Source organism: Nymphaea colorata, chromosome 6 (assembly GCF_008831285.2).
Source record: "Nymphaea colorata isolate Beijing-Zhang1983 chromosome 6, ASM883128v2, whole genome shotgun sequence".
Lineage (NCBI taxonomy): Eukaryota > Viridiplantae > Streptophyta > Magnoliopsida > Nymphaeales > Nymphaeaceae > Nymphaea > Nymphaea colorata.
In genome coordinates, this window is record NC_045143.1 from 22061613 (window position 1) to 22205791 (window position 144179).

Sequence of the window (144179 nt, forward strand, 5' to 3'; positions counted from 1 at the left end):
CTGACACTAGAGAACAAGTTGGCTGGAATGAGAGAACAAGGTGCCCAATAAATTTTGGCCTCCGATGCAAAGAGAGAACAAATTAAATGATGTTAAAGGGGGCAAAGGGCGTTTAAGAAAAGGAAGCCAGCGGGGGATGAGCGGGACAAGGTCGTGACGGTCGCATCGGGGCAGGTTGAGAATAAGTTGGCCTCAGCTAAGCAATTGATCGCTCTCATGGACAACAACTCAAACTTGCACGGTTTAAGCGGCGCAGCATCCGGCCAATGTCTGCTTTCCCATATTGGAGCTGCTTTTCTTTCACTTTTACTTCCACACACACATTTTGCTTCCACACGCACGCACACACACATACGTAAATTCAATTAATGTCATGAGATAGATAGTAAGGGAGAAAAAGGGAAGTCTAAAAAACCAAGGTCAAATGAGACTAATTGATCAGTGTAAAATATGTATATATATACATATGCTAACTCTTTTATCCTGTTAATGCATTTGCCTTGATCCTCTCTCATTTCTCTCCCCCTCTCCTTCGGCGATGTGTTAATTCACATTTAGCCGAGTGAGGCATACAAATCATACTATTTCTGCCGAAATCAAACTAATGACGTCATCAGTTAATCATTGTTAAATAATTAAAGAAGATATAATTTTGTTTCCATAGGTTAAGGGACGATGTTATTATACTTAATGTTGGTCGATAACATTGACCAGTGAGTAGCTGAACTTGGACCTTGTCTGTGCAGTTGAACTCATTATGGGCTGCCATTTTAATAAACTTTGTAATGAACCAACTCACTCCCACGTTAGGCTCTGGTTGGATGGATCCCAATCCTTCCTTCCTTCCCTGAGAAGCTTTGGTTTCAGCTCTTAAAAAGTCAGTCTAAGAACTAGAGCAACCAATCACTTAACAACTCTCTTTAGATAAGTGTCCAAATATCTTCACAATTTGAGACACAAGACTAAAATGTTCAAAGATAGACGTGAAGATCTACCCTCTTAAAGCACGTGTTCATACATGTGGGACTTCATATTCGAGTGTTGAACTAGCTTTAACACCATTATAATGACTCGGCCAACTTCCACACTGTGCTTGGGCACCTAGTCTAACAAATCTCAACCTGCCCCTAGTAGCTTTGGTTTGAGGCTCAAAATGACTAGAAACAACGACCACCAATCATTTGACAATCCTCTTTATAAATCCCTCAAGATTTTCCCCCAATTTTAGGTATGAAAATAAACTTTTCTAAAGCATTACAAAAATTATAATATTAAGGGTGAACATGATTTTAATAATCCATTGCCTGTAAAAGGCCTGAAAGTGCCGCCCCTGCCTTTGGGTTCCTAGATTGTGTCAAGATATAGGTGGTGCATGATATACCTAGCAACTAAAGTGTTATGATCCTACTGTTTATGGTTTAAGGAGGAGTAGCACCCACCCGCTTGCCCGACCAGCTATGCTACACCCATTGCAGCAATAAAACTATAACAGTAAAAATGTTTTTCAATGTTTAATCTATAGAAAAATAATAGTTTTTAAGGCTGACGCATGTAGTTTTTTAAGATCTGAGGGGCGTAGCATAACTGGCTGGACTGATGGGCTGGTGAAATCCGTAATATTAAAAATGTTTTTCAATGTTTGATTTGCATAAAAATAATAGTATTATGGCTGATGTATATGGTTTCTAAAGATAGGAGGGGTGTAGTATAGCTGGTTCAATTCTCATGTGCACCACTCATCCGAAGTGCAAATGGTGGCATAGGAAACTTTGAAGATGAAGGGAGTACCTATAAATTCACCTAGGTCTCAAAGCAGCCCTAAAAACCAGAGGGTGAAAAGAGGAAGGGGCTTCAGCCTCTTTTGTGCATCTCCCACAACGGAAACTCAACGTGATTATATTGAAATTTTTTAAGCTTTAAGAAAAATAGGTAAGCGACGTAGTGCAAGTACGGCTGCAGGACCTAATTCTTATAATATACACATTTTCAAATTAACACAGACAGCACAGCTTAGTTCGTTCTTTTTTTTTTGGGCAAAAACACAAAATTTTATGGGTACATTAATTGGAAACCCCATGATCATGAATCTTAGGATCAACTAGCATGGCATGGCTATGCTTACGTTGAGATCAGCTCCTTAGAAAAGATCAAGACTAAGAATCAAATATCACACTCAAAATCAATATTACATAAACTTAGAAAAGATCAAGACTAAGAATCAAATATTACACTCAAAATCAATATTAATTAAACAAGACGCGTATTGGGAAGAAGGGCAGAAGGTGTACAATTTTGACTTTAAACTACAAGCATATGTCTTAGGTTAGACGTAACTGGCGATAATGAATTAAAACACCCCTTGCCAAGTCAAAGTATGCATGGCTTTTCAGACTCAATCTCCGCCTCAAGGCTTTACACGGCTTTGAGCCTGCAAGAAAGTAAAGCAGACTGAATCCCATGGACCGTCCGTCGGATTGAACTCAATATGAAGGACAAAGGAAGCTGCCCCCTTATAAAGACAAATGGGAAAAATGAAAACAACTATAATTCCAATTCACAAATCGTTGTTAATGCCTCCTATAGATTCTTTTAATTTTAGCCATCCGGCAGCATCTTGCATCTTCAACAACATTCTTTTAAATGTAAAGCAAGTGGGGTGCTACTAAATAATGAAGTTGTTAGGGTTTCTACTGATCAGCATACATCGTACTATAAACTTTACTTACTCAGTGTTGGGTAAATTGCTCCTGTAGTCATTTATGGTGAATGGCTGTAGAACCAATCAGTTGGTACTCATTTGATGAGAATAATTAAAGGTGTGCATTCGAATGGCGCCCAGATGAAACTGTTAAAAAAATTTAAGCATCCTGATTGTCAGAATTAAGACAATGTGGCTTCCGTAATATATTATATACTAGCATTGAGCAAGCCTACTTGGACATACTTCTACATTTTCTTTCATTTATTCTATGGTGAAGAATCCATCGACATCTGTCCGCTTAATTGATCTGTGGTTCCCCACAAGTTAATTAAACCAGCTTCAAGACCGTAGCATAGTTGATCCGACTATTGAACCGGTAAAAGCTCGGTCTTCAATTCAATTTTTGTGGATGTTACTCCTTTGAACTGTAAATAGTGGAAGTGCGACACTCTAGTTGATGGGTGTATGACTTCAATCTAGGATCTGAAACAAGTCTTGGACCCTGGGATAACGAAAAAGGGAAGAGACTTCGGCCCTTTCGGGGTATCTATTTCTGCTGCCTACATGGTAATTAAACCCTTAGAAGGATGCCCCAGTCGCCAAGGCTCGTGGAAGTCAGTGCGCACGTATGAGGCTTTGAGCATGCCAATTATGTGGCCACAACCAATGATGGGTTGCCAACATATCGAACTCCTCCCAGATCCAGATCCAGATCAAAATCTGTAAGAGATCAGAGGGCGCTCTTGAGTTTTCTACTCAAGCCAAATACACAAACTACTTTCAAAAGCTTTTATAAAATCAGGTTGTCGCAAATTCTGGTTTTCACAAAACATCATCTGTTAAGGGTTCATGCATCCAAACACATGGGGGAATTGGAGGGGCGGGTGAAAAGTGTACGACAAGTTGAAATTTCAAGCGCCGTAATTTTACGATGCGGGTAATTTTAACGCGGAAAAAAGTCGAAGGTCCAACCTCCGACTTTTTACCGCGGAGAAAATTTTGGGCCGTTAGGTCTCAAAATTTCATCCTCCCTTTCTCTTGGTTTCCCCTTCCGTCGAAGCCCGCGCGTCTCCACCCTTCCACCTGAAGCCCCCTTCTCCTCCATCGGTGCTTGAAGCTCCCCTCTCCTCTATTGCCTGATGCTCCGTTCTCCTCTGTCGCTGCCTGAAGCCCCATTCTCCTCCTTCGCGCTGCCTCTCTTTGGCTGCCTTTTGCTCTCCATCCCTGCGTCTCCACCCTGCCACCTGGTGCCCCCTTCTTCACCGTCGCTGCCTGAAGCTCCCTGCAATCAAACTGCTCTCTGTCGCTGCCTCTTCCTGTCCATCACTGCCTCTTGCTCTAAGTCGAAGGCACCCGTCGCTGCCTCCTGAAGCTGACAATCGACGCTCTCCATTCCCTGCGTCTCCGTCTTTGTCGAAGCGGAAGATCCCCTCTTTGTCGGTAAAAAGTTGCTTTTTTTTTCCTCTCCTTCTATTTCTGCTATACGTGCCCTGATCCCTTTCTCTTCTCTCCCTCTGCAGGGTCGCTGTCTCTTTGCTCTCCGTCTGAAATCATTTGCTCCTTCTCCCCTGTGGTTCTTGAGGTCCAAGGAGGAAAGACGTCTCAATCAACCCAATGATGACATGCCAACTACTATTCGCCATTCCAAGCGATTCTTTCCACATTTTCAAGTAATTTTAGAACATCCAACATACAACATGACTAACTTGCACATATGAATATAGGATTGTTTAGGAGCAATTGATGGCACCCATGTACCTGCATGGGTCCCAGCATCAGATCAAGCAAGATTTCGCAATAGAAAATGATTTCTTTCGCAAAATGTCATGGCTGTAGTTGGATTCGACACTCATTTCCACTACGTTTTGGCAAGATGGGAAGGAAGTGCAACAGACTCAAGGGTTTTATACAATGCACTTGATCATACAACGGACCCATTTGTGGTCCCAGAAGGTACGTACTTCCACCAACCAATGTATTACTTTTTACAAAAGAAGTGCGAATGTTTAAATAATTTGTGTTCAATTGTAGGCAAATACTATCTTGCTGATGGGGGTTATCCAAACATTGTTGGTTTGCTAACACCTTATCGAGGACATCGTTATCATACGTCCGAATTTAACACCCCGGTGGCACGAACACCTAGAACTCTAAAAGAATTATTCAACCATAGGCATTAATCACTCCGAAATGTAGTAGAAAGAACTTTTGGCATGTTGAAAGCTCGTTTTTCAATATTAAAAATGCATGTGCAGTATCCATTCAAAAAACAAGTTCAAATTGTTCTTGCTACATGTGCATTGCACAACTTCATAATTGAACACAATCCAAATGCCGAGCAGTTTGATGATGAGGATGCACCTTCAATTGATAATTTTGTTGTAAGCGAACCGGAAATTGCAAGCCAAACACACCAGCGAAGAAGCAACAATTCCATGAGAAGAACTATAACAGATCAAATGTTTACAGATTATCAATTGAATAGTAAGTTTATTTTATCAATTGATTATTGTTGCATGTGGTTGTTTGACATTTATTTTGTTTTGTATAGGACAACGAAGATGATGCCTCGCCAAAAGTACTATGTCGTGTTCGAGGGTAGGTCGCGAGGCATATATGACAGTTGGGAGCAGTGCCAACCATTAGTGTATCGATACAAGGGCGCCCTCTTTAGATTATTTCATTCCTTCGAAGCAGCTGAATATCACATGAATGAATATCTCCACAACAAGTATGGTGTGCAATTACGTAGGCCATTGGACATTGACTATGTCAACACAATGCAAGAGGAAGAAGTGATGCAGTAGAATGAACGGAAGTGCAACCTGAATCGTTTGATTGCTTGTTTTGTTACTACTTGTTTTCTTTGTTGGATCTGTACTCGTTAAACTTATGTACTGGATGGGACAGCACACTTTGGTTAATGGTTTTAAAGTTTCATACAGGTTTTAGTGTGCTACGCTTTCTTTATTTGTAATTAAACATTACCAATTGAACTCATGGATGTGATGGACTACTTTTACACCTTATTTGTGTTCTTTCTATGAAATCAGGTTGGATGAATATCAGTTCTTTATCACATGAATGAATATCTAGATGTATATTACTTTCTTTTTGTTTGTTTCGTTTATAAGCTTTTTCCTTACACGTCTGATATGTCGTTTGCTTGGATGCATGAATGTTGTGGGGTTTCGAGTATTTAGTGTTGTGTTAATGGTATTTGTTTACATTATCTTTCATTTTGTACCCTCTTCTGATTTGAGGAGAACCAATATAACAAGTTATAACGGTAAAAAAAAAGTCTCTCCTATTTTTTTACCCTGTGCACCAAATGCAGTTAATTTTACCCAGCAAAAAAAAATACCCTGTGCATCAAACATAGTTAATTTTACCCTGCAAAAAACTTCCCTATAATCAAACAGGGCCTCAAATCGGAAGTGGGTTAAATTTCATCTTGTTTTTTTTTCCAGAAAAATTTACCACGTCACATTTACCACGTTAAATTCTTCCTTGCAATCAAACGCAGCCTAAAGAAAAGGAACTCGAAATTTTCAAACTTCCACTTCTTGTTCAAAAAAGAGATGCTTTCCAAGAAACCGATCTTCCTGTTGTATTTGAGTTTCTATTTAACTACAGTAGGAAGATCGCTTTCTCTCAAAAAAACATTCTCTGAAGTACGAAGTGGCCTTTACAATTGGAAGATCACTTTCTTTCATTATACACAAGAAGCGGAAGCTTGAAGAACAAAGCTGGTTATGTGCACACTCCTGTGCATGAAAACTCTCGTGCAATAACTAAAATTCCTCCATTAAAATAAAATAAAAAAATATAAGTGTGAAAAATGATTCTGAAAAAAATGAAAAATCCTAAAATACCTATTACTTTATAAAAAAATTTAAAACTGTCCGACCCCTCCTTTGGTGTACTTGTTGGGTTCATAGAGGTGTGCATACAACTAATCTTCTTTTTCAGCTTCACATCTCAGTAAATGACTCACTTAGTTTATAGTCCACTCCTTTTCAGACTTCTTAGTTATATAATTTTTAAATTTATTTCTTATTATGACACTCTTAAGAACTAGATTGAACAATATTGACTTTATGTATAAGCGGGCATTAAGCACGCACGAAACCATTTTCTTTCACGGAAAAGGAGGAATCTATTCTTAACCACAAATTTCTTCAAACTGTGCATAAAAAAAAAAACCATACACACACACACTAAGAGTTTGAACACTCTGGTCCTTGGGAGGCTAAGCATCACAATTTCTTTTTTTTCTTAGGAAAAAAAACATCAGCACTAATTATTCTGGTGTAAAAGACTTAAAAAACATACAATTTGAGTTCTCGTGGTGGCTGAGAACCCAAGTTCTTACAACAACCAAAAATTAAGTACAGAAAAGGAGCAAATTGCAGCTTTTCCCATGCTCACGGCCAAAATAAGATCATAAGGATGCTCCTGCCTTTCTGAACAACACGCGTCCATCTATAGGTTTCAGTGTAACACTGTTTTCCATTTTCTATTATGTCCAACCACTTAGAAGGCATTTGGATGACAATCTAAAACCAAGTTTTGTCATTCAAAACCTGATTTTGACAAAACTTGGTTTTCATGAAGGACCTGAAAAACCTGCCTTTGACCAGGTTTTTCAGGTAAATGTTGCCCCTAAACCAAGTTTTTCATTTGTCATCCAAACCAAGTTAAAAAAAACTTAGTTTGTAACTAAATTTTCATAATTTTTTTTGGGTGTCACCCAAACGCTTCCTTAATGAATCCCATCCATTGATGACCTATAATAATGCATGAAGTCTGGTGATGTAATAATGCATCGAAACAGCTACCACCATGTGTGTGATGGAGAATATTGCTCTTATATATATATATATATATATATATATATATATATATATATTGTGTGTGTGTGTAAAAAAAGAAATAATGGATGGTTGTCACCCAACTCACTTTTGAGGGCTGTCCTATCCGTTGTGATGGATGGTTGAAAGAAATACAAGGAGAAAAAATGGTGCGGACTAATACTAAGTAACAAAAATATCTATCACTTTTTTCTTCTTGTTTTTTTCTTAACAATCTATCATATTGGATTGGACAGTCCTAGTTAGATGGTTGTGTGACTTTAATAAGTCAAAGTCACCATGTAATTTTTCATATATTATGAGGAACAATGCTACGTGGGTAGCATTTCGCATGCGACGCATAATGGTTTGGTAGAACCCCAACGGCCCGTTGAGTGGAAACACCACCCCTCCTGTTAGAAAGGGCATTGCTGGCAGTCCTATAGCTCTGGCAATGCCCCACTAGGCCCTGGATGAGCAGCCGAAAGAAGTGAGAGTCTCCTCCACTGTAAAAGAGATCTTCATTGATTTTATTTATTTATTTTTTTGGCAGGGGAGGCCATTGGCGCATCGTCTTTCCCTTGGCACCCAGCATCTGTACTCCTGCTAGGACATCGTCTTAGAGTACCATTGGCGACCCCGCGTTGGGCTGTCACTGGCACTACAAATGATGGTAGCCGGTGATTCTTCTTGCTTGAACAAAATGTAAAAGTTTTGGGTTGTCTGATTTCTTTCAACCTGATCGCCCTAAGGCTATTATGTGGAGGTATAATGCCTTAATGGATATAATTGAATGGTGTCTCTATCCTTTTAGAGTCACCCAGCCATCTAACTAGGACCATTTGATCCGCATGATAGATAGTTAAGATAAAAACAAGGAAAAAAAGGTAATAAAATTGATTATCAACGTACTTTTCCTACAATCTAACCATCTTAGGTATGATTTTAAGAGTAATTTGATGAGAAACATACATTGAATTAGTCATTTTTTTACTTTATTAATGTTTTTTTAATAATTACAAAATGAACAGCTTTTATAGCATCAAAATTTTGATATTAGAAAAGGTCAATTTTTAAAAAAGAAATAACTTGAACTCAAACATGATGAGTTATATAAAATTAGTTTTTATGAACACAATACGAGGTTCACATTTTTGTTTAAAACATTTTTTTACTACAAATTTAGTAGTCCTAGTTTGTGTGTGCGTGTGTGTGTGTGTGTGTATACGCACACACACATGGATTTCTTTATTTGCGGGGTGCCTCTGGCCTGTCACTATAGCTCCATGAACGGATGTTGGGAGGATTTCAACTGCTCTATATATGTAAGAAGGTGGTAACTATAAAAATTGTCTTGCTAGTTGATTCAAATTAAAAAGTGTAAATATTAGAGACTAAGTTAATAATATAGAAACAATCATGTTTCTTCAAGAAATGGAAGTGCCCTCAAGGTTCTTGAGATGGTTTTGAGTTGTGAGAGAGAGAGAGAGACAGGTCTGGGTGCGGTTTTTGTTGGTGACGGTTTCAGCATTCCTCCCCCCAAGGGGAGGGAAAGGAGAGGTATGGAAGGTGATGAGAGTAGTCAGGGTTTGGGACTTTCTTCGACTGGTGGATTCTTGGGAACGCAGCAGGGTTCCAGCTAAAGAAACAAGGAAGAGAGAATGATAAATACAGAGCTTAATATGGTTCAGAGAATGATTCTCCTACGTCCACAGTGATCCTCTCTCACCGCTTACTCTAGGTGAGGTTTCATTATTTATAGAGGAAGAATTACATCAAGTCAATCTTGGAAAGATGTCTTTCCTTTTGTTTACAGTTTGGCTTATTCATGCATTGGGATTTACTTCTTTTTCTTGGCTTGACGGTTTCTTCTTCCTTGCTGCCGTAATCATGGGATTTTATCAGTTGACACTGATTTCCTTTTCCTCAATTTTCTTGCCTTTGTCTTCAGCTTGTTTTTCTTGCCTTTGTGGTGTGTTTCCAGAATCAGCGCTGGATTGAGATCTCGTTGGATCTGCTATGCTAACATCCCCCTTCAAACTCAATGGTCCAGAACGAACATTGAGTTTGAAACGTCCTCGAACAAATGCTTTTGTTGATAGAGCTTTGGTGAGAGGATCCGACAATTGATGAGAGGCGGGAATGTGTCTCATAGAAAGTTGCCTTCGAGCGACAAGATCTCTGACAAATTGTACGTCGAGTTCAATATGTTTACTTTTCTGGTGAAGAACCAGATTCATTGTCATATAGGTGGTACTAATGTTGTCGCACCAAAGGATTGGTGGTTCAGGAAGAGACATACCCATATCATGTAATAAATATTTAAGCCAAAGGATCTCTGCAGCAGTGTTGGCGGCTGCAAGGTACTCAGCTTTAGTGGAGGATCAAGCTACAGTGGGTTGTTTCTTTGAACTCCAAGCAATCAAATTTCGGCCAAGGAAGATAGCATAGGCCCCAGTGGACTTGTGGTCATCTGGACAACCAGCCCAGTCTGCATCAAAGTAGTCATGCAAGTGAGTTGATGAGTTGTGTTTGAGGAGAAGGCCATGATGAATGGTGGCTTTGGCATACCATAATATCTGTTTCACTGCATTCCAGTGGTCAGTCGTAGGAGTGTACATGAACTGACAAACCTTATTGACTGCATAGGATTGATCAGGCCTAGTAATGGTGAGGTACTGAAGAGCCCCAACAGTCTGGTGGTATAGTGTGGCATTTGAGAAGGGTGTTCCAACCTTTGTCAGTGAGGAATTTGCTGGTAGAGGTGTAGAGATAGGCTTGGCACCAGTCATATGTGTCTGAATCAAAATGTCAATGATATATTTTTGTTGTGATAGGAGCAACCCTTCTGTTATTGGAATAACCTAAATACCCAAGAAATAATGTAACTGGCCGAGATCTTTGAGAGAAAAGGTTGTACTGAGGCGATGAATTAATTCAGTAACCTGTATGATAGAGTTACCTGTAATTAGAATATCATCAACATAAACCATGATAAAGATCCTAACTTGATCTATAATCAAGGTGAAAAAAGAAGTGTCGGCCTGAGACATTTTAAAGCCCATATGAGATAGTGCCTAACTTAGATGGTGGTACCAGGCTCTTGGAGCTTGTTTAAGTCCATAGATTGCTTTATGAAGTTTGCAACACATAACCTAGGTGATGTCGATCCTCAAATCCTGAAGGCTGAGCCATATATACATCTTCAATCAGATCTCCATGAAGGAGCACATTATTAACATTGAGCTGTTTTATAGGCCAGCTGAGAGAAGTAGCAAGAGAAAACAGTGCTCAGAGTAGCTGGTTTTACAACAGGGTTGAATGTTTCATAGTAGTCGATGCCTTCAATTTGATCATGGCTTTTGGCGACCAATGAGCCTTGTAACATTCCAAAGTTCCATCAGCTTTACGTTTAATTTTGAAGATCCATTTACACCCTATAATGGTATATGTTTGGCCTGGTGGAACAAGAGTCCATGTTCTATTTTGATGAAGAGCTTGCATTTCCTTGGCCATATCCTCTTGCCAATGGGCTGACTTGAGTGCTTGGACATAAGTTCTTGGTTCCTGGTAGGAGCAATATTGAGTGACAAGAGCAGTGAGAAGAGGGTAGATCGTTAGAAATGAGAGTATGGGTTTTCTCATACCATCTTGTGAGCGAGTGATCATACTATGGGTTCGAAGAGATGGCATTTGAGGATCTGTAGTTAGAGGTTTGGCAGGCACAGGTGTTGTGGATTGGGTGACATTTGGTTCACATGTAGAACTAGTTTGATTGGATGGTGGCTGAGCAGGCAGAGGGAGTGTTGGGTAAGGGAGGTATCATAGGTAAAAGAATAGGTATTGATGTGGTGGTAGGATGGGTAACATCAAGTGGTTTTGGCTGATCAAGGAAAGGAAAATTTAACTCATTGAACACAACATGTCGCTTGACAATGATTTTGGAACTTTGTAGGTTGTAACATAAGTATCCATTGTGGACATTAGAATACCCAAAAAAGACATGTTTGGAGGATTTGGGCTGAAGCTTGTGGTCGTGATAAGGTTGTAGGTTTGGGTAGACAGTGCAGCCAAACACTCGCAGAAAGGTATAATTTGGAGTTCATTTGTGTAAAGTTTTAAAGGGAGACTTGCCTTTGAGTCCGGTTGTAGGAACACAGTTCAATAAGTATGTTGTTGTGCTGAATGAATATGTCCAAATTTCTGCTAGAACGCCTCCATGTTTAAGAAGAGAGAGACCCATTTCTACAATGGTGCGATGTTTCCTTTCAGCAGTGTCATTCTGCTCATGTGAATACGGACATGAAATTTTCCTTCAATACCATGATCTTGAAATAATTTGTTAAGCGATGCATACTCACCACCACCGTCAGATTGGAAAAATTTAATTTTTGTATCATATATATTTTCAACTTTCACCTTGATGCTTTAAACGCCTTTTCAACATCAGACTTATATGCTAGAAAGTAAATCTATGTAAACTTAGAGTATTCATCTATAAAGTTGACATAGTATCGATATCTATCTTTGCTAATCACGGGCGCGAGACCCCAGACATCTGAGTGAACAACTTCTAAAGGTTTAGTGTCCTTATGATCTGATTGAGTAAAAGAAAGAGCATGTGATTTCTTATATTGGCAAGCATCACAAAAATAGTTGTTTTTGACATCATAGTCAAAAGGAAGTTGAAATTGTCTCAAAATAAAATTAACAGTATTCAAGGCAGGATGTCCTAGTCTAGCATGCCATCTACTAACTGTCGTCCGTTATCCATATAATGCCACCTTCTCAATTTGATGCTGATTGATTTTTGGTTGTGGGAGTTGAAGACGATAAAGGTCATTGTTACTCTTCCTTGAAGTATCACCACCCGTGTACGCTGGTCCTTCACCACACAATGATCAGCAGAAAATTCAAACACAACTTGATTATCCTTGCAGCATTTATTTACAGATAAGAGATTATGAACCATTTTAGGAGCATGAAGAATATCACGCAAAGCAACAGTAGATTTAAGAAGACGAAAGAAAGCTGACCCAATGTTTTTAATGTACACACATGTTCCATCTCAAACCTTGACGGTGTCATTGCCTTCATAAGGTTCATGAATAGTCATCAACCCAAGAGAATTGGTGACGTTATGGGTTGCTCCTGTGTCAAGATCCAGTTTGCATCATCTAGCATATGTGGAGTTGAGTGATATACCTGAGCATTTGAGGATGGTGACAAGTTTGTGTTGGTAATAGTTGTTCCGTTGTGATCTTTCTTTGCTATTTTAAAGCAAGTCTTGGCGCTATGACCCATTTTATCACAAAATTGACAAATAATACGATTTCTTCTACCAAAATCAGACCTGTCATGTCCTGCATCAGATCTGCCACGACCTCGACCACGGCCCCTTTGAATCATTGAGGGTTGTCTTCGGTTGAAATTTTTCCTAGTCATTGAATATGGTTGGGCATAATGGGCAGTAGGAGTAAACGTTTCGTGCTCAAAATGATGATCTTTAAGTTGTGTCTCTTGAGTGAGTAGTAGGCCGTGCAGCCACTGAGAGATATCAGATCTACTCGAGTGGTCAAAGAAGTTTTGAAAGCTGAGTATTCTCGAAGAAGTCCTCTCAAAATGTGCATAATTAAGTCTTCCTCTTCTCTGGTTTTGATGCAACAGCAAGTTGGTGAGCCAACATATTGGCTTTATAAAAATAATCATCCATAGTTAAATTTCCTTTTCGAAGTCCTTGTAGTTGTTCCTTGAGTTGTATCATTCTTGAGTGGGAATGAGCAGTATAGGACCATTTAAGAGCATTTCATACCTCATACGACTTCTTGAGCCCAACTACTTGCACAACAACAGTTTCAAACAGTGAGGAGATAATACAACTTAAGAGAAGTTGATCTTGCCTCATCCAAGTCACATATTCAGGATTAATAGATTGAGATCTCCCAACACTACTAGTGATATATTGATTCAGACATGGTTTAGAACCATCGATGAACCCAAGCAAATCATATGAATATAGTAGAAGTAGAAATTGTGATTCCCACAGTAAAAAAAATTATCTGTAGTCAACTTGATGTTCAAATATTGTTGTAAAGTGGTTGGTGCAGGCAGTAAAGGTAGATCAGTACCTTGCAATGACGTCTGAGTTACAGCTCCGTTTGATGCCATAATGAATTACGAATCTGGTCAAGTTTGGAGCTATTGAAGCCTCAACGGAATGAAGGTACTTTCTGCTATAAAGTCGCAGTGAACGATCACCTTAGGAGACAACACCAGTCAATAAACAGGAAGGGCAGAAATAGCAACTGTTCCTCCTGTTTCTCAACCAGCGATGCTTCAAAAATCAAGTGCTTGCTTCTCCAAGCCCCAAAAAATCTGCAAAAGCACTGGGAGCATCATCACATGTCCATGAAACGTTTGGATTCCTGCTCGACAGCTGGAGTGACCGATTTTGACAACACCAGCACAAAAAGATACCGTGAACAGGTAGGCAGAACTTCCTCTGTTTTTCCTTTGTTTCAGCAACAGGGAGTGATCGTTAATTTCCTCCAGCTCTAGAAAAAAATGCAGAAACGCCTTGGGGCATGATATGCAAAAGCCTTGGGTTATTCTGGACTCTACCCGACGACAAGAGTTGTCGGACTTGAACACGCTAGTAGAGATTCTCATCGTGAGTGGTAATTTCCGGTGGAAGGCTGTAATCACCCCAAATTTTTCTAAAAGATTATGATGTTTCATCCAAGCACGAAACTCAAATTTAGATCCAAATTAAATCCAAAATACAACTTCCATATCCAAATTAGATCCAAAATCCAAGTTCAGATCTAAATCGATCATTTAAGACCCATTTGCCCCTCCTTTTGACCAAAAAATCTCTTTTTAGATGGTGATTTTAGTCTTTTTTTGTGGACAAGACCAATTTGCCCTTCTTTTTGACCAAAAAATCTCCTTTTAGAGGGTGATTTTAGACTTTTTTGGTGGACAAGACCAATTTGCCCTTCCTTTTGATAAAAAAATCTTCTTTTAGAGGATGATTTTAGTCTTTTTGGGTGGATAAGACCAATTTGCCCCTCCTTTTGACCAAAAAATCTCCTTTTAGAGGGCGATTTTAGTTTTTTTGGGTGAACAAGACCAATTTGCCCTTCCTTTTGACAAAAAAAATCTCCTTTTAGAGGGTGATTTTAGTCTTTTTGGGTGGACAACCAAAAAACCTCCTTTTAGAGGGTAATTTTAGTCTTTTTGGGTGGACAAGACCCATTTGCCCTTTCTTTTGAATAAAAAAACCTCCTTTTAGAGGGTAATTTTAGTCTTTTTGGGTGGACAAGACCCATTTGTCCTTCCTTTTGACCAAAAAATCTTCTTTTAGAGGGTGATTTTAGTCTTTTTAGGTCAAAAAATTCAAATTTAGGGTTTTGGCTCCAAAATCTTTTATAAATACCCATCATTTTCCCCTCTCTTGGGTAAGATTGGCCCTTGGGAGAAACTCCAGTGTATTCTCACTTGAAGACTTAGAGTTTCTCTTGAGCTCTCTCTCTCTCCTTCTTCCTCTCTCCATTTTCCTCTCCAACTTGGAGCAAGCTACAACCCTCTTGGAGGCATCATCTTGGAGCTTCACTCAAAGGGGATTTTCAAGTAAATGTGTTTATCTTCCTTAAGTCATTTTTCATTAGAGGTATGTAATCATCATCCCTCTCATTTCTTTTTCTTTTTTTTCTTTTCTCTTATCTTTATATCCTCATGGCCAAAGGAGATAGCACTCAACCTCTTTTTAGAGACAAGAGGCTATGCTCAAGTGCACCGAGAGCATGAGAAGATGAGATGATATTTTATTTTATGATTAAATCATGTTCTTTCAAGTATTCTTGTTGTTGTTGTTATTTTTCATTAATATGTTCTTATTATTATGCTATTCATTTTTCTTGAACATAGTCTTGTTGATTGTTTTCATTTTATCTTCTCATCTTCATCTCCCCATGGCCAAAGGAGATAGCACTCAACCTCTTTTAGAGACAAGAAACTATGCTTAAGTGCACCGGGAGCATGAGAAGATGAGATGATATTTTATTTTATGATTAAATCATGCTCTTTCAAGTATTCTTGTTGTTGTTGTTCTTTCTCTTCATGAATATATTCTTGTTGTTATTGTTATTTTCTTTCTTCAATATAACCTTGCTCTTGTTATTTTCTTTTCTCTCTTCCTCCTCTCCCCATAGCCAAAGGAGATAGCACTCAATCTCTTTTTAGAAACAAGAGGCTATGCTCAAGTGCATTGGGAGCATGAAAGGATTAGATGATCTTTCATTTCGTGATTGAATCATGTTTTCTCTTTTATTAAATATGGCATTGTTTTTCTTTCTGCATTTTCTCCTCATCTTCATCTCCCTATGGCTAAAGGAGGTAGCACTTAATCTCTTTTTAGAGACAAGAGGCTATGCTCAAGTGCACTGGGAGCATGAAAAAATAGCTCTTTCATTTTAATCATGTTCTTTATTTTCATTAATACATTCTTGTTGTTCTTTTGCTTCCTCTTATTTTCCTCTATTCCCTATTTTCCCATGGCCAAAGGAGATAGCTTTCAATCTCTATTTTAGAGTCAAGAGGTTATACTCAAGTGCACCGGGAACATGAGAAGATGAGGTGACATATCATTTCATAGTTACATCATGTCCTCCCTCCTAATTGAACCTTGTACTTTCCGTCATCCTCTTTCTCTTTTTCCTTCCTTGAATGTTGTCTATATATTTTTCATACACAGTTGCTTTGTTTTCTACTTATATGTGAATGCATGGTGGGGATGAGAGTGTGGTTTGGGGACTTTTTATTTTCATATTAATTTTTGAGGTTGGGACTTGTCCAACCCGGGATAAACCCTCACAAAAATATACATGTTAATATGCATTTGCATGTCATTTTGCGCTAGTTTCCTTCTTAACCATCCCATTAGGAACCCTAACGAGTGTCTCGTTATGTTGCTTGTTTTCTTCCATACCCAACGGTGGAAGAAATATATCCCTTACAACAAACTAAATAATAACATTTTATGTTTATTTTCAAAAACATTTTCAAAAGGAACCTTCAAACATGGCCTTAGGGACTTAGCTTAGACTCTTACATGAGTCCAAGCTCCCCTGCGGCCCACATAAAACTTGAAGTTGGTAATTTTAAGTTGTTCCTTGATTTCTAATCTTGTGAAGATATGGATGTATACACATGTTACATACATCTTTGCCAACATGATGACCCCCCATCTTTCTCCCTCTATGCTTTCACTTTTCATTTTATAAATTTTCATATGTGCATGAATGCGTATGTACATGTGCTCCATTTCCTCTCTTTCAAATATTTATTTCTCTTTTCAAGACAAATATCTTCTCTTATAAAATTTCTCATACTCATATAGACGTATGATATTTTTATTTTCCTCTAAAATCTTTCTTTCTCTTCAAATCAATACATATTTTTCTCTTAATCTTTCATATATGTGTATATGTGATGGTATGTACACATATATGCATGTCTTTCTCTATCTCTCTCTTTCTTTTCATAAGAGTGTTTTATCTCTTGTATTCTTTTTAACATTCTCCTCTCACGAACTTTCTATTTACCAACTTCATTAAGACCACAAACCAAGTAATGACTCAATATTGGAATCATGGTAGATGGTTTACAATCCCTATCCCTTTTCAAAAACTTTTTCTTCTTATATACAATAATTATAACAACGTAATCTTAGATGTATGTTGTAGTAGGAATGACTTTAGATGAATGTTGTGGTATGAATGTTTTACATTCTTTCAATCATATAGGATAAATGCATCCATACATTCTCACCCACTTTATTTCACTTATGATCACAAGCATCTCTCCAAAAGAACTTAAGCAAGAAGGGAATGAGTTCTAGCTAGGTGGTAACCGAATTAGAGCAAAATCTCAAACTTACTTAAAGTCTTAAGAGAACACTAAAGTGATTTCAAAATGATTTCACAAGCTTTTCAAACGATATTTACTAGTTCCACTTTTTCCCCAAAACATTTCACATTTTCAAGCAACTCTTCAAGAACCTTTTCAAAAGTTTGAAACTTCAAACTTTTAATATTTTCTACACCGCATATAGAATCAAAAAGATGTTTAAGTTAAAACGAAATCCATCAATCATAAACATCGCCCTTGGGTTGATTACCCCTAGTAAAGGCGCCGGGAACGGTCAATCCTCGTACCGACGGACGAGTCTCTTTCTTTCCTCTTTCAAAACAAAAACCTCATTTTTTTGGAGCACTCCAAAACCAATGAAAATTTTGGGATGCAAACAAAGGCACAATCTGTTTTCAATAGCTGCTTTTTACAGCTCTGATACCATAAAGAAAACAAGGAAGAGAGAATGAGAAACACAGAGCTTAATGTTGTTCAGATAATGATTATCCTACGTCCACAATGATCCTCTCTCACCGCTTACTCTAGGTGAGGTTTCATTATTTATAGAGGAAGAATTACCTCAAGTCAATCTTGGAAAGATGTCTTTCCTTTTGTTTACAGTTTGGCTTATTCATGCATTGGGATTTACTTCCTTCTGTTGGCTTGACAGTTTCTTCTTCCTTGCTACTGTAATCATGGGAAGTTGATGGGGGAAGACAGTTGTTCATTCCTAAAGTAGCCTATAACACGATGGTGAAGCGTTTTGATTTTGCCACTATTGAGGCAATGGCAGCAAACAATGGGAGCAGGAGACTCGACTGCCAATTCATTTTTTAAATCCCTTAAGAAGCAACGTGCTGACTATCCCTCTGTTCAGATGTAATCACCCCAAATTTTTTCAAAATGGTATACGCCTGTTTGCATCCCTGAATTTTATTGGTTTTGGAGTGCTTCAAAAAATTGAGTTTTGTTTTGAAATAGGAAATAAAAGGGACTCGCCCGTCGGTACGAGGATTGACCGTTCCCGGTGTCTTTACCGGGGGTAATCAATCCAAAGGCTATGTTCATCATTGATGCATTTCATTTTAACTTAAACATCCCTTTGATTCTATTTGCGGTATAGAAAATATTGAAAGTTTGATGTTTCAAATTTTTGGAAAGACTCTTGAAGGGTTGCTTGAAAATTTGAAATGTTTTGAGGAAAAAGTGGAATTAGTAAGTATCATTTGAAAAGCTTGTGAAATCATTTTGAAATCACTTTAGTGTTCTCTTAAGACTTTAAGTATGTTTGAGATTTTGCTGTAATTCGGTTACCATCTAATTAGAGTTTCATTCATCTTGCTTAAGTTCTTTTAGAGAGATGCTTGTGATCATAAGTGAAGTAAAGTGGATGAGAATGCATAAATGCATTTATCCTATATGAATGTAAAACATTCCTACCACAACATTCATCTAAAGTCATTCCTACCACAACATACATCAAAGGTTTTTGTTGTTGTATATAAGGAGAAAAATTTTTGAAAGGCGATTGAGATTGTAGACCATCAAGCATGACTTCAATGTTGGGTCATTACTTGGTTTGTAGTTTTAATGAAGTTGGTAAATAAAAATATCATGAGAAGAGAATGTTAAAAAGAATACAAGAGATAAAACACTCTTATCAAAAAAAAAAAAGAGATAGAGAAAGACATGTATACATGTATACATACCATCACATATACACATATATGAAAGCTTAAGGGAAAAAGATGTATTGATTTGAAGAGAAAGAGAGATTTTAAAGGAAAAGAAAAATATCATACGTATATATGGGTATAAGAAATTTTATAAGAGAAGATATTTGTCTTGAAAAGAGGAATAAATATTTGAAAGATAGGAAATGGAACACATGTACATGCGTATTCATGCACATATGAAAATTTATAAAAATGAAAGTGAAAGCATAGAGAGAGAAAGATAGGGGGTCATCATGTTGGCATAGATGTATATAACATGTGTATACATACATACCTTCACAAGATTATAAATCAAGGAATAACTTAAAATTACCAACTTCAAGTTTAATGTGGTCCGAGGGGAAGCTTGGACTCATACAAGAGTCTAAGCTAAGTCCCTAATGTTAGAAGGTTCCTTTTGAAAATGTTTTGGAAAATATGATTTATATAAGCATAGAATGTTATTATTTAGTTTGTTGTAAGGCATATATTTCTTCCACCGTTGGGTATGAAAGAAAACAAGCAACATAACGAGACACTCGTTAGGGTTCATAATTGGATGATTAAAAAGAAAACTAGCGCAAAATGACATGCAAATAGATATTAACATGTACATTTTCATGAGGGTTTATCCCGAGTTGGACAAGTCCTAACCTCAAAAATAATATGAAAATAGAGAGTCCCCAAACCACACTCTCATTCCCACCATACATTCACATATAAGTAGAAAACCAAATAACTATGTATGGATAATATATAGACAACATTGAAGGAAGGAAAGAGAGAAAGATGATGACGAAAAGTGTAAGGTTCAATTAGGAGGGAGGACATGATGTAACTATGAAATAATATGTTGCCTCATCTTCTCATGTCTCCGGTGCACTTGAGTATAGTCTCTTGACTCTAAAATAGAGATTGAGAGCTATCTCCTTTGGTCATGGGGAAATAATGAATAGAGGAAAATAAGAGGAAGTAAAAGAACAACAATAGTGCATTCATGAAAAGAAAGAACATCATTAAAATGAAAGATCATCTCATCTTTCCATGTTTCCGGTGCATTTGAGCATAGTCTCTTGTCTTTAAAAAGAGATTGAGTGCTACCTCCTTTAGCTATGGGGAGATGAAGATGAGGAGAAAATGTAGAAAAAAAAATAATGCTATATTTAATAAAAGAGAGCATGATTCAATCACGAAATGAAAGATCATCTCATCTTTCCATGCTCTTGGTGCACTTGAGCATAGCCCATTGTCTCTAAAAAGAGATTGAGTGTTATCTCCTTTGGCCATGGAAAATGAAGATGAGAAAATGAAGAAATAAAACAATGCTATATTCAATAAAAGAGGAAACATGATTCAATCACGAAATGAAAGATTCTCTCATCTTTTCATGCTCCCAATGCACTTGAGCGTAGCCTCTTGTCTCTAAAAAGAGATTGAGTACTAACCCCTTTGACCATGGAAAGATGAAGATGAGAAAAGAAAATAACAAGAACAAGGCTATATTAAAGAAAAGAAATAACAATAACAACAAGAATATATTTATGAATGGAAAGAACAACAACAACAAGAATATATTGAAGAGAAGAAAGAGCAAGAAGATATTAATGAAGATAAAGAACAACAACAACAAGAATACTTGAAAGAGCATGATTTAATCATAAAATAAAATATCATCTCATCTTCTCATACTCTCGATGCTCTTGAGCATAGTCTATTGTCTCTAAAAAGAGGTTGAGTGCTATCTCCTAAGAAATAGCATAATAATAAGAACATATTATTGAAGAGAAAGAATAACAACAAGAAGAATACTTGAAAGAACATGATTAAAATGCAAGATCATCTCATCTTCTCATGCTCTCGGTGTACTTGAGCATAGCCTCTTGTCTCTAAAAAGAGGTTGAGTGTTATCTCCTTTGGCCATGGGAGGATGAAGATGAGAAAAGGAAAAAAAAAATGAGAGGGATGATGGTTACGTACCTCTAATGAGAAATGACCTAAGGAAGATGAACACCTTCACTTGAAGATCCCCTTTGAGTGAAGTTTCAAGATGATACCTCCAAAAGCGTTGTAGCTTACTCCAAGTTGGAGAGGAAAATGGAGAGAGGAAGATGGAAAGAGAGAGAGCTCAAGTGAAACTCTAAGTCTTCAAGTGAGAAATACACTAGAGTTTCTTCCAAGGGCCAAACTTACCCAAGAGGGGGGAAATGAGGGGTATTTATAGAAGATTTTGGAGCCAAAACCCTAAATTTGAATTTTTGTTTTTTACCTAAAAGGACTAAAATCACCCTCTAAAAGGAGATTTTTTTGTCAAAAGAAAGAGCAAATGAGTCTTCCCACTTAAAAAGACTAAAATCACCCTCTAAAAGGATATTTTTGATCAAAAGGAATGGCAAATGGGACTTGTCCACCCAAACAGACTAAAATCACCTTTTAAAAGGAAATTTTTTGTCAAAAGGAAGAGCAAATGGGTCTTGTCCACCCAAAAAGAGTAAAATCACCCTTTAAAAGCAGATTTTTTGGTCAAAAAGAAGGGCAAATGCGTCTTTCCACCCAAAAAGATTAAAATCACCCTATAAATGGAGATTTTTTGGTCAAAAGGAGAGGCAAATGGGTCTTAAATGGTCGATTTGGATCTGAACTTGGGTTTTGAATCTAATTTGGATATGAAAGTTGTATTTTGAATTTAATTTGGATTTAAAAGTTGTATTTTGGATTTAATTTAGATCTAAAAGTTGTATTTTGGATTTGAATCATGTGCCTAAATTTGAGTTTCGCGCTTGAATAAAACATCATAATCTTTTAGAAAAATTTGAGGTGATTAAAATGCCATTTTACCAAAACACAAAATCCAATTTTTGGATCTAAATTAGTCAAAAGCCTCAGTCCAGATCTAAATCTAGTATTTGAAACCCAAAATTCGACTCAAGTTCAAAACGACAAAATTTGAGCGTCGCACGTGCACGGACTTTCCCTTTCTTTTAAAAACTCATTTCTCACTTCAAAATGTATTTTTAAACCCAAGTCGCACGCTCGAACGAGTCGGCAACCGATTAAACCAAAAGCAGATTTGGAGCGAGTTTGGAAACGCTCAAAAAGAGTCACCACCCATTTGTAACAAAAAAAATCCATTTTAATAACCAAATAATAATTTTATTTTGTAAATAGCCCTTACTTACTTTATATCATTTTAAAAAATTTAAATTTAATTTTAAAAAAAAATGAGTTTTTGCACGTCCCACGACACGAGCGAGCGAGCTGTCGTGGTCGTGCGAGGCCGCACAACAGCGCAGTAGCGCGGCATGCCAGCGTCGCCCGACCACGCGGTCGTGGCAGCTTCGCACGCGCGGTCGGGGCCTGCCTTGTGCGCAAGCCCCATTTTTCTTCAAAAATCAATTTGTTAGGGGCATTTTTTACCATTTTAGGTGGGCATTATCCCTGCCTACACTTCAAAAAGTGATTTTTAGGCCTAATGGCCAATCATATTACGCCAAAACCTATTTCTTTTTCAAAAAAATTGAAAATAATTCAAAATTATTTGAAATTCGGATGAAAATGTTTTGAAATTCAAAAAAATTTAAATTTTGAGTTTTGACCCCAAAACTTTCATGAATATGTACATGTTAATATGAGTGTAGTTTTGAGGTGAGTTTGGAACTCTTTATTCTTATCCTTATTTTTGAGGTTGGGGGAAAACTTTCATGATTATGTATATGTTAATATACATTTTCATATCATTTGGCGCTAGTTTCCTTTTTAATCATTCTATTAGGAACCTTAATGAACATCTTATCATGTGGTTTGATCTTCTTCTATACCCAACGGTGGAAGAAGCATATTCTCTTGTAACAAACCAAATAATAACATATATGTTTATATATAAATCATATTTTACAAAAAAAAATTGAAAGCAAATACCCTCTCTAATGTGCCTTTGGAGACTTAGCTTACGCTCTTACATGAGTACAAGCTCCCATCCGGCCTACATCAAATTTGAAGTCGGTTATTTTAAGTCTTTTCTTGATTTCTAATTTCATGATGACACGTATGTAAATACATGTTATATACATATATGTGCACATGATGGTTCTTTTATCCGTCTCTCCCTATGTTTCCACATTTTATTTTACGAATTTTCATATACATATGAATGTATATATACATGTGTTCTATTTTCTCTCTGTAGAACCTTTTTTTATCTCTTCAAGTTAAATGACTTCTCCTATATATATATATATATATATATATATATATATATATATCTTTTTCTTTCCCTCTCCATTTAAGTTAAGACTTCATTTTCAAAAATATTTTCAAAAGTTTGAAACATCAAAACTTTCAATATTTTTCTACACCGCATATAGAATGAAAATGATGTTTAAGCCAAAATGAAATGCATTAATAATAGACATAGCCCTTGGATTGATTACCCTCGGTAAAGGCTCCGGGAACGGTTAATGCTCGTACCAATGGGTGAGTCCCTTTCTCTTTCATTTTCATCAAGTCAATCTTGGAAAGATGTCTTCCCTTTTGTTTACAGTTTGGCTTATTCGAGCATTGGGATTTACTTTCTTTTGTTGGATTGACAGTTTCTTCTTCCTTGCTGTTGTAATCATGGGATTTTATCAGTTGACAGTGATTTCTTTTTTCCTCAATTTTCTTGCCTTTGTCTTCAGCTCGGTTTTCTTGCCTTTGTGGTGTGTTTCCAGAATCAGCGCTAGATTGAGATCTTGTTGGATCTGCTACTACTAACACCAGCACGGGATGCAAAGAAGGCTGGGGTGGGGGAGTGATTTGTCGCTCTTGGGTTGCCATTGTTGAAGGAAAAGAGCAAGGATTGGAGGAGTCTGTTCCTCCATGTGAGATCAGAGCAGTTGATGGGGAAAGACAGTTGTTCATTCCTAAAGTAGCCTGTAACGTGATGGTGAAGCGTTTTGATTTTGCAGCTATTTGGGCAATGGCAGGAAACAATGGGAGTAGGAGACTCGACTACCAATTCATTTTTAAAGCCCTTAAGAAGCAATGGGCTTACTATTCCTCTAATTGGTTTGCAGTGGTAGGGAAAGGGAATTTCATTATTCAGACAGCCTCAAAAGAAGAAATCAATGCCATCCTAACTCCAGGAGCTTGGAGGGTGGGGACAGTGCTTATAGCAAATCGCTGGAGGCCTGAGGTGGAAACAACCAACAGAGTCCGCATTTGGATCAGATTACCAGACTTCCCTATGGAGATGTGGAGGGATAAGGTATTCAAGGATGTAGCAGAGATCTTGGGCTCTAGATTTATCTCAATAGATCAATGCACCCGATGGGTGGAAAGAAATGGGTTTGCTAGAATCCAAATAGAAGTTCCCATCGGCTACCAGCCTATCTCAAAATTTAAAATGAGAATGGAAGATGGAAATGTCATCACTCAGGTGATTGAATATGAATCGAAGGTCAAATTTGTGCATCTTGTGGTTCCACCACCCATTTCATGGCTAACTGCAATGTTAGCACAACAAAATATGGAAGCAAGCACGGTCTCAAAGGATGGATGGTCTAAGGTGCGCATAGTAAAGTTCCACATGAGAAAGCAAGCAGCCAAGGGAACTCAAGCTACTCGGGCGAACAGATTTGAAGCATTGGGAGGTGAATATCATTTGCCCCCTTTGGCAGGCAATGAACAGGAGGGAGGAGATACTCCCCTGCATGCCCCGTTTTACTGCATTGCCCAATGCCCCCGAGGTTTTGTTGAGCAGGGCCAAATGGAAGTACAAAATGAGACTGTGATTAAGGGAGGTGATCATGACAGAGGCTGGAAAAGCAAGTCAGGTGGCAAAAGCATTAAAAGAGCCTTAACTATAAAGTTATGAGTCAATTCAAGAGAAAGTCTCATGCGCATTCGGAACCAGATGATCTAATTGAGCTTCACTCGAACAAGAATAATAAAGAAAACTCAAAGGGTATGGTCAGTCGTAAAAAAGCCAATGACATAATTCCTACTACTGTAGATTCTGATGTACAAGTGCTTGTCTCGATGGAGGAAGAAGTGTGTGCATGTTCTCCAGTCCCTTTGCTAGAGACAGAGGATAGAGCTGACCTAATGGTCTTTGTGGTCCATGAAGATAGTTAGCTGGAACATACATGGAGTGGCAAGCCCAGCATTGCAGCGGATCTCTTTTTTCACTCCACACTAAAACCTAGAATTACAATCTTTGTTGATTCCAAACTGTCCATAGAAGGTATAATCAAATTTCAACTTAAATATCCTTACTGTCGTATTTTGTCTAATTTGGGCTTTGAAGGGGAATGGGCTAGGATTTTGGTGATATGGGACAAAGCAGAAGTTACTCCAATATCTCACTTCTTCGCGGGGTGTTGGATTAATTGTTTCTTCGAATCTAAAAATACTACGGAATTTTTCAATGTGATTGGAGTATGCTTGTCTCTTGATTTAAAATCCGTAAGTATCAGTTTTGGGATCTCCATTCGGTGATCATGACTGTTTGCCTTGGTTATTTTTATTTCATATTAAATGCTACAAAAAAATCTGGTCGTGCCCTTGCAACTGTTGCCTATTCGCCTTTTTTGAATTTCTTTGCCTTGTCCAATTTGGTGGAGCGATCAGATGAACACTTCAAATTCTCTTGGTCTAACAATAGATGTGGTGATAGAAATGTGATGTGTCTTCTTGATAGAGTATTTTTTACATAGCTGGCTAGATAATTTTCGTCAGCTCTTCAAAGTTTCCTTGCTTCCAAGGTCCTCTTCTGGTCATAACCTGGTGGTGCTGAGGATTGAGAGGATTATCAACTCGCTTCCCGAGAAAAGTGCCTTTAGGTTCTCCAATTTTTGGCAGGAAAAGGCTGACTGCTTTCAAATCATTCATTTGTTATGGAATCAAAAGTTTGATGGCTGCCCGATAATTCAGTGTCGATCTAAACTTCAAGAGCCCAAAGTCAGGCTTAATTGATGGGCTAGAGAGTCCAAAGAAGACTTGGTCCCACAGATAGGTTCCATTAAGCAGGATATTGCTAATCTCCAAGTTCAGGCTGGATGGGGTTACCTGAATGCAATGGTGTTGGAAAGATCCTTAAAGGTCAGGCTTACCAAACTCTTGCAGATGGAGGAAGATTATTGGAGGTAGAAGTCTCATATGACATGGTTAAAAAGTGGCAATGCTAACACTCATTTTTTTCATGAAGCTGTCATGGGTGCTGATGGTGATTCGGCTCCGGGGCCGGATGGCCTTAATTTCAGATTTTATTAGTCTAACTGGGAAGTGGTAAAAACAGATGTCTATAGTGTTGTTGCGGATTTCTTTGTAAAAGGCAGGATGGACCGTAATGCCAACCAGACGCACTTGGTATTCATCCCCAAGATGCCAAAAAATTCCCATATTTCAATTTCAGGCCTATTTCTTTGAGTAATTGTTTGGTTAAAATCATCAGTAAGGTGATGGTCAATAGGATGTGTCTGATCTTTGGGAGGGTGATTTCAGCCAACCAGCATGCATTCCTTAAAGGTCGCAACATTCAAGAATGTTTTTTCTTGGGCCACGAAGTCTTTCATTCCATTGCCACTAGGAAAGGCAAAGCTACGTGTTATAATCTTGATCTAAGTAAAGCTTATGATCGAGTTAGTTGGGCTTTTCTCTAAACAACTCTTCACCACCTTGGGTTCCACAATAAGTAGATTGACAGGATTATGAAGATTGTCAGTTCTGTGTCTATGGTAGGGAAGGACTCTGGCTTCAAATGAAAAGGGGCCTCTGACAGGGCGACCCGCTCTCTCCATACCTGTTTCTAGTGGTAGTAGAGATGATTAGTAGGAGCTTCCAGAAAGCAGTTCTATATGAGCAAGTTAGATTGCCGCAAGTTGTAAATCGAGAAACCCCATTTCATCTATCATGTTCGCTGATGACTTCTTCTTTTTTTTAGCTTATCATTGGCCTTCCATTCATAAATTTAAAGAGTTGCTTTGCGAGATCGAAGTTAATTCAGGGTTGGTAGTTAACCAAAAAAAAACAAGATGGTAGTGGGGTTTAATGTTAGTAGATCTGATATTCAACAAGTGGCAAATGAGTTAGTGTGGGCAGTTGGATCTATGCCACTCAAGTACTTGGGTTTGCCACTTCAAGTGGAGAAATTCTCCACTAACCAGTGCCATGTGTTGTTGATTAAGATGGAAAGCAAACTAACTACCTAGAAGCAAAAAATCTTATCTTATTCGGGCCGATTGTGCCTTGTTAAAAGCATCTTGTCTATGATTCCCAATTACTAGAGTATGGTTTTCCAATTACCTAGTAGCACTATCAAACAGATTGAACGCTTATGTTCTAAATTTTTGTGGGGAGATGATGTTCTGAAGAGACACTTCCATCTAATCATGTGGTCCAAAGCTTGCCTTCCGAAATCTGAAGGTAGCTTAGGTGTTAGATGTCACAGGGAAGTCAATTATTCCAAAATCTGAAGGTAGCTTCGGCGTTAGATGTCACAGGGAAGTCAATTATGTGGCCTTAGCATTCATGGCAGTTTGAGCGCTTTCTGTAGATTCGGCATGGGGTACTTATGTCAGGGGTAAGTATCTTCATAACTCTAGTTTATGGGACATCAAACAACAATCCTGTGTTTCTAATTGTTGGAAAGGTAAGAGCATGGAAATTCATTAGGGAGGACATTAGCTAGAAAGTCAAGAGTGGAACAACAGTTAAATTTTGGAATGACAAATGGTTGGAATGTCCACTTAATAGAAGTCCTCATTTACTAGAGGTGAACATGCAAGTGGCTCAGCCTAATGTTACAATCTACCAAATGGTGACCTCATCGTACAATCAGGTGGAAGCTCTAATACAGCATATGTTTCTTGGCACACACGCCTTCCTTCCCCTGAATCTTTGGTTGAAGAAGATGCGAACGAGATTGTTTGGAAAGGGCAAGGAAAGGTCGTTACTTCTAGGCATGAAAGCTGGCAATATCTACGCTCCAAAGGTCTGGTTGAACATTGGAGGAAGACTATTTGGGTTGGGTTTGGGCCTCCAAGAGCATCCTGGTCGCTATACTTATCATGTGAAGAGAAGTTGCTGACATATGACAATCTACATTAGAGAGGAATCTCTGTGGCATCCATGTGCTCCCTCTGTCGAAACGCAAGGGAATCAATCACCCATTTGATTACTGGTTGCATAGTGGTGAAGAGTGTGTGGAAGGTTTTGGCTTCCCAATGTGGATCACTTCTTAGAGGATCCATTAAAGAAGCCTTCAAGGCATGGGGGAAGAAGAGAAAAGGTTACAAGTTTTTGTATAAATGCATATTAATCGTCTTCCACATTATGGTTTGGTGTGTGTGGCGACTAAGAAACCAGTTGAGGCATGACATCCAAAAAAATAGATGATTACTGCAAAATGGGTATGGGAGTGGTGCATGGAGTTCTTTTTCAGCATGGAGGCAGATGGTCACTCCATGAAATTTCTGAGAATGTGGTCACTTACAGGAATATGGATGGAAGGTTGGAGCCAGAAGAGGGACAGCTGGCTGATAATCCAGATTGTCACATGGGAGAGGAACAACACTATGGGATTAGCTGCTATGGTTAAATAGAGAAATGGTTCTATTCACCTTGCAGTAGTTAAGTGGTCCAAGCCTTCAGCCTCTATGGGTGAAACTTGGCTGCTGAATTTTTGTTTAGAGGTAGTCACTCAAGAGCATATGCCGATAGTTTTCCAGGCCAACAATAAGCGATGACTGCAATGAATCAATAGAGCTGCTAGAAGATACCCTAAGTTGATTGAAAAATACAGCATGATTGGACATAATCTTGAATCTTTACAGATTGACAATATGTTCCCAGCAAGTGCCACAGTTGGTCTTTTTTTCTTTGTAGATGAAGGTAACCACTTTCAAGAGTGGAAGGACCTCCCAGTAGATTGGGACGTTATTGCGTATGCAAATGCTTAGTGAGTCTCCATCCCCTTTTTGGGATCCTGTAATTTTTTTGTTGTAAATATTTCATTTCTTATCAATAAAGATTGAGGGCCTAACCCTCTACAGGCATATTTCGGAAGTGCCCTCAAAGAAAATGGGTTAGATAAAGAGAAAGCGAGAAACAAATAAGTTTCCTTAAATGATGCCCATTGCATACCTTGAAGGCATTTGGATTTCTTGTAAAAAATGTTTTCTCCATTGTCTGATTTCCTTAGAATTGAAGATCTGGATAATTCTCATCAAGTCTTGGCTACTAATTTATATATGTATTGGTACCTAAAATTTCATTACTTTGTGTATATGAGAGGCCAAAGGCATCTAGACCGCAAGAGTATCCATGTTTTGTGTGTGTGTCCGTGAATATAGAAAATATAATCCATAATGCAGTAACGTCCACACACACACACACACACATATATATATATATACGTGTGTGTGTGTGTGTGTGAATCTATTAAATATATATATATAAAGAAAGAGAGAGAAAAAAAAAACAAAAATCACCCAAGTGCTTTATACTGCCGGGTGACAAATATTCGAAAATCATCATCAAAAATACCATGCAAATGCAATGGAAGTATGATACACAACGATTTATGGTGTTTGGAGCTACACTTTATAATACATTTAACCACAAAAAATATGGCATTTGGCAGCTAGCACATCTTAATTTTGTTTGCTATATGTGTGTGTAAATATTTAGCCATTTAGCAATATCAGGTAGTCAGTAGATCTCAATTTCCCTATTATACATGTCTCTATGTGTGAAAAATATGTGTGTGCAAAAAATACTTTCAACAATTTAACCATTCTTCTTACCAAATAAGGTAGCAAATCCTGATAAAAATGTTTTTGTAGATCATGATGTCTAGTTAGGGGCCTACGCGTGTGTGTGTGCATCTGGGGGTGTGTCAAAAAGAGCATAGACGCAATATCGTATTCAGCCCATGCGCTTGTGTGTGCCTATGTATGTGTCAAAGAGAGAATAGACACAATACTGTATTCAGTCCACACTCCTCTATGTTCCCACCGATCTAGATTATTCAGATTTGATTGATTTAAGTGGACCGTAAATTGAGATACAGAGGAAATTCACATTCTATGCAATAACTGTTTTACATATCCTTATCCAATAAGATACAGAGAAATATAGGTGTGCTAGAGGGAGGGGCAATATCAAGTTATCAAATTCATATATTTTCCAGTACAAAGAAAAGTTGTATGACATTAATTCTTAATTACTGTTCATCTTACATATTGAAAAGTTAAGATAGTACAAGCACATGACTTAATGCATCACATTTTGTAGATTAACGAAAACTTCAGCTTTGCATGCATCAATGGTGGAAATCAGGATGTGTGGGCAAACCTGCATAGAAGAAGTAAAACTTGTTATAAAAAATGAAGAAGACAATTGAGTATATAATATATTCCAAACTCAACTGAATGATCCCGCAAGCGAATCCATGATTTGATTGACACGCTCTTGCAGCATATCTACCATTGCACAATTTGTCTCTAACTTAAGGACCTTATCACAACTTGCCTCAAGGTCAAGTACTCTAGCACATGTTTCTTTGAGCTCATCATATTTTGCACATTTATCCTCTAACAAAACAAGCTTTCCTTGTAATGTACTGACTTGATAATGCATTTTGTGGTTCAAGCTAACTCTTTCTTGTGCTTTTAGTAGAAAATTGCAAATGTTTCATACCTCATATTGCCATTGTGAGTGTTCAACCATGGCTATCGCCTCCCATCACGTGGGATAGGACATCATCGCTGCCACGTGAATCGAATGCTCCCTCAGGCAAAGTCGATATCTTTTCCTAATGCATTGACATACATGCAAAATTAGTGCACAGTAATATATCTACTCTTGCATGAAAAACAATTGGATACAATAACTTGCTATAAAACTGTTGGTTTACGGGTTAGAGTAGTTTGCATTAGTGTTGTTTTGATTTTAGCAATAAAAAACTTCAGTTTGTGAGGGCTCAGGTCTATCTTCTCCAAACTATATAAGTGAATATATCAATTTGAGTGGTGGATAGATATATAGTTTAATGTTAATATTCAACTAGAATTTTAAGCTCAAATAAATGTAAATTTATAATGTAACTTTTTGTTTTAAATCTTGCAAAGCTCTTTGTACCTGTGGTTTGTTGATAATTTAACTACACTTCGTTTTGTGTATTTTTTTTCATTAACTTCCTGTAAACCATTACATTAAATAAGTTATCACTAGTGATGATATAAATTCTATTTGATGTAATGATAAATTCTAATTACATTCAAATTTATAGAATATATACATTTTGCCCCTCATCATCAAAATGCTTCATAATATATTACAGCTAATCATCTGGAATCTCATGCTTGGCAAGTTGGGCTTTACCAGCTTCAAACGTTGCAAATTGTTTGTATACTTTTCTTAGTTCATACCTGCATGATATAAAGAGAAGTGTATATTCTTGTAATGCCCACTTGTGTACAGCACTGCTCATTACGACCCTCAAATTTTTCCTATCAATTCAATATATAAAACAAAGTAGAACTAACAACAAATGGGATATGACAATAAATTTTTAAAAGTTAAGACGAAAACAACATTAATGACCTGCACATATTTCTAAAAATCTACTTTAAATGAATTAGGTAATTCTGACCACTTGTGAAATATCAATAGTGTACTTTCTAGGTATTGTGCCAATGATCCAATAAAAGTTGTCAAAAATTATGTTTCTCTATCGATTGGCTGCTTGAGTGTGTTCACACAGATTATTTTTTTGCCAATGTCTCAAAGTTGCAGGGTCAAGAGCTCGAGTCCATCCCTGTGTGTGTCTTGGTGGAGATACTACAAACAAGTAAATACATGTTAAACAAAACTTGAGAAATTATTGCAGAAATTAAGCCAGTGAATATAAACTTCAGTGAATGAGCATATTGACGAACAATGTTGCCTGAAGAAACTTCACCCCATGTGTCATTGTCTATGTTGTTATATGTGGAGGGCATATACTGTCGTTGAGAAGTCCTTTGACAAAAGAACATATTATCACAAAGATGCTTTCAACACGTTTGGCGATTATAATAGTGACCTTGGTCATTCAATTTAATATGTTGGAGGATTTTAACAATGCCTGTCTTGTGGTCTGCCGTAAGGAAGAAAGCATCGCCTTCCCCACCAATTGTTGCTGGATACGACTTTTACACGAGGAGAAAAAAAAGTCTAGGAATTCTGTCCACCGTGAACACAACAGTCCATTAACAAAAACATACAGTCTAAAGCAGGAGCCCTGCTGTCCACCCCACAAAAACAATTTGACACTGAACGTTTGAGATGCTCTTGCATGTCAGACTTCTCCATTCAAAAGATACTTCTTGAGATGCTCTTGCATGTCTTACGTTAAAAACTTTTCTCACTTTATTCATTTTTTTTATTTTTTAATGCCAAACATTTTTTTTTCATTTTTTATTTGTTACAAATCTACTTACCTTTTAATGTTTGCATTATTATTTTCTTACTTATTTTATTTTTTCTTCTTTTTGTACTTTTCCCATTTTTTCAAGTTTGCCGTATTATATAAAAAAAAATGTCGCCATTTAAAACTCCAAAATGTTATTTGTACCTATGATTTTGACTTTGTGGTCTTTTCTATCATTTTTTTTAAGCTTGCTGTGTATAGAATGAACACCACCATTTTGTCTAAGTAGTGCCGTTGCCTTTGTCTTTTTTCTTGACTCATGTTGGGTATAGTTTGAGCACTACTGTTTTGTCTTAGCAGCCAAGGTCTGTCCTTTCTGGACAGCTTATTCTATTCTAATAAAAGGTTGGGAAGCATGGAACATGAGAAGACATGTTTCTACTTTTTATCATATGGGCATTTTGATAACAGGGTGAAAATATTTTCTAGTTTTTACTTTTAAAGATTCCAATTGGATATAACTTTAACTGTATTTGTTTTTTTGGATATTCATATATTTAGATTTGCATGTGAACAAAGAAAAGGTCATATCCAAATTTAAAATTTGGTTTCACGATTTGAATCAGATTCGAATCTGATTTTTCTTTTCATATCCCAATCTAAATCCAAATCTGAATTTTAAATCGACTCTGGCCAATTTTCAAAATGTAAGAGAATTGGATATAAGATTCATTTAAAACTAAGTCCAATCAGAATCAGAATCCGATTGTATGTCATTTCTAACCTAAAACGCATGATACTTTGTTAGAAGCGACAACTAATTTCAGCTAATCCAGAAGAAAAAAAATTGGTCAATAATTTGCTCTCTCCCAAATCATGTGCAAGACGATCTACTCAACGCCCTAAAAATATAATGGCTGACTTGTTGGTAGGAGCAAATGTCAGGAATATTCATTCCAACTGCCACTTAAAATAATACCAAAGAAAGTCAGCCAGTAGTTTACTGAAAATATTAGGAAAAAAATGATCATCGATAAGCATGTGGTGAAACCAGGAAATAAGGGCAGTGACGGCCATGACATGGAGGTGATAAAAGAAATTAATTCAGATTATTTCTCCTTCCCATGCAAAATTAGCAAACTTGGTTATGTGCACACACTGCTGATCAAAATGCGCTCACTAAAATACAAGAAAGAAGTTTTTAAAAGGGTAAAAAACAGATGTGAAAAAAGAAAAAGTCTAAAATGCCAACTACTTTATAAAAATTGGAAAAAAAAATACTCTCATCTCCCTTTTGGTAAACTTGGGCGCCGGGCCTGGCCATCGGCCGGTACCTGGTACGGGCCCGGGCCCGATAGGCCGGCCCGGGTCATTCTAACGAAGCCCGATCTGGCCCGACCGACAACATTTAAATAATTTTTTTATTAATAATATATATTTTATATTTAAAAATTTATTTTTATCGTAACTCGGGCTGGCCCGATGCCCAGGTCTACCTTTTCGTGCATGCACTTAACTCAAACTGCAAAATTAGTGCTGGGAAGTCAATCGAAAATTCGATGGATCGTTCAAACCCAATGAAGATTTCGTATAGAGTCACGGATGCCGAATTCAGAGACATTGGATTTGAACGGTAGATCTGTTATTACGTGGAAAACAGTAGGCAGCTCTAATGCCGGAAGATATTAACGAAAAATCATTCATGTGGGATACAACAAAATGTGTCGATGGATCTGAGATACTCAACCAAATTGCTTCAAAAAATTAAAGTCAAATATGGAATAAAAAATTCACATCCAAATAAGAAATCTGCAGATTGGATATTAAGATGTATAATAATGACATCTGATCAATTACTTAATCCAGATTCATTATATATATATATATATATATGTATCTTATGGGACTAATTCATTTAAACAGCATCGCTTGTTTGTTGTATGCTAAGGTTTGATGTATGCACGGTTCAAATCCAATCCATATTTAAGACAAGAGTTGTGATGCTACATTCTAGTGAATCGTTCAGAGACCGACACTGGTAGATCTGTCATTACATGGGAAAGAGGATTTGAACAAAAATAATTCTTCTGGGATACAATCAAGGATGTCAATGGACGTGATTCGGATGAGTCATTCGACCAAATTGTTCGCGTAAAAAAATTTGACGTTTGATTAAGAAATCTAATTGGATATTGAGATGCAAAAAGTTATACATCTGATCAAATTATCCAGATTCAATTTTTTTTAAAAAAAAAAAAAGTAGACAGCAAATTTAGCTTTAAATAAATATACAATATTAAAGTCAGGTTTTAATGTTTAATAATGTGGTTTGGATTCGTTAATTATGTATTCAAAAGCCGGTTTTGGATTCGTTGTAAAGTTAAAATTGGATTTGGTTTTGGTTTTGGTTTTGGATTTAAGTTTTGGATTCACATGTCTTATAGAATTTTCCCATTAAACTTTAAATATGAATATGTGGATATCCAATAAATCGGATATGGTAAGGTGTAGATCTAATTCAAATCTGATCCATTCACTTTTCAAGATGCAACAATTTCATGTACATTTTAAATTGAAAAGTTAAATAAAATGTAGAACTGATTCAAATCTAATTCATTGACAACTCTAGATACAATAATTTCGTGTACATTTTACATTAAAACTTTAAATATTTACAATCTCATATACATATAATTAAAGAGATTCCTCAGGTACGGCTTGAAATGTATCAAAAAAAAATGTATGCATGTCGTATCGCCACAATACCTTTTGTTGCTAGAGAGACTGCTGAACCTACAAAAATTTTAGGTTGCAATTGTACAATATGTAACAAGCATGAAACAAAACCATTAATAATGAGGGCATACACTAGGGGATGGGCATCGGCCAAGCCGGCCCCGGTCCTATTTCGGCAGCTTGGACCCTGCCCCATCCGGTCTGGTTCAATTTTAATAAATAAAATAATATATATATTATATAAACATATACATGTATAGTATAAATAAAATTAATAAAAATATATATTATATAAAATATAACTAAAAATAATAAAAAGTTATCGGATTCAGCCCAGTTCAACCCTACCTCGGCCTGGTCCAGGCTTGAGGAGTGAAAGCCCGATGGGCTCCTTGCCCAGTGCCCACTCCTAGCATATACAGTGTCTAGTGTTGGCAACATATAAGCAAAAGGCATTTGATTAATAAATAATAAGAAAAACCAATCGTATAATTTTAACTCAGCACAAAGCAACGAACTGTCAGTTCCTCTGCCAAAACTGAGTACCGCGCCAATGTTGTCTGAGAAACAATACTTGTTAGCTGATGTATTTTAATCGCAGCTTATTAAATTATTTTGCAGAATCAAGCAGCTTTTGCAAACTCTGTTTTTCATGAAAGCGCAAAACACAACACATTGACATGTGGTTCGAAAGAAGAGATGGGTGGTGCTAAAGAAGATGCCTCAAGGGTGGATGTTATCTTTGCATCAAAGGCCAGGTAAGGTAAAGCCCTAGGGAAGGAGTCGTTTCATCATCGACGTGGTAAATCTGCACTCCAGTTTGAGGGGAGTGCTGAATTGCCTGTAGCTGTGCACCATCATCTTTTTGGTAGGAGATGGTTGGCATTATCTTTCATTTCTTTTGGAAGATTATCCTGTGTAGGTTAGTGGTGACAGGATAATGGCAATCCACTGACACTTGGATTTTCTGAAGATCTATTACTCCACTTTTTTGTTTGGAAGTCTATTTTGTTGTTTTGGGAAAGCTGCATCGGTGGTGTGTGTAATTCCTATTTCTCTTAATGATTTTCTTTTCTCCTTTGTTGGGTGATGAATGAAGGAGAGCCTTGGATGTACGAGTCCTTATTCTCCCAACTACATATTTGCATCGTCATTCCTCTCTCTCCATTGTTTCTTTGTTCCACTTTTGGCATTGAATTCTAGCATCAAAATTCAAGGTACACCCTTATTTCCTTGTCCCATTTTTCCCTACCATCCCTTTTTTCCCTACCATAGTTTCTTCTTTGTGGGGATTGAGGAATGATGTTCTTTTATATAGACGTTTTTTTCTGAGGCAAGAAATAGTGAGGACCTTTGAGCTATGGGAATGTAATGTGCTTTGTAGCCCCATGCAGTCAGCACTGTGATCAAGCATGACAAGCATAGGGTTTTTAATGTCACCATAATAAAACCCACCATGAATCCAAGGCTGTTGGTAGCTCTAATTAGAACAAAGACTAAGAACATGAACCAAGACAATCAACCACTTAGTAACTCATTTTATAAGTCTTCTAAGATCTCTCATAATGTTCAATACGAGACTAAATTTTGAGGTGTTACAACCATTTCCCTTAAGGCACACGCATCTGTGCGTTTGAGACCTGAGGTTTGAGTGTTGAAATGGACTTTGATATAGTGCATCTATTCTGGTATATTCCTACTCACTCTTAGCAGTTTTAGTTATAGGCAAAAAAAGGTTAGAAACCAAGACAACTAACCACTTAACAACCTCTTTCATAAGTCAGTCCTCCCTGATTATAACAATCTTCAATACGTTGCTAAATTTTTTAGGTATTTCATTTGGTAAGAGTGTTTTGACAAGGCAAAGAGAGATATCTTGTTAAAAATGCAATGTTTTTCTTTTCCAACTTTGTCTTGCAGATAGGAGCGCTTTTCCTTTTCACAAATCAAGGGTATTTTTGTCTTTTAGCCCCTACTAAGGAGTAATTGAATTTTCTCAGATCCCAAACTTCTCTTCAAGCACAAGAGCATGCCTTGATCTCAAAACAAAGGGATGTAACCGTAAGTTCACTTCCCCTTCATTATAATTTGATTTGAAGTTAAATCTAATTCGTTAAGAAAGTTCTCTTTCCAATTGATAGATCAATATTGGGATTTGGCTTTTTGAACACCTAATTGTGGTGTTCGGGATGAGAGGATGGAGAAGGGAGATGCCTCAAAGAGGCTGAACTCCCTCATCCTTTCCTCCGCCCTCAAGGTCCAGAGCCCATTCAGGATCTAGGTGAGCTACAATACGCCAAAATGTTGTTCATCTATTGTTTATAGTTCACAAGAGTTGAGCCCATGAGAATCGAATTGATGACTGGATTTTCATCGGCCTACAAGTCCAACCTGCTACACTACGCCCTTTGGAGTTGAAGCATCCCATTGTGACCATAACTTCCATAATAATCGTGCAAAATGTGAGTCAAATCGCTTTTATATGTACATGGAAAAATAGAATGGTGACTGTATTTTTGTAAAGTCACTTAGTCATTTAATCAAAACCATCTAATCTAATGATTTAATATGATAAACGGTTAAAAGAAAAACAAGGAAAATTTATATTAGTTTATATATTTTTCTTCCTATTTTTCTTACATGTTTTATATCCAATGCTTTATATGGATATGGCCCTTAGGTGACTCTGGATATTAGAGTCACCACTCACTCCCTTATAGAAAAACTGAATGCTGATATATATATATATATATATATATATATATATATATATATATATATATATAAAAGGCAACACCGATAAATAACAATCATACCATCAACCGTCACAACCATGAATTTTACATTAAAATATATCAAGTGCCTATTATATGCTAAATAAGTAACTATAATCTCATTTCACACGACGAGGTTGAGGAGAATTGCAAGTCAAACTTATATTTAGTTCGAAGAAGGCAAATGAGAGGCATAAGCTATCACCTTCTAAATATACATGGACTTCTATTAGTGGATCATCTAAAGGTCCAACACACACACATATATATATATATATATATTTAATTTCGAAAGCTAATTTGTGCTCCTGTAATTGGAATCCCTCTCGACACTGAAAGCGTCTGGTTTAATCTGCCAGCATGGTGAAGTATTTCCTTGATCCTCTGCGAACACCAGACAGACACCAGTAAGTAGATTCGGAAAACTAAATATATAAATGCACAAAATCACCGCTGAAAGAGCCTCGACATTGAACGACATCATCTTAGAACACGCATGGTTCAAGAAAACCATTGTTTTTGGAACAAGAAACATGATCCAATATCCAAGTAGAACATTCATAATCAAATCATATTTCATGAAACAAGAACACAATTATTTATTTAATCATGTGTTATAAGAACATGTGTTTGGCGAACACCATGCTGTTTATGCGCATTTTGGAAATGACTCGGTTTCATGTTGGCCTAATATATAAATACACTAACATCAAAAAGTTTATTTTACATTTTTAATATAGTAAGTAATTTAAAAATGATCAACAGAGGCCAAATTCCCATAAACTAATATTTTGTTGTAAAATTTTTTTAACCGAAAAAAATAATTTATGGCTGAAACGACGAGTCAGGAAAGCTTTTGAAACGATAGGGACACCAAGCCTGAAAAAGTAACTATTTTCCAGCACACCTGTCCATCGTTTGCGGCAGGAGGAACACGCGTCCCTTTGTCTCACAAACTTTTAAAAGATGAGTTTACCCACAAACTTTTATCTTTAAATATTTAATTAAGAAAATCGTTACCGGTTAGTTTCGGATCTAAAATCTGATGATACTGCATTAAAAAAAAAAAAGTTTAATGTTGCATAAAAAGATGTGTGATCTTGATGTCAATAACATAGATTTTAAATTTATGCATTTATGCTACAAGAGTTTAAGGTGAGAAAGTCTATAGATACGAGATTCTAACATCTTACAGATTTGCGGTGAAAGCCATGCTTTTATATCTTCAGCCTACTGGATAACATTTGAATACATAATATTAAAGGTCCAAGCAATAAAATACTAGATATTGAGTAGTCAGGTGGCTTTTAGGAAATAAACCTGTAACTTTTGTCTAGGTGTTTTAGTTCCATATTTGTTTATATATAAAAGTTTTCTTGACACACATCTTGATGTATAAACAGGGTTGAAAAAGCAACAATGAAAAATTTTTACTTGAACCCAACTTCCACTTGTTTAGATGAAATTTTACTCTCCATAAAGAACCTGTTTATTTATTCCGCGTTTGTTTTGTGGTAGAAGTTTTTCATAAAATTTGAATTAAAGTTTCATCTCTACAATACAATACCATGTATTCAAACATAACCCCAAGATTTTGATTTTAACTGCATAAATGGACTCCATGACTTACCCAGAACTCCAAACGTAGTCCCCTAGAGCTTTCTTTCTTACTTTCTCTCCTCCCATTCTTTTATGTAAGATTATTATTTTTCAAGTAGATGCCAAGTTTTTATATTGGAAAATAAGTAGATACAAGTGCAGGAAACTTTCTATAATTACTGTCGTAAAAACTGTTTTAAACAATTGTCGTAAAAACATGTATCTTTAATGCCATGGCAAAGATATAAGATTGAAAATTTTTCCACCGTAAGAGGTGCATAGTCAAACGCCCACAATCTCTCTCTCACACACAAATAACTAACTACATAAATAAATAAATATTTCCGTGTTTAATTCTAAAATACGTCGTGCAAAAAAAAAGTAAATTTTAAAGAAAACGAATTTCGAGCACAAGAAGAAAGAGAAGCGATAACCATGGCGCACCAATCAGTCATCCCCCGGACTACACCAAGTGGGTGGCAACCCACGTGATCAACCGTGCCAATCACGACACTCATCTTCTTTTTTCGTTCTCTTCTCCTTCCATAAGATTTTTCCGTTTTGTTTTCGTCCCTCTCCTTGAATCTTTTTCTAGTAGATGATGAGGCTCAGCGCTCCTGTCGCTCTCGACCAGCTTCAACTCTTACCATCTATTATTCTCTCACTGGCCCACCGTAGAAATTGAGCCAGAATCCGGAGCAGATTCCCCAACAGTGCCAAGAATTGCAGAAAGAAAAAGAAACGAAAAAAAAAAAAAAATCGTAAAGGGGATGAAGAAGAACGAACCGAGTCATCTGCATAGACGTGGAACCTGATCTTCTGGTTCTGTATCTTCTGCTGCTGCTGCTGCTGTCGGTGTTCCTTTTGGCTCTGGTTTCCTCCCAGCACTACGACGCATATGGTTGCAGCAGCGGCGGCGACGGCGGTGGCAGCTACCATCCGGCCGAACGAACACAGAACCCCCATCCCCTCGATCCTCCACCTCCAAATCGTGAACCCCGATCCATGACTCTTCTCCCCTTCAACCAGCGTGCGACCCATCATACTGCTCCCCTCATTCTTCTCTTGACCAACAACCAACTTGGGAACACCGGGGAACTCATCGGAATTCATGGAGCGTTCCTCACCCGGAGCAGCCCCGCCGTGGAATATTTCCGGCAGCACTGCTGCTTTTATGTCGACGAATTTAGGCAAAGTGCCAGTTTGTTGCAGAAAGATTTCCTTCTGCAAAGTAATACTAAAAACAGGAATCTCCTTCTCTTCCTCTTCCTCCTCCTCCTCCAAATTCTTCTCAATTCTTGGTTCCAACCAAGGTGGCATGACATCCACGTCTTCAATGCCCACTGCTGGACCTTGAATCAGATGATGGCGAGGAGGTGGAGGAGAAGGAGGGCAGATGAAGTAATTGACATCCACCAATAAAGATTTGTCATGAAGACCAACATCTGTAGAAACGAATTCCCTCCCAGCAACAAGGAATCCTTCATCATCTAGCATCTCCCACCCATCATCGAGATCCATCTCGTCTGAAGATGGGTAGTCCATGGTAGAATCCACGAGCTGGGGTTTTTGAGGTTGGGGAACGAATCGGATCAGAGAGAAGGAGCACTGACTCTCTCCCTCTTTCTTTCGAAGCGTGATCAGTTGGTGGTAACAGAGAGAGAGAGAGAGAGAGAGAAGGCCTGGAGAGAGGCGGTATTTGAACTTGAAGAAGGAACCGCCGGCCGTTTTTGGAGAAGACTGTAACCGTGGGGGTTTCTGTGCTTAATCCGTCCCATTCCTTTCCCTTTGTCTGAGTTGACGTAGGGAGACTGGCCCACTTGCTACGTTAGATCACACGATCATCGATGGACCGACTTAAAGATATTTCTTTTTTTTCTTGCAGAATTTTGGTCCTCTTCATTTTCTAGGGAGAGATCAAAATCATGTTCATAGATGGAAAGGAAGTGGTTTCTCCATCATCATACATGTGTCCCCCAACTGTTCACCTTTCAATTGAAAAAAAAAAGGAAAGGAAGCCTAAACAAGTCAAAATTCAGACCCAAGAAACCTTTCTTGTATTGTTTTGAAACAAAAAAAATTAATATGTGTCTGAAGTTTATGATTCAAAATTGCAATGTTATGAGAAAGCACATAGGGCAAATACTTGGGGAAAAGAATCTCATTTCCATTTTATCCAAAGTCAGGTTGCCAAAAACGAGTTTCCTTTCCTTGGTTTAGTTTTCAACCAGCAATTCACCTGTCCCATTTTTTACTTTAAAAATAATAAAAGTTTGTGGTATCAAAACCGAGTCGGGTCCATTAACAGGTCAGTTTGAAAGCTGAAAAGTGCAACTTGGATCAAACTTAACATAAGCTCATGTAAAGGTATCAGAACAGAGTCGATACCAAATACAACCCTAATTTATATGTCAATTAATAAATTGTTATCACCCCCATTGAAACACAGACACAAAAGCATCGTTAGAATCAAACCAACGGTGCAGAGTTGCCTAGGAAAGTTTTGCTCTTAAAAAACGTAAAAGTAAAAGATAGAGCGAAAGAAAAAGCAAAACTGAAGAAGAGTAGTAAGGAATGAAACAAAGGGAAAGGGGCAAAGATTGAGCGTCCGGTACACATGGCCAGGCCAGAAATAAAATCCATGCCCAGAAATTTTAGATGGATTTGGATCTCTGTCCGATGTAGCTATTAATTAGGCGTTTGTGTAATTGAATTCTAGATTTGGACCTCATTTTCCAAAACCGAATTCAGGCTCGACTGACATAAGCTCCAAAATTTATATCCAATTGGGTCAGATCTTTGTTGGATCCTAATCAGATATAAGCAACCTACCTTTATTACCTAAGCAAGGAAAGAATCCAATCAATCAAATATTGGACTTCAGATTCATATTTAGTTATGCAACTAGATAATATCTCCAAAGCAATCAATTAGTTGACCCAAGGACATGCAAAATAAAGATTGTAGCACAAGAGATTGGGTAGAAGGTTTAGCTTAGCTCTCTGTAGGGTGATGAGTGATCGATCCTTCTTCCGCTCACCCAAAATTAATTATTTGGTCCAAATGGTTTTTCCAAATCCAACCCGATGCATTTACAATCCATCAATCGTGAGCCAAAAACAACAAATGAAAAATATATTGAATTTAATAATAACCGATACAGGCCAATACAGCATATCGTTGATGTTTCCCAATTTTTGCGACATTTGTCCATGTCAAGAGGAGTATGTCATATGCTTTAACCCTTAGTTACTAGAAACCCATCTTTTCTTTTGTCAAGTTACATTCCCTGCTTTACATCACCTTTCTTCTTTGTATTACTTTTTTTCCGCGAATATCGTCTCTTTGCCAATAAAATACTTTTGATATAAACATCTGCTTCCTTGCTTATGCTTCAAGCACCCCCCTTTCTTTCTTTTCCTGTTGATGTTGCCATTTTCCACATGGCAGGTTAAATGGATTCTCTCTCTCTCTCTCTCTCTCTCTCTCTCTCTCTCTCTATATATATATATATATATATATATATATATAGAGAGAGAGAGAGAGAGAGAGTTCAGTCATGAAGGTCATCCATTCATTGTGATGGATGTTTAATAGAAAAACAAAAAAAAAATGTGAACCAATACTATGTGACGAATCTATTCATCACTCTTTTGTTTGTGTTTATCTTTCAACTATTCATAATGAATCAGATGGTCCGTATGAGTGAGTTGGGTGATTATGAATAACCAAAGCAAAAAGAAAAAAAGATTGCTCACAATTACTCAAAGAAGAAGAAGACGAGATTCTCATAATCATACCTACAGCCGATATGTCCACACACACATTTCGTATGGACTATCCAGAAAAACTCATCCGTTGCTAACCGATTAAGAAAGTTCCCAACTACAATGCCAATAATGCAATGCACGTTCATCCGACGGACAGGATTCGGATGAGTTTGTTAAGTTTTCCCCTTGAAGAAAAATGCATTTTAATAAAGGTGCTCAATCTTTGAATTAAATACTTGCTTAACGTTTAAAAATTAACAAATACATCGTCATCCTTCAAGAAAATTTCTCAAGAAGCTTCCTATGAATATAGTTGACATTATTTTTTATCTAAAATAACCAAAAAAAAAAAAAAAAAACTTTTCTTGTTAAACCACTGATCCTCCATCTGCAGGAAGACATCTCTATCATTTTATATATATAAAAAAAATAATGGTTTATGCTAATAAGTAACTCTTTGAGAATCTCTCTTAAACGTTGAGCAGTTTTTTATTAAATCTTGAAAATTGAGCAAACTGAAAGGTTGGTCTAGAGCGGTTTTGGTGTTATGTCATTCGGTCGTCATATGAATGATGCGCAAAACAATTGCCGACACAGATGGCAAAACTTTGACAGAGTGCACAAGATCAATTGAGGAACTTGCGAATCTAATTTTGTTTATAATGTTTATATTAAAATTTAAAAAATAAATAAATAAATAAATAAAAGAGACGACAGTGAAGTTTCTCATCAATTTGCAATAAATCGATAAATTGCCCGCCAGTTGAGACCGACCTTGACAACTTTGTCTTAATTCAAGGTTTCCTATTTTCTCGATTTTTTTTTTTCCTTTTTTCCAAACTTGTTTCGACTGCCAAGTGGGCCTTCGTCACCTGTCCAGTCAAAGAGGACCAAGGGCATCGATGGGGCCAAACGGGCGCTAATTTCTGAAAAATATGGTTGGTTTTTTCTAACGGGTATTTGGTAGTCTTGGATTTGAAATGATTTCAAGTTGATTTTAAGATTATTGAAAACCTCAAGTTCATAGATTTAAAGGTCAGATCTTCTTCCCTTACGAAGTAAAATCTAAAGCTTTGGCTATAAACTGAAGATCTCAGATCCTATTTTTCACGCAACGGTAAGATCCAGTATTTACATATAATGTGGGTCAAAGGATCTTAGGTCAGCGTCCATTTAAGTCCTGAGGATATCAAACACAACTTAGCTCCAAGTGTGCATACAAAGGTATGTTTAAAAAGATTCTCAATGAAGATCTCAATAACATTGATTTTAAATCTATGCTATATGTTAAGAATCATTAAATTTAAGATCGGATGAAAGAGAAGAAGATTCGACCATAAATTCATGGATATGAGATCTCATATTAATGCAAATCTCAAATAGTACTATAGTGAAACAAATGAAGCCTAACAGATTTTTCTCCAGCTCGAGAAGATAGCGCGCGTCTCTATCGGCACAAGCTTAGCATGAAATGTAAGAAGGAAGAAGAAAAGAGAAGATTGTATTACGCAACTCCTCCTCGAATGCATCTCGACCTGGTCTCCTTCAGCCCAGTAGATGACTGATTGCCCACTTGGCTGCGGACCCATGATGGCAAGGTGAGAGAAGTAGGCTCGCACGCAACAAAAAGATTTGGAGCTTCTCGTCCAAGCATGAGGCCCATCTACGGCTGCCAACCCACTTGATGATATTTTTAAAAATTTTAGCTTCACCGTTATGAAAATTTTGAAAAATATATTGAACACCCGTGAAATATTGTTTGTAGAAATTTTATACAACCTAAGCTATATGTATTATATCTGACTTCACATGATAATATTTTTAAAAGTTTTAGCTTGGCCACTATGAAAATTTTGGAAAACATGTTAAGGTCATGTGAAATATTTTTTTTTTTTTTTGAAAGATTTTATACAACTAGACTTATATTTACTATATCTGTGTGTGCACCCTAAGAAAAAAAAATTTGGCATCTTCCTTCAGCAGTTCCCTGTTTAACTCAAAGTGCATTTGGATAACATGATTTTAGTTGATTGTGCCAGATTGGGTAACTCAGGGAGCGGTTGATTACACTTTATCTTAGATAGGAGAGTTGGATTCAATAAGAAACTTACCTAAAATCCTGTTATGCTGATACAAACTGTGGATTTAAGAATTGTTAATTTAGTATGGCTATCATGTATCCAATCTATAGATCTCAGGTTACAGGAGAGGGAATTTGACTTGATGTCTATAGATTTGAAAATGTAAGAAGGATTGCATTTTCATGCAGTAACCCTTGCTGCATGTTTCAAGCATAAGATTTCGGATCTTGTCAGAAACAGAAGATCCACATTCATAAAATTCTAAACTTCTAAGACTTTAGGTCACGCCAGATATATACTGCAATCAAAAAACTACTTAAGACATTGTATCTCAAACATGAAAGGGGATTAGGTAGAAAAGTATCTTGCCTGTATCTATGTACTTGAACCAGGACATATCTAGGCCTTGAAACAGGTTAAAGTGACAACCAAGTTGAATGGTGTCTGCATCAAAAAGTCTACTCATTCATGTACTCAAGCCCCCTTGAACAGGGGGAGGGGAGAAGGTAAAGGTGGGGGGCCACATGGCCTTTGGCCCTTTTAAAATATAAAAATTTTAAAATTTATATGTAAAAAATTTAGTTTAATATATATATATATATATATATATATATTCTGTTAAAATTTTGAATTCCTTCGTAATTAAAAAAAAAAAACACACACACACACACACACAACAACAAACATAAACATAGCTACGCCCCTACCCAGTGGAAGGAAACATGGGGGTTTTCCGGTCTCATCCAGGTCATGGTCGCTCCCGCTCACCGAGAAAAAGGAAAGTGAGGGGTTGGTGCGTGGTAGGCGTGATGGGTTTTTGGCCTTAGGCGTGATGGATCTGGCCTTGACTGGTTCCCGGGCAAGCAGTTACATCGGAAAATGAAGTCCTTTTTGTCGCTACTCACCTCTTGCACACCATCTTGGCCTGAACAGGGCTAACCCCAACACAGTTGATGACCTTTTTGTTTCTTCTCTCTCACGATGGCTTTGAAAACTCCTATTTGGATTCCTTCTCCATTAATTTTCAACTTTTTTTTCTCTTTTCCTTTTCTCTCATTTTTCACAGGCTGTTCTCCATGCATGTATGGGAAGCATGCAATTTTTTTCTGCAGAGTTCGGTAGGTGATGTTGGCTATTGAAATGGACGTGAGTTAGATACGAACCATTCCTATTTTACATTGTTTAATTTATTTATATATAAAAAGAATCAAATATTAAAGAAGACATGCAGGACTTTACTGCTGCTTTCTTCTCTTCCCATAACAAGAGGTCTTTTGTTTATGTGCTTTGGGGCAAAACACTGTTATCCGATTATGCTGAAGCCGACGCAAACGTCGGATATGCAGGAACTGCTGGAACAGGCAGAATCCCCTGGTCAACTCTATTACATGTAGTTCTATGACTTTCCATAGAATCACATATATTCAAGTATGATATATACTTTACCATATCTACTTTTTAGAATATATAGATATCCACGTTCGAATACATTTTCAAATTCAGATGGAAAAAAAAAATCTATACCATATCTCAATCTGAAATCCAAATTCATAATCAGAATTCAATTTGTGGATTAACATCTAAATCGGATTTTTAAACTGAATTCAAACTATGTTATAGATATTAATTATAGGATATTTATTTAAAACTATACCTAATCTGATCTGAATCATAATCTGGCTAATATTTACTTAGTTTTAATCCGGTTTCAAATTATTAATCGGATAACAATTTTTTTTATATCATATGTTTTTATACCGTTCAGTTGAATGTAGAGTCTAAATAGAATTTATTGACATCCGTATCTTTTTTTGGCTCCCTTTGCTTTTCTTTCTCTCGTTCCCACTACTTCTTCATTTATCTATCTAGTTTGGGTGAGCGAGAGGATCATCCCACCGCCTGAAGTGAGGCCCAAAAGCCCCCTCATTCCCCCTGCCTCTAAGGTCCTGAACTACGTTGGTGTCAGCAATAAAACGGTACACTTTTCAACTCGAATGTCACACCTTACCACCTTAAGACACAGGAGCATAGCTCTTACGGAAATCAAACTAAAGACCTACTTTATACATGTTCCTAGCTCGACTAGTTACACTATGCCCCTTGAGGCCCATTTATCTCTCCGATTACTACTGACTAGATAATACATGGAGTAAGATCACTGTTTTGTCCTTTAACTTCATCAAAAACAATGGACATATCACTATGCTGTCCACTAGAACGGGACAAGTATGTGGAGACGAACAAAACGTGTCAGTTCCTTATTTCCCAGAAACTGCTACGAAACAACCTCGGGACAGTCAGTCTACCACGTTTATTTTACTGAATATGCTTGCAGGTTTTCCAATACTACGTGTTGTCATCTACAAATTCAATCAGACAGGCAAGCGTGAAATATTAAATTAAGAGAAACGTGAAAATTAGATGTGGGCAATTGCTTTTCAACACAAATGATCAGCAGTAGCAAATATAGTGGCAAAGATCAAGACGATGAATTGTGAGAACAGCTAATAGCAAGCACAAATCAAGGAACCCTTGCGTTGTTAATACTGATAATCTGTTACTAATGTTGATAATGACTATAACAACTCCTTAAAGAGCTACCTCAGCTGTAATGCTTACAGCCTATATATAAGAGATTGATATACTTTACCAATTCTAAGGTCAATAGCCTTCCGTTGATAAATAAAGTTACTTCACATTAAAATCTATTATGTTTATGCTTTTGTTCAGCTTCTATAAGAATTATAAATTTAATGGTCTTTAACTCTCTGAACTCATGCACACTAATCTAGAGGTTAAATTTTTATTATTTTTTCTTTTGTTCCTACGTACATAAAATTAAAATAAAACAATAAAAAATAAGCACTTGAAAAACATGTTCATAAGAATGGACATCAAAACTTTAGCCAAGAAAACGGAAAAAAAACGGCAACAGTTTCATCAGTGAACAAACACGCACTTATGAAAAAGCACACATAAATGCAGGATGACGACCTCTGCCGGTGCAACAAAAACTTAACGTATAACGTCACGCCCACCGTTGAATGGCAATCTTTATTTCAAGAAGTTGCTTTTTAATTACGACGCCATAAACGCAGTCACTTAAATCTTTAAATGTCAAGAGTATGAAGTCGTTAAAGTCTTTGAACCGTTAGATCTGTCGATCAAACTCAAGCTACAAAGTAACACAATCCAAATGTTACTGTGCGTTAAATCAATAACTTCGAATCTTGTCACTTCCTTCTCTCAATGCATAATGGTCAGGAGTCGTCCAGGGTTTCACTCTTGTTGTCAAGGCCCTTGAGTGATAGGAACTCTTTAAACTGGTCCTGTTTCTTAATAAAAACCAATTAATTAATAATTTCCTTTCCTTTTAGTATTACCAAAGTATTTTTTCTTTAGGAACATAAATATTTTTAAAATCCTATGTAACAATAGAAACAACGTCCCTGTTCGCAAGACACTAGAGGGAGAGAGAGAGAGAACGTGTGGGACATGGTCAACCCCGACATCACTGGGCATACACTCACAGTCTTTCCATTTAAACCTTTTCATTGATCTGAATCCTCTAAACATCTTAAGGTACCAGTAATCACAGTTGAGATACAATGTGTCGAGCAGATGTGATTAAACATGCCATAACAAGTAGTGCATTGTGAGAAGTGCTCTGTGAGAAGCCAGAAGATTTGTCTATCCAAACCTAGATGAAGAAATCTACAAATCCCATGTTGTACATCAGACTTATCAGCTTGAATTTTCTGTAAATCTTTATACTTAAGAGGTGCTCATGCACTTAATCGGAAGTCTAGAAACTCCCAATTTCCGTTGCTTGCTTGACAGCCATTTAGCGAGCAACTTTGCTCCCTCCTTTCCACGTCAGAAGAAGCCTGGTTGAGAAACGTTTTTCTTTCTCTCCGGATTCACTGTAGGAAGCCTATTTACATAGGAATCAGGATCTTCTCCTGTGTAGGCCGCTGAGTTCCAAATGAACCAGGATCTCCTCGTCTCACCCAAACTAAGGAATTTAACAATCAACTAACTACTATCCCTCATCATGCCACAACTAACTTGGACTGCTAACCTGATAAAACAGATTTCTCAGATTCAGACCAAACAGGTAAAACAGATAATCCCAGACATGTGGCTATAACTTTTGGATGAAACGGCACACTGGCGTTGCCACTTGCCAAATCAATTTGAAAATGGATTTTGACATTCTCATCAGCAGTCGACCATTTCCAATGGAAGTGTCGAGATCGGCCACTCACATATGTAACGCCCTTTTAAAACTGTGCATTACTGAGGCTGAATGCAGCACCCAGTACGTCTTAAAATATCGATCGACTCATAAAATGACCCGATCACCGTGAAACAGATTCAAACTTTTCTGCGTATTCACCTTGCTACTGTCGAACAAAAATAACCATCTGAAATCAGCAGCTTTTCGGAAGGGAAAAAATATAGCCAAACACGGAATTAGACTGATAGATACAGCAACGCATAAAAATGACGAAATCCAGAGAAAACTCGGGTGAGGCAGACTTTGGCCTACTCTGACGTTTGGCCTCTCAGCAGCCAATGCCTGAAGGCAATCAGCGAAACCTCCACGCACCATAATGGTGACAGCCAATACGACACAGACAAGTTGCCGATATCGACACGCTGGCTTAAACCACGTTACCAACTTCAATAGGCCTCCACCTAAATCCAACCAAAAGTTCAGACGTCGAAAACAAAAGAAACATATATAGCCAAAACCTGCTTCCCCAGCCAAGTTTAAGTTCTTTTAACTACGGCTCAGCCATGTGGCAGTGACGATTTTACAAGAAAGCACGATTTATCATTGAAAACAGACTATTAATCAATAAAGAACTGCAATAGGCAAAGCATCAGCAAAAATAAAAACACATTTTTTGCTCGTGTACTTCGTCTCTAAGAGTATCACATATAACCACAAGCACAGCTTCCTCGATCGAGAAGATTTAACACCAACTTCTCTGAAGTTCGGATTTAATTGTACACCATATACTTGGGTGTCGCGCTGAACTTTTGATAGCCTTTAATAACCTTGTTTACGGCATCAAGAAAATCTTTCTCGGTTACTGTCTTCCTACGTGCTCTGATGGCGTACATTCCAGCTTCTGTGCACACGCTTCTTATATCAGCCCCTGAAAGGATAAGCATTCAGTTAAATATACTGGCAAAATGGCAACCGCCATGAGATATACACATGGAATGCTAAAATATGATCCAGTTCAGAAAACAGTTCATCCTAAAGTTACTAATCCATATGAAGAACTGGAACATAGGAAGTCCATGAATACAACGTGCCTTGTACGCATCAATAACATCCTAAGTTAATTTCTTAAGCAAGGGCACATAATTCGCATTTCTCTTCCTGCAAGATCTGACCATTTCCACTGTTGGCAAGTCAGTCTCATGCCAACAAACAATGTCCAAACCATGAACAGTTGAACGGCTCGTGGGACATTGGATCAATCCCAAGGATATCAGAAACACCAAAAACACGATTCATGAAAAGATAATGAACTGTCTAGTAGGCTGTAGCCAAAAGGAAGACACAGACCAAGTTGAAACAACTCATAAAAGAGTCTAGTTTGTCCTTGGCAGCACCTTGCTGGACCTACTACCAGGTGAGCTTAAAAGCCGCAATGGCCTACACCACCCCCCTCAAACTCTTCTCCCCTTGCTTCGAAGGTCTAGGGCTGCATGAGGACCTAGAGGGTTATGGTGCACCGTCAGCTTGGTACCGCATTGGCCACTCCAATAGCACAGGAGCGTAGTATCCAAGTGAATTGAAATGAGAACAGAGTCTCAATGTGCCCCAAGACTGACCAGATATGCTATGACCGTTGCAGAAGGTAAGGGAGAAAAAATATATATATATTTTAAAGTTTCCCATTTCAACAACCATGTCAGGAGATGAAGGGAAGTGAGAAAAAGCTAGAGTTCAAGTTGGATAAACTTAGAAACCAAAACTTGTTTGCTTAGCTAGCTAACAGTCCCTGCCTGCTTAAGTGGACCTCACAAAGAAGCTTAATATTTTTTTCTTTGAAACATTGAACTCCAACGTGGCCCCACCTGGGATGCTGCCTGGCAGTCTGTAGGCAGACACCCAGGCCCATTTTTACGGAATTACTGCAACGCCTAAGATATATCTAGAAGTTCCAAAAATGTATAGGAAAGAAAAAAAGAAACTGGGGTCTATAAAACAATCCTTATGCTCCTTCTAATTCAACAAAAATTAATTAAAAGTTTTGACAAAGAGGTTTTACATCAAAATGCTATATATTTAGTTCTAGATCCTTCCCCGTCTGAAACCTGTGCTGTATTCTAGAATGCCTGGCATTAACAGCATTTAGGAGGCATTTGTATACAAATCTGTAACTAACATGAATGTAATCTAACTAAAGACCCAAAAACCTAGAGAGCAATATACTAACACACTCTTCCAATGCATACAACAGCACGAAATTTGTTATAGCTAAAATCTATGCATCACTAATTATGTGCAATATGTCGATTCCATAATTTTTGACATGTTGAGTCCATTCCCACAGGGAGTGAAAAAAATATGTTGAAATGAAGATTGACACTTCACATGCTATATATATTAACATTATACGCATCCACTTCAATCATCTTGTAAGATCAGGCCCCATCAGCTCCAAAGGAGGAGTTTAGCACTTTTCCCTTTAAAAAATTGTGAAGATTGCTAGGTCAAAAAAAAAGTGTAAAATTGTCATTCTCTTCTGCAGAATTGTTATTAGCCAAATTTTCTCCAATCAACACAAATGATATTAATTGGACAATTCATGGTGACACCGCATTTTTCCAAGAGACCTATAAGAAAGAAAAAATCAGGTTTTTTTTTTTTTTTGCTAAAAAGTATCAAATTCCTCATGCTAAAACCATGTCAGGACAAGCCCCTTTATAGATGGAGATTACTTATCAAGCCAAATGTACGCATGAAAATCTTGGAACTTTAAATAGTTATCAAATACACAAGAAGAAGAGAAAATGCAAAGAGAAGAGTGGTGCCATATTCTCATACCAGTAGAGTTGGGACAGAGCCGAGCAAGGAGCTCAAAACGGATGTCTCTCTCACAGTTCATTGTTCTGGTGTGGATCTTGAAGATTTGCGTCCGACTTTCTAGATCAGGCAATCCAAATTCAACTTTACGATCAAGCCGTCCAGGACGAAGAAGTGCAGGATCCAACGTGTCAGGTCTGGACTCATGAAAAAAGGGAAACAATCATATTAAAACATGTAAGATAAGCTCGCTTCAGTAGTTTTTGAAGCTTGACATTTCAGAAATTGCCAACAGGTGTTGATGCATGGATAAACAACATTGCATTTTTAAATTTTAACCTATGTGGCTTCAGCAATATCTCATAACTTTCTTGGTGGAACATAATGTACAAATAATTTTAAAGCAACCAACTGCATTTGTACAACACAGCTTCCAAATGGATGATCCTAATCCACTAATCTTTAACCCTATAGCATACTAACCTAACTCCAGTCTACTGATTAAGACAATAGTCGACCAGGAAAATTTTCATGGATCCATGTGTTTATTAAGTCATGACATGTGGTAGTACAATTATCATGGAGCTATCCTTGGAACTGAAGCATGTTTCAAATGAAAAGAGACCCAGAAGGGCTAGAACCAGCAACTTCTTCAACTTAATCACATGAAACGGCAGAACAAGTGCATAGTGTATACATGAATACCACCACATCATGTATCTTTGAAATTAAAAACACAAATCGTAGGTCTATTCGGAGCAAAAATGTAAAGCATCCGAGTGTAGACACAGTTAATGCCTGGAAATTTTAAAGAGCGTTTTTCACACAAGTGCCACATGAACCGCTGGAGTGCCTCTCCATTTTTAACGACACATTTATTAAATCAGTACAGCCAATTTCAGTAAAAAGATCACACATATGACAACACCATCATGTATCATCTTTATACAAAGCATATCAGATAGCTCATAATAGCAAAGTTGATTTTTGTCAATATACACAAGCAGAACAGGAAAAAAGAAAGTCTAGAAATTATCAAGTAGCATCAAGTAAAGCAGATGCAAACTCACACCTGTTTGTTGCCATGAGAACTTTGATGTTCCCTCGAGCATCAAATCCATCCAGCTGATTCACAATTTCAAGCATTGTGCGCTGCACTTCATTATCTCCACCTAAACCATCATCAAATCGTGCACCACCAATTGCATCTACTTCATCGAAGAAGACAATGCATGCCTTTTTTGACCGGGCCATCTGTTGCAAGTCAAAAAATATACTTGACACCTTAGAGGCTTAGACCATCGTAAACATAAATAAACATAAGCCATACATTTACACTACAATACGAACAACTATTAAACACTTATTTTGTGACCAAAATACAGGCAAACAGGAAGAAATTCACAACCTGGAAAAGCTCTCTAACCATCCGAGCTCCCTCTCCAACATATTTCTGGACAAGTTCACTTCCAATGACACGTATAAAGCATGCATCAGTTCGGTTGGCGACGGCTCTGGCAAGTAGTGTTTTCCCAGTTCCAGGAGGGCCATAGCAAAGCACCCCCTTAGGAGGATCAATTCCAAGCTTCACAAATTTTTCAGGATGAAGCATGGGGAGCTCAACAACCTGATTGATAAGAATGAAGGCATATCACAAAGGAGAACATACCACAATCCACAAGCTCACAGGTTTGTGGAAAATATAAAAAAGTAATATGAAAACGAAACCTCATTTTGAGAACAAATAACGCCCTAAACTGGACCATTCAAAATAACTTGGTGATGTTACAAAAATCAATAAATTAGGAATCATTTACTCTCACAAATAGGCAATGTATATGAAATTATTAAATGGAATTCCATAAAACTGCAAGTTACTTAAAGCTAACCAATTTCATCAAAAAGAACTGGAGAAATCCTGACTGCAAAGGTCAAACATCTTGAAATATGATTCTTAAATGGCTGTTTAAAACTTTTAAAAAAAAAGTGTTTTTTCTCTTTTTCTATTTTTTACAGTTTTTTTAATGCCAAACAGTTTTTTTTCATTTTCTATTTTTTATTTGTTGCAATTCTACTTATCTTTTGATGTTTGTATTATTAGTTTCTCACTTATTTTATTTTTTCCTATTTTTAGTTTTTTAAAATTTTTAAAAATTTACTGTATTTTCCCTTTTTTTTTCAAGCTTGCCCTATTATACCCGAGAAAAACTTCGTTGTTTAAAACTCTGAGACGTTATTTGTGACTATGATTCCAGCCAAAACCAAAGTATTTTACATATCGACTTATCATTATGAGTAGAATTTCTACTCATAATGATACGGTTACGATACGGCACGATACGTTACGATACAGCACGATGAAGGTACGATACGGTAATTTTTATTGATTTTTTATTATTTTTTGAGAATTTTTTATATTTTTTTTATTATTTAAAAAAAAACGATACGGTTACAATACGTTACGATATTTTACGATACAGCGTATCTTAAAGCCAGACCAATACGGCTTACGATACGCTTTTTACAATATTGAGTAGAATGAGAAAATAAACCTGGCTTGCACCATTTGGTAGTCGTACAAGGACAAAGCCCCAGGAATAACAATTCTTCAAACACAATAGGACCTAACAAAATTGAACACCCAAGCCTTCACTCCAAAAGAATCAGCCAGCTGATATAATTCAATCTATCCAACAAATTTTCATGTTTCTTTTTGCTGATTTTCTAGGGTGCCATTATTAGATCTATTACACATGACTAATTTCACCTTTGCGATGATGATCCCAAAAATGCATGGAGAAGTGTTTTACTAAGCTTCATAGAATAGTGCTTATTCAAGTGGGATTCTTACAGAATCTGTGTTAACTATCAAGTTCTACACTTGAATGTACGCATGAATAGAACTGCACATAAGTCAAATCCAGTTGCATTAATAGCATTGATGTGAACATTTAGATACAAAGGTTGGTCTAAGACTCTACGAATACATTATTTCAAATTGTTGTCTGATAATTGTTTCTCAAAATTGTTTGACTGAAAGTTTTGCTGATGGAAATAAGTACTAGTTCACTCAATTGAGCCAGAAATAACATAGAACCATTGTCACATATATCGTGTACGGGTATTATACGATGAACAATTTCTCGGTAACACGGCAAAGTTGTATATCTCAAGAATATCTCGGAAAAATATCAGCAAATTTTAAAAAAAATTAAAACATTTAATAAATCCTGAAAATTATAACAAAATAAAAGTACGTGATTTTTTTCACGTTTTTTATTTTCTGGCGTTTTTTTAAAAAAGAAGCAACTAATTGCCGTTAAAATTACGTGTTTTTTCACGTATTATACGAACCCACAATGTTCATGGACCTTGAATCTAAAAAATAGTTGATTCAAGCATAACCTACATCCTAAAATATCAAATATATGTGAGCATTCAATTGCAGTTTACACATACAGAAGATGAAAAAGATCATCGTGTGATGCCACTGAAAACTATATGTCAATCTTGAACACTGAAGTATTTAGTTTTACCAAACAAAAGTGATAGATAGCCTGATCTGTAATTCCACATCTGAAGGATAACCTGATTTGTAATTCCAAATGCAATCGCAATATGTTTGGATCTTATTTTCATAATTAAATATTAATGTGCTCCGTTGATGTTTTGATATGATTCTAAATCATATGTAAAACTAGCAGGCTGAAAGCCTGAAATAATGAATATATGCAAATGAATTGCAAAAAAATGATCTGATTTACATATCTAAATATCTAATCCATTCCTAGCATACGTTCCAATTACATTTTCACGATTTCACATAAAAAATGTATTCATAATCATATCAAGTGTCTCATGCTATGTGACACGGGTACGTGTGGGTACGGTGGCACGGGTACAGATGAGTACGGCTGCATTTTAAAACATTTAACAAACTAAATTTTTTCTCTAATTTTGATTTTTCCCTTCATTTATGTTTCCCTTCCACTAAGATTCTATATTTTCCTCCTATTTTTCTTTAATTTGAGAATTTTTGTGGATTATAAGACTATTAATGTTTTATTTTCATTTTATCATTTTTGAGAATATAAAATCTGTCCTACCCGTGTACCCACAAATTTCAAAATTGTCGTGTCTGAACCTGTGCCGCCATACCCGAACTCATACCATACCCGCACCCATGTGACATAGGTCTCATGCACTGCATGCAGTCTACATGAATTTACCCATTTGAAGCCGAAGACCTTACTAGTGATTCACTAAGGCAGCATACGACAGCACTAGGTTTAAAATCCTGGGATCAAATCCCAGGATTTTAATACTGGGATCTGTGGGATAGGGATTTCCATCCATATCCAAGAAAGAGCTTGTGTATGATTGGCAGGGATTTTAATCCCAGGGATCATGTTCCTAAGTTGGATGCACAATTGAGCAAGAATGGGGAAATTTTCTGAACCGTAGGCTGACATGTTAGCCAAGAGAATATAGATGGTTGATATATATGCTCAAAACAAGTTCAGTGACTATGCATATTGCTCATCTAAAAAAATATGAAACATAAACACGTGATAGAACAGATCCATGAATTAAGACCACTGGCTTATCATTGGTTACAAGTCGATGGTGGTGGGCACACCCATCGCCCGAGGATGGCTCAGGGAGTAACAGAAAGAGAGGGAAGAGAGAGGGAGGGTGGAGAGAGAGAGCGGAGCAGGTGATGGAAAGCTGTCACCTGCCGGTGGTGTGCACAGCCCACCTGCAGCCATCACCTCCTGGCAACCAGGTGCTGTGCACAGCCGACTTGCGGCCATTACCTCCTGGCAATGGTTGCCCGCAACCGAGGAGAGAGAGTGAGAGACAGAAAGAGGGAGCGAAAAAGAGCCTAATGATGATAATCTGGTGAAATGGAACAGACATACCTGGCAGATTCCTGTTGTGGTTATCAGCTCAGACGAAGGCGAAACGCAGGGCAGTTGTATTGTGCAGATATGAGGAAATGGAGAGAAATGAAGACAAGAAAGAGATAAGAGATGGTGTAAGCCCTAACAGGCAAATCTTTTTCCATGGATGAAAAATCGCACCACCCGTGGTGGGATTTTGATACATGGAAGCAAACCCCAATTTCACCTTAGCAATCATGGATTAGTTTTCACCTATGTCACATAGGTACGGGTACGGGTGCCGGTGCGGGTACGGACCATTTTCAAAAAAACTCGGGTGCAGGGGTACGGCCGTATATATATATAAACAATAAGAAATACTTAGAAAATATGTATCAAAATAAATAATATACATCAACCTAAACAAATAAATAACAAAGAAAATATATATCAACGGTTTTTGCAGCAGTGTGTTTAAGAAACCTATGAAAAACTTTAAACATATGGACAACCAAGCAGCCCCCTAGTCAAATATGAATATCAATCGAATTTTCACATTCAAAGAATAAAATAAAAATTAAGGTGGACAAAATTAAATCAAAGTAAAATTAAGCACTTTGGATCTATAGGTACCCAAGTGTCAAAGTACTCATTTTGGGTACGGATACAGCGACACGGGTACGTGGACCTTACTAAAGTACCCATGTGACTTAGGTTTCCACTGTTAACTATGGGCATGGATTTTTTTCAAAATCGGAATTGGCATTCCACTTGAACAGTGGAATCCAAGCCCCGTGAACATGCCTGAGTGAAGATGGGTACCAAGTCCTAATTATTGGTTCATTTCATAAACATTGTCCTTAGGGTTCTTTCTGTAGAGGCTTTTTTCTTGGGTATTATTAAAAAAATCTATTTTCAAGGACAATGCAGGTATCCATAAAATAAATCTAAATAAATTATAAAACAATAGGAAAGATGTGAAATTATCAGTTTTCCACTAATTTTCTTACAAAAACACCAACAAAACTCAAAATAGTTAGCAATTTTGTCTTGGCGATATTTTCCCAATACAGAATTCTTTCACGTCCTTTTCCTTTTTCTTTATTTTTTCGTGCTAAACACGATATCTAGAAAAAAAAACTGCCACTACCTCTATCAGAATTCCCAACCATCAGAGGAAGTCTAACTTTTGCAATACACTATCTAAAAAGGGTTCAAAGTTCAAACACAGCATCACCCAATGTGAACAAAGCAAACCAAAGTCAAAATTATGAGCATACATCAGCATTTCATTAGTCAACTTAGAAATTTCCAGATCATCAACTCCCCCCATTTAGTTTTCTATCTATGTAATTTTCAAGATATATTGGGTCTCAATTCAGTTCAAATTCACACCCACACATGATATAGTGGGTGTGTTTTTCCTGTAACAGCCATTGTTGATGAAATATGAATGAGTATAAAATAAGGATCTTCAAGGATCCCAATCACTAACATGGGGAAAGGATCATGCATGGAGGTGTAAATTCCTCCATATCAGCAAGAAAGGAAGAGGGTACAAGCGGTTGAGACAAGAAAAAAATGAGCACTGGCATCCATAGACTTCACAATCATTTTACTGGAATAAAGGTTGAAGAATAATTAACATTGAAGTGAGTAACAAAGAGAAATTTTAAAAGCTTGGACTTTGGAGTTATTGATAAAGGAAAAAAGAAAAAGACTATAATAACACATTGTGTGAAATTGATTCCTCTAAATTAGAAGTGAATGATGTGGACCAGTGAAATGAATGTGATAAGTATAATAAAAGAAGCTTTCTAAAGGGGTAAAAGACAAGCTAAAGGACGGACTCCATCAGTGAAATAACTTGGTTTAAGAACATCTTTGGATAGAAAAGCTAGAGACAATTTAGGTTCAGCTGTTGCAAGATTCTTCCATCATTTTGAGAGAGTAACGCATTTCTAGTCTGATATAAAAGGGCAGAGGGGAGAACACGCTTAAAGACACCCTAAGCAAAGACCCAAAGAATTGCATGAATAAATAAATGATCCTGGATTGAATAAAGAAAACAAGTACCTGAACTATTTTGTATTTTTGTTAATGAGTAACAGAAGAAAAAATATGAAAACCGTTGCACTCACCTCCCTCATCTTTTCAATTTGTTCCTTGCAACCACCAACATCGTTATAGGTTACATCTGGCTTTTCCTCAACAGTCATCATTGTGACACTTGGATCGATCTTTGGTGGCAAAGGAATCTGAATTTGATATTTGTTTCGATCAACTCTGCAACACGAGGATGACTATTCAAAACAAAGGATACAAGTTTACACAGATATGAACACTAAATGCTAGACGAACGAACACACGATTGGCATGTTCACAACATTAAACACAAGGCACTGCAGTCTTTCATTCAAAAAGTCAACAATATAAAACACTAAGTCTTTAAATATATAGTTTTATTAAGCAGAAAGTTTTGTGAGGCCACAATCAATGCCTTTCAGAAAAGCAAATTCTATGTCAACATATATACATAGAAAAAATTAATTGACAAGTTGTAACTTGCAAGCTCAGCAAGGAAATGAACATACTTAAGATGCAAAATTTGAACACCAATTTACACATACTTGCACATACAGCAGGAAAAAAAAAACTTCCATAAAATGTTTCGTGATATCGCTCAAAATATCAATGTTTAGAACCTCGCCAAGTCAACTCGTTGATCTGACTCTGCTCATCCTTGCTACCAGGTTAACCCAGTATCTGTTTTTGTGTGAAACTCAGCATGACCCAGTGAAGACTCATCTGATTCAGCCATGGCTTAGGCAAGTTTCACAAATAGCCACAAATCTCACTCTCGGGTTTTTAACAACAAAGTTTTTCTCATGTATTTTTCAGCAAAATTTTTCTTCTCGAGAAAATTTCAGGAAAATCTCAGCAAATTTTTGAAAAAAGAAAAAAGAAACTATTTAGCAAAATAAAACAAATGAGAAGCTAATGTGAACTTGAAGACATTCAAAAAAACTACATGAAATGATAAAATACAATATAATACTACCCATATTGTACAATATTTAGCTTACAAAAATCAAAGTAGACCCAAATCCGTTCTTTTGGCTGTTGGGTTCAAAACTCCCTAGCCCCTACATGCACGAGTCTTAGGCACTCCTCAAGAGGTGTGTAGCGGAGATCCTGCTGCTTTAAGAAGAAAAGCAATCATTTCATTTACAACCAAATTTGTGCGTAAGAAGTCAATTTTGCATTGAGACGCATTGTTACTCATTTTATGTGTGAGAGCTTATTCTCACCATTAAAGGTCTTAGATTTGCATTTTTAACAAAAGATGTCTCATTTTTAACATACATCTCTTACGAATTAAAACTTACAATAATGTAGACTAAGTCACATAGATACTAATATGGGCATGGATACGAATGGTATACTGGTATAGACACGGCAATTTTAGGAATTTTGGACACAAGGATACGGCAAGGTATATATACATATATGTATATATGTGTGCAAAATTTCACAAGAAATATGAAAAACACAACAAAGAATATTCAAAAGTTCCAAAGTTCCACAAAAAATATGCAAAATTCCACAAGAAACCTGCACAATTCAACAATAATATGCAAAAACCAAAACTGCCTTATCCAAGTGTGTCACCATACCCATGTCAGCATGTCAACACAGGTATGGCGGCCTTCCAGCCATGTCCGTGTTACTTAGAATGTACATGTTGTTCCTTTTATTAGTCCTTGGCTTATATTTGACAATGCTAGGTTCTCTGGAAGACAATAGTAAAGATAGGAGGAGTTCTGCAAATGATGTTCATATTACTCAAAGGATCAAGATGTGCAGCTAAGATTTTGTACTCACCCAACACGCATGCCTTCTTCAATATCAGTTGGGGAAACTTTGTCTCCTAATCCAACAACAAACTGCATTTAAAGGAACCTTCAGAAGCCAAGTCCGGACACCTAGCATTCAAAAATCATTGAATATCATATGTAGAGTGTAGTTAAACCTTTGCAATTTGCTTGACGTTTATGACATACTTTGCATCCTCAGAATTCTGGTTGATTATTTTCGTACACCTTGCAACCTATTTTCAATACCATAGTAAGCTCTACTGGCACAATTGAATCAGAATTTAGAGTAAAAAAGACGCTCACAAACAACACAGACATCAAAAACAATTTCTACCTGAAGAGGCTGCTCTTCTTGCATCATCTGCTTGTCAGAAACAAGATCCCACTGACTGGGTGCAGCCAAGCCTGTATCGGACTCTTTGATTCCTACATTTCAAGATAAGACACAAACAAAATGAAAAATCAAATACACACCTTGGATTTTCAATCACTAGAGAAAACAGGAATTCAAGTGCAATTGTCCTCGTATGAGCTCAATTTGTTTATGTAGGTCAAGTACATTAGCTCTCGGATATTCAATCTAAAAGAGACTCCAACATGCAAGCAGGTGCATGAAAGAAAGCACTAGGTCAATGCATGCAATATGTGTGTGCATGTGTATATCCATGCACTATTATTTGCAGTTGCCCACACCAGCCCCACAAAAATCATTTACTTTCATATTATTGCCTTAAACAATCTACTCATTTATATCCAGTGGTGTCCATAAAACTGTGAGAGTTTTTGAATTAGCGCTCCTCGGCCCAAAATTTATGCAAACACCATTGATTATTTGGATAGGTGCATATTTATTAGAAAGCACACACTATCAAGAAAGATCATCAGTCGCACTATGCAAATTGGAATCCTCCTTTAGCTAAACTCAGTAAAAGTATCCTGAATACTTATTAGATACTTTATTTTCCTTGCTCAAAGGACATTTTGAATAAGTTACACATATATGAAGGAAAAAGTGAAAGTCAGATAAAACTAGACTCAAATCCATCATTTATTTAGGATTTACTTTCCCGAGTATGAAGTACCATTCAATAGTCCATATTCCACAGGCAACGACCAAGAGAAAGACAGGATAGGTCTTAAACACACAATCCAGATGCCCTAAGCTATTCAGCAAGAGGTGACAAGGGCTTAAGGCACGACAGCACACTTAGTATTATTATTCAAGCAAATAAAACATAAAACCATGTTAACAAACAGACGATCTCTAACTTCTGCAGGTAAAAGTATAATAAAAAAACTGATCTGAAAAGAATGACACTTACCACATAGATCATTGACTTTCTTCGCCATCTCTTTAATCTCCTTCTCTACTTTCTTTATGCTGTTAGAATAAGGACCAAGGCCCTGAACGGAAAATAATACATCGTACCATAAAGAATGCCCAACGATAAAAAAGCCCCTGAATTAATATAAACGACACAGAAACTCGTCGAGAAATGCTATCCAACTCGAACATACAAACGAAAGAAAAGAGGGAAAAAAAAAAGAGAAAGATGCAACATGCCGCATGTTGGATCTAATCAGGTAGCAAAAGCAAACATAAAGGACAACCGAGGCACAGGAGTGAAATGAGATCCATAATTCAGAAGAACAAAAAGTCAAAAAAGTTTGTTTGTTTTCCTTTTCCACCTCCTTTGCCTTGGACATTGATGAAGCTGAAACTTCATCACCACTTCACAAAAGCTTGTTTTGAGATCAAAAGAAAGGCATTTCTAGTGTCTTGCCCACCTCATGAGATGGAATGGAAAGGCATCGGACTCGAGCGATTGAAAGAAACAAAAAAAAAAAAAAAAAAAAACCAAATTCATGTCTATGAGTCACAGAAAAGAGGAAAAAGGCGTCCCTCATAAACAAAAAAATTAATCTCAAAACCTGTTTATAGAAGACAGGATACTCTCCCAGTACCAAAAATGCATCAAAGCCTCAACACATACTTTCCCACTGGGGAAAGACGAATGTTTGTACCTAATTTTCAGAATAGTAAAACGTGTTTTTCATCGTCCAGAGCGAAAGAAAACCTGAACTGTCCACACTGCACTCGACGTTTCCTTTGCCGCAAACAGAAGACCCTAAGATCCAAAAGAAAAAAAACCCTAGATGGACGGGAAAATGAGGAGCCGGCGCAAACTTACGTAGGTCTTCAGAAGGGCGATATCGTCCTCATCAAGAGGGCGCGGATTCTTCTCATTGATCTCATCCTCTGGTTCGGGCGCCATCGTTATTAGTCTGTCTTTCCTCTCCTCCTTCCCGTCGCCGGAGCCTTCCACTCGCTTTCTTGTGCAAGAGGCAACCCAGATCAACAGGACCTATGTTCGTGGGATATTTATGTGGACCTCTGTCCCGTTAGTTCTGCATGGAGTGAGAACGGGTCGGGTAAGGTCCGATCGTGTCGGATTTTGGTTCGAATTTGAACCCAGACCTTTGGAAGGAGGGAGCGTGCTCAAATCCGGTCACTCCCGTAAATATCATGACTAAATATTGAGAGAGAGGGGATAAAATGGTTAATGAAAATAATTGACGAGAAGTTGAGAGAACTGGAGAACAAAAGGTCGGGAAAAAAAACGAAATTGACAAAAAAAAAGGCCGACAGAGGAGAGAGAAATGAGGGGAGGGAGAGCTAATAAGTACCCAAACATGACTAAGACAAAATGCATGATGTACATTAGCCTTGATCTAAGTAACTAATGGAGTTTGCAAAAGCCGTCGTGTTTCTGAACATCCTATAGTTGTGCTCTTCATAAATATACCACTAGCAACTAATAAGCCACGACTGCCAGGTAAACTGCCAAAGCTGAGAGGTAAAATGCAAAAGGGTGAAAAGAAGAGCAAGTGAACAGAAAGAGGGCTGGGCAGGAGTGGCAACAAAGAAAATCACACATTGAAAAAGACATAGCAAAAAAACAGGCAAAAAAGTGAAAAGGTAGATGTGTGACTTAACAGTTGAGCAACAAAAGACACATTGGTTATCTAAATGAAGGCCAAGACACTGAAGATGGTCAAAGGTATTGCTATGAGCAAAAATGAGCTAGCAAAAGCAAAAGCATGAAGCAGGGTCAGCAAATCAGAGAGCTTAACTACAAAGTTAGGCAATTGATGGGCCAAAGGAGGCAAAATAGCATGAAACAGTAGTGAAAAAGTCAAAAGAGGAAATAGGCCACTAAGGGGCACATGAGGGAAGAAGGTAACTAGAGGGTGGGCAAGGCCAGACATGTAGGGTAGGGATTTCATATTTGGAACGGATAAAAAGAAAAATAAATGAGAATCTAAGGTAGCCAAATGCTAACCAAAAGGACTGCAAAGCTAAACTGCTACAGCAATGGTCAAGAATCCCAACACCCCCTAAACATTGAGGACGAGTAACCACATCCCATCACACGCACAAGACAATTGGAAGAGTGGTCTCCACACCAAGAAACTAATGGAGAACACGATCCAGCCTATGAAAGATGTAAGCATAAGGCAACAACATGCATAGGGATGAAACCCACACAATACCTTGCCAAAGTGATCATGCCAAGAAGAGAGAGCAACTTGCTCTGCCAACCTTGCATGTGGGCCAACATAGATCACTTAATCGAATTCTAGAAAGAAGGTGGTGGGAGAGTGGGAAACATCCAAATAATCAAATGGATGACTAAAAGATTTGCAGCCAAAACATGCCTATGTGAAAAAGGGTAGTAGCTCTATTTGCAAAAAGGACAGGTAGCAGACACTTTCTAGGGTTGATGGAAAGACTAGAAGCAAACTCAAAAACCCTAAGCAGGAACCATGTCCTGGCAAACGCCTTGGAAATTTGTTGTTGAGAAGCAACTCCAAAGATGATAAAGTCATTAGCATACTGTATGAAATATAAGTGTGGAAGATTAGGTAGAGGAATATTCTAGAAGAAGCCTAAGAGAACCACGGGAGGCAACCCTAATGCAAGTCATGTCTAAGAGAAAAACAAAAATAGCAAGCTAGGCTCCTTAACAAGAAACTGAATCCAACCACGAAGTTAGGGCCAAGCCCCATACTGCGAAGAAAGTGAAAGAGGAAATCTCAATTAAGAGAGTCAAAAGCTTTAGAGATGTCTAGCTTGAGGATGAAGGAGGGAAAATGAAGAGAGTGGAAAGAGTGAATAACCTCATTAACAAGGAGGACTACATGATATAGACGACACCCATGAGTGAAAGCAACTTGAAATGGGCTGGTAAGGGTGGGCATAATAGGACTAAGGCACAAGGCAAGAAGCTTGGCAATGATTTTATAGGGGGTGCTTAGGATGGAAATGGGCTGAAAATCCATGGCATCCAAAGGATGAGGCTCCTTGGGGATAAAGACACAAACAACTTGGTTAAATTCGCCCAACAGAATTGGGTTGACAGAGATTTCTTTCATGAAGTCAAAAATGTCATGCTAGCATGAGCCCCAAAAGGTCTTAAAAAACTCAAGAGGGAACCCATCAAGGCTAGGAGAGTTACCTGCCTTAAGAGCCCATACAACTGACCTTTTTAATTTCATCCTGCTGAAACGGTTTATCAAGAGTAACATCAATGGAAACATGAAGGAAAAGAAGCTGGATTTGTAGATGATCAGAGAAGGCATTGGGGCAAGCTGGTAAAGGGAGCGAAGTGGTTGGATAGGGCAGGAAGAATATCAACCTCAGTGGCAACTCGATCCCCAACACAGAGGGAAGAGAAGCATGAATGCTGCTTCTTCTAGGAAGCAAAAAGATGAAAAAAATCTAATATTCTGATCACCCCAAGAGAGCCAAGAAATCTTATAACACTGCTGCTAATGGATAGAGTCCCTAGAAGAGACACAGGACAATTAGCCTCCGATTGAGAGAGGAACAAGAATGACTAAAGCTGAGCGAGAAATCTCACTGTCCCAAGTATCTATGCTAGAAAATTTATCTCATGAAGCTTTCCAAAGGATGATCTGCTTCCTAATGACATGAAGCTTATAGGAGAGCCTAAAAGTAGTCCACCTCCCCGTGACATGCCTACTCCACCAATGAAGGATGGCAGAGACAAAACTTTGATCACGGAGCCACCACAATTCAAACCAAAAATGAGGAGAAGAACAAATGTGGAGATGACTAGACAAGTCGGCCAAAAGGGAGGCATGATCAAAGAGGTGCATGGGAACCACCAAAGCAAAAGTATGAGGGTAGAAAGAGAGCATGTCTGAGGACAAAAAAATCTGGTCATGCCTACGAGACAGAGGAGGCGAGTGATTATTGAACCAGGTGAATTCAACATCGACCAACAAGACATCATACAAACCATGAGTGATGACAAAACAAGAAAAAAATGACGTGGAGGCAGAGGCAATGATAGTGACAAAACCAGATGAGTCACTGGGATTGAGGAGACAGTTGAAATCATTAGTGAGCAACCAAGGGTCATCGCAAAGAGAGAGAGAAAGAGAGAGCTGATAAAATGAGAATTCATAATAAAATTTGGGGACAAGAAGTCTCCTAGATACAAAAGCAAACCGCAAAAAACAAAAATAAAAAAAAAATAAAATATACAAGACAATCGCACGACAAAACAAAATAAGAGGGGTGGGGAGGGAGTGGATAGAAGGAGCGACACAATCACCTAGCCGCAGACCGAACACGGCGCCGCAGCCTTATAGCAAACTGGACATCCCCCTGCACAAGACGAGTTACAAAATTTGGTGATGAGAAGGTGCCCCTGAAGACCCTGTTGTTGCGCTCCTCCCAAATACGCCACCAAGAGGAAATGAGCCACAACTTCCAGACACGACCCCAGGAAATGGATAGGTGGGGGAAGGATAAAAGAGAAAAAAAAGACAAATGAAAGTGGATCTGAAAGGCTACTAACAAGAGAAAGACATCTAGAGGCAAGAACACCAAGAAAGAAAGGGCAAGAAGTAAAAAAGTGGATACGAGACTGAGCCGCGGTGAGACAAAGTGGACATTGGTTAACTGAACTGATGTCAAGGTGCTATAAGTAGTCAAAAGTATTGATGTGGCCAACAAGAAGAAGTCAGACAAAAACAATGACATGAGGAAAAGGGCCAAGGGAATGGGGGAGGGGGCAATGCAACGAAAGAACCAAATGAGGCCAGGTAGCAAGAAGAAAGTGAATCCACTGGAAGGTAAAAGAGGCCAGGATGAGGGTGCGAACGAAGGGATGTCAGTAAGGTGGAGGAAAAGTGGAAGGGCATAAAGCATGTCACACCAAATGTGGGACATAGATGTGTGAGAGATGGAACTATTTTAAACACTAGGGGAAGATATGTCAAATTTGGAATAAATGAACAATGTGATGGGATAATGCTCAATTGCCAAACACCACCACCAAGAACATAGAGAGGACTCACATGCCTAACTAAAGTTGGTAATTTCAGCACCCCCAAGTATAAGCGGGAGGGCAACCATATCCCAATGCGCAATGTAATTCGAAGGCCGATCACCATCGCAGATAAATCTACAAATGATCTTATTAAACCTTCTCAGAATAGCTACAAGAGGTCGAAAGACCGTCAGAGCATGAAATGGGACAGACGCATGATAATGTTTAGCAAAAATAATACGATCTAGGAGAGAAAGCAGCTTTTCATGCCAACACTGAAGGCGATCCATAAGTTTCTGCTCCACTGCAATCCAAAAGAAAGGTGCAGGAGGCGACAGCGTAATCTGAAAACCCAAGTAGTCCATGGGCAGACCAACAGCCTTACACCCAAAGCAAGCTTTCGCAAGAAGTACCATGGCCAGATCCGCGTGAATGAGAGAAATGTGACAATTAGAGGAATTAATAGAAAAACTCAAGATAAGCTCAAAACCCTGAAGGATGAGCAAAGTTCTCACAATCTGTTGGCGGGAAGCAGTGCCAAACAGGAGAAAATCGTCAACATACTGAGAGGTGGAGAAGGCTTGTAAGTGGGGGAGGGAATGCGGTGTAAGAAAGCCAACAACCGCAGCATGACGAAATAAAGCAGAGAAACACTCGACAACTAAGTTAAAAAGCAACGACGATAACGAACAACCCTGACAGAGGCTGCGACCGAGACAGAAGAAATCACCACACATCCCATTGAAGGAGACCGCAAGTTGCGCCCCAGTGACAAGCGAAAGGATCTATTGCCGAAACGACAGACCAAATCAAGGCGCGTGAGGAGGTGAGACAGAAACTGCTAACTAACCAAATCAAGGGCCTTAGAGATGTCCAAGTTAAGGATGAAAGAAGGAAGACGCAGGTAGTATAGGGAGTGAACAACCTCATTGGCCATGACAAAAGCATCCTGCAAATGCCGACCCTTGATGAATGCTTCCTGGAAGGAGTTAGTGATAGAAGACATAACAGACGCAAGGCGCAAGGAAAGCAACTTAGCAATAATCTTGTAAGGTATGCCTAAGATAGAGATCGAGCAAAAATGGCTGACGTCCCTAGGGTTAGGATGCTTAGACACCAAGACGCAGGTGGTTTGATTAAATTCCTTAAGAAAGATAGGAGTTGGAGGCAAATTCATCACAAAACACAAATATATCAGCGCTACAAGACTCTCAAAATGTGCAAAAAAATTCAATAGGGAAACCATAAATGTTGGATGCCTTACCAGAGCCGAGGGCCCAAACAACATTCTTGATTTCTTGGTGCACAAAGGGTTGCTCAAGAGAGATCGCACACGAGACGGAGAGGGATGAGAGGTGAAAGTCTGGCAGAGGGGCATGGAAGCAAAGAGGCTTAGAGTAGAAATCTCGAAAATGAGCAGTCAAAGTCGAGAGAATGTCATCACCTAGAAAAACTCTGTGTCCAATGACCATAGACTGAAGCAAAGTTTGACGGCACCTCTGAGAGGCAGCCAAGTAGAAGAATGTAGAATTCTGGTCTCCATACAAAAGCCAACCCAGTCGAGAACGGTGCTGCCAATGGATGGACTCCCTAATCCGCCATTCATGAGCAAGATACTGGAGACAAAGGAGACGAAGAGATTGATCCGTAGAAATGTTGTCAACAGACTGGAGGGACAGAATCTTCTCATTCCAAACGGTCACCTCAGAAAACTTGCCGCTCCAGAAAATGCTCTTTTAGGCAAAGACCTCCCTCCTGATGGAATGTAACTTTCGTGAGAGCCTGAAAGCAGCCCAACTACCGTTGAAGGTGCGAGCTCACCATTTAGAGACGGCAGCCACAAAAGACTCATCTCGAAGCCACCAAAGCTCAAAACGAAACCTGGCGTGCCCGGTACCAGCCCTACCCCAAAGAAGGGAAAAGAGAAGCAGAGCATGGTTAGACAAGAGCCTCGATCCTAAAACCAAGGAGAACGAAGGAAAGGTAAAGAACAGCTCAGGTGAAAGAAAAACACGGTCCAACCTACGGAGAATGGGAGGATTCCTATTGTTGGACTAAGTAAACATACCATTATTCAGAGGTACATCAAAAAGCCAAATTCTTCAACAAAAGAGCGAAAAATAGACATAGACGGGCCAGAACTGATAGGATAGGATGAGTCAGCAAGGATAAGCAAACAATTGAAGTCCTCTACCAAAAGGCATGACAAAGAAGCAAGATGACGAGCATGATGTAGCTCAGCCCACAGCTAGTCACACAAGGCCTCAACGCAAGGGCCATAGACCGCAGTTACTAAGACCGGACTATTGGGCCAGAGACCATTGAAAATAGCTGAGATAGAATACCTACCAACATGCATAACAACCCTTGTAACTGGTGAAGACCAGGCCAGCAGGATGCCGCCAGGAACCCAAAGGACAGTTGACACAACAAGGTACGAACATAGGCATGAGAGATAACAGATAGCTTGGTCTCAACCACGATAAGCAAAGAAGGGTCATGCTGATTGACCCAAGAAGAGAGACATCTATGCCGATAACGGGCACTCAGGCCCCGCACATTCCAACATGCAACCCTCATGGGAAAACCATGTGAAGTGACGTACGTCTGGCCGTCCTAGCAGCATCGAGAGAGAGGATAGAGGCCGCGGAAACCCCAATCCTATGCAATTCCTACCGCAACCTGGCAAGGTTGGAGTGGGAGGCTGGCGCAATAGCAGAAACAAAAGAAGAATGCAGGAAATCAAGTTGCTCATGTGGAAGCGAGACCCTAAGAGAGGCAAGCACGTCCGGAAGGGAGATGCCAAGCTCAACGTCTAACAAGGGAGGAACAAGTGGCAACCTATCGGGCAAGAGATGACAAACAGAAGGTCCGGTGGTGGAACCAGGCAACCGAGCAAGAGAGAGAGGGGAGGATGGGGTAGCAGTGGCGGACACAAAATCAGAACGCAGGGTGGGGGAAAAAGTATCAACACAAGGAACGTGGGTGAGGACAGGGCTAATAGGGGGAAGGGGCAAGCAGGTGGGGTTGCGAGGACAGCCGCAACTGAGTGCAAGGAGCAGAACATGCAAGGAAGGCAAGTCGGTGGCAATGCTACTGCCAATGGAAATAGAAGAAAGCCATAACAGATGGGCAAAGAAGGTGGTCTTGGATGACAAAAGGGGCAAAGGGGGGCCGGTAACAAGGGTAAAGGGCAAGGAACATGCCACAGAGGGAGATGGGTTGACTGGGGGTGATGAAACGTCGGAGGTCAAAGCAACAGAGGCCACAACTGAAAAAGAGTGAGCAACAACAGCGACCTCAAGGGGACGACCCCCTGCTGACGGGCGGGCAGCCGACTGTGATGGTACAAAGGACTAGATGTCACCAAGATCAGACAGAGCAGCACCGGGCCGGGGCATCCCGAGGTGGACGAGCGTGAACCCCCTGCTCGCAGAGAAGAAAAAGGAAGGGGCAAACAAGGTACCTCGGGGGAGCGCGGAAGAGAGCAGGCAGGGCAACACCGAGTAGGCAAGGACAACTCCAGTGGTGAGGGAAGCAAGGGTGGAATCTATGATGGTGGGAGCTCGACAATCGAAGAGAGCTGGTGTGGTAGTCCACCTGGCCTGAAGACCCGCAGGACCTCTACCAAGAAAGGTGGACCCCGCGCACTAGGAAAAGTAGGCCCTGGCCAAGGAAGTCTAATAGAGCCAAAGAAAATAGAGATAGCATTCGAAGTTGGCGATAGAGGAGCAGCTGCCAGAGGAACCTGTACCCAGAAAGAGGAAGCAATCGCCGCAAAGCCATTCCGCCGACCAAAAAGTCACTGATCATTCTGACAAGTACAAAAACGGCAGCGGGAACATGTGGCGCCTTGGCAGCCGTTCAAGGTAGTACACCTCTAACACCACCATTGGCCCCATCTGACACAGATAAAAACGATAGACCGAAGAAGGTGACGAAGCTTGGAAGCACGACGAGAAGAGGGAACACACCAAAGTGAGGGGGCGGCCTACCAATGAAGACACCTTGGGGAGCCTCAGCCGCAAGGAATAGTCACCCATCTACAAAAAAAGAAACACACATCGCATGGGTGGGAGGAATGCTAAAGGAGGCCTCGATTATCTTGCAACTGAAGCGAGCCAACGAAAACACAATTGAAGATGGTAGACTGCCAACTGAATGACAACGCCAAAGCCTGACGGATCCCCTCAGGCGAGCAAAGAAAACTGACTGCAGCACTACAAAGCAAGTGATTAAGGGAGAGGGGGTTACCCGACCTAATACCACAAAGACTGGGGCCACCAACCCTAGCTAGGGCTGTTCAACGAGTCGAGCTACTCGAACTCGACTCGTTTAACTCGACTCGTATGTTTAAACGAGCTGCTTATTTAGTTAAACGAGTCGAGCTCGAGTTGACGAGCCGACTCGTTTAATTAATCGAGTCGAGTTCGAGTTCATGTGAGGAAACTCGTTAAACTCGAATCGGCTCGATTATTTAGTAAACCAGTTTTTTTAAAACCGGTTCAAAATCAAGATGAGAAAGCGCCAAGGCGGGAAGAATTTTAGGGTTTCTCATATCATTTCCTTTTTGCGTTTTCGCTCTCTCCTCTCCGAGTCCGACTCTCCCTCTCTCCGTCTCTCGCCTGACGCCTCTCTCCCCCTCGCGCAACTCTCCCGACGATTACCACGTCGTCTCCTCATCAGTCATCCCTTCACGTAAGTCTCCTTCTCTCTCTATCCAAACCGACACCTAAACCCTAATTTTTCTTCTTATATTCCCCCCTCCCTCTGGGCCGTTTGTTTGATGGTTCTCTCGCTATCTCTGGTTTTATTTCCGTTCAGGAGAAAAATCGAGGTGCTCCGCAAGAATGGATGCACTCTGGTAGGTGAGTTCGCTTTTTCTGCTACTGGAGTTCCCTTTTATTTTTGAACCTCATACTTGTGATCACGTGGGGATCATCTGGATTTCTTGTTTGAAAAGTTTAAAGGTCGGTAATGACGTTGAACGCGGTTGAATTTCTTGGTCAGTAACACTAGTAGGGTTATTTTTTGTTTGATTAGTGCACTTAGATTATTTGCACGTGCAAGTGTGTTGCTCTCTTTGCTGCCTAAGTTGATAAACAAAATTCTAGAACGTGGAAATCTGATTTCCTCGTTTGTGTTGGAAAGTGGGAGAAGCTGGAAGATGACATTCGACCGTAATGCTACTCCAAATTAACCAGTTGGTCCGTTAAATCCCACTCCCCAAAATGCTGATTAGTTTTCCAGATTGGTTCACTCTTCATGTTTTATCTTGAATGTTTCCAGATCCTTCATGTTTGTTTTTCTGAAGAATGATTTAATCTTATGCTGATAGTCTTTTAGGCGAGGAAAAAAGGGGAAAATCCTTATCGGCATCTGACAGGTAGGAATTGATTTAAAGAACTGGGTTTCTCTTAAAGCTGCATTGTGAGTTGTTGAACTGCTTAAAATTCATGAGAAAGATCATAAGCACACTTAAAGTTTGGTTCATCAGTTAGTAAGGAACATTCTTATGTATTAGAAGCATCACCAAGGTGTTTTCTGCAAGCATTTTTTTGTTCTTGTCCTGCTGCTGTTGACATTTATCTATCTTTTTTTTTGTTCTTGTCCTGCTGCTGTTGACATTTATCTGTCACCAAGGTGTTTTCTTGATTTTTTGGTGAGGTGTACTCACTCTGATGAGAATAGCAACAATCTTCTCGACAAGTTGCAAGATGCATTTGGGAGAGGCCAGAACCCTTCCTCTGTTCTTCCCATGATTTCAGCTGAGCTTGCAACACTAACAATAGCTTGAAAAAGATTCAACTAAGGATTGGAACAGTAAGAGAAACCCAGTTCTCTGCTAGTTGAGTAGTTTCTGCTCATGGGTAAGTTTTTGCATTTCTAAGCATCTTTTCTTAATTTTTTTTTGTTCTAAATGCAGATCTATTGGACTTTTTGCAGGTTCATTTTTACATTTCTTGCTATTGGGATCGTAGTATGCTTCTGCACACTCTGTGGGCATGTGGTAGCCAACAACATCAACGTCCTCCTTCTTACTTTCGTATCCTTTATTGCTGATATAGAAAAGTTGGCAAACTTCTGTGCTTTTTCCTCTGTTCCCGCTTAGAGCAGATCAAGCATCATAGGGAGTATCTGCATATAACATCTATTACAGTTGGCATGTGTTTCTCAAAGGCACTTATTTGGAACCATCTCGTGGTTTCACTTGATTGCTGCTCGTAATAGCTACCAAGGAGATTCCCCAAGTGTATTTCCCTTCTAGATGCTATTCATTATAAAACTTCTGTGGCAATCTGATTACAGGGACGCATTTGAAAGGAGCCATATGTGCACAGGTGGGATTTGAAACTGTATTGGTCTTCGGGTTTGTTTCTACAACTATTTGAACAAAATATGTCAATGACAAATTGTTGATTTGTTGCCTTTTAGGACTCTAACCTGTATAGCATGGATAATGATAAAAAGTTCACTTCTAATGTTGTTTTTAGTTTACATTTGTGTTCAAAACTCCTAAAGATATGAGGTTATCCTCAACCTCCTTAAGTACATAGTATTCGTCTGATTATCGTTTATTCCCAAAGTCATTTCGTCCATTCGCCGTGGCTGCCTATCATTAAAAAGAAACTATTCGTGAAAAACTACAGAAATGAGTAATATTAATCGAGCTCACGAGTTCGAGCCTTATCGAGCTTCACGTATTCGAGCTCGAGCTCAACAAGTTAGGATGCAACTAAACGAGCTTAATTGAGCTTAATCGAGCCGAGCTCGAGCTCGACCATTGACTATCGAGTCGAGTTCGAGCCAGGATAGTCGAGTTATAATCGAGTTCGAGTCGAGTCGAGCTCGTGTCTTATTTAGTCGAGCCGAGTTCGAGCTGGCCGAGCTCGGGCTCGACTCGGCTCGTGTTCAGCCCTAACCCTAGCCCCCTGTGGTGGCTGCAAATGTGGAGGAGGAGGGAGGGTGGCCATGACACCCACCCCGTGCAAGAACCAAGTGGCCAGTCAAAAGCAACGAAAGCAATGAAGCCAAGCACATGTGTGTGTCCACCCACTATCAATGGCAGCTGCGTTCGGACCCACTCAAAGCCTAAGCTGATGACGGCCCGCAGGCTGGCGAGACACAACTTAGCACAACGTGAGAGCAAGGCACCAAATGAGGACCGACCAGCTAAGAAAACGCTCCAAAGGGAGGAGAGCACGAGGTGAAATAGGCAATTGATCAAAAGAAAGAGAAAGAGTTATCCCATTGCAAATGGGCTTAGATGACATTATCATAATCCCCCTCAGGCTGTGTTTGTGTCCCTTGAATTAGGGATCGCAAATATGCTGCAGCTCCTTCCCCTAGCATTGATATGTTCCTTGCTTTGACCTCAAATCCACAGAGCTTTGATCTATAGTGATTATTGATAACTACAGTTTTAAGCTCCACAGTAAACCATTGTGGCCTTTAGAAAAATGTCCATTTTGGTCGTTTGCCCAACTTATTGTGTATTTTGCCGTTGAATCTCCTTTGCTTCCAAGCATTAGGGTGGAGCAACATGTGGGCATGCATAAGCAATTGCAATACAATTCAATAAAATTTCTTATTTACATATTGGCTGACCTTAAATTTTTTGTATATATATATATATATATATATATATATATATATATATATATATATATATATATATATATATATATATATATATATATATATAATGCCTTTAAGACTAGGTTTGATGGCCACAGGGCACACGACACAGAACACGTGTGTCTGTTTAATCAATTTTTTTTATCAAACTCTGTCCGCAGTACAAGATGAACACAGCGGATAGTTAAACATGAAGTATAAATTATCTTTTTCCATACTGTTACGAGCTAACCCACAGGCTTCCCACCCCAGAGCTGCCCTCTCCTCTACCCTGAGCTACCCTCGCCCTTCCACTTTCTCTCCTTCTCCTCTATCTCTGTCTCCGTCCCCGAGCTATCGTTGCCCTTTCGAGTTTCGTTCCAAACGGTCTTCTATGAGGGGATGCCTGCTAAGGAGCATCAGGCGCATGAAATCACCGCCTCTGCGTCGTTGATCACAGAGGAGAAGAATGTCGCCCTCGAAACACGGGGCATCGCTTATGGTACAAGCGACAAGAAGATGGAGTGGCTGCATTTCGTTGGTGTGGGCGGCAACGGCCTGTTGGCCATCGCGATGCTCACTCTGTGGCAGGCAAGCGACTCTTTCTCTTTCTCTATGTGATGAGTGCTTCTATGTTGCTTAAACGCGAACCGAGAGGGAATATTTATACATACTCTTGTTCATGGGCTCTTGATAACTTCATCTACCGTTGGCGTTTTTATTTGAAGACATCGATACAAGAATGAATCAGTTTCACTTTTTCTAAGGTTCTTACGTGTGTTTATCTCTTTTCTACATTGATTGGGTTGCTACTTTGATAGCAGAAAACATTTTAAAAGGAAAAGTTGGATGGTAATTGCAGGGGTTCAAGGTCTTCTGCTTGGATTGGAGAAAGCAGGAGCGACACTGCATCGGGGCCACTCATCATCTAATTTGGGTGACTACGATGGATTGGTTGCACCTTCTACAGCCATCAAGTCCAGTGTGGTTCCTGCTAACAACGAGAGATTGGGCAGACATAGGCATCTGACATACCTGTGTTAGTGTAACCGAATGTTTCCTTTTTTCCTGTTGGATCTTTTCTTTTGCTGACTTTTGCTGGGAAGTGTAGTAATTCTGATATTACTAGAATTGACTATGGAAGACGGAAACATTGGATAGAACAAAAACAAACACAACAGACATATGCAAAACAAACACAGACAAGAGGAACGTAGTGTTTTATTCCTAAAATCATCAAACGGTAGACAATGAACATCATTGTCCATGAAGACAGGACAATAGTGTAATAGATAGGACGTCTTGTTTGTCTTGTCCCAATGAACAACAGTCAAACGTCCTCTAAATATATCGTGGGGGTTCCTCTACCTAATATGTATGTTGGGTTCTGCGATTGCCATGCATCCTCGATTGAAGTTAATATCAGTGGTGCCATCTCAATTCTTTTAGAGCAAGCAATAGGTGGCATGAGGAAAACAACCACCACTTTTTTAGCCGCAATATGGTTGTTGGGAATTTGCTGGAGTTTGGGTCTGAGTCCGCCCATGATGGGAAGGACCCAAGCATATGAGCTAATTGAAGTGACGCACCAAGCACCATCGCCCGCTATGTTAGCAGTTGCCATTTTCATTTTGATTGAAAACGTAAAGATTGATGACAAACGGAAACGGAAGAGAGAGCGAGGGGTATGGCAGTCGACTCATAAATGAAAAGATATCTATGCTCGGGAGAGAAGAAACTGTTCTGTTTGATTGCTGGGATATTGCAGTAAGGTTGGTGAAGTTGGGACTGTGAGTAAGTCATCTCTGTGGAGGCACCAGAGTTCATCCGCTGCACATCTGAGGTAACAAAAACTAATCTATTTTTTTAAGATGGGCCATACCTTTGACATAGCCAAAAGTGGTGTCAGAGCTTGGTTAGAGATAAGCTCTGTGATCTCGCGGGAATTTTTTTGCTTCATCTTGATGAATTTATTAGAATGTTGTTGCTCTTTGGAAAATGCACATATACTCCAGAGGCGGCAAGGCTGCGTGCTCCTACTGATAAATCCCTTAACCTGTAATCAGCTGGACCCATTTTCTCCAGCCAAAGGAATAACACCTTGTGTTTTTCCTTTGAAAATAATGGTAGGCATAGGAAAGAGGATGTTGCCATACCTTTTTTTTTTTTCGAGGAGGAGAAATTTTGATGGAGCAACCCAGACCAGCATATGAGCAGAAGAGGACTGGCCGAAACAGCTCCTCTTTCCTTAATCAGACGAATGAACCTGCGTTGTTTCTATTCAATCGATCCCAGGGGCAGGGCTTGCCTGAATCGCTTGCCTGAGGGAGTAGAGCATGGCGTACATCTATCTACAGAATGCATATAGTGAGGATATGGCTGCATCATTCTATAACGTGTTTTTGTCTTTTCCTGTGCCGTAGAGTCATGAGATTTTTTTGGTGATCGATGTTTAAAATGATAAATTTTTATGTTTATAAACGATGAAAACTTGTTTTGAGGCAACTAAGGGGGTGAGTGGTTCATTCTTCCGCTCATAAGAGAGGCCACTGGCTCCCTACGCCCGTTCATTGGATTGGGTTCACAAAACTAGAACACATTGTCCAAGATTTGAACACGGGTTCGGTTCACAAAACTAGAACACATTGTCCAAAATTTGAACACCAATCTTTAGAGGAGTTTGATCACCTTCCTACATTTGATACTTCATTGTGCATAAAATAATGGACTGAAAAAAAAAGTTATTTTATTATCTTATTTTAACATATTACTTTTTTTATGCATTGAATATTATTTAGTTAAATAAAATGCTCTATATTCCCTAATGCATAATGCACAAATTTTTATAATTCACATATCATATTAAAAGACCAATAATGGAGGTATGTGAGTGAGATTTTTTTTACCGTACTTGCGATTCAATTAGCAGTTCTCATTTAAGACCTCACTTGAGTAGGATCTATTAATTTTCCACCCTTCAGTCATAGCATTTAGATTTGACCATCATATGACATGACAATCCATTATCTTTTGAGAAGACAGTTATTGAGATTGAACTGGAGGGGAGGGCTGAATAAAACAAAGTTTTGGCGGGCCCATGCTTGGGATGATACTTACATGATGGCGTTTTCAATTATACATGGAAATTCCTGATATAGCGCGTGAAAATCCTCAAACATATTAGCAACTCATCAAGTCATCAAGTCATGGTAGAGAAGGAGATAATGGGAAGCAAGAACAAACAAGCTTGTTGGAAGGCCAAGTGTGGTGAGACCCAGGGCAGAAACCAGCACACTGATGATCCTTGTCATTCTAACAGGAGAGAGGGTTAACTTGATAAACATTGGTGAGAACTACGGATCAGAATATTAAGGGGCTTGCATGGCAGCAACGAGAAGAAACCTCCACCATCTCCTCTATAAGTTTGATCCTAATTCTCCTCTATTGATCCTAATTGCTTCTTCATCTTTGACACCTTACTCGTCGAGAGTAGAACTAAAACTTGGAGTCTGAGCTATCCTAGTCATCTTTCTAACTCGAAATGGGTAGAAGGCAGAGCATGTATTATGGCAGTGTGGAACCCTACCACAACTCAACAACCCCTCTAGTAATGGATATGCACTAGATTTTTCTGTCTGTTTTGGCATAGGGAGTGGAGGCATTGGGCATGCGGGAATGGATCACGTTGAGTTGTGATGGTCCGTGCATCATCATGTTGGTTGAATTTTGGGAGCCGAAGACAAGTCAGATAGACAACCAAACATGGTTTCATGGAAAACTACAAATTTCAGGCGCTACATGATCAGCAATAGAGAGACGCATGGCCAAACAACCGATTGGGGGAAGAGCGGGTTTTATGTAGGTTGGATTGGTGCCTGCTAAACCACGAATGGAGAGAGATGTGGGGTCATTGTAGCAAATTGATGGTCCTACCGAGGTACACTTCTGATCACTCACGTGTCAGTTTTTAAGATAATTTTCTGGATGACGCAAACACTGCACATTCAATGTTGTTTCCATATTTCTGCTGTTGGGCTAATAGGTCTGATTGCTGATGTGGGTGGATGCCCATGGATTCGTGTTTTGACTAAGCTTAAATGCACCAGGAAGGAAGACATCAGAATCATGGCACAAGCTTTGTGTGGGCTATCCAGAGTCAAGCATTAACCCTCAGTGGAATGAGATGCAAAGAATCTAGGCAGATGTTGATGGGAAGGATCATGATGCTATCATGAGGAAGAGAGTTCTGTGCAGATAATTTATAAGCTTCTTTGGAAAAAGAAGAGAGCATGTGGTGTCAAAGGTCAAGGATCAGATGGCTGATGAACGGCGATCGAAACACATGATGTTTTCAATGGTCACAGGACACTGTGTAAGGAACACTATGCATTCATTGATGGATGGAGACATAATGATGTATGATCAGAGCGGAACATGGGGGTGTGCGAATGACTCTTCAAGGAGTTGCTAGCATAAGAGTTCATGACGAAAGAACTTCCACTCGGGTCGATAGCAACTGAGGTTGAAAACATGGAATTATTTAAGCCTATTTCGACAGTGGATATGCAATATGTTGTGTTCTCATCTAACTGATAGTGTGTGTCAATGCAGGAAGGATTTCCTATGGGATTCCACAGACGTCATTGGAGTAGTCCAGAAAGTTCATAGTTGCAAATCAGGGTTTCTTTGCTGAGGGAAGGTTTGTCGAGAAGAATAATCAGTCCCATCCCATCTAGCAAAGCTTGAGTTATTTAAGACTATAGACCTATAGGCCTACGTAATTCAGTTTACAAGCTCATTTCAAAGGTTGTCATTAATCATGCGAAATCAATGCTTGGGCATGTTGTGGGAAGTGATCAAGCTACCACGAGGAGAGCGTTGCATGAGAATATCATCTTCACAGCCTCAAGCTTTGATTTGACCAAGGCATGCGATTGAGTGAGTAGGGGCTTTCTTCGCTAGACATTAATTTATAATTTGGGATTCTCAAAGGTATGGATAGAGAGAATCATGTTCTGTGTGAGCTTGGCATCGATTGACATCCTAATGTACAATTCCTCCAAAGAATTTTCTATCCTTACATAAGGACTGACAGGTTGACCCCTCTCCCCTTACTTGTGCTTAACAGTGATGGAAGTCTTCTCCAAACATATAGCCCATAAAGTGGATTGTCAGAGAATCCACCCCACTTAGTTCCTAGAGCCAGTAGGTGCCCTGCTATGTGAATTTTGCATATGATGCCCTGTTGTTCAGCAAGGTTGAGAGCATGATGCTTGTGAAGAATTGTTCTGCGCTGATCGTTTGGCAGCTAGTGCTGGACTTTGCATTAACACTAGAAAAATTGCTATTCTTCAGTGTTATTCCAACCGATATCAGATTCATATATTGCAAGCAATTCTGGTCTAGGAGATGAAAGCATTACCGAATACCTATCTAGGTTTTCCAATGCTCATGATTTAACTCAAGGATGAATGTTGTGCAAATCTGGTCCAGGTAGATAAAAAGTTTGCCGCTTGGAAGAGCAAATGTCTATCCATATGCAGGGAGACTTCGTCTCCTCAAATGTGTGGTGAATGCAGTAATCAGATTTTGGTGAGCTGTGTTCAAGCTACGGAGTCCAGTTATATCGACTACGGCTAGGTTTCTCTGGGGATCACAGAAAGAGAGGATTTGTAGACACTGGATCTCCTCGGTTATCATTTGCAGACCAAGCTTGGAAGCTGGAGCTAACATTAAAGATTCTCAAGAGGTTGGCATTGTTAGCAGGGCGTGCTTGTCTCTCAAGCTTTGCAATTGCCAGCTTTTGTGGGCCAAGTTCATGCATAGAAAATGCTTTCAGAATCAGAGCATGTGACTTCAACCAAGCCCAAGCATGCTTCTTGGATGTTCAGATGTATGTGGGATGCATGAAAGGAAATCAAAGCAAAAGTCACTTGGGAAATTGAGGAAGAGCGTACCATTTTGAGCAAGAACTTTAGAGTGGTATTGTCCTTCATCATGTGCTGATAGGTGAAGGAATGTCTATGTTCATGCAATTCTTATAGCTCAGTATTAAGGAGGTCATTGAGTCTGATATTGTTCTTTAGTCAAAAGATTTCCTAAAAAGGGTGTTGAGAGACCCCAAAATTATGCAACACCCTGACAAGCTTGTATTTGATGGTAAACATGCAGAAGTTGTTGCTATCAATGACATATGGCAAGCAGTGAGGAAGAAATACGCCCAGATTGCTTGGAGAAAGTTGGTGTGGCAGCATGAGGCACACTCTAGGGCATAGTGGTTTGTGTTTGTAGCCAGCCATGGGAGGTTCCCACCTTGGACCGCATAAAATAGAGTGGGATAGCCCTTGCTAGTAGATGTTGGGATTGTGGGAAGCAAGAGGAATCGACCGATCACATTTCCTTTATTTTGCAGAGAAAATATGGAGGATAATGATAGACAAGTTTGGAGTTGAAAGAATTCCCCATACTAACATGACCACTGAGATCAAATGAACTACATGCATGACACGTCCTAAAGTGGGAGCCACTGTTGCTGAAGTGGATGTCTAGATGACTCCACGTCCTCTAAGAATAGTCAAACTAATTTCTCGATTATATTCAATTAAAACAAGACATGAACTAAAGTGAATTACCTACGCTAACTAAATGCAACGTGGGAAAACAACCTATCTTATTTAACTAAGTGCATATCCTATACTTGATAAAATATGCGTAATATCTAATTTCACTATCTAATATTACATGCGTATAAATTAACATGTAAACTAAATGAGAAAATAAAGGAGAAACATTAAGAAAGTGGACCCAAGGGTGAGGACGAGCTCTGTAGAGGAGACTCTCTCTGTGAGTAATGGTGTAACAACTGGGAAGCGTTCCTTAATTGCATCAAACCAAGAAAGTAGCTCTTGGCACTGGCACATCCACAATGAGGAGAAACAGTGGGCAGATTCATAGAATAATGTGTCACATTGTTTCCTCAATTGGCTCCATTTTTTAGGGCAGATTCATGAAACGTAAATATTACTGTTGTCAAATGAACACCTAAAAGGAGTTGATCAAACATGTGCAGCTGAAGAACGACAGCTTTACATGTGCCCAATGACAAAAATGCAAACAACCATACAGGAATTTCGAACGGACTTCAGTTCTGACTCAAAGTATTATGTTCATTCGGTTTTGGGTTCAGTTCAAGCACTGTATAGACAACTTTGAGTTGTGTCAGTATCATCAACCAAGTTTGGTAATACCCTCCGTTTGAAGCAACTCCAAACCATTGATGTCCGTATAGAAGCAAGTTTCAAGTTTGGTTGTTATATAATAGGGGTACAATGCGAAACTGACGGTTGGCTCAACGATATTAGAACACATGAATTAAAGTCATCATAATCAATTCAATGGGCCTTTTGAATCCAGTGGCATTTGCCAGTCTTTTCCGATCAATGCCAGAATACGATTCCTGTTCTTCTTTTTCTTTTTTATTACATTACTATTATTTTAAAAGTTTCGGCACAATATGAGCCATGGCTTGTCCGTCTTCACAAAAAGTAAGAAAGTCAAAACGATCTGCACAGATGAGGCTTCTAGGGAGAAAAAGAAAAAAACTATGGAGATAAGTTACTCAAATGTCTTACAGGACAGCGCAAATAAATATTGGATAAGACGTTCCCTTCTTACTAATAGACAATGGCTAGGATGTTTACAAAGTGATGCAGATCACTGAGTTTCATGTCATGTCTTCCGCAACTTGCAGTAATTAAGAGTTCTGACTGTTACCTATTGCAAGAACCTGTAAACAAAGGATGTACGGCAACTAAATTTTTACAACAGAACTAAACAAATTCCAAAAACATGAAAACCGACACCAAGTCAATTTCAAAATGCTGCAACTTGATCAAGACCAGAAGAAAGGAAAATTCATTCGGCGACAACCTTGACAAATCATTTTATGTAAACAACCCAGCAATTTTAGCAGACTCAAGCATTTCCACAACCAGAATCTTCGCATTCCTGCAAGAAAATGGGTGACCAAGAGAAACGACATGAACACATTTTCCAAATGCAACTCCATGAAGACCATAAAAAAGGAAAATTTATCAGCAATAACAACCTTGTCAAATCATGTTAAGTAGGCAATCCAGCACTTTTAGCAGACTGGAGCATTTCCACAATCAGATTCTTCACATCCCTGCAATTAGATGGCAGACCCAGAGAGAGAGAGAGAGAGAGAGAGAGAGATGAAACAAATAGAAATTATATTTACTGCAAACCTTCAGGTATCATACTTAGAGTGTATGACAACATGTTTTCAGTGATCCAGCGACAGAGACACAACCCATGCTGATTATAAAGTGAGAAACGTGACACAGACAAATGCAATGTCTGAAACTGGCACTCTATGGGGATCATTTATGTCATGCAAGATTCGTGGAAGGTGGCCATGTATTTTATTGCCATTTTAAGTACTTGTTCCTATGATGGGGAAACCACTGCGTTCTGTTATGTGCCAGAATTCATGAAGCAGAAAGTGCATTTTTGTTATACCTAGTTTCAGTTCTTCTGCAGTAGAAAAAAGTCAGAACCCTTTGCCACCATGAAAGTTTCCTCGTTGCTTTGGACTTGTGAAAAAAAGGCACCTTAGTTGTCCTTTCAGGGTTCATGATAAACTCAAACAAATGGAGTGCTCTCTATCGAGCCACACACAAGAATGCATTCTCACATACTTTCTGCATATTAAAGATATCTAGCCTGATTGGCAGATTGGTTCTGTATCATCAGGATCTGTCTATAATTTTTTTCCTTTCACTTCAGGTGGTTTACTATGTGCTACATGGTCATTTTTTCATGTAGTTTTTGCCAGAAGCAAGTCTGTATGGTAGTTCAATAAGAAAAAGTCCAGTACTAACAAGTATGACAGTGCACATGCTTGGAAACAAAGCAACATTTCAACAAGTTATAAGCTTACTTCCTGTCCACTGCACGCCTTGGGAAGGGAATCCGCAGTACAAAAGTGTTCCCTTGATAACCAGCCTGCCCAACATAAATTAAGCCAGATAGACAGTTCAACCAATTTTGCAGTTAGAAGACAGTCAAACACTGCAAACAAGAATAAAGAGATGAAACTGAAAGATTTGAACAATCCAAGTACAAAATTGAGCGCACATTTTAATCAACATATTGTCCCCTACCATTGTTAACCACATCAGCCGATTAGATAAGAGGAGAGAATTAGAAATTGAAATTAGGAAACTAAAATCACCTTGACATTAAACCCATGGCTATCTACATCCAACATGTGAGCAAATTCAACCTGCACTACCACAACATTAAGCATCAATAAGAGAAAAATAATATCCAAATTCACAAAAACCGAAGACTGATGATATGCGGCAACGCTTGCAAGCACTTGCTCTCAATTGACAATCTCTTACAATTACTCGGACGTTTTACACATAGCTCATATAGTAAGCTACTATCAACATGTTTCAATCTTTGGTCACATGAGTGGTGAATTGCACATTGTTAGATGCAAACAAAACAATGTTTCTAAAATGCTATTTTTGTCTTCATCATCTTTACTGAAATTTAACTGATAAAGTTGTGGCAATTTCATGCATGGATATGATTGTAACTTTGTTCATGTAATCAGGGGTATTACTGTCTGAATCAATGCTTCCAAGTCTGCATATAACTGGACAGAATTTCTGTGACTTGCCACCTCTTTCTTTCCCTTCTCAATATCTTTCTGCAGATGTAGACTGCGGTAGTTGATCTCCCTAAATCTATCATGGATTTAGATCCAGGTTATATTCAATGCTGTGAATTCTTCCATATGGCAAAAAATCTATAATTGATTTAAAAAATTTCCTCTCCAAAGTCTTTCTTCTTTTCTTCCTCTCAGTTTTCCCTGATTTCTCTCCAAATTTTTGCTGCAAATATAAACTGTTCACATGTTTGGTTTCCTGGATATTCATGCCATCTTTGTGATCACTCTTTTCACTGGGAAGCTCAAAGGCCTAATTCCTAAACAATCTGTTCTTGTATCTCTAGATGCAACATCAGACTTCCCAATCCTAAATCATCTCCTTTCCTCATTCATTGTTTGAAAAACCCAATCATAATTTGCTCTTCTTGTCCACCAGTTGCAAGACCCTAAGTTGTTAGGGTTTTGCAATTGGTCTCCAGGATATGATATTTTCAACGAAGTAGTTCACTTAAAAAAGGCTGTTTATTAGTTGAAACAAGTTTTAAAGGTCTAATATGATATTACATCTTATTATTCAGATACTGCTTTTTTGAATTAAAAATATCAACTGATGGCATTGTATTTTTTTTTTATCACAGAAAGTGATAAAATATAATGAAACAAGTCAAGAAATTTCTAAAAGATGACTTTGAAATGCCTGATTTAAGTTTCCTCGTATATATTATTGGCTTAGGAATGGGTTATTTGCAACAAGGATACCTATTATCACAATTCAAGTTTGCAGCTAATGTTGACAGTATTGAGATAGTAGATGACAATGTTGTTAAGACACTTGAAGCTCCTGGTGTGAAGATGAGGATTAATGACGATAAATTTTTGACAAATTCTACACCATTTGTGAATTAGTCGATGATGTTTCTTATTTAATTATCAATAGACCAGACATTGCACATGTAGTTCATGTGGGTAGTGAGATTCAACATGCTCCTACTTTAGTTAACACAAAAGGTGTCATAAGAAACTTTTGATATATCAAAAATATTTTTAACAAAGAATATTTTTATCATTTTTCTTCTTTAGACAATTGCTTATATTGATACTGACTAGTGGGGAGATCCCAATAATCGGTAGGCCATTACTAGGTCTGTAGGTCTTGTATATTTTTAGATACAATAATTTCATAGAGAAGCAAGAAGCAACAAAAGATTTGTCATCCACTGAAGCAGAATATGGAGTTATGACCTTAACTAAAAATTGTTTGGTTAACAAGTTTGATCAAAGATATGAGAATCAACTTAGAAGGACTATTTATTATGGTATGACAGCAAAAGTGCCATTTGTATTTCCATTAATCATACATCCAATGAGTGAACCAAACACATTGAATTAAATTATGCCCCTTGTGAGAGAAAAAATTCTGAACAAGACCATTGAATTATTCTGTTACATCAGATTTTTAGTCAGCAGATTTCTTCACCAAACAGCTTGGAGCTCCTTGATTTTCTTTTCTTCCTAGCAAACTTTTGGTGATTTCACCATAAGTTCCATGGGGAGGGGTTATCAATGTATTTTTTGTAATTATTTATTTTCCTTATTGTTTATCATTTTTTTTTCTACTTTCTCGGTCTCTTTTGGTGTTGTTGAAATAGTTTTGGGACCTCTGTCACATACTTGTGGGGTGCGGCAATTTTTAAAAGAACTTGGGTGAAAGTACAACAATATATATATATATATATATATATATATATATATATATATATATATATATATATATATATCATTACTTTTTTTATGCATTTTTTTTTTAATTTTCTAATCATTACTTTATTGAAATAAATGCAAACGAGGGGAAATGAGCAAGAGGGGAGAGAGGGAGGGAAAAATAAGAGAGGAAAACAAGAGAGATGAAGAGAGAGGGTGGGTTTTTACAGATATCTTGCTACATTGAAGTGGCTAGTCTTTGGTCATCAGTCATCGGAAGAAACTGGCTTTTGCACTTGCAGGTCTTTGGTCATAAAAGAAACTGGCTTTTGCCCTGGATCGCTGCAAGCAGGATGCTGGAAGAAGTGACTGTATTTTCCTTAATCGTAGAGAAGGGCAAGCATGGTCAGCAGCCCACGTGCACCCAACTCACGTTTACAGCATCTGAAGCTGAAGCAGGACCCAGGCCAAATCCTCACTCACACCAGTCATGTAGATGCGGGTGCTGCACCTATGTTGGTGCATCGATGTACACATAGGTTGGGGGTCGGAACTTTATAATGGCTAAACTACCTGGAAGGATTTACTAGAAGATGTGAGTCAAAGAACCAGTTATCATATTTTATGAACATAAGCAACCTATTGAAACGGTTTACATTATGTTTATTACAACAAGTCCTTAGGAAAGTTATTGACCTATCATCCGTCACACCTAAATATCAACTAGTAAACTTCTTTATAGAAACTCTTGCATCACCGTTTTTCCTAGCAAACATTAAGTTAGAACACCTGAAATTTTCTCTCCTTTTTTTTCTTTTTTCAGGAGAGGGTCTTAAATTTTGTGTATGAATGTGTCCCTAATCTCTATGCACACACACACACACACACACACAGATATATATATATGTATATATATAGTACTTGTGCATATGTTTATACTTTATACCTAATGGATTATTACATATACATACATATAAACATACTCTATATAATATTTCATACACCCTACTTTTAACAATAGGGAATCATGGTTTCCATTAATAACATTCCACCAGCCAAGTAGCCATAAGCTTAACTAAGTGTTAGGCTATTTGATAAAGAGTATCTCAAACATATGATGAAGTTTAACCATGAGCAGACTGCATCCATCGGGCAAATATGGGTTCGACTAAGAAGTATTTTTCTGGAGTACCAAAAGCAAGCATGAAATCAAGAAAGACACATAGAAGAACATTAACTGAAACACCGTACCTATGGGCAGGCAAAGAAACTGAAAATTTCACGCGGTATCTTTTGTTGAAAAACAATCTACTTGTTTTTGTACCCTTTGTTCAAAGAGAAAATGGATCAGAAAATATTGGATTAAAACCCATGGGACTTAAAGAATGACGGAAGGGAATAAAAGAAAATAATAAAGAAAGGAAACCAGATTTCAAATACATAAATTCAAATTCTGAAAGGTCCTTTATGATTCTTGAAGAATGAGGGACAAGGGGATTGATCGAGAAAAACTTCTTTTTCTTATTATAAGAACATTGTCAGTTGATCTGTATATAGTCTGGTGAAAAAATAATCTTCCTCTCTACCATAATTCAAAATGAAACATGTACAATTCAAACACAAAAGCATGACTAGTTACTCTTCAAGATAAATTGGACGAAGGGAGGAGATTCTCAAAACAAGGAAGAAGATCTAATCCCTTCAAAATAGTTGAATGAGGAGTGGTATAAGGTGGTCATCACTACAAAAGGATATTGATAAACCCCCCAAACCATGGGTCTTGCACAATATATGTGTGTATGTATGTATTTATGTGTGTGTGTACATATATATATAATGCATACACTAAGACATACGTATATACATAATATATATAATATCCGATATACATTTCTATATGTACTTCACTGTATTCCTATCCTTTTCTTTAATAAATGGCAGAGTGGTCATCGTGGAAGATCCCTCATTCTAAAATTCTGGCAGCAAGGCATAGTGCAATAGCTAGATGGCTGTGTTTATGTAAACAAAGGCTTTTGCAGCTACTATTATGTTTTCGTCCTTCTATGATTAATTCAATGAAAGGTATAATTTTTCTAGGTTATGCTTTTGCACTTATAAGCTTCTATCTTGTGAATGTGTGTAGCTCTTAGATGCGAATATGATTCACAATTATATTCATGTTTTTGGAGTAATACCTCAATTAATTACTCATGGGGAATGCAATTCCTAACAACCTTTTGAGTTTTGACATACATTAACAAAATTTTGTGGGTTATAAAAGAGTCGCATATCATCTTAAACACTTGTCATCAGTCATACCACTAAAGCAAAGATACCTTAATTGAAGTTGAATATTGCACAATTGCTTTAGTATCATCTGCATGATCTCGATTCATATGAGACTGCAAAATTTGAAACGGTGTGAGAGATACACTTTATATATATATATATATATATATATATATATATCGCGAGAGAGAGAGAGAGAGACACACACACACACACACACATGTAGACAAAAGACCTTCCATCTGATCTTTCTCAAAGTTTGAATTTCCCTTTTTCTGAAAACGAAAGGAAAATGAGGAATTTATAAAAATTGACAAAGAATCCTCTGCACACACACATATATATATATAGATAAAAAACCTTCCATCTGATCTTTCCCAAAGTTTGAATGCTTACACTCTGAAAACCAAAGAAAAATGATAATTTATAAAATTTGACAAAGATTCCTCTGCAGAAAAAATCCTATTTCAAACTTCTATCACCATAGATAAACTACATTACCGAGATGGGTTTTGAAAATTGAGATATTTGATCCACTTTTGCAGCTTTATATTCCTCCCCTGTAAATTCTGGAAGATATTCACAACCAATTACAAGGTTGTAGTGCAACTACCTTTAAGTTCTTAGAAATGTTCTATAAGTAGAGTCAACAATTTTCCATTTGAAAACCAATCACAAGAAGTCTAAAAAATAGACAATTGCATGTAAATAACAAAATCTTACCACAAAAAACAGAAGATGAATAATATAAAAATCTCTAGTTACAAATAATAGTGTGCACATAACAAACAAACAAGAGGAAGCATAATTCAAGAACTCCACCAGTCTGTTAAGGGTTTCTTAGTAGTTGATCACATATATAATGAGTCAATTACATCAGAAAAAGCATAACCTTAATCTACAAAATATGTCAGAGAGGACTGGACAGTTTTTGTTCGACCTTGTCAGTCTTCTTCATGATAGGTGCAGAAAGGCATGGCATGTCATGAACCTACAGCTTTGAGCATATAAATAAAAAAAAAATCTTCTTTTCTAAAGCTTGGTCATATCATACCTCCTGAACGTAGAAATGCAGTAGCAACCCCAGACACATAGTGTACAGCCTTTGGTTCAATTGTCATAAACTTGAAGTCGCCAAAATCAACCTTCAATAGAAAAGAACATGTTCACTATAGCACTCAACAATCAGCAAAAATTTTACAACGTGAACTACTACCCAGAAGGCCTCAGGATGTCTTTTCAGGTATAAACTGCGGACTACATCTCTTTTCTCCTCAGGAACCTGTGATAAGAAACCCATGAATAAGTGAGCAACTATCAGAAACAATAGCAATGTAACAACTGCACCATAAAAAAGAATTACACAAACGAAAAATATAGAGTTCAAGATAGTTCTTTGACCACACATTTTGGTGAGTATCAGAAGAGCTTTTCATGCTACAAAAGATTGAAAACCAACAGATAGATGCCACACATTTTGGTGAGGATCAGAAGAGCTTTTCATGCTACAAAAGATTGAAAACCAACAGATAGATGTATGATACCAGTTCGACAAAGTAAACTGGGGTCAAATAAAATCTCACTGCTTCCCCATGTTGCGTACTTTATCACAGTTCACAATTTCTATTCGAAAAATACATTTTCTTTAACGAATATCAGAAATCAAAGAAACAAAGGAACCTCTTTCTTTTCAAAAAATTGTTGCCATATGTTATAAAACTAAAACCAAATAGTTCAAGTTGTTTCACACTGCTAACAGTTCACTTTGTCAGCCCCAAGGAACTCACACACTTGGCACATAGTCTCACTTAGGAAACAGAGTGATGAATACCGTCAAACCAACAGACAGATGCACGATACCAGTTCGACAAAGTATATACATGATTTACAAGTATATGTCATATATATTATATACATATATCGTAGATGTGTGGGTGTTTTTACCTTCATTTTATTGATTTTATTAATAAACCAAGTTTGACCAACTCGAGAAACTGATCTCAATGGTTCCAACTAAACTTTCAAGACAACTGAGAACATGAAAAAGAATCTACACCTTTATTTGCTTATTTTTTGCATATTATAAGTACAATTCCTAAATAACCTCTAGTTTGGCTAGTCACGAAGTACTCCTAAAACATACAATTTTGAGGCATCTGGTGTGATTTCATCATTTGGACCACATATAAGTTTTTAAAAATGTCCAAACTATGTCATGTATAGGCCTTATCTACAAACTTTTATGGGAAAGATGTAGAACAATGTGAGTAAGAGGCTCAACATTTGGCTCTTTAAGACGAGAATTTGCAGATATTTTCTCCTTCTCATAGTGAAGACATATTGTTATTGAGTATATTTCATGAACACAAAGTTTCATGAACACAAAGTTGATTGCCAGAATAACATGATTAAATTGACTTTAAATTTTCCTTTTCCTAAAAGATCATTTCTGGCACAACCTAACATATACTTTCTTTGTCTATGAACTAATGAAATTATGAAACTAATGTATAATGTAGAAGCCAAAAAAAAAAAAAGAAAAAGAAAAAGACAAGGTGAACATCTGATTGACAAAATCAGAATCAAACCAGTATGACATTTCAATTTTTGTAAAGAATTAGAGTTCTGGGGAACTAGGAGAAATATACCCAAGAATACAATGTTCTAAACATCAGCCAATACATACTATGAAGCATGAACCATACATACACCACAGTTGAACAAACTTATGCCACAAAGAAACATCCCATAAATTTCAGGGGCAATCCGCATACTAGTAATAATAGAAAGGTGCACCATGAAACTAGAATAACATCGCAAAACATAGAAAATAACGTACAAAAATAGCATCACCATAAAGAGTGACTACTAGTTCACTCTTATCTTCAGGATCCCTTGTCACAAGCAAACAGCATTTAGGATTCGACATAAGGTTCTGCAAACAGCCAACATGTTCAAGAAATTAACCTTGCATTAATCAGAAACCAAATATGCAGCATGAAAAAGAAAATTGTCCTCCATATAAAGGAGCTCAAAGGGGAACACCAAAAAGTTCTTTTTTGGTAGAAAAATAAACGCACAATGAAAATACCTTCATATGGACCGACAAAGAACTGATTGATAATATTGGAGACCCGCTGCCATCACAAGTGAAGTCAACTAGAGAACCAGATGGGTAACCTTCATGCTTCTGAAGATATGAAATAAGATGATGAGTAAAGAGTACAGCCGGAAAACTTCCGACCCAGCACCATGAAAGACAAGGTGAAGGAAAAAAATTAACCATATAAAACATCTATCAGTAGGAAGAACTTCATCGGTGCTAGACAATTCCATTGGCATGTATAACAAATAAAAATAAAGATGTCCAGAAAAGACAAAAGAAAGCAAAGGAATTACAAAGCAGGAAATCTAAAGTATCAAACTTGAAAAATAAATATGTAGTTTACGTGCTTAAAAATTAACTATGCACATTAAGTACTTGCTTTTACAAATTTTTACAACTAGATCAAGGGCATTTTCTCCATTTTCAGGGACCGGCAATATATGATGTCAAAAGCTTAGCCAGGCCCTCAGGCTTGGGTGGTCACCTAGCCTAGTTATTCCTAGGCGATTTACCATTTGAAAACATGTATGCCATCACTGCCTTGCTTAGGCACTCAATAACCGGTTTTTTCTTTGACAACATAAAGTTTTGTTCTTTTTTCTCTTTTCTGAGAGATTTGTTTTCTTCTTCAGTTTTTATGCATTCTTTTCATTTTGTTGCTTCATGTGATTTTACATTAAAAATTTATACACGTAATGCATGTGCACATCCACTCCTAATTAAAATCACAGTTATAGTGCATATATTTTTAATCCTTTGAATATTTATATGTTTCTTTTGGTTTTCTGAACTCTACTTTGCATATGTGGGTACCATTTTTTAATAACATTTTCTTGTTTATTAGAATGACAATTGAAGACAGTATTATAACAAACAGTAAGTTCAAATGAAAGTTGTGATATTGAGATCCACTTTTTTAGTAAGATTAGTATATTTAGGGTCTTGTTTTAGGACTTCAGGTTCTAGCTATTGGCATCTAAGAAACTATAAGATTTTTCATGCCATATAACATTGAAAAGAAGTGATATTTACTTGCGAACTTTTTTCTTATGTTATATAGCTTGTAAACATTAATTGTTCAACTTTATTAAATTTGATATTTCAAACTGTTAGTTATGCATATTATCATGTTATGAAAGGCTTAATGCATTTATGTTACTGTGCTTTCCCATTATTTTATTGTTTTAACTTATAAATTGATAGTTACAAGTTTTTTACAGAGAAATGTTTCAGTTTTATCATTAATTTTAACAATTTTGCATTTTATTGATTTCCTTTTCTGAGGGGAAACCACTTAATTCGCCTAGTGCTGCCTAGCCCCACCAGGCTCTAGGAGTATATAACTGCCTAGGCTACATCTGATGCATTTGACAACATAGCTGGCAAAGAAGGACATTGAATATCAGAGAGTGAGAAGTTATGCGCAGATCTTGCTTTTCCATGATAGAGTTGCAGAACGCATTATCAATGATGAACCTATATATAAGTGCATGTTCATGCTGAGAAAGAAAAAAAATGTTACAAAAGATCTTTAGCAAGTAGTGGCAATAAAAGGATGGCTACAGAGAACAAATCCAAAAGAAACAACAGTTTAGCTCATTAGTTGTTGGTAAGTTTTCACTCTAATGAAACTCTAGTCACGCACATGAGAAGTTTTTCTATCCAATGTAACAGACCATGCAACACTTGTCAAACCCTGCCAGAAAACTCCAGGCTGTTCTGGCTAAAAGTTAGGGTTAAGCTCATAGTCACCAAAAAAAAAAAAAAAAATCTCAGTCTTCTATCAGCAAGGTCTTCCTTCCAGTAAATTTGTTCTTATTGGCAAAATATGGGTAATTACAAAATTTAATAAATATAAAAATTGAAAACATAAACAAAAATAAAAAAAATATTAAAATGTAAAAATCCCAAATAATGAATTAATGCATATTTTTAAAAAATCACAATGAAAATAGAAACATGTTATTTTTGGTTTTGGCAACGTATACCAAGAACACCTCAATGTTTTTGTACATGTTCTATTTGTTTTCCTTATTTTTCCATTTTAAGGCAATATTATGAAAAGAAGGTATACTTGTGAGAAGTATTTAGCCCATAGGCAATGGCAATGTAATGAAACAACTCCAACCACTGTTCTTCAATGTATAAGGAATATATTTCACAAACAAGAAAGGAAAAAAATTATAATTCAATCCCAGAAAGGCTGTCAAGACGCCTTATTTAGAAGTAGTAGTTGAAACCTGCTCAAAATAGAATAAAAGAGAGAAGAGGACCTGGCATTAGTGCCAATGGCTCTGCCGAGCAAAAACTTAAAAAAACAAAAAAAATTAAAAAAATAAAATACACTAAACCTTTCTTTGAAAAATTGCAAAAAATATCATAATAAAAATATGATAAAATGTGTTCACTATAATAATGTTTTCCAAGACATCATGATCTTTTCATCTTTTTTCTTAATTTTACTGTTTTTAGTGCAATATCTTGAAAAAAGCAGTGATATTTGTAACAGTGGTATGGCCAAATGGACAGTGAAACAAATTGCTGATCTTGATGTACAATGAATGAGTAGTGTGCTTTCCACTCACAAACTCACTCTAAAGAGCAAAAAATGCTCTTCAATATTAACTCAAATCACAAATACACTTCACAAACAAGTGAAAGAAAAAATTATATTCAATTCACAAAGGCTGTCAGAAACCTTATTTACAAGAAGGAATTCAATCTCTTAAAAAGACCAAAAGAGAAAAGAGGAACTAGCAGTTGGTACCAATGGCTAGCTCTGCATAAAACAAAATACAAAAAGGAAATAAAATCACAAAAACGATGGAGAAAAAAATACAAAAATAAACACAAAACTGGACACAGCCAAACAAGCTCAAAATCACTGCTTTCTTTTTTCCTGAAATAAATGGATCCTTTCACTTTCATTACAACCAACATCATCCTATATATATATATATATATATATATATATATATATATATATATTATGTTTATATATATGCCACCCATGTGTAATGTGATATTTATGTATGCTTTGAACACTCCCTTCCTCAACCAACACTTCCCCACACCCCATCTCCCCCCACCAAACCCCCCCCCCAAAAAAAAACCCACCTCTCTCCAAAACTTATTGTGTAACAAGCGCAAGTTTGCTATACAAGAGCTTTCATAAAGTTCACAACTGACTCAGGGTGTAACATATGATAAGATGGTCGTTGTCAAACATCCCTGTCAAAGAAGATGATAATCCACCTCTATAAGCTTTGTTTGGTCATGAAGGAAAAAACCATCTATATGATCAGGCTTTCTGTCATTTTACATACTGTGAACCTAAGCAGCCAAATCATGACTTGCCACAAACCAGAAACCCTTATACCAGCTTGTCTCATTAGGTTTTCTGAGAAAGAGTGAGAGATAACTTTGATGATATAGGTGATATTTTAATGATTTCAGAAACACAAAAAAGAAAAATGAGTGAATAATTAAACAAAGTTAAAATAAAGAAAAAGAGAATAAGGAGAAAAAAATGGAAAGCGTAGGGAGAGAAAAAGAAGAAATGTGCTCCTCTAATAATTAAGAAAGTCAAAATAAAGAAATGTATTCTCTACAAATGGAGGGTAACACAGTAAAATGACTAAAAAAAGCTAGTGGTTTCATTCTGCTATTTGGAAAGGAGAGGTTTTCTGTGAACAACTTCTTAGTTCAATGTGAAGATCCAAAACAATAGCTTCTTTTTGTTGTATTAGCAAGAGTTGGGCACTTTTTTGTAAATATTCATGTATATGTGTGTATGTGTATGAAAAAGATATATATTGATATAAATACATTTTCTAACAATTCAGCATATAAGAAAATCTTGTGGCAGTGAAAACAAAAGTAACTTTTAATGACTAAAGGAAATGAAAAAGGAAAGCATTTACAATTGTCAGACAGATATGTCATCTGACATCCAATAAAGGTTCATCATAGACACACAACTAGCTAGAGACTAGAGTACCTTAGCTACTTCATTGTTAAGATACACATCATAGAATATGACATGACATGTGTGACATTAATATGATGGAATAAACAAGAAACATAAATAATGTTGTAAATCCTTAGCTTTAAAGAAGCATTCTCAATTCATGTATGAGATGAACAGGAAGCATATTTTGGATTTAATTCCCCAACTTCAGAGAAACATTTGAGATCAATGTACTGCAGTGAGGACCAAAACAGAAGTACATTGAATCTCATATTTCATCTGATAAAAACTACCCTTTGCCCTATATACTATAGGAAATTAGAGATAGATTTGGATAGCTCAGAGCTTTTACAATATTTAGAATAATGCTGCTCATAAATCCTTTTTCTGAGGCATTCACAAAAATATGGTGTGATATGAGCAATTTCTCAGACTTTAAGAGCAAGAATCTTCAATTGGTTTATCTGTATTGCTTCAGTTAGGTTGTGATATGGATCTAAAGCATACACTGATATGGATAGCTTTAAGTTGCCCTTTAGTGAACAGAGGTACATCATGACTGGAAAAAAGAAGATACATGTTGAACTTAGAGGATACATATTACACCATGATTGTGAATCAGAAGAAAGGTTTCAATAATGGCAATGAAACGACAACTTGATTTGGCGTCTCGCAAGGGATTTGCAATTTCTATTGCTTCTTACAGTCAAACAAAAAATTTTTAGAATTACTGCATCTATATGAATGAAGTCATGAACCAGAACAGATCACTTTGGGATTCTGGTTCTTCCCCAAACAAAAATGAATCTATTCGATGAATTAAAAATGCAAAGTCCGTCACCAAGTTCACATGGATTCTCTAGGCTATTGATGAGTACTCCTGATTCATGTAAAAGCAATGTTCAGGGGAACAAAGAACCTGAGAAAATGTAGAAAGAACACCCCTTAAGTTGTTGTCCAGCATTGTCCGAACTTCATCAACCGGTGATAAACGAGCAGCTTTTTCCTACAAGGAAAATATTAATCTTTAACTTATCAGGTAAGTGGTCAGAATTTAGACTGATTAATTTTTGCATACAGAAATAAAGTATTATACCAGTACAGGGTGAACTTCTGAGAAGCCAAAAAAGAAGATTGAAGAAGTCCAAGAGTTGAAAAGGAGAACAAACAAAAAAAAAAAAACCTGAGATATCTATGTTGAAGCATATGTTTACCTGATGAGATTCAAGAAGATTGTAGAAATTTCCCCCATTGCTTACATCTCCAGGAGTTGTCTAAATTGGAACAAATTCCAAATGAACTTATGTATTAGAAGGACAGTCTGCCTTCTCTCAGTCCAGCTCTGTAAATGCAATAAGCTGACTGACACAAAAACACTAATATATTCCAAAAAACATACAAACTGATCAAATAACATGACTTATGTTCCCAGAAACATTGCAAATTCACCACAATCATTCCAGCCTAAAGGTCATACAGATAATTATCAAAAAAGGTCTCAAGATCTACCGAAAGGAGCATTAACTTGTGGTAATAACTCGTTGAATAAATTTTATACCATCTTTTTCTATACTTAATGTGTCATTCAAACAAGTCGAATGCCAGTCCGCAAAAAAAACCCTTGTAAAAAAAAAGGGAGGGGACTCATAAAGCTACTTACAAGAACATAAGGTTACATACAACCATTTAGAGATGCTTAGGCTATTGTATAACGATTCAGACACACAAAATAGTTCTGCAGTATATTTTCTTATGTCCATTATAGAAGAAGAGCATAAAAAAGAGAAAATATGTCTATCCACGAAAGGTTAAAAAGATAACAGAAACACAGAACATGATGGAACAAGGTAGTTAGGACTACGTTAGTGTTTTCATACAAGATCAGATGCAGATGGTATCCAGCAAAAGTATTCAGAAGCACAACCATGATAGGATGAGCACCAAATCGTATCTACGAGTAAAAGTTTTCACTATGTTAGACAACCACTCAGATGTATGGTATGAGCTGAGGCCATCTACAGATGATATACTCTTTGCCAAAATTCGTAACTTCATGTGACAAAAATTATAACTGTCTTATAAGGCTGTTCTCCATTTAAATGTTGAATTATACATTGTTCTTTTCAAGCAATTCTTTGGTAAAAGCTAATGAGGTGCCTTTGGAGGCATCGAATTAGTGCCACCTTTCTCAACCAGGAAATGGAGAAACTTTAAAACACAACTATGTGGAGAACTTGACATTGCAAGAACGAAACAGAAAAGAGAAGGAATCATTTATCTGACATACGTAGCTCTAAAAATCTTCAACCATTAATATTTGCCTACACGGTATATCTAAACATTTTTAATTATAAAGATTTCTCCACTTGCATACATCTGAAGAAGCTTCAATTACCAATAAAACATGCTCCATACTTGATATATATACTCCAAAACAAGGAACAAGTTTATCAAAAATATATCTACGACAACAAAAACCATCTAATTTGACGCACACGCGCAGAGAGAGAGAAGAGAAACTACCTGTTGAGATGGCTGAGAAGACGAAGATTCCATGGCCGAAGCAAGGTATAAGGTTTTAGAACGACCCAACCGCTGCTGGGGTCGAGTGAGCCTGGGATTGGAACTCGGAGCGAAGGAGGAAAAACATCGAAGAATAAAGCGGCCATGTATATATGGTAAGAAGTAGGTATGGCAGGTGGAAGGCCTCACCAGAGACGCAGACGTCACCCCCACCGCCACCATCTCTCTCTCTCTCCCCCCCTCTCGCGGCACCAATGTCTTTGAAAATAAAAAAGGAAGAGGGGAAAATGAGAAAATCTCTTCGGGGCCTGCTGGAAGCCTGGAAACGACCGTTCATTTTTTTCCAAAAAGGGCCCTCATTATGGCCTGTTTCTTATAAACGGCATAACTGATCATAATTATTGTAGAAAAACCCCTACCTTTTAAACAATTGGACGGGACGAACCATCCGTCGGTAAAGAATGACAGGTAGTTTTGACTTGATCATTGCATATCTTTAACTGTAGAATCATGGATTATCAAAAGAGAAAAGTATTATAATGCACTTGATGGATTGGTTTTTAATTCGAGTTGACCGACAAAATAATTGGAGATTGGACAAATCAGATCATTATTAAAATCATTTGGGAATTGATCAAATTGTGAATATATACTTTCTATATAGAAAACTAGACTGCAACAGATGAAACAATATAGAACAATGAGGATATAGAAAATAGTATTAAAATTCTAAAAATGCACCCCATGCCCCTTTTGGATTAGACCTTGCATCAACCCAAAGGTTTCAATTCGATTCGGCGGATTCTTACTGATTTTAGCAGCACATTCCAACACAACCTCCAAATTTCGTCACTAGCATTAACACCAACATTGGCCTAAACCAATTCATTTGAATTGAAGCTAACTCTTTGTTTGGTTGGTAGAAAGTTGATTCAGTGGGGACACATGTGACATGACGTACTTTTTCGATATCTTAATTGTGTCTTTTTTTAGATTTTAAACGTTTTCCTTTGCTTTATATTTCTTGTCTTTCCTTATAAAAGTGTAGATTTTACTTCGACCTAATGCACGAATGATTAGGAATTGAGTCGATTCTCATCATAACTTTTGTTGTTTGATTTGATTCAAATGACAATACATTGAGCAATACTTCATGTGAAGGTTGGCAGACTCTGTTGCCAATTGTTCCTTCACGAAAAGGGCTTCAAAGAGAAATAGATGTGGACGTTCCACAAATTGAAAAAACTGAGAGATTGTGGTTATAAGAGCTGGTGCTCAGCTAGGTAAGAGAGTTTATAGACAGTATGTTTCATCTTTTTGAGGGACTAGAAAATCCTCTTCGGTGAATCGGTAAGCAATGTAGAGGGTAAGAAAGAGACTCCCTACCTCCACTTGAAAGTCATGGTTGGTAAAAGAAAGAGCATCTTTACTAATTGAGAAAACTTTTGAACAAATGAAGGAACACATTGTTGGCCCATTAAGTACCAAATGTTTCTTAGGGTGGCACAAGGAAAATTAGTCTTGATTACCATTTTGCTTATTGGTCTAGTTACTTAGGGTTAGGGAAAGTGAGATTTCGTAAGTCACAAAGCATTGCAGTAATACTCAGCCAAAGTGCTAGGGGGATTGCTGCGAAAATTTTTGTAGGCCCTCACTGAACCCCCCACCTCATAAAATCACACCATATGTTAGTGCATTACTAATGCCTTTCTAAGGAAAACAAATCACAGTGGATACATGCACCTGCCAGGGGTGGAGGCAGGTGTGGCATGGTATGGGCAATTGCCCACACAAGCCCATAAAAAGTGTTTGTTTTCATATTGAAACTTCATGGCAGTTTTACTCATTTAATATATGCAGATACCTCTTAAAAATCTAAAATTATATAATGACCGCCCATTGGCCAGAATTTTCCGGCTCCACCCCTGGCACCTGCACTCCCAGAATTTGAGTATGCTTGCATTTGCTTGGAAGTTCTCCCCAACTTCAACCAGTTGCAGAAATGAACCTAGACGTTAAGGTAGTTCAAGAGAGTGAACCTAATTCCAATTCAAATACATTTCGAGTTTTCTAAGAGAATGGGGAGCAAGAATTTTTTCATGTTGATTGGTTGGTCAGCAAATTTCAAGGGGAGACTTGTGCATTCACTAAAGTACAATATTTTGATCCTTTAAATCATATTCAAGTTCAATCCTCATAGTCCAAGAAAATTTCAGGAAGGATATCATGCGAAAGAAAGACATAAAAAGGAAACTTATGCTTTTAAATGATCATGAGGTAATACAGGTAGGCGGGGGATGAAAGTTTACATAGGAAAGTAGTTAGTAATTTATGTCACATGGATGTGGGGTGCAGATCTGATAATTTTTCAAAAAAAATAGAGGCAGGTACGACAATGATGTATATATATGTGTGTGTATGTGTATGTATGTACGTATATATATAGGGATGAACATTCCTACAAGGTAGTTTTTCATTTTTAGGATTACATCTCGGTTGAGAAACTTATGAAAGTGTGTAATCATCATTCCTTCTGTAGTTGTGGTCAGTGGCAAAAGAAGTGATTTCTTTAGTACTTGGAGAGGTTAAAAGGCAAATAACTCCCTCTCATTTAGTGCAACGATAGAAATTTTTAAGTGGAAATTGAACGTTGAAATTTTAAACAAGAAAACTCCCTCGGTATACTGCCCTTCACATAGGTGATCTTGCAATAAGTCTTTCTGCAGATGATGTCATTCTCTTTTCTAAAGGTAAGATGACTTTCATTGGAAATGTAGGAAATATTTTTGAAGAGAAACAGATTAGAGTTGGTCCAATTGGGAACAAAAAAAGTTCATTATTTTTTCTTTTTTCATATTCATGATGACAAGTTCAGATTTATTCTAGAGGTGTTGGGAGGGTAACAAGGCTTTCTTAGCTATAAATATCTTGGTCTTCCTATCTTTTGTAGGAAGATGAAACTAATGAAAAAAAATGGTCTTAAGCAGCAAACTTATTTAGGTGAAAATTTGAAAACCTTTATCATGCAGGTATATGCCTAATAAAGTATGTCAAAATGATCACAATATTCTTTGCCTTATTGCAAACCCTTCTTAATATAACAACAGAATTATTGCATCCTAGTAATAGCAACTCAATCGATATTAGCTTTTTTAATCTAAACAAAGTTACTTAACATTTTCAGCAACAAAATACGCGTGAGAACGACAATAAAAATGAATATTGCTGAATCCGTGCAGGAAGAATCGTTTTGAACACATTTTGATCCCATCAGTCTGACATGAGCAAAACACCCCATTATCGAAGCTATTTTTTAATATTTTTTTTACACCGGAAGGTTGTGGATCTCAATCGTACGGTTTCGCACTCGTACAAACTTCTAAATGTTCAACCAAATTTCCAATCCACCCTCATATATTCAACCCAGATGACAGGGAAAGAGCATCGAACGCGTAGAGAACTAAAACTTAGGCTGAGTTGGGGAATACATTATTTGGTGCCATACTATGAAAATAAGTTTTCCAAATGAAATTGACATTCCAAGACTCAAAAAATCACTAGATTAAAAAACACACACACACACATATATAAAGAGAATTCAAATCGACCAGACTTTCAGCAACAAGGGCATTAGCTACAGTAGGTGCTTTTAGCAAAAAAATAAATAAATAAATAAAGACTGTAGCTAATTAACATACCCGAGGGCTGTCAATTATATATATATATATATATATGAGAGAGAGAGAGAGAGAGAGTGTTGATGGTGAACCCTGAAGGACAAAGACAATGTCAACATGAAAGTCAGGAAACACCAAGTTATGAATTTGGCAGGACTGTCTCCACCGGCGATCTTCAGCTTACACTCCCTGCTTCTTCCAATTACCTTGCCACTTTGTGTATTTAGAGACCTTGAATATTTTAGTTCTTCAAAAGTCCAAAACACATTGAAAGACAAAATGATACATTAGGTAAGAAATATATAAAGAGCACATAATCAGCCTGGCGAGGGCGATCTCCCTGTGTCCATACCCAGCTTGTTTATGAATATGAACAAGCGCATGTTCAGCTTGTCTTCTTATCGAAACAATTACAAACAAGTGCTTAATAAGCTGAACAAGAGGTTGTGTTGCTTCCTTACCAGCCCTAATCTTAACCCGATATTTTGCCAAAATGCATAAATAGCTGAAGGGTAATATTTCAGAGCCCTGCTGGAGGAAAGAAAACGTTGACAAGATGTGTTTTGAGGGTTCCCTTCTCAGTTCCCACGCTCCTTTTTTATTGAATGTTAGTTTCAGTGATTTCGCCCACTAAACCTCTGAATGCTCAAAAGGGGCACGGACAAACAACTGACCGTGAAGGGTGACAACTGCCGATGTTTGATGCGGGTCTATGCGTGAAGGCAACGTAATCACCTAGAGCAAACAAACCCAACTTGCATAAGGAAACCAAAAGATGAAAAATTAAACGAAACAACATACTTCAAAGCAGAAAAGAGAGACCTTCTTAAAGGGTGTCACGCCCCATGGGTTGTCAATCTGTTCTGGCTCGCCTGATATAATCAGCCGCCCAGCAGGATCTGATTGAACACGCACCTGAACCATCAAATATCATGTTACGAACATCTTAAAGGATCACATGCGGAAGGGATTTAGTCTACACCAAATAATAGAAGAATTTTGGTGTAGAAGAATTATATGCATTAAAGTATCCCCATTACCCGTGCCATCTTGGCAAGCATTAAGTAATCGGTTGCTTTCTGCAGTTTGGTTTATAAACTAGTTATAATCGGAGTTTCTTAGTCTTGGGCCTCTTGGCATTTTTTAGGAAAAGAGATTCATTCTTACATGTTTATTAGAACCAAAAAATTCTGTTCTACTAAATATATACGCCCAGAAGCAGGCTAACGATTTTTTCTTTCCTTTTCATTCTCACTGAACAGGTGGGAAATGTCATCCTACTCCCTTGGATATTCCACGGGATGTCCTGCTGCTGAACATTTATATGGGGTAAATCCAAAGAAAAATTACTAATTACATTCCAAGTTTTGCCACCTGAAAATATGCAATCAATCTCACTTCAGAAACAGGAATGACTCAAATTATTATCCATAGCTGGCATAAACAATTCAAAGTGAAAGTTAAATTTCAAGTTGCAGGTACCATTTCTTCTTCCCTTTTTTTTTCTGTATTTTCTTTTATTAGAAAGCTGTCTGTGGTTAGGCAGATGCTACCAGATTACACCACAGTCTGTCCCAGACTCCCAGGTTGTCAAACTTTTGATCTTTATATTAAATTAAAGGTCTTAAGCCTAAGCCGGACCACCTAGCCAGGTTGGTGGGGGTCTTACTGACTGTATTTTCATACTTTAGGTCTTCAACCTTTCTGAAAAATCTCATTAATGTTTATGGTTGGGAAAAGCTAGCCAATAATCATGCACCATGCAAATGAAAAACCATAAATTGAGTACATTAGACTAATTGCAGTTGACTCAAGACAAAATGCAGATAATGACCTTCCAATAATCTTGACTAAAACTCGATGCATGCAGTGGCAAGAACAACATATTTACGCAACATTCACTGTTCAGTAAACAGTTTAAAGAAGAAGCAGCAACCACCAGTACGTCAAGCTATAGAGCTAGTTATTGACTAGGAAGCACCATAGTTGGAACGGCAGGATTCTTTACCTCTTCACGTAGAAGCCCAGGAACTAAAGCATAAACCTCAAAGCAGTCTTTCTGTTGAAGGTGTCAAAAGATATTTGTAAGCTGAACCGAAGATCACTGCAAGCTCTCTCTTTCCATATACACAATCATGATAAAACTTTAACTTTTTAAAAACGCAACTTACAGTTTTCCTCACGTTGACCTTCACCCAATCTGCACTCTGTCCGATGTCAACAACCATGGTTCCTACTCTGTAAAAAGAAAGATGGATACACAAATTATAGAGAACAGCTTCATTAATAGAAGCTTTACTAGAGACCAGTAAATAATTACTTTCAAGTTTCAAGTATAAGTGGTGAAACTCGGGGAATAAAAAAATGAAAAGTCCTGGAGGGTAAGGATTTCCTTCAGTTAGAGACTAAGAGGAACACTAAATCTGCAATTTATAGGACACGTTCTTTTCCAATGTCAGATAGTTGTTAATCCAAACAGGAATTTAATAACAGAGTTCAAGAAAAAAACATTGACAAAGATACTCTAGCTCGAGACTTCAGCAGACTCTGAACTATACTGGGGCCAAAATGGACAGCATCCTGTGAGCATGGCAGCCAAGATACTATAATTGAAAACTCGCTTTCCCTAAAACACCTAAAATATAGCAGTCAATACACTATTATTTTAACATTAACTGACCTTCGAATTCAGCCACATGACAACAAAAATGTCAAGATGAAGAGCTGCAAGTTTGCCTATAGATGCATGCTTGGGACATGAGTTTGGATTTGGCTTGAAACAACAACTAGACATGGTATGCGAAACAGCTCCTCTCCAATTGGGCATGGTCTAAAATAATTTGGGTTTTGCTCTTTATCATGCATGCGTTTAGCAGAGGGGCCTCTTGTTCATAACGTCAGTTACTTAAAATTGTTTGCCTGGTCTGAACCCTGGTTGTCAAACCACTGACCAGTCTATTGCACTAGTCCAGCCTAGTGCTGGTCTGGCAACTAGGCCCTGCCCTGAAAGTCACCAGGGCTTAGTTGGGTGACTAGTCCAGTGGTCGGGTCTATTTCATCATATCTACATATATATAATTATCGTCATGCAATTTAAGATTCAATGGGTGAACTATGCAGTTTACTTAGCTCATAATGATAATTTAATATCTTTTTGCTTTCAGCAACTTAAATATTTTATTTCTTGACCTCCTTGATTTTCTTTAGTCAACCGTCTTGACTGACTAGTCTCAACTAGTCCTTTAGGGTCCACTTGGCAAACGGAATAGTATGTAACTGTTCCATGAATATGGCCCAAAGATTGGGGTAGATTCATGAAATACCTTGAAAATTGTTATTCGAATTTGCACCAACTTTTGGACAGATTCACAGAACAGTTACAAACTGTTTCATTTGCCAAATAGGCCCCTAAGGCCTTGACCAACCTGCTCCAACTTTGATTTTGATGATTTAGATCCGATTAAATAAAGAATCATGTATAAAGTACTCGACAGTCTGTATATCTGGTCTTCTGGTACAAAGTGGCAAATAGATATAATATTGTACAAATTGTATTTTTGCTAAAACAATGTCACACAGATCATTTTCTAGAGCAAGAACTCAATTAAACTTTCAAACCAAGTAACATCAGCGAGTACTTAAGCCATGGGAAAAAAGTGCGCTTCAGGTTGGATATTGACACATTTTTTCATGTTTAGTTCTCTAGCAAAAGTGCCCGTGTATGTGCGGGTGTCTATATATATGCATCGTTATTCTAAAATCAAGTGATTCCAGGCTCTACTCATCCATTAACAACTTGTGACTCAGTGGGTCAACTCAATGACTGGGGCTGGGTTTTGTAAACTATTGTTTTTGAAATAAAAATGATACATAGCTTTGCATTTTAACATAAAAAGGTAGAAACATGGCCTGATTACTTGTATAATTCAAAAGAAAGGAAAAGCAACATCAACTCGTGACTAAATTTTATTTATTCATGTAATAACACGAAATTAGACCATTAAGCTACTTTGTAGTTGCATAATGAACATAATTGACTATCAAGGAGCAATATGTCAATGAAAATAACTATAACATTTATAATAAAATTTTAGGCAAGTCAAATGAGTTTTGGCCTTTGGTGAGTCAAACAAATTTTGGCAAGTTTTTCTGAGTTTTAGATAGAGCCAAGTCCCTGCATTTGGTTGTCCAGTATGGGGGCGATGCAAGCGAGTCATTGATTTGCAAGTTTTAAAACATTGATATCATGATATGTATAGATGATGCCTTGGCTACCATACCCCAAATTGTTTTTCACTCAAAATTGCATGCAACAAAAGAAAAAAAGAAGCACTTGCATAGACTTAACTGTGACTTTGGCGCCTTTGGTCGCATAGTCTTTGCAACCCTATCAATTGAAAGCTTCTTGCGTTTAAGTACCCCTGCAAAAAAATGCCAGAGCTTTGAAATGTACCGATGACTAAATTTAGCTAAAGTTTTAGAGAAAATTCAAAATACCAAGATTCTTCAATTGCTTCTCACGTTTAGCTAAAGAAATTGAGCTGCGATCCTACACGAAAAGAACAACCGTAAAAGACAGAAAACACAAGAAGCAATAGATGAAATGATAGAGCAATCATGGCATGCAGTAGAGTGTCAAAAGAGATTCCCAAATCTTCACCTTAATAATTGGGTCGCCAACCTCACCATTACCAAGAAGACGCTGTGAGTGCCAGCCCTGCATTGCACGAGCTGCAGCATCCCTTCTAGCTCTACCTGATCCAGGTGCTTGGTTTCCGGCACTCTGCAAAATGCATCTCCCATTTTCTTATAAGAAACAGCGTTTAGCTTCACTCCTCCCCACAATACATACATAGGTACCAATATATAATACATACACACATACCTATATGTACAAATGTGTTCATAATGTCTAAAAGTATATGAGAAAAAATCCACAAAACTTGATGTGCAGATAGATTTTTGCAAAATCAATTTATTTAAGAATCTTAAATTTGTTGGCTCATAAAATCCCAATCCATCAGCTTTCCACGATTTTCATTTTTCAATCTTATAGTTTTGGATATTCTAATTACGTATGGTGCATCCACTGAAAATAACTGTGGCTGGGGAACATGGAATGCCCTCTCAGATGACATATTTCTACTAGCATAAACGAGGCCCTCCACCCCTTTTTCTCTCTCCTATTGTCAATTATATGTATAACCAAGTTTGTGACACACAAACGAAATTGCTTTGACATGACCCAACAGTATAGAATCTACAGATGTATTCAACATTGTCCAAAACCTATAGATTAACTATTTGTTTTTTGTTTTTTTTATCAAAACACACCTTGTTCTAGGCTTACCAAATTTGATGGATTTTCTATGATTATTTTCGGATGACCAAAATATCTTCACAGATTCAACTCCTGTTATTCAGAATTGATCTTTAACAAACCAAATCTATAGACATGTTGAACCGATGAATTTGAAATTTGAATATATATATATATATATATATATATATATATATATATATATATATATATATATAGAGAGAGAGAGAGAGAGAGAGAGATCACGTTACTAATGCTCTTATGGTGACTGTTTTTCACAGCTATGTTGCCAAGGCGTCGCCTAAGCGTGGACTACCTAGGCAACGGGACATGTGCTGGCGCCTAGGCTGGCCTAGCCACCATTTAGGTGACGGGATATGTGCTGGTGCCTAGGCGCTAGCACACCTAGTCCATGGAAATACTGTTAGTCTTTTATATTCTATTACATCTTCTTTAAGTACTTTGCTATACCTGTGATATTATATAACTTAATACGTTCTACCTGATAAGTCTTCTTTAAGTACATCCTATATATACCTGTGTAGAAACACCTGTGTAGAAACAGTAAAAGCGAGAAGAACACGGATGTAACGTGGAAAACCCTCAACGAGAGGGAGAAAAACCACGGGTGAGGAGGTCTGGTGCCCACTAGCCGCCAGACTCTCTCTCTCTTAAAACTTCATTCACGCCAGAAATTAGGGTTACAAGTCTTTAAGTAAGACCTAACAAGGGCTACAAGCTGGATCGGGTCTGGACCCAGACCCGGTTTCAAGACTCATCTTTACATGCTTCAACACTCCCCCTCAAGTTGGGCATACATATCAAACGTGCCCAATTTGGATACATCAGCGGTTTGGTCTTCAAACTTCATGTACGGTAAGATTAACTCTTTAGCATCAATCTTCTCACGGATAAAGTGGCGATCAATCTCAACATGTTTTGTTCTGTCATGTAGTACAAGGTTATTGGCTAAGTTGATTGCAGACCTGTTGTCACAGTACATCTTCATAGGTCCTCCAATCTCTATCCCGATATCAACTAGCAATATTTTCAACCATAGTAACTCTGACACTACCATAGCAATAGCTCTATACTCAGCCTCTGCATTAGATCGAGAACACACATCTTGCCTCTTGCTTCTCCAGATAACAAGGTTTCCTCCCAAGTAGACACAGTACCCTGAGGTAGACCTTCTAGTATCAGCACAACCTGCCAAGTCAGCATCAGAATACCCTTTGATCTCAACAGGCTCTTGTTTCACATATAAGAGCCCCTTGCCAGGATTCCTCTTTAAATAGCACAATATTCTGTCCATAGCCTTAAAGTGTGCATAAGTCGGGGCATACATGAATTCACTCAGTACATTCACAACAAAAGTGATATCTGGTCGAATGAGGGTAAGATAAATCAATTTCCCAACAAGACGTTGATATCTTCCTTTGGCTTTTTCATAGAGCAACTCCCCATCCCTAAGGCTCCACTTGTGCCCAGCATCAAGAGGAGTAGAAGCTGGTCTACACCCCAGCTTATCGGTCTCCTCCAATAGATCTAGTGTGTATTTCCGTTGATTTAACACAAGACCGGTACTGGACCTAGCAATTTCAATACCAAGAAAGTACCTCAGTTTACCAAGATCCTTGAGATCAAATTCAGCAGCCAGTAACACTTTTAGCTTTGTGATTTCATCCTCATCATCACCTGTAACAATCATGTCATCCACATAAACAAGTAACAGAGTGACTTTCCCTTCTTTCCTCTTCACAAACAGAGTGTGGTCTCCATTCCCTTGATTGTAGCCATAATGTTGCATTACTCGTCTGAGTCGTTCGAACCATGCTCTGGGCGATTGCTTGAGGCCATATAAAGTCTTTTTTAGTTTACAGCATTTTTCTGGTTCCTCATATCCTAGGGGCATACGCATATACACCTCCTCTTCGAGATCGCCATTGAAAAATACATTCTTAACATCCAATTGGTACATCCTCTACTCCTTCATCACAGCTAGGGAAATAACCACTCTAACTGTCTTCATTTTCGCAACTGGAGCAAAAGTCTCCAAGTAATCAATCTCATATTTCTGACTAAACCCCTTGGCCACAAGACGAGCTTTGTATCTTTCAACACTTCCATCTGGTTTGTATTTGATGGTGTAGACCCACTTGGATCCAACCAAGTGAGCTGCCTCAGGCATCTTTACAACTTCCCATGTCATGTTTCTTCTCAGGGCTTCTATTTCTTCTTGCATCGCATCAGCCCACTTGGAATTACCTTGAGCTTCAGCAACAGTCCTAAGAATCACAACCAAAGAAAAAGAATATACAAAACACTTGTAATCCTTGCTCAGTCTAGAATAAGATATGAAATTACCAATAGGGTGTTGAGTATATGACCAGACACCCTTTCTAAGAGCAATGGGTAAATCTTCACTTTTAGCCTCTGTCTGAGTACCTTCAACTGACATCTCTCGGGCACGACTTGGGTCATCCAGGGAAGGAGTAGCATTAGGATTTGGAGTAGGATTTTTGTGACCAGAGGGCATCGCTTCGTCAGCTTCATCAGTGGGTCCTACCGCATACCGCAGGCGACTTTCGCCTAGAGTAAACCTACCCAAACAAACGGTCATGTCTCTCCTTATCCACAATTGAACATCTATCATCCTCATTGTGCTCTAGAGGGTTAGTAACCTCAATCTCTTCCTTAAATCCTATGTCACACGGATACGGGTACGAGTATCCTATGGGTACGGGTACGGGTACGGGTACGCGGATACGGTAATTTTCAAAATTTTAGGATACGCGGATACGGTGAATTTTATATTCTAAAAAAATAAAAAGGATAATAAAATAAAATAAAAACATTAAATTAATAATTCACTCTTACAATCTCATAAGTCATAAGAAAGAAAGTCTCAGATTCTCAAACAAACAAAACATTGTTCGTGACCAATCTTATAAGTCATAAGAAAGAAAAACAAAACAAAGAATGTCGGGTTAGTAAAGTGGTTTGGATCGGGTCTGACCCAGACCCGATCCAAAACGTATCATGCCGTGTTCAAGTGTCGGTATCCAGGTGTCGGAGTGTCGACACCGGTACGTGGCCCATTTTGCCGTGTCCGTGTGACATAGCTTAAATCTTTAAACTGAATCTCTTGATTGGAAGAATACTTTTCTCTCATTGTAGACCTTTCCCCCTGAAAAGAATTCTCACCAAAATATGAAGCATATTCCAGGAAGGTGACATCTTTGGTAACATAGACACGACCTGTGGAAGGGTCTCGTCACTTATATCCTTTTCGAGTTGGGGAATAACCTAGAAAAACGCCCTTAACCGACCTAGGATCAAGCTTTTTAATATTAGGACTATGATTGTGAATAAAACAAACACATCCAAAAACTCTAAGTGGAAGAGAGAAAGGTTCACGACTCCCCGGTAACATAGAGTGAGGCATCTGCCCATTCAACACACGACTAGGCATACGGTTAATTAGATACATACTGGTCAACAAAGCATCCCCCCAATATTTTTTTGGAACATGACGTTGAAATAGAAGTGCCTGAGTCATATTCAGTAAGATTCTTTCGTTCAGCAACTCAATTTTGAGGAGTATAACTACAAGAAGTCTCCTGAACAACTCCCTTTTTTCAAAAGAAGCTATCAACAGACTGGCACGTATACTCACGAGCATTGTCAGACCGAAAGGTCTTAACAGATGCTCCATATTGAGTTTCCACATAAGCAATGAAAGTCTCTATGACAGTAGGAACTTCACTACGGTCTTTCAGCAAATAAACAATGGTGTTACGAGAACAATCATTTATAAAGGTGATAAAATACTGAAAACCATGACAAGAAGGAATTCCCAAAGGCCCCCACACATCAGAGTGAATCATGGCAAACACCTCGTCAGAACGATGGATAGACACAAGGTACGAAGCCCTACCATGTTTGGCCTGACAGACATCACAAGACACCAAAGTCATATCTAACCTGAAACACAGATCAGAAAATAACTGTCTTAAAATTCCAAAAGGAAGGTGTCCAAGGCGCTCATGCCAACGCAGAATTGACTGAAGGGAGTCCTCTCTACTCTTCGTTGTTTTGCTGGCGGTTGTCATGAGGGCAGTAGCGACACGCATAGGTAAACGATATAACCCTTCAGAAAACAAACCAATCTCAATCCTCTTCCCTGTCACCAAGTCCTGCAGAACACATCGATCAGCAGAAAAAATAAGTTCACAGTTCAACTCTTTTGTAATCTTGCTAACCGACAAGAGGTTCAAGGGAAGATGAGGAACATGTAGAGCATTGTGGACTAAGAACTTATTCAAAAGTGAGAGACTCCCTTTTCCAGTCACAAAAATAGAAGAACCATCGGCAAGAGACACTCGTTCCTTTCCTGACGAAAGCTTATACCCATGAAAAACCTTAGGATCACCAATCATGTGGTGGGTAGCACCACTGTCAATAATCCACTCCCTCATATGATAATCCGCCACCACGTCAGGTTCACCAAAGCAAAAAAGGCCTAACAAAGAAATAGGCACAAAGAAGGAACAACAAACAGCAATCGGGAACAGCAGACAGGACGATGTTGGGTGGTGACGCAGGGAGCTGACAGATCAGTGCGACAGATCTCCACGGGCTTCACGGGAACAACGGCAACCGGCACACACCAAACGACGACAAACAGCAAGGAAGGCCTGGGGCAACAGCAACGGAGCACAAAATGGCGGGCGACGGTGAGCGCTGAGCGATGGACGACGCTAGGCGCTGACAGATGTTTGAGCGACGGGGACTTAGGGCGACGACAAAGAAGGCGGAGTTGGGCTGCACTGGCGATGGAGCACGACGGGCGTGAGTTGGGCAACGATGCTGGGCTGCAGCCGGAATCAGCAGCAACAATGGAAGCAGTGGCGGCGACAGCGGAATAAGAGCAGCGAGCGATGGAAAGGTCAGGGCCGAAACATCACGGCCGACAAAAAATTTCTACAAACTAGTCACGACTCCGATACCATGTAGAAACAGTAAAAGCGAGAAGAACACGGATGTAACGTGGAAAACCCTCAACGAGAGGGAGAAAAACCACGGGTGAGGAGGTCTGGTGCCCACTAGCCGCCAGACTCTCTCTCTTAAAACTTCATTCACGCCAGAAATTACGATTACAAGTCTTTAAGTAAGGCCCAACAAGGGCTACAAGCTGGATCGGGTCTGGACCCAGACCCAGTTCCGAGACCCATCTTTACATGCTTCAACAACCTGTATATTTGTTATATGTATATACTACTATATAATTGTATTATACGGATAACTTATACCTGTTGTATTATATACATGTTATATTATCTAACTTCTATGCATTAGCATGGTTATGTACCTGTTATACCTGTTACAAAGTATAGTCACAAATAACGTCTCGGAGTTTTAAACGGCGAGGTTTTTCTCGAGTATAATACAGCAAGCTTGAAAAAAAAGGAAAAAATATGGCAAATTTTAAAAATTTTAAAAAACTAAAAATAGGGGGGAAGTAAAATAAGTAAGAGACTAATAACACAAACATCACAAGATAAGTAGATTTGCAACAAATAAAAAATAGAAAATGAAAAAAAAAACTGTTTGGCATTAAAAAAAGTGAAAAAAATGAAAAAAGTGAAAAAAAACGCTGTTTTTAAAGTTTTTCTTAAAAAAAAACGCGTTTTTTTACGTTTTAAACAGCCATTTAATTTATCGTGTTTTTTTCGAAAAAAATGTGTTTTCTGTAATACAAACTTATGTATATACTATTATGTACTGTTAATCTGCTGTGCTGCTGCCTGCTGCTGTGAAGGATGCAGTCAGTCCCAACACACCAAGGTATGGAGTCCATATATATTTTCTAATATAATATGTAAATAGTCTACCTGTTTTATATATGTTTCTGTTTCTGATTTCTGATTTCAGTTTGAATTGTCTGAATCTTGCCCTTATTTGACTAGGAGGTCATGAATCCAAACTTCTTAGCTAGTTGCAAGAAGCCCTTGTTTAACAAATACCTTTTGAACATCCTCATTATCTTTTGACATGTTATGGGAAACATGTTCACATTCAAGTTTCTCGTTCAAATTATTGTAGGCACACAAGGAACAACATACAAACACTACAATACTTGTAGTATCCTCCCATGCCAAAGCAACAACATACTACACTTCGTATTGCATATTAAAGGAAAACTCACTTGAGTTTCAGAAGCAGGCACTGAGGGCTCAAGAACTGAAGTAGCAGTTGTCACAAGCTCGTTACCACGTGTTTTATGCCTTTCATAATCAAGAAGAGCCTGCCCAACAAGTTATATCACTTTTAGCCAAAAGCTGATGTCTATTAAAAGCTTCTTACCATCTAAAAAATACTAAGAAGAGAAAAATAATTAACTGGAAAAAGTCGACTAACTTGCAAAGTGAATGAAGGCCAAGGCCATACATGCTGAAATGAAACTTCAGCTTGAGAAGATGACAATACTAAACTAGTAAACTAACACATACCCTCTCAAGAGAAAGTAGATAGCTAAAGGGAGGGATATGCAGGTGATCAGAGTTTCTGACTCCTTAATTTACATGGTCAACCACCACAATGCAATTTTATCATAGAAATGAGAACTTCCAAAAAAATTTCAGACCTGACTAGCAAAAGAAATCTCCAGGCCCCATTATGCAACATTATTTAGCCAAATAGATTATTTTAGGAAGTTTAATTTACTAAACAGTAGTCAACAAAATATCAGCATCCAAGAAGATCAGATTTTGACTAGGAAAGGAGCCCCTAATTCCAGTTATCAGCACTTTGTTGCTAAACAAGTATACCTAAAGGGAAATAAAACATGTATTTTTAGCTATCTTAAACCATGACATTAAAAAGAGAAAAAACACAAAAAGAAAATCAATCTATCCCAGGATGCATGTAAAAATAAGTCTTTTGAGTTCCACACAAAAGTAGGTCGCTAGTTTGGTAACTGCATTCCCATGCTAGTGGGTCAGGTTCCACTAAAAGGGTCTCCATTTGTTTTGCATTTCATCCAATTCCCAGATTGAACTAGAGCCGCCTAGAGACTTAATAAAAAATCTTGTAAGATTGTTCACGACTGCAGGTGGCAACTGCTCAAGAATAGAGTAATCTTGAATGAGGTTTAATTATTGACCAATTTTCTTCAACTCATCTCTTGACAGATCCACCAAGGGAGGAGACAGAACTAAAAGAGAATATGTGCAAGAGCATGCAAGATCCCTTGTTTCGGGGGAGATGCTAATATTTTACTGCAAAATTCAAGGACACGAGAATAAAGCCTTCTCAGTGTTCTACTTTCACTCCAGCAAAAGAGAGAGCGAGAGAGAAAGTAAGCATGTATCTGTGCCATCAGCATCACCTTTTCATAAAAAATCCGAAATGACCAGGAGATGGTAGTACAGGTCCTGAAATGTAAATGCCAAAGATTAAATGCATCATTACAAGAGAAAACCTTACATGGATTATAAATCACAATAAATGGTAGAAGGAAAAAACTGCAGATAATGGATATTACTTACTTATACGTTGCAAACCTAGCCAAAATATTCAACATAATCTTCCTAGCTAAAATAGAGACTGCCAAGGAATATAAATGAAAAAAACAATTGAGGAACTAATGATAAAGCACCTGGACTGAACGTGTGGATGTTTTGTGGTTTTTCCAATTCAAGAGAAAAACAGATTTATTTAGTTTTTCACTTTTGTTTCATTACTAACAAAACCACTAATTGGTGATAAATTTATGACATACAAAGTAAAAACAGAGTTTTGGAGGGTTAATTTGAAAGACAAAGTAGTTGCTTAATTATGAAATGACCAACTAGCATGTAATCTGAGGTATTAATCTAAAAGACACTAGAAGATATTACTTATGAGACCACTTGATATTCAAATCAACGATTAAACATAGAAAAAGGTTAGTGGCGTTGCCCAGCTAAAGGCATGCCTAAAGGTGATAAGTTCAGATGGTGCTTGCAGTACAACCAACTTATTAGGCCAAGAATTAGAAGAAAGATAGTGTTCCCATGAAAGTACTTCTGACACTTCTCTAACACACTCATTTCTTGAAAAATGAGAAGCTGCCAGTTTAAGAGAAATGATAAAATGCCAATAAAGTACAGAAGGAAAATTTTGACATGTTACCCATTGAGGGCAATAACCAAGAAATATCTTCCAATTTGAAGTAAATCTCAGTAACTTCCTCAAAAAAAAAAAAAAAATTGAATGAAGGATTATATACAAGCTACAGCTAGAAGAAACCTCCTTGTTGTACCTTGTATTATTAACATGCAGTAGTTAGCAAATATAACAGTTTCGTACCTACTGAAAAGAAATGTGGGAGACGTGAGAAGTAAAAAAGCAAGACTCGCGATCAACAAAACAAAAGTAATTTTTAAAACACACTTCATAGCAAGGTATTGTTAGCATGAACAAGGCAAAGGAACCAAAAAGCCTCAAGATATATGTAAAGGAAGATTCTCATGCCAATGCAAGCCAAAAGAAGGGGAAAACAATGGCTAGGCTACCAATAATATCAATGGACAATGGCATCCGAACAAGCTGCAATTTGATCCAGCCTGTCCACCTAGGGAATGTTTAGACCAGGTTTCAAAGAAACGTCCAGGATGTCAGGCCACTTGCAACATAGAGTTTTCATAGTTGATCAAACCATGATAATCCCCTAAAACGTATAGGTTCATCAGCTGGTCAAACAGATTCATCCAATGGAATTGGCTGAATAGTTTTCAAGCCCAGGTTAGACCAGCATGACCACCAAACCCAACACCAATAACACAACCCTGACATGTACTTTCTCAAGTGCACAAAGCTAGTAACAAACAACTTGAAGCATGTGGATTACACCTTTTAATAAATGATTATTGCAGATAAATATTAATACCAGAGACCACATCCATTTCCAGTGTCCAACTTCAATCTTCGCATCAAAATTTATATGTGCACAGCCTGTCCATCAAAAGGCTGCAGATATCTTGTCAAAAGTCCTCTCTCTCTCTCTCTCTACACACACACACACATATATTATATATATATTGTAGGTTTCTGTTTTGTGTGTCTGTATTTTTTTATGTTCTTTTTGTTGTTAAAGTGTTGTTGTTGCTCTTCTACACATCGCAGGCTCCAAAGGCTAGAATTCTAGCTGTTGGACAGCCTGCAACAGCAAGAATGAGCTGTACAAATAAGGAGTTGAGGTCCCTAGTCTTACGTCACTTCTTCCAAGTTGTTCCCTTTAAGATACTAAGAATCCTTTATTTACTTTGATGTGCCTTGGTGATTGTGAGCTTTGGGTTAATGAGGTGTAAATGATTATTCATCTATATGTTTACATGGTAACAGAGCTGGAAAAGAAGAGAGCTTCTAGCTAACTTCATCATAAGAATAAATCTGCAACAGATGCTGGACAAAAGATGTTTTTGAACCAAATCAGTTTCCTTTTTGGCAGCCAAAGCTGTATATTGCTGATTTGACGGCTGCTTATCAATTGTGGCAGTTTCTACCAGCAAAGTTTTCGTCAGAGGCCTGCACCTCTTGTTGCTGAAAAATTTCTTGGTGATTTCCCCTCTTATTTTCTCTTTAGTTATTCTAAATGGAGAACAAGGAACATTTTTTCCTTCCCAATTGTTAAGCTCGCCTCTATTGTGACTCAGCCCTCCATAATCGAGCATCATCTAGGAGGAAAGGGACTTTGAGGTTTCATTGATGGTTCCAAAAGGGAACTACAATTAATTCCCAACAATAATATTGAGGGACAAGCTCAAGAGTTAGTGAGAGAAAACAAAAAAAGTTGTTAACAACTATGAGAATAAGCGGAAGGAACAGAAGATTGATAACCAATTTAGAACACAGTTATGTCATGGACCCATGGTTGCTCAATAGTATTGACATTACTCAACTTTGCCGAATTCAAGCATACTATGAAGTATGAAGCAGGAGATTTTCTTAATGAGGCACAACATGACTGTTGCTCATAAAGGCAACGTCCAATTAAGGACCTCCAATCTTCAACAAAGAGAGAAGTCCATTAAAGAGTATTTTGGAGAATTAAACCAATTGTGGATGATTTATTTACATTTGACCTACAATAACAAGATCCTAAAGATATTATTTTTGGAGAAGAACAAATTCAAGAAGAAAAAAAATTCTACTTGTTCAACATCAGGTTTAGACCCAAGTTCATGGAGTTAAAACATCTTTGCATTGTAGGACAATTGTGCCAGTTAAATAATGAAAAAGCATTGTCAGCCTCCAAGAATGATTACCCAAAAATTATGCCAAACCCTAAAAATCACCTTATTTTGAATGACAAAATGAAGAAATGAATTGAAAAATAATTCACTACCACTGTCACAAAGGCGGATACAAAAGTCAAAATTCATCCCAAATTAAGAAAGTTCAACCAAAAAAAAAATCCACAAATGCACAAGAAAAAGGGGGAATCCTACCCTATAGGATTGGTATCTACTATCTACTCTATAGAATTGGTGAATGCTCTACAACCTTTTCCTCAAAGAAACTACTTCTACTCAAGCACTGCTGCAGCCTCCAATATATGTGGTATATCACCTTGGATTTTGTATTTGACAGCATCTTTTCATATTACTCCAAATAAGACTTCTTCATCAAGATGTAAAACCAACTCAAGTCCTTTTGTTTCTACTGTGGAAATATTGAACTAAATGTAAAACTAAATGTTTTCCAAAATTCCAAATGGTAGGTGTGCTCTAAAAATAAATGTAAACTTATTATCAATTTTCCAAAAATAACTAATCATGGTTGCAATATTATTTTCTCACAAAACAATGTTTCATACAGGATGACTAATTTGAGCAAACAACTAGACAGACTTTAGAAGAATCTCAATTATGTGGCTTGTAAGGGCCTATCTAGGTCAATGTGTAATATTGCCAAGAAATTATACATCCATCTTTTGCATGAAATGCTATGTCACTTATTTCCAGAAAAGTTTGTAAAGAGGATTTTGTGACAATTGTATGATTGGAAACAAAAAAAAATACATATCCTTTGGAAATAGAACTTTTATATCAAAATTTCCTTTTCAATTGGTTCGTTCATATGCATGGGGACCTCCACCCATAATCTTCAAAGCTGGTCCCTCTTATACTACATTTTTTAATAGATATGTTTAGATTTGTTTCCTTAAAAACAAATCTGACATTTTTACTCCCTTCAAGATCTTTTATAATAAGGTAAAAGATCAATCCAATGACTCTACTAATCCAGAGAAGTGATTCAGGAGGGACATATCATTTAAAAAAGAAATTAAAACTTTACTGAAGAAAGTAGAATATTGCATAAAAGTGTCATACAACTCTTCAACAAAATAGTCTAGCCAAACAAAAACATACAAATATAATTGAAACAACTAGGACCATTCTTATTTCAAAAATGTGTTCCTAAAGAATCTTAGGCAGAAACTACACTTCATCTTTAATAAATAAAACACCTTCGAAAACCTTGGAAAATATTTCTCCATTTCAAAACATTATAACATTCAACCAAATTATAATAAATTAAGAGTGTCTTACTGACAGAAGTGAGAAGTTATCTTCAAAAACTATCAAATGTGAAATGTGTTTTCATGATTATCAGAAAAGTCAAAAAGGCTTTAGATGTTATGACTTTGAAAATGATAAACTTTATGTGTTGTGAAAGGGGACCTTTCTAGAAATAAAAAAGGATTTTGAAGAAATGAATCCCAAAGATGAACAAGAATGCTCTTTTCTTTATGAATTGTTGCCTTAGAATAATGAACCTCATATGCATGATTTGGATACTGATTGCATCCTTAGAAATGATTGCATTTATGATATTTGTTGTAATATTGTTAACAAAAATCTATGTGAAATGACGGGCCATTTACAGAATGAATTGCCTAAAATTTTCATGCCTAAAAGCCCTGACAAAGTGACATATATATAGGGGCCTTGAAATGCTGTGGCCAAAATGGCTCTAGCATTTCTACCGCCCTTCAGTACACGCACACCAGTGCATATGCACTGTGGCACGTGCACTGAGGCCACCTGCCTGATGGTTCATAGAGCAGGTCAGAGGGGATGGAATCCTCGTCAAATCAAAGCAAAACTAGGTTAAGAACTGGGTCAAATGGGTTTAAGTATTCATGTGGACCGAATTTGGATATTGCATACACTAAAGAAAGGATTACTCAACCCAATTAATTATAGAGATTAGTCAAACATCAAACCCAAATTTGGTCAAATTACGTCTAAATTTGGAAATATTCATGTGTAATAAGAAAGGCAAAGGTAGTCAAAAGAAGAATTCCAACTTTTCCAACACAAATAATTGTGCAAGGGAGTCAGATTTTGAGTTGAATATGAATTTAAAGAGGTGAAATTCAAGGAATAAAGGGATCATCATAAAACACCAAAAAAACCAACATAAATAAAATTGGATTGGAGGTTATGAGCGATGGGTAGGGACAAAAAAGTAATTAACATAAAATTTTCCCCCTAGGAATTGTTCAACCACTCATAAAGGAAATTGGAGGGGAAAATGGTGGTGGTGGCTGGAAATCAAGAAAAAGAGAAAGGGAACAAGGAAACCAAATAGTCACATTCTTAGTTAAGATTAAGCTATTTCTTGAGTGAATCTTGGTGAAGTAGCATACAAGACAACAGAAATCCTCAGGGTGCAGCTTGTAAAGAGTCTTGCTGCAGCTCTAAAAGGAAAGGACATCAAAGAGGAGGCTGCCCAAGTTGCTCAAAGGATAAAAAAGCTGGCCAACTTGTGAAGGATCTCCAAGTGATCTTAGCAACGAACATAGGACAAACAAAGGGAGAAGAGGGATCTGCAATAGGTGGAACATTTAAGTAAATTTACTACCGACCAAAATTTTTTTATTGCCGAAACAATCCTAAGTTTAAACACTGATTCTCAACCTTCAATACAAGCAAGATAGGAAGAGGGAAACTGGGCTGATGCTTGGGTGGAGAACGGCCCTTGAAGGTCCTTTGGAGCTGCACTTCCATCTAGACTGGGCTGAGATTAGGAAGGTAAGATGTACGTTATTTTGTAGTAGTACATGAGCTATATGACTGAACATAATGCTGATCCTAACCTACGTAGGTGTGGGGTTTCACTTCAAGGTAAAAAGGAGACGAGCCAAGGAAAAGGAGCCAATTTATCATTTTGAGACCCTAGGCAAGATATGGTGGATGCTTGAACACGTGCATAGCATTTAGCTCTAAAATTCTGATGTATGTTTGACAAGCATAAATGTAGAGGAATACAACTCAGGACACCTGATAAACTGACAAGATTTAAGGACTTACAAGAAGTTTGGTGCTAAAAGAATCAATCATGTACACATGATCAATGAATCACAAACCCGACCAGCTTATATGTATTCATAATGCTTGAAAAGGGTCTGGACCTAGTACATCAGAATGAAATGTATACTCCAGCAAAAATCAAGTCATAAAAGCTAGAACTAGACATCTGTTGCATGTGCTGAATGAAGGACAAATAGCATAGTTGTGCATCTCCTAGGCCACGCTTAGTCATGGACTAGGCATGAGTCCACAGCCCGACTTTAGGTGAGGGATTTGGTGTTGACTTAGGCAAGGGGTTTGGTGTTGGCACCTAGGCGGACTAGATGCCAGCATACCCAGTCCATGGAAGGTGACTTTTCACCTTCAAAGTGTTTTCTGTTCCAAGTGTTTGCTGTGTGTTTTCAAAGTGTTTACTGTGTGTATTATGTGTTTCAAAGTGTTTTTCTGTGTGTTCTGCCAGCATTTATATGAGTTCCATATTTGTTTGTGTATATATTGTAACTTGTTACATCAGTGAAACCTTTTATCATAACTGGTTTCTTCTTCTAACTCTCCATTCTTTGAATGCAGTCCTATCAATTTTGGTAACTGATTTCTTCTTCCATCTCTCCATATGATGAATGCAATCCTATCTCTATTGTTCATTGTTACGAGGAACTAATCTCCATACACAGAAAATTGTTGAAAGCCTGGCATTTGATCAGAACCAACTATAGCCTGGCATTTCACTATTTGTCAAATACAACTTGAAAAACGTAAAGCTATTAGTCAATGCAATTAACCAGAACCAACTACAGCCTGGCATTTCATTATTTGCCAATGCATTAACATTTTATTTTGTTGTTTGGTAAGTTGATTTTGACTCATCCAACCTTGCTAACATGCTAACTTGACACATAAAACATAAAGCTAACATTTTAGAATTAAAAATAACTAAGCAAAATTGCAACGCCTTTTGGACGCCTTCTTTAGGCTAGGAGCGCTTAGGCAGTGTGCCTAGCCACCTTGAAAACTAAGATAGGAACCAGAGAGCATGGCTCTCACGGTTTTATGTTTGATGAACTCATATGGGGGATGCTTCAGTAGAAAGAGAAAATGAATGAGCAAAAGGAGAGGTGTGTGTAAATATATTTTCTGAAAAATATGTACAAATGCACATGGAAATTTATAACGAGAAGGAGAAAAAAAAGATTGGTTCAAAGGAGACTGTATTTCAAAGTCAGGACTAACCTTAGTATGTGCCTAAATGAAGCATGAAAACATGTATGTACATATAAGTTTAATCAAGCATGCCTAAGTGTGATATGTGAATACTTAAATACGAAAGACAGGTACATTTTGAATCTGAAATAGATATTTGAGAACATTAAGCTCATGAAGAATATCACCATGCATGGTTGATTTAGTCTTAGTGTTGCACATTTTGTGAATAGAATGAATTCATGAACTTATTAATTTGGCATAGAACCAGCTAGGACATCATGTCTGTATGCATGTTGACATGGTTCAAGATTTATATAGCCGTGACAAGACTCCTGAACAATGGGATTATCAGAAATACAACATAGATTATTCATGAATTGGGTTTTAACATAATGGAAAGTTTCATTTATTGTCACAAAAAACGGGGACGGGTATTAAACGGCGAGTAAAAAAACGGGTATAATACGGCAAAGTTTTATATATCGGGAATAAAACGGTAAAAGTTCGGCAAATTTTTTTAAAAAATTAAACATTTAAAACATCTTAAAAATTATAAAAAATAATAATTAATAAAAAAACGACAAAAAACGGGTAAATAACAGCAAAAAACGGGAAAATAACGTATAATACGGGTATTAAACGGGTATTATACGCGTTTTTTGTTTTTTGACGTTTTTTTTTTTAAAAAACGGAAATAGTACGGGTATTATACGGCAGAACTGTTTTTGGCGTTAAAAACGCGTTTTTTTTAAAAAAACGGCGTTTTTTGTGACAATACTTTCAACCTAACTCTGAAAGGCTGTAGATATCCCATCTGAGCTCTGAATAGGGTAAAAAGGGGCTATGGAAAGCTATACATGTCTACGTTTATTTGCCAAAAGAGGATCCGGAAAATTCAATCAGATTGCAGTGCACAGTTAGTCCAACACTCTAAATGACGACACATTATTCTGAAGAATCTGAACTAGGTCTAATAGGAAATGTGGAACAAGGTGTAGAAATAAATATTTATTTTCTCCTTTCTAAGGGACATTCAAGATGGTTTCGGAAAGCTTTAGATATCAGGAATCTGTGGGCTTAATCAGAACTTGAAAATACAGAGTTGGTGTTAAGCTATGGCCCAAGTGACAAAAACTGGTCCTGAACTACAAGCCATAAGTTTCGAACTAAACCCCTGAATTGTTCAGTCTCTCTTTCTGCTCCGAACACCAAATAACACATGCAATATGGAATTGGAAAGCTCCGGATGTTAGGAATCCATGGGCTGAACCAGAACTCCAAAATACTGAGACTCTGGTCAGCTCCACAACTCAAAAACTGGTCCTGATCTACCAGCAGGCAGTGAACCTAAAGTTAAGCCCTGATTTATTCATTCTATCTCTTTATACTATGATGTCCTAATATAGCAAGCAAATATGTCATCGGAAAGCTTGTTCTGTCAGTGATCAAAGAGCTCAACATAATGAAAATTTGCTTCTCCAATAAGAACATCACAGGCGACTGGCTGGGGGCCTGAAGGCTTGAACTGCATCAAAGAGGGCAGTCCGTGATCTTGAGAAAACATTAAGAATAGGATTTCATTGGTTCATTAGGGTTCAATTTAGCTGGATTATTAGTTTGTTAAGTTCATCCACATGGGATGAAGCATGTATTTGACCACAAGGGCCTCCAGATAAAAATCTTGTGTATGGCCAGGGTAAGGTTTGAAAGTGACCTCCTGGGTGTCACTAGTGGGCCCCATTGAACACATAATGGCATACATGAGTGTTTGAATGCCCTAGCCTTTCAAGGTTGTATGCCTTGTATTCTAATATCATGCTTATTAGGATATGTGCTTGTGACTTGTTTAATTGTGTTAACCGAGTTTAGCGTTCCGTAAGCAATCTAGCTCACAGATGTGTTAAATATGACTCTCTAAGTAATCTAATTGGTACATGCATTAAATATAACACAGGCTTTGCCTGTGACTTGGCTTATGCAAGTGCAAGCATATCCCACTTGTTGGTTGTGTCTCAAAATGGTGTGGCACAACATGTGCACACTGTGGCTATGCATTCTTTCTTCTGCATTGGATTACCCATAATGTATTGGGCAAAACAAGGGCACAAAGTTTGCTTATGTGATTTAGGAGAGTAAGACATCTCCTGGAAACTAGGAAGATCGGTCGTCCACGACAGGTTGTGTTGGTGGTTTGACTATAACTAATACAGCGGCAGTTTGAGATATCTCAAGAAGCTTCATTACGAACACCTACAATCCTAAAAGATTGTTTGGTGAAAACATGTTTATGCACATGTACTGTGTCTACAGAGTCTTCTAGTTGGCCCTCCATGACAACCATGCAAGTGTAGTCTAGAAATGTACATACATTTTCTCAACCTTAGAGGCTTTATATCCATCTTATGTATTTAAATTTTACATTGTGAGCATGTTTGAGTATCTATCATATAAGAGAGATCTAACCCTTTCCCTTATTTTTTACAGGTAGCACCTGATCACTTGGTAGATGACGGCCTTATTTTCTATGGTCTAGGCTGCATTGCTTGCCAATTGCCATTGTGGAAATTTATGTTTCAATTCTGATCTGTGAAGCAATTGGCCTGAATTATATTTTATGTATGGGCCACTATTAGGCCAAAAACTTCATCACTCTAATGCATGATTTGTTTTCTCTGTCACATGGATGCGGGTACGATACGGGTACGGACACGACAATTTTTAAATTTTTTGGATACGCAGGTACAGCAAATTTTATATTCTCAAAAATGATAAAATGAAAAAAAACATTAAAATTAATAGTTCTGAGAAAAAACATGTCTTCTTCTACTGTTTTTTGTAAGAGAAGAACTAATACAACAGGACAAATCATACAAATCGACTTCATTTTTTGGTTCAGATCGGGTCTGGCCCAGACCTGATCCAAAACGCATCCACCCCATATCCCGTATCCGTATTCCCGTATCCGCATATCGACACGGGTACGTGGGCTAAACCCACGTGTCTGTGTGTTGTAGTTTGTTTTGAATGTCATGGTACCTGATTTTATTTAATGTTTAATTAACGATGTTTTGAGCTTGCATGAATCAATATTTATTCTACCACAGATTTGTTTAAAAGAAACAAGTCAAAGTTTGGGACATGACACCGTCTCACCAAGGCATAGAGAATGTATTGTTATACATTCTCATTTTGCAACCACCTAATATGAAATTAAACTATAACTTTGCTAGACAGATGTTATGCATATGGAACTAAAAGCCATAGAGAAATGCAAAACTTGTAAAATACAATGTCTGCCAAATGAAAGATAATCTAGATAGTAGATGAGTCTATAAGGTAAAGGCTGAGAGTAGTGGGTTACTCAAGAGGCAAAAGGTTAGCCTTGCAGCTCAAGGGTATTACCAGAAGTACCTTTCTGAGTTCAAAAGAGATTAAAACGAAAAGCCTAAAGCAATCTGTTTATGGCTAAGGCTTAATAGCCTTTATGCACATGTGCCTTTCACTCATAGCATCATTCACATATTGTTTTTCTCCATAAAACGCTCGTTCACATCTTAACTGGAAAATCTCTTCCTGTTATATTGCTTTCACGTGCATACACTCGCAGGTAGTGTCTAACATCAGCTTCTAGCAAGAAGAAGGAGCACAATGCTGCAGAATCCTGAACTCCAGCCAGCACATGTAAGACCTATTATCCTAAACCTTGAGCTTCCCAATATAAATCTCGAAACTAGAAATATCACATTACTTTACAGCTTCAAAATAATGGTTAGAAGGGAATGTCCGAGAGATCATTTAGACAATAGACCCAAACCCGTCATGTGCAAGAGCTTCTCTAAATGACAATAATAGCATGATAAAAAAAAAATCAAGAAAATCCTAGCATTTCCCAAATGATTACTTACTTTGGCGGCTTGAAAGATTCCCCCACCTGACGCCACAGCTTACATGTAGTAACCTGCATATATCACCATTACAAAGTCTTGTCATGAATACAATATCTCCGCTTGGTACCAGAAATCCCCAAAAACAAAGCAGCAGCTCAGAGTCTCCATACATGGTCGTAACCCCCCAATCTAGTCACCGCTCTCCAAAGCCTACCCAAGAACAAATACAAAGCCGAAAGAAAAAAAAGAGGCATCAAACAAGAGGATCATTGAGGAAACAGCGGATGGAAACGAGAGAGACAGAGAGAGGAGTACGGACTTGAGGCAGTTCAGGCCCTCCCCATAAAACTTGGGGACCTTGAACTCCATGTTTCTCTCCTTAAAGAAGTTCTCGAGCTCCTTCACGAACGCTGCCTGCTCCTCCTCTGACCCAGACTCGTCGCCCTCCTCCACCCGAGCATCACCAGGCCGCAACCGATTCGTTCCCTCCGCAGTCGGAGGGCCTTCCTCAGCCACCTCATGCTTCAAAGGCGCGTTCTCCTCAGACTGCCCGCCACCACCGTTTTCGCGCCCAACGCCACCACCTCCCCCATCGTCACCTTCGGCCTTAACATCCCCAAGATCCCCACCTTCCCCTGCACCCTGACGGCTCGATTCTCCGCCTTCACCGACAGGCCCATCAGAGGCCTTCTTAGAGGAAACAGGGCCATCAACGCTCATGGGGACATCGTCCAAAGGCCCTTCCGCCGGAGCCTCCCCACCGCCGCCGGACCCTTCGACGGTCTGCCCACCATTCTCACCAGTCATTCCGCTCCACCTCTGACTGTGGGAGTGAAGACGAACGGCGAAGTGGCAAAGTAGGGTGAAGCTCGTGAACGGCCAGAGCGGCCCGAATGCCCTGTTCTCGATACCGGCCTAGGATTCAGCCGAGTTTATGACGATGTCGCTCTCTGTCCTTCTCTGAGAAGGCTGCCTATGGCCTTTCTTTTGACGGGGAGCACAACGGCCGTGTTAGCGAGATTAGGAGAAAGCCGATTTGGATATCGCACCGTTCAACAAAAAGATTGACGACCGAGAGTGGTCGCCGAGTACAGGGTCTGTCGTGAGCCAATTGGCCGATTTGACACCAAAGCGTACCTATTTTGGTACCCCCAAAAAGGGTAGCGTGTAATAGAAAAAATTAGGATATAATTTGGGGATTGTATTTAAATAATTGAATTTCACATGTCCGAACTGATACCAACGACTTTGCTAGTTATTAAGTGGGCTTAGCTTTACAGCCTCTAAATTGAGATCTGAAAATTTCTTCTTAGGTCCAACAGGTTAGTAATGAAAACTAGTGGAGTCCCCCTTGGCCAGCAGATCATTTTCTAAAGGCATGAACTCAACTCCCTCGACTTCTTTGTCAAGCTCTGGCTATGCACTTTAGGTGAGAGAAAGTTGCTTCTCAACCACGGGGATTTTTTTAGGAGCAGAGAGAACAATCCAACATTTGGATCCGAGTAGGACTAAACTGAATTCGAATTCAAATAATACATGACAACTAAAATTTTTTAACTTTTTCAACATAAATTATTTTTTTTTCAATTGGCTAGGGCCATGGTACCTGGCGTGAGCCCGATCCACGTTAAATAGTGTAGTACTTCCACTCTATTAATACAGAAGCATAATCCCCACAGAATATGGACATGACAAGTTGACAACAATGATTTTTCATTAGTACTAGCTCAACCAGCTACGTGCGCCTCTTAAGGCAAGCTCTACCCATACACTTGACTTCGTCCCAAAGCCCTTTGATCGAAACCACTCATTTCCAATTTGTCATCAATGATGATCCCACCAAAACCCTCCCAACTTCGCCATCAATTAAAATCTAACAACTTAGATGAGGCATGGAGATTCCATTAAGTAATCCTACACCTAATATTATTAAAATTTTGAAACAGTGATGGAAAACTCTTCAGCCACGACACATGAATCAAAAGGTTGCAAACCTAGTGATTGGCTACATATGTCATGGTGCTCTGGGCTCGATAATGAAGTATTGGGCTGACAATGTGGGAAAAAGATCAGGCACTGATTGCATCTAAGATGGAAGCTTAAGAACTCGGTTGAAACGATAACTTTTTCTTTCTTTTTTTTTTTGCTTTGAGTTTGAAGATGGTAGACCCTCTAAAATGCATGGTGGTGGTGGACCTCTTGTAAGGTTTGCGAAATAGACGACTTGACTACTGCATAGCGTGTAGGCTGTTTCTAAATTAGTTACGCTCAAAGGGCCTTTTTATTCTCGAGGCTTTCAATAGGTAAGATTCATCCAAAGAAAATTTCTTTGATCACACAAGGACGATCCTCTGCACGTCTTGATGGAACTCAAGGAAAAACAGCGGAAAGAGTCAACAGGAGCACATTTGTGGATGTGTATGAAGGTGCAACGTTTGATTTTTGGCCAAAGTTTTTCTTGACTTGTTGACTACGCGCAAGCTGGTGAGCCTTATGAAGTTCATAAGTAGGCTAAAAACTAGGTTATAATGGCATTGACATGCATTTATAAGAAGAATGCTTGGGTGTTGATGCCAACATAAACTTTTGAGAATACATTTCATTCATTTTTACAAATGTCCTTTTGTCATCTCTACAAATAACCCTTTGTAGTTGAGATGACTCCGTTAGCAGTGGTTGCCAAAAAAGTGAATAGAGGTGCATAACAGAAGAGAGAGAGACAGCATTGTCATCTTCTCGGTGGGACAGTGCTTAGAGGATCTACAAAGGAGGAAAAATCTATTGGAGAAGGAAAATCCATCGAAGTTGCTTCTCTTCTTCTTGGTTGAGCTGGTGGATTTTTTTTTTTCTAAAGTATCCTGTATCAACAGATTTTCGTTCTAGTATGCAAACGTCCTCCATTTACTCTTTTTGATATTGATTATAGTTACATTTTTTTTGTTAATGATTTTCTGTTACAGCAAAACAATCATTAATGACTTCTACGTCTTCCCTTTGTTGTCATCAACATTTACAACTACTTTTGCACACCATAATAAGCGGGTGTAAGAAACTACATGGTGGTTGCTGATTTTTGTTGATATAAGATGGAAATCGTGGGCAACTTATATAGTGCAGTAGCTACCTGGCCAATGGATAACGAGGAATCAGCCTAATACATGGAGTAGAAGAAAGTGTATCAGTAGACTCACACATGCAAGGATAAAGCAATGGTGAGTTTGATGCATGCGAGAATTCCTAACCTTTGGTGTGAATGTTCCAGATGATGGAATAGAGTTTATCGATAGTGAAGATGCATTCAACTTCCAAGTATGGTTTAGTATTGAGAAGGGTAGCTATGATAAAAAAAAAAAGAGAGAGAGTTTATTATAAGATGTATGAAGAGGAGTGACTAAAGGAAGGCTAGGAAAATTCAAAAAGAGGAAGAAGATGCATATCACATGCAAGAATTGTGATAAAAAGACTTTCAAACACCAACTTTATTAGAATTAATAGCGGAACACAGTGACCCCTTGGCTCTTTTTGCTATTATATGCAGATTTAGCTTACATCAAAAGACAACATACACTCATGCAACAATAAGTGAATTAACATCAAATGTCAGTATGGCTCCAAAGCATATCTATAACTATATCATCAAATTGGAAGTTAGACATAAAAATATGCCATTTGTACCATATCACCTAAAAAGCTATCTTTAATGGAAGAGGAATGACATTGAAATACATATAGTAAGTTATTGAAGAAGTTAAGCATAGACCCTAAATTTTAAGGTGTCCTTCAGTTGAATGAAGATACATGTAACAAATGTGTCTTGGGTGGATGTTAGTTCATGGGTAGACTACGAGGGCCTCAGTGATGTTCTTATGCTTAATACCATAGTGAAAATCAATACTCACTAGTGGAACCTTTTGCAATTTATGAGCACGACCCACCATGTCTGGAATTGCATATTTGGTAGTGTTTTTTTATATGACTAGATAATAGAAAGTTTCAAATGGTTATTTGCATAGTTTACTAAGACAAAAATGGCGTGCACCTACTAGTAGTGTTGGTAGACATAGATAATGTGATTGCAGGTGCTGCATCACACATGTGGCTAAATGCACATCATTGGCATTTGCTTTTGACATATATTTCAAAATGGAGCAAAAAATATAATGCACATTTTTAACTATAAATGTGTGATGAAGAGTCCTTTTAGTCTACAGGGATTGACCAATATATAACATTACAACTTGTGGTTGCAAAGACTGTATAAGGGAAAAAAGAAATGTGTGCTGGCATACAACTGGTAATTATCTTTATACATACATGATTACCACAGAACGGGTTGCCAGTGTGTATACAAACTTTAAGAATAATTTTATGTTCATGTTTAACATTATTTTCGTTTCTTGAGCAATGTGAGTTGCTTTTATTCTTTTTTCTTCTTTTGATTAACTGAGGATCTATTCTACGAGTTTATGTTCTTGTTAAGTTTTAGTTGTTTGTTATCTGATTTAGTTTGGGGTGGTGCAAGATCTTCATTAGGATTTTGTTGATTAGAGGAACATCTCTTTGGATTGATTTTTCTCTATTAAAAACTCACTTTTGACCTGGTTGTGCCTTGTTTAGAGTGTTTTAGGTGTTATGCAGGTATTTCTAGGTTTTGTAGACAAGTCTTTAGAATTTCATTGCCATCAAGTTTGATTAAATGTTAGAATAGTGTTGTCGTGGGGTTTGCTGCTTGTTATCTTTATTGTTTATCAATTCTCTGCATTGTTTTCCTTTTGTGAGACTTGTATTCATGCCTATGGGTGCATGTTAAAGGGTGTTTATGTTTGGTGTTGCATTTGAGTTTTGGTCTATAGTTTTGATAGGCTTTAGGGACATATTCTTGTTGTGTTTGGATGGCACCCTCAAAAAGTGATATTTTGACACCCTGAAAAATTGATGTTTTGTGAAAACCAGGTTGTTAATCAAGTTTTATAAATCTAGTTCGCGTGTTTCTGTGACAAGTTAAAAATCGAGTTTTCACTTTTTTATATTTTGGACAACAAAAAATGAGTTGATATATTTTGTAAATACATTGATATTATTAAAACTTTTGGTGCCAAAACCCAATTTTCTACAAAAACATGAGGTGGTTAAATTTTTCAAGCCATTTTTTAAAATGAGTTTTGTTAAAAATGACTTCACCCAAAGAAGCCTAAAGTGGTGTTTGGAGACAAAACACCACCTTTTCCCCTCTTAAATGCCATTTTAGGCTGTCATCCAAGTAGGCCCTTAGGGTTTTAAGCTATTCTCTCATTGTCTTTAGATCATATTTTTGTGTTGGTTTTCTGGTTGCTTTATTATTATAGATCTAAAGCTATCAAACAATACCAATTTTGTGGTTTATCTATGTTTGGCTAGAATTGTCACATGCAATCTTTAATTTTTTGAATTTATATGCTTTTTTGCTAGAATTTCTCATATGTGAGGTTGAGTTTTTCTTTACGCACATGAACTGAAGCATGTTTTTTTAGAACTGATCAGACATGTCATAAGGAATATATTTATGCTTTACAAATTTTTATTTATGATGATCAGACGTGCAATGGGCATGTCCTTTGTCAGGCCTTTGACGAGATTAGCAACCTCATGTTTTAACATTGACTGAATGTCGCCGGCATCCTTTCCCCCAGAATTTGGCATCAAGGAATCATGCGTTCCTACTAATGTTGAAGGGAAGATCAACAGCAGCTCTTGGTCACACAGTTCATGTGAGTGAGTTTGACGAATCTCTATGTTTCAAGTAGTAGGTGAGTCTGTGATCTTACCAATGCCTATGTTTCAAGTAGTAGGTGAGTCTGTGATCTTACCAATGCCTATACGCAATGCCCAAGAACAAAAGAAAAGTGAGAGAGGAAACAGACAGCCTTGTTGCTTTCCATTTGTCATCATGAACCTAGAGCCTATCGGCCATTGGCCATTGCATTGACGTCTGTTTGATTCTCTCATTTGATCTCACCCATCGGCCATTGCATTGACGTCTGTTTGATTCTCTACCAAAAACGGACTCACCCGAGTTATGGACGGGGCAGTTCCGGGTCATACCCGACCCGTGGATGCCCCTTCACTTTCGGGGTTATTGTCTTCTCCAAGCTACCCTCCGTTACCTTGCTTTGTGAGGAGAGATCGAGGAAGAATCGGCCTGGAGTTGATCCCCCTCGGGCGAGGCAGAAGAGACACTGAGAAGCCCGCAAAGAGAGAGAGAGAGGGAAGAAGTGAGATTCCTGGAAGATGAACGACTCAGACGAGGCCTCACGGCGGCGCTCCGTCGTCGCCGAGTACCGAAAGAAGCTCCTTCAGCACAAGGAGCTCGACTCCAGAGTTCGCGCCGGTACAGTTAACCCTAATCCTAAACCCCCGGTCATTTCTTGATTCCGATTAGTTAATGTTTGATGGACTCTTGGGTTGTCTTCGTCTCCCATTTGCGGGTTTTTCTTGTTTATTTCTAGGGTTTGGACCGTTTTCTTGTACACCACAGTGATCTGTTGTTGTAAACCGAAAATTGTGGAAACTGTTATAAATATAAGATGAGAAGGTCTTTCAAGTTCGTGTATCTAAAATTGCGACTGGTGGTTCTAGGCCCAAAGTCACCGTCCTCCCCCATGGCAATGGAAGAAAATGTTTCACTCGCACGATGTTGATGTCGTTTTATTCTTGGATGTTAGTGTCACCTGTTGTTCGTTAGTTTGTTTTAGAAGCTCCTCTACCAAACCTCTCTTTTTCTAGGAGTGCAAATTGTGGATCAAATAGGCTTTGATTAGGCTCTATAGACTTGTTTATGAGACAGGTATTCGATTACAACGTGGTCTAGAGATTACTGTTTTCGCCATCAATGGACTGTTTGTATCATATGCCTTGCGCAGTTATTTTCTTGGTCGTAAAATCTGGGGCACTGTCTACATTGATAATTCGGTGAACATCTATATTATAGCATTTAGATTTTAGCAAGTGTAATGCTATGTCTATCTTCATTTCTTTTCTAAGAGGAGGCTTATTCTGGATCTTTTATCTGTAAAGAAAAAGAGAAATCTGGCAGAGCATGTATTTTCTCTTGGACTTGAGATGTGACAACGTTATCAGATTCTATGAATTTCCAATATGTTGTCTGAAAAGACAACGTAGTAATTTATGCGAGCTCAATTCAGCACATCTGCTTTTGTATGCAGTAAATGTTCGGTCTTTTTTTTTTCTATTTTTGAAACTTTCATCTATTTGATGTTGGAAATGCAGTCAGGGAGAATGTGCGTGCAGCGAAAAAGGAATTTGCTAAAACGGAGGATGACTTAAAGTCACTTCAGAGCGTTGGGCAAATAATAGGAGAAGTCCTTAGGCCTCTTGATAATGAGCGCTGTAAGTGTAAAGTACTGCTTGGATATGTCTTGTCATGGTAGATGGATGAATATTTTCGTTTTTCTTGTGCTGCATATGCTTGATACTGAATTGTTGTACCTGAATTACAGCTGTTGTTTGTGGCGATTTGAGAGATATCCCCTTTCTATAATAAAAAAAACATCCACATCACTAAATTGAAAGGTGAAACTTATGTTCTTTGGTGGACAATGAAAACTTATGGTTGGGCTGTGTTTAGACTTTAGATCCCCATATTCCTGCTTATGTTTTTTGTGCAGTTTGTGTGGTCTTTGAGGTGCATTTTGGAAATCATTCTCTCTTAGATTGCAGATTATGATCTCTTTCTGATGTACATCTCTATCACTCTGAGTGCAGTATTAATGCTTTCTTCTAGCACTTACTGGAATCCATGTAAAATGGTTTTCATCTTTATAAGGCAAAGTAACTAAGGAACAAAGTGTTAAAATGTACTCTTTATGCACACATGTATAATTGTATATGTTTTTGTGAGGGGAGCGATGATTTACGTAACGTGTGCGCATGCACATGTGATTTTGCATTATATAGATGTCTGCTTGCATGCATGGATATGTTGAAATTTTGTTGTTTTAAATGTTGAAAGGAACTTTATGCCTCCAAGCTTTGGTTTTCTTGTGTCTACCTTTTAATTACCAAAGGATCAACTGACATCGGTATGTGTGTCCGTAGTGGATGCATTGATAGACTTAGCTGAACCACTATAGCCACAAGGCCTTCTACATTGAAATAGAGATTGTAATATCAATCTAGAAATATATTTTAGGCCCCATTTATTTCAAGGGAATGCATTGGGATGGGTTCTGCTGGAGCATGTGTGTGTTTTTTGCTGTCCTTCACTATAAGTCACAGACGGTTCAATTTTTTTTCCCTTTGTAGTTAAATATTTGTGTGTTGCTACAGTGATTGTAAAAGCCAGCAGTGGTCCAAGGTATGTGGTCGGTTGTCGGAGTAAGGTTGATAAAGAGAAGCTGACAGCAGGCACACGAGTTGTTCTTGACATGACAACTCTCACAATTATGCGGGCACTTCCTCGTGAGGTTAGTATTAGTGTATTACCATAGAGCTCATTCCTATCTTCTCATTCTTAGCCAAGTAACTTCTGAATTGTGATTTTTTTCTGTGTAATTGTAAATGTAGTGATTAGCAGTGTTTGTGACTTGATGCAACTAAGAAAGTTATGTTGCTAAGATATTTCTAAGATTGCAGTCTATGAACATCTTTCTCCTCTGTTTAGGAGTTGATTTTATGAGTTTCCAGGTTGATCCAGTTGTGTATAATATGCTTCATGAAGATCCTGGTAATGTAAGTTACTCTGCTGTTGGTGGCTTATCTGATCAAATTCGAGAGCTGCGAGAATCTATTGAGCTTCCACTCATGAACCCTGAGCTCTTTATCAGAGTTGGAATAAAACCTCCCAAGGTAATTAGATACCAAATCACAATGTTTCTGTTACTGATTCTAATGAAATTTTCCTACAGATATTTGATATATAATATTGTCTTACGAGCATTGTGATCAGCCTTTTGGAAAGCTTCACTTGCAGATGGTCCTATATTCTTTGCAGGAAAAGCCTTGTATTGCAGGATTGAGAAACACTGATTTTTTATTTGTCACATTATAGGGTGTGCTTCTCTATGGACCTCCAGGCACAGGGAAAACCTTGTTGGCAAGAGCTATTGCCAGCAACATTGATGCTAATTTTCTAAAGGTCAGCTTCTTGATTGAGAATAGATATCTTCTCAACATGGCAAGTTATACTAATTTCAGGAAGTTCATTTATTCAATGCAGGTTGTTTCAAGTGCAATTATTGACAAATACATCGGTGAAAGTGCACGGCTGATCCGTGAAATGTTTGGATATGCACGTGATCATCAGGTAACAGAACTTATGGGTTAGCTATCCCTTTTTAAAAGCAATGTTTCTGGTTGATGGTTTATATTGTTGTATGTCTGTGAGGCAGTCTTTTCCATGGGGAGCTTGGATTATCATTCCATGTTCATTTCATAGCCACAAATATCGATCTCGTGTTTTTATCGGCGAGGTTTTTCTCGGGTATTTATCTTAAAATACAAGAAATGAAAAACTAATAAGTATTATATTGCATTTAGGAGGTTATGTTAAATACCTAAAACAGAAGAAAATAAAACAATGAAACAAAAGTTGAAAAAGATAAAAACAGAAAATGAAATAAAAAATAAATGAAAAAAATAGTGAAAAATTGTGATAAAATATATTTAAAATTATGATAAATTCATTTATTTTTTTATAATATATTGTGATATTTTCCTATTTTTATCTTTTTTTTTACTTTTCTCGTTAATATCGCGATATTTGTGGCTATGGAACTTCATTTTTAGTTTGTGGACATTATTGCGGGGGTTTAGATTGATATTGTTGTACAATTCCACATGTTCATATTCAGAAGGATGAAACTTTTTGCAAGTTAAGTGCATCAACGACGTAAAAGAGGGGCTCATTTTTTCTGCCAAATAGAACTGGCAATAATGCTGACCTCCTGATTATGCCTCCAACGGACCATGTGTTAAATGGGTTTCAGTTTATTTTCTCAAGTGCAATGATATCTCATGATAGGTTGGTATTATTGGTTTTTTGCTTTTCTTTTTAGCCTTGCATCATTTTCATGGATGAGATTGATGCAATTGGTGGCCGGCGTTTTAGTGAGGGCACAAGTGCTGATCGTGAAATTCAAAGAACACTTATGGAGCTTCTTAATCAGCTTGATGGATTTGACCAACTTGGAAAGGTATATGATCACCATTTTGTTGCTTGCAAAAGATGTTAATCTGCATTACAATGCGTAATCTGTTTTAGTGTGTGCAGACATTTAAATTGTGCTACTAGTTTTTTACTGGCTTCTTCTGGTGGTTTTGTTTCTCTATAAAGGTTAAGATGATAATGGCAACCAACCGTCCCGATGTTTTGGACCCTGCTCTTCTCCGTCCAGGTCGATTAGACCGCAAAATAGAGATCCCTTTACCAAATGAGCAGGCAAGGATGGAAATTCTAAAAATTCATGCTGCTGGAATTGCAAAACATGGGGAGATCGATTATGAAGCTGTTGTAAAGTTGGCAGAGGTAAGAATATTCTGCATTATGTTTTAGGAGCAATGTGGCTTTTTGTTTACCCTTTCTCCATTGGTTTCTAGGGGTTTAATGGTGCTGATCTTCGGAATGTCTGCACGGAAGCGGGTATGTCTGCAATTAGGGCTGAGCGGGACTATGTCATACATGAAGATTTCATGAAGGTATATTATTTGCATGGCAATCTCATAGTCATCTGTTTCCTACTATCATTTGGTCCTTAAAGCCAGTTTGTTATCACCATGAAAACTGAAAAATAAGGAAACCATACAAGGTGTTTCTGATAATCAGTGAAACAGGTAGGAGTGCGGGCAGTAAAAGGAAACAATGTTCCATTTACCGAGTACAGCTTTTGTATTTTTCTCCCCTTCCTCATTTGGGAGGAAGAGGAAGCACTAAGAGGGATTATTGGTCACTTGGAGATTTTCTTATGTACGGGGTGTTGTCTAAATCTTCTTCAACATACCTAATTATCCTTAAGAAGCACTTTGGGCTTAAATAATGCTGTTATCCATATCATTGCATTAGGATGATTCACTGGTTAGATTATCTTGAACATCAAGGACTGGTGCACCCTGTGCAGATCAGTGCTTCTGATATGAATCACGACCTGCCCGTGACCTTGGTACTTTTCCCGTAAGTGGCTGAGAATGTGGCATCGGTGCACACCAGTGTTTTGATGTGAATCAGGGCCTCATGGCTACGCATTTTTCTGATAGATTTAAGTAGTTGTCACCTCTTTTTCTGCTGGCCTTGTTCACTTAATGCATTCTATTTCACTTGATGCTTCCTTTTTTCAGGCTGTCCGGAAGCTGAATGAAGCAAAGAAGCTGGAATCCAGTGCACATTATAACGCTGATTTTGGTAAAGATTAGCCTGGAGGGCTCTAACTTTGGTTGGTTGGCCTTTTCAAGTGCTAAAGATCTGCCGCGGCTTGCACACATCCTTGGAGACTTGGGGGAGTAATTCCATGTTTATTGGTCATCCTTACGTGAAAATTGTGTGTATTATTTTTTTTTCTCCTTCGAGCATTACGGTTCTACGTCTTGGAAAACATAAATATTGGTGGTTCTGTGGTTCTTGGAGTAAGACCCCTTCCTCTGATAGTTGATAATGAAAACATATGCCAAATCCGTTAGCAAATAGAATATCTGGTTGCATGAAGCCGCGTTGGTTTTGTCCATAGTAACGACGACACGGTAACAAAATTTTCTGCATGATCCTTTTCTTTACCAGGAGGCCGATGGTCTGTGCGAATTTGTAGTCTCTAGTTCTTCAGGTGCTTGATCTTGTATATGGACTTCGCTTCGGCCCCGAATGTTCGTTTGGCAAATCATTCTGCTTTGCACTGAAGGCAGTAAACTGATATAAGATGAATAATAGGACACGAAAAGGAGAGAAAAACTGTTCATCTTCCAACCAGTAACGGGAGGTTTCTATCCAAACAGTTGGTCTTATCCATCGTAGCAAAATAGTTTTAGACCTTTTAGTGATATATTTCCTCTTAAAGTTAGTTTATTTTGGTGGAAAGTTTCTGTTTTGTTCTGATATAAAGCCATTTTGTAAAAGTTTTTTCATTTGAAAATTATGATCAAAGCCCGTGATGGAGTAGATTTTTTTTTGGTTAAAGGTGCATTAATACTTCAATTATAATTTTTAAGGGGCTATCTTATAAGGCTATGGAGAGATGAAGAAGAGATTTACGCTTTGTTTGGTTGGAGGGAAAGGAATGGATGAAAAAGGAGAGAATGAGAAGGGAAGGGAAGGGAAGGGAAGGGAATGGAATGGAAAGAGTTGATTAAAAAGTTTGTTTGGATAGAAAGGAAATGTAAGAGAAATGAATGAAAAAAAAGACTAAATAGTACATGGATTTAGAAAGGAGGAAAAGAAAAAAAAGGGTAATGTGAGAATAAAAAATTCTTCCACTTACCTTTCTTTCCTTTCCTTCCCAATCCGTCCGATTTGAGAGGGAAGAGATTTACACTAAACAATCCCTCCCTTTCATTTCATTTTATTTTCCTCTCATTCCCTCCCCTTGCAGCCAAACACATTTTGCTCTTTTTCCTTCATTTCTCTTCTTTTTAATTAGCTAACCAAACAAAGGAGGGATTGCTCAATCCCTCCATTTCTCTCTTACCAAACAGACCCTTAAGAAAAACATCATAACAATAACAAGACTACATTCAAGAAAAAATAAGACATGATGCAATAATAAAATGAAATGTCATCTCCTCTCATGCTCCCGGTGCACTCGAACATAGCCTTTTGACTTTAAAATAGAGATTGGAGACTATCTCATATGATCATGGAGAGATGAAGAAAAAAGAAAATAAAAGAATGGAGTGAAATATGAGTTACATACCTCTTATGAGAATGATTTGAGGAGAAAATGAACATCCTTGGATTATCTTAGATTCACTTTGAACGGAGCTCCAAGATGATAAAGAAGACGCCTTCAAGAGATCTTCGTGCTCTCTTGAAGAGTTGTAGCTCGATGAAGCTTGTTCCAAGTTGTATTTAAAATGTGTAAAAGAAAAGTTTTTGTTATAAATGGGTGACAGACTCCATTTTGTGCCACTCCGGGCTCGTTTCAAATCCGATTTTGGTTCAGTCGATTGTCGACTCGTTTGAGCGTCCGACTTGGGTTTAAAAACATGTTTTGGCATGAAAATGATACCTTAAAACAAAGGGAAGGTCCACACACACTCGACGCTCAAATTTTGTCGTTTTGAACTTAATTTCGAATTTTGGGTTTGAAATGCTTGATTTGGATCTGAATTATGGTTTTGGATCTAATTTAGATAAAAAAATTGGGTTTTGTGTCCTGGTAAAAGAGCGTAACATTTTGAAAAAATTTGGGGTGATTACAGTTTCCCTCCTTCTTCTTCTTCTTTGGTTTCTTCTTAATGCCAAGTTGGCTAACACTCAAGAAGTATGAAGTTCGAATCCCATGGACGTTGTCACATTCAAGTGTATTGCTCCTTTGACTAGCAAATGATAGCAAACATGACACTCCCAGTTAAAGGACCTACCTTATGTCTACCCAGGTCTCGAAGCAAGGTAGAACCTTGAAAACATAAAAGCATGAATTCAAGGGTTTTACGCTGAAAGCAATTTCTACTAACTAAACATTAAAAAGGAAAACCAACATCAGTCTATTTTGATTTATTTTAGCATTTATTGTAACGCTCGTCTTGCGCAAGTGAGCCAGATCAGGTTCAGACCCGGACCCGAACCCGTTGGCGTGAAGAAGCCCGACGCGAGGGCCCTCCTCCCTCGACTTTCCCTGTTCTAATTCGTTGTGCTCCTGGGGTTATCCGTGCCAGCGCAGAGAAGAAGTGGCGGTGGGTGGTGGCGGTGGTTGGACCGGTAGCGGCGACGGCAGCGGTGGCGACGGCGGCTGCGTGGGTAAGCTCCCTCTCTGTCTGCTTCTTCTCCTCCCTCCCACGCTGCTTCTTCCTCCTTCGACAGCACGCCCCCTGCCGCATGTTCTCTTCCTCTCCCTCTCTGCTAAAGCTCCCTCCTCACCTCGTCCGTCTCCCCTTCACCATTTCTCCCATTGCCCCGCTCGATTTCCCTTCCCTCTGCCGTTTTACTTTTTACCCGAACCCTCCCTCTTTCGTTGTCACCCCTCCCTGTCAGCGCCATTTTCCCTCTTTTGTTTTAGCTTTTCCCACTACTACCGTGGGTCTCTCCTACTGGCAGATTCTGTTTTTGAACTTCTTTTGGTCGATTGTTGACTCACGTGTGGCTTTTGGGTCGCTTTGCAGTTAGGGGACTTGTCTGTCCCCTCATAACAGTGAATAGGAGACTTGGGAGGTGTTGACGACAGTTGATTTTTGGCTGTTTGAAGATCGATCGAACGCTTGAGGTGGCTGTCGAAGGCGTTACAGCAGTTTGGACGCTTGTTTTGGGGTGAACGATACCTAATCAAGCTCAACTTAATGAATATTATCTACTAAAACATGTATAATTATTGTTTGAGCATGCTAAGAGCTTAATATTGATTATTTGGAACGCATGTTAGTGATTTTGTTTTTGGGGAAAAGCTTATGACTATGTTGGAAAGCGAAGATTCATATATTTGATAATCATTTAAGCATGATGGATTAATTTTCGAAGCATTAGGGAAGCATGGTAGAGATTGTGAGGTTGTGAGGAAGATTTAGAACAGTCTTAGGGTGCACGTAGCGCATGCTTTTGTGAACGGGTGTGTCATGAAATTAATTGCAGAAAATATACGTATTTGGATGTGACTTTGGGGTTGATGTCTTAATTAAAGAACGTTATTGAGGAAGGTGTTAGTGATTGATTTATTGATGGTTGTGAGTTTTGATATTTTGTGCCAACGTCAAGTTGTAAGGAGGAGGCCTAATGGAGAGCTTGTTGGTCGACACTACCCGTCGACCCCCTCTTGAGGCGATGACGTGCCTCAATGATTCTGTTTGTATTTGTTTGAATTGTTTAGGTATCTAGTAGGAATCTTACCTTTGGTTTATGTTTGCAGATACACCGGGCACGTACCGTCGACCTTGAGTTCAAAGCTCGAGGAGTTTTGAAGAATTTGGTGAGCGCGCCACAGGTATGGCGGCATTCCAGGCAAATCCATGCCTGAGGCCAATGTGTGATTGTGTGTTGCTAGGATCAGACGATCCTATGATTGTAATGTTAATTGATTGCCTTGTGAATGAGTATATGTATGTTGCTTATATGATATGAATGATTTAGAAAGGCTATTAGTCGTTTGTTTTGAAAATGTTACGCATTTGCATGTGCATGCTAGAATTGATAACTGTTTAGGACAGATGAGGCGGGGTATCGATTCGAGTGTCTCCTCCACCCCAATTGTGCATTAGAAAGCATCATAGAATGATAACTGCATAGGACAGCTACGAGCCAAACGCAGATCGAGACTACTCCCTGTGGTTTGACTAAGTCTTCAAAAGATGTGATTGATGAGATGATCGTTATGAATGTGTATGTTGTTGCATATACATTGCCATGGGAAATGATGCAAATGGATGATTTGGAGGGTAGTTGTACCCGTATGGTATGACGGTTAGCAATGACTGTTACTGTATGTATAAACCTCATGTGGAGGTAATTGGAGGTATGGGTGCACTCGTGAAGTGTACTAGCCTCATGTGTTAGCCAGTCATCTTGTGAATGTATAACTATAATGATAAGAATGATTGAATAAGACATGAGAGGCCAGTGGGATGTGGCTATGTGTTTGGGAGTTGTCCCGCTTTTGCCACTGGTCTCGCCTGTTCGGAGCGCAGGCGGTGCAAGGCCCCAGGGTTTTATTGTGTGATGTGCTTGGAGCGTAGGCTCCCGCCTTCCCAACCTAGGTGTCCTAGGGAAGGCTGAGTGTCTCTCCTTGTAACTCACACATCCATGGATGAGTGCTCTACCGCTGCAGTGGATGGATGGATCCATACTGTTCTGGGCCACCACGGGGGTTGTCTTTCGGCTATAGGCCGCCCGCGGTGTGCACGTGCCTGTGTTTGCATCCACAGGAACTGTTAATACACTGAAGTTAATGAAAATGTGATGTATATGATGGAATGCATGTGACTGATGTGTATGTGAATGATCTGAATGCAAGTGTTATGTTTAAGCATGCTTACACATGTGATTGACGTTGTGTTAGTGTGGCCATCAAGTGGCCTTTACTTGTCGTACTCTGACACGACATGATGATAGATGGGTTGATATTTGTTCTCTTATTTGAGCCTTACTTGAGAAGGTTTGGCATTTTCCTGGCTTGTTGCCGTACTGCGAAGGCTGAGCCTTCATTTGCTTTCTTTTTTAGGTTTTGGTAGACCAAGAACAGCAGGTTGAGCAGATGGCTTCACTCACGTCCTACTGGGAAAGTTTTGGGTTTTGTTTGTATAGTGCCGGCGCGTCTTGCTTCGTTTGTATTGATGTCTTATTTTGTTAGGCATCGATGTTAGGATTTTGGAGCATTTTTGTCATGTATAGGGATGTGATATTGTGTGAAATGATGTTGTTCTATAAATAGTTTGCCCCATTGTTTTGAATTACTTGCTCATTTCTTTTGAATTGTTGTGTAGTCACACCTCGATGTTTGATGCTTAGAAAAAAAAATGGTTGAGTGTCAAAAGGTCGGGGTGTGACAGTTTTGGTATCAGAGCCATGGCAAACCCCACTATGGATGTGAGTTAAAGCCTATCTGTGAAGCCGCGTTGCCCATGTACGCATTTATTTGATTAGATTGTTATTGTAGTTTTGATTTTTTACGTACAAATACGTCATGTGATCTATGTTTTGAACTTCGTGCTAATGCACGTTGTGATTTGACCTGTGAGTTGGTCTTAGACGTGATTTGAGAATGAAGTTTCTTGTTTGTACAGATGGAATATCAATGTAGGGGTAAGAAGCGAGCTGGGCCGTCTACAGAGGCACACAAAGTGCCCAGTCCGGCCCATTCTGATGCACATACTCCTCGGGATGACAGTGCGTCAGAGCCCCAGTATGCCCAGCTAGGTGGGGGTGCCCGAACCCCACCGAGGCAGACTCTGCCTGTGGATCAGCAGACTATATTGCTGACCACGTTGCAGACGCTGACCTCGTTAGTGCAGTCGATGGTCGGTAATCAAAGGAGTAATGCATCTCCTTCAGGGGACACCAGTGCTCCAGTTCGGGAGAAGGCAACGGCAGTTACATACCAGCAGTTTATGGCGATGCAGCCGCCTATCTTTTTAGGAGGGGGTAGTCACGACAAGGCAAAAGACTGGATTGAGGAGGTTGAACGTATTTTTGGGCTTTTGAAAGTGCCAGAAGAAGATAAGGTGAACTATGGTTCCTATCTGTTGAAGGGTGATGCCAAGAATTGGTGGCAATCAACTAGTGAGATTCGGTTCGCTGGCTAAGTGTCAATCTCATGGAAGCAGTTTAGAGATTCATTCTTCCGCACATACTTTCCAGTGTATGCCAGAGACAAGAAAATGCAAGAGTTTCTCGATTTGCAGCAGAATCAAATGAGCTTGGAGGAATATATTGCGAGATATCGGCACTTGGAGGTGTATTGCCCGCACCTCTACACTACAGATGAGGCCAGAGCAGGCAAGTTCGTGCCTGGGCTGCGGGACGGACTGCGAAGCAAAGTTTTGACGAGTAGACATCGTGACTTAGATGAGGCGGTCACCATGGCTAGGCGAGGACACAGAAGGATCACTAGAAGAAAGTAGGCCAGCATTCACAAAGTGGACAAACACAGGTAAAGCGCCAACACTTTGCAGGCAGGACAAGGCCTTATGAGAGGCGGGATGACCAAACTTTCAAATGGAACTAGCCTACCCGTAGTGAGGCCACTCAGGGGTCAGTGGCCACTCCGATTTCTCAAAGGTGCCCTATTTGTTCGCGTGTGCACCATGGAAAGCCGTGCTATCGAGAGATCGGGGTCTGCCTACACTGTGGAAGGATGGGACACTTCATCAAGGATTGTCCCTTAAAGAAAGAAAGAGAGTTGAAGAAGCCTGAGGCCGGTCCTTCTAGCGCACGACAGACGACTGGACGTGTCTATGCTACTACCATGGAGGAGCTTCAGGCAC

At 38.1% G+C, this 144179-nt stretch overlaps 6 protein-coding genes across 8 annotated transcripts; 1 reads left to right on the top strand and 5 right to left on the bottom strand.

The window, feature by feature from the left end:
- Nucleotides 1–9938: 9938 nt before the first annotated feature.
- LOC116256631 (uncharacterized mitochondrial protein AtMg00810-like) lies at nucleotides 9939–10346 on the bottom strand. The gene has a single exon (XM_031633022.1). The coding sequence runs from the start codon at nucleotides 10344–10346 to the stop codon at nucleotides 9939–9941; it is 408 nt and encodes a 135-aa protein (XP_031488882.1).
- A 27774-nt stretch (nucleotides 10347–38120) lies between these two features.
- On the bottom strand, nucleotides 38121–41448 carry LOC116256841 (uncharacterized). The gene is made up of 2 exons (XM_031633352.2): nucleotides 40467–41448; nucleotides 38121–38465 (listed from the first exon to the last, which is right to left on the bottom strand). Exons 1-2 carry the CDS (start codon nucleotides 41223–41225, stop codon nucleotides 38364–38366), a joined length of 861 nt encoding a protein of 286 aa, XP_031489212.1. The 5' UTR covers nucleotides 41226–41448; the 3' UTR covers nucleotides 38121–38363.
- Nucleotides 41449–50257: 8809 nt separating this feature from the next.
- LOC116256354 (26S proteasome regulatory subunit 7) lies at nucleotides 50258–63710 on the bottom strand. Its single transcript, XM_031632706.2, has 10 exons — nucleotides 63539–63710; nucleotides 62669–62750; nucleotides 61681–61772; nucleotides 61502–61579; nucleotides 61354–61415; nucleotides 59610–59754; nucleotides 53994–54212; nucleotides 53658–53839; nucleotides 52607–52782; nucleotides 50258–50699 (listed from the first exon to the last, which is right to left on the bottom strand). Exons 1-10 carry the CDS (start codon nucleotides 63620–63622, stop codon nucleotides 50542–50544), a joined length of 1278 nt encoding a protein of 425 aa, XP_031488566.1. The 5' UTR covers nucleotides 63623–63710; the 3' UTR covers nucleotides 50258–50541.
- A 19262-nt stretch (nucleotides 63711–82972) lies between these two features.
- Nucleotides 82973–98892, bottom strand: LOC116256776 (uncharacterized). 2 transcript variants are annotated; one of them, XR_004173198.2, is made up of 14 exons: nucleotides 98621–98892; nucleotides 97312–97371; nucleotides 97017–97103; nucleotides 92113–92211; nucleotides 91861–91956; nucleotides 90238–90303; nucleotides 90076–90166; nucleotides 89523–89590; nucleotides 89069–89134; nucleotides 84585–84635; nucleotides 84291–84355; nucleotides 83436–83513; nucleotides 83258–83335; nucleotides 82973–83114 (listed from the first exon to the last, which is right to left on the bottom strand). XR_004173198.2 is itself a non-coding variant. In XM_031633255.2 (13 exons), the coding sequence occupies exons 1-12, from the start codon at nucleotides 98840–98842 to the stop codon at nucleotides 83450–83452; spliced, it is 1035 nt and encodes a 344-aa protein (XP_031489115.1). In that variant the 5' UTR covers nucleotides 98843–98892; the 3' UTR covers nucleotides 82973–83335; nucleotides 83436–83449. The 2 variants fall into 2 exon arrangements, 1 of the variants encoding a protein (XP_031489115.1); XM_031633255.2 differs by having other exon boundaries at nucleotides 82973–83335.
- Nucleotides 98893–102564: 3672 nt separating this feature from the next.
- LOC116256023 (AT-rich interactive domain-containing protein 3) lies at nucleotides 102565–127066 on the bottom strand. Of its 2 annotated transcripts, none has more exons than XM_031632150.2 (12): nucleotides 126394–127066; nucleotides 126245–126284; nucleotides 126093–126145; nucleotides 115011–115056; nucleotides 113829–113927; nucleotides 106958–107080; nucleotides 106819–106846; nucleotides 106646–106718; nucleotides 104469–104535; nucleotides 104306–104356; nucleotides 103120–103212; nucleotides 102565–103032 (listed from the first exon to the last, which is right to left on the bottom strand). In XM_031632150.2, the coding sequence occupies exons 1-12, from the start codon at nucleotides 126879–126881 to the stop codon at nucleotides 102928–102930; spliced, it is 1266 nt and encodes a 421-aa protein (XP_031488010.1). In that variant the 5' UTR covers nucleotides 126882–127066; the 3' UTR covers nucleotides 102565–102927. The 2 variants fall into 2 exon arrangements, with proteins under 2 accessions (XP_031488010.1, XP_031488008.1); XM_031632148.2 differs by having other exon boundaries at nucleotides 106795–106846; nucleotides 126394–127065.
- A 5140-nt stretch (nucleotides 127067–132206) lies between these two features.
- LOC116256874 (26S proteasome regulatory subunit S10B homolog B) lies at nucleotides 132207–137766 on the top strand. Its single transcript, XM_031633408.2, has 10 exons — nucleotides 132207–132441; nucleotides 133341–133460; nucleotides 134400–134536; nucleotides 134757–134918; nucleotides 135121–135207; nucleotides 135289–135375; nucleotides 136127–136264; nucleotides 136405–136596; nucleotides 136668–136766; nucleotides 137403–137766. Exons 1-10 carry the CDS (start codon nucleotides 132342–132344, stop codon nucleotides 137475–137477), a joined length of 1197 nt encoding a protein of 398 aa, XP_031489268.1. The 5' UTR covers nucleotides 132207–132341; the 3' UTR covers nucleotides 137478–137766.
- The last annotated feature ends 6413 nt before the right edge of the window (nucleotides 137767–144179 follow it).

What these genes read in the sequence shown, in the direction of transcription:
- LOC116256631 (XM_031633022.1), bottom strand. Translation starts at nt 10,346, where the DNA reads ATGACTGGTGCCAAGCCTATCTCTACACCTCTACCAGCAAATTCCTCA.
- LOC116256841 (XM_031633352.2), bottom strand. Translation starts at nt 41,225, where the DNA reads ATGGACTACCCATCTTCAGACGAGATGGATCTCGATGATGGGTGGGAG. An exon ending in ACGTCTATGCAGATGACTCG is followed by an intron (nt 38,466 to 40,466) that starts GTTCGTTCTTCT and finishes TGGTGTTCGCAG; the next exon opens with AGGATCAAGGAAATACTTCA.
- LOC116256354 (XM_031632706.2), bottom strand. Translation starts at nt 63,622, where the DNA reads ATGGCGCCCGAACCAGAGGATGAGATCAATGAGAAGAATCCGCGCCCT. An exon ending in GAAAGTCAATGATCTATGTG is followed by an intron (nt 61,773 to 62,668) that starts GTAAGTGTCATT and finishes CTTGAAATGTAG; the next exon opens with GAATCAAAGAGTCCGATACA. An exon ending in AAGAAGAGCAGCCTCTTCAG is followed by an intron (nt 61,580 to 61,680) that starts GTAGAAATTGTT and finishes TATTGAAAATAG; the next exon opens with GTTGCAAGGTGTACGAAAAT.
- LOC116256776 (XM_031633255.2), bottom strand. Translation starts at nt 98,842, where the DNA reads ATGGTGGCGGTGGGGGTGACGTCTGCGTCTCTGGTGAGGCCTTCCACC. An exon ending in GCCATGGGTTTAATGTCAAG is followed by an intron (nt 84,356 to 84,584) that starts GTGATTTTAGTT and finishes TATGTTGGGCAG; the next exon opens with GCTGGTTATCAAGGGAACAC. An exon ending in AGGCGTGCAGTGGACAGGAA is followed by an intron (nt 83,514 to 84,290) that starts GTAAGCTTATAA and finishes ATCTAATTGCAG; the next exon opens with GGATGTGAAGAATCTGATTG.
- LOC116256023 (XM_031632148.2), bottom strand. Translation starts at nt 126,881, where the DNA reads ATGACTGGTGAGAATGGTGGGCAGACCGTCGAAGGGTCCGGCGGCGGT. An exon ending in AGGTCAACGTGAGGAAAACT is followed by an intron (nt 104,357 to 104,468) that starts GTAAGTTGCGTT and finishes CACCTTCAACAG; the next exon opens with AAAGACTGCTTTGAGGTTTA. An exon ending in CTGGGCTTCTACGTGAAGAG is followed by an intron (nt 103,213 to 104,305) that starts GTAAAGAATCCT and finishes TTGATGGTTCAG; the next exon opens with GTGCGTGTTCAATCAGATCC.
- LOC116256874 (XM_031633408.2), top strand. Translation starts at nt 132,342, where the DNA reads ATGAACGACTCAGACGAGGCCTCACGGCGGCGCTCCGTCGTCGCCGAG. An exon ending in GATTTGACCAACTTGGAAAG is followed by an intron (nt 136,265 to 136,404) that starts GTATATGATCAC and finishes TTCTCTATAAAG; the next exon opens with GTTAAGATGATAATGGCAAC. An exon ending in CTGTTGTAAAGTTGGCAGAG is followed by an intron (nt 136,597 to 136,667) that starts GTAAGAATATTC and finishes ATTGGTTTCTAG; the next exon opens with GGGTTTAATGGTGCTGATCT.